The 144179-nt window shown below is 37.2% G+C and overlaps 1 protein-coding gene and 1 non-coding gene across 6 annotated transcripts; one reads left to right on the plus strand and one right to left on the minus strand.

Moving 5' to 3' along the window:
- Positions 1 to 2700: 2700 nt before the first annotated feature.
- HACE1 (HECT domain and ankyrin repeat containing E3 ubiquitin protein ligase 1) lies at positions 2701 to 120210 on the minus strand. 5 transcript variants are annotated; one of them, XM_043439087.1, is made up of 24 exons: positions 119905 to 120210; positions 114331 to 114385; positions 113189 to 113278; positions 112306 to 112410; positions 106187 to 106262; positions 99896 to 100027; positions 85523 to 85605; positions 78597 to 78693; positions 77310 to 77411; positions 76459 to 76565; positions 65905 to 66055; positions 59193 to 59527; positions 50600 to 50668; positions 50273 to 50360; positions 43781 to 43892; positions 43589 to 43686; positions 43335 to 43422; positions 39208 to 39357; positions 38430 to 38626; positions 23693 to 23824; positions 17137 to 17235; positions 16790 to 16860; positions 4835 to 4948; positions 2701 to 4040 (listed from the first exon to the last, which is right to left on the minus strand). In XM_043439087.1, exons 1-24 carry the CDS (start codon positions 119978 to 119980, stop codon positions 3938 to 3940), a joined length of 2730 nt encoding a protein of 909 aa, XP_043295022.1. In that variant the 5' UTR covers positions 119981 to 120210; the 3' UTR covers positions 2701 to 3937. The 5 variants fall into 5 exon arrangements, with proteins under 5 accessions (XP_043295022.1, XP_043295023.1, XP_043295025.1 ...); XM_043439088.1 differs by lacking the exon at positions 99896 to 100027; XM_043439090.1 differs by lacking the exons at positions 85523 to 85605; positions 113189 to 113278; positions 114331 to 114385; positions 119905 to 120210 and having other exon boundaries at positions 112306 to 112369.
- Positions 120211 to 140952: 20742 nt separating this feature from the next.
- Positions 140953 to 141078, plus strand: LOC122422945. The gene has a single exon (XR_006264035.1). It is a non-coding gene; the product is annotated as a U6atac minor spliceosomal RNA (small nuclear RNA).
- Positions 141079 to 144179: the final 3101 nt, after the last annotated feature.

Here is a 144179-nt window from a genome sequence, read left to right on the forward strand (position 1 = left end):
CTTGATTTAGGATACTGGACATGTAATACATATATCATATAGAAAATAACACAGGCTTGTGATTTAGATGCTTGCTCCCTGGAAGAAAAACTATGACCAAACTAAACAGCATATTAAAAGGCAGAGATACTATTTTACCAACAAAGGTCCATCTAGTCAAAGCTATCGTTTTCCCAGTAGTCATGTATGGATGTGAGAGCTGGACTATAAAGAAATCTGAGGGCCAAAGAATTGATGCTTTTGAACTGTGGTGTTGGAGAAGACTTGAGAGTCCCTTGGACTGCAAGATCCAACCAGTCCATCCTAAAGGAAATCAGTCCTGAATACTAATTGGAAGGACTAATGCTGAAGCTGAAGCTCCAATACTTTGGCCACCTGATGCAAAGAACAGACTCATTTGAAAAGACCCTGATGCTGGGAAAGATTGAAAGCAGGAGGAGAAGGGGACAACAGAGGATGAGATGGTTGGATGGCATTATCAACTCTATGAACATGAGTTGAGTAAGCTCCGGGAGTTGGTGATTGACAGGGAGGCCTGGCGTGCTGCAGTCCATGGGGTCGCAAAGAGTCAGACACGACTTAGCAGCGGAACTGAACTGTGATTTAGACAAATAGGATAAAAACATTTTATAATGAAAAAGTCTTCATCCCATCTTACGCTTTCCCAGATATAGCATGTCTCTGGCCCAGAAACTTTTCTTGCATATAACCCTACATATATACAGTATTTACACACTAATAGTAACAGCACTTTGATAATCTTATTTCATTTAATGAACTTAAGAAACATTTACATATCAAAAGTACACATCCATTTCATTCTTTGTAAATGTGAATTAATATTCTATTGGTATGCTGCTGTTGCTGCTGCTGCTAAGTCGCTTCAGTCGTGTCCGACTCTGTGCGACCCCATAGACGGCAGCCCACCAGGCTCCCCGTCCCTGGGATTCTCCAGGCAAGAACACTGGAGGGGTTGCCATTCCTTCTCCAGTGCATGAAGTGAAAAAGAAAGTGAAGTTGCTCAGTCGTGTCGGACTCTTCGCGACCCCATGGACTGCAGCCTACAAGGCTCCTCCATCCATGGGATTTGCCAGGCAAGAGTACTGGAGTGGGGTGCCATGGCCTTCTCCTCTATTGGTACAGATATAACACAATTAGCGACCCCTTACTGATATTTATTTCCATTTTTCTCTATAATGAACAAGTCTTCAGTGAACATTCTTGTACAAATATGTTAAATATGTGTACAAGTATCTCCACAGATGAATTCTTAGATGCAGAATTGTTGAGTCAAAGACTTGTGTACATTTTAAAAGTCTGATATTGCCAAATTGCCTTCCAAAGAATTTGTTTCACTTTATGCTCCAAGAGAACATTTCTAATCAACACAATTTTTTTTAAAAAAAAAAAAAAAGCAAACTCCAATGCCATCGATGTCCGGGAAAATAGTGAAACAGGTTGGGGCAAGAAAATGGCAAATTGGAGAGCGTGTTCAGCATTCCAAGAAGGGACTTTTACTCAATTCCAGCCTCCTGCTAATGCTTCTAGGGAATCTCTGCCCAACAGTAAATTATCTCATTTCCCAAAAATCAAAAATACTGACTTCTAAGCGAAATCTCCTGATTTTTTAAAATGTTGACAACTTATTCAACATTTACAATTGGCATGACAAACAAAACCCATGTGTGAGTGGGAATTATCTGTGAGCCTCCAACACATAACCTATGTTTAAAGCTATCATTCTGCCACCAAAGCCAACAAAGACATCACCACAACTGGCTGTGCTTAGCATAGATTTCATTAGATTATATTACCTTTTGTTTTTAGATGAATTAGAAGATGGTTTTTATTAACTATGTGGTCACTATCCTCTCAAATAACTTTAATTAGACTTACTTTAATCATATTATAGATATAATGATTATAGTATCAATAATATTACTCCTGCCCAGATGTGTTCATTAGTTTCCTACAATACGCTCCTTTGCCTTCTAGTTTCATTTCTGTAAAATGCTGTATTTCTCTGTTTTCTTCCTTATATGAAATTACCACATGTTGTAAGAGTTATTTTCCTATTAGTGTAATCTTTTACCCAAAGGGGAAGAAAATCTCTAATCACTTTTTTATACTTGCATTCAACATATTCATCTACTTACAGAAGAAATTGTGGGAACAGAATAAATTAAAGACCTGCTGCCTCTAGTTTAAATAGGAATTTTAATCCATATAAAACCTTTTTATATTAACTAAATTCTTAAAGTTTAGAAACTAAAGATAATATAAAAGAATAAACTCTAAAATTGCTAGCTCTATATAAAAATATTCAAATTCATGGATATAAAACCATGAGATTTGTAAATGTTTTATTATCTCCTCTCCATAAATACCTGCAAAAGGACCAGCCTGACAAAGCCAATGTATGATTATAAACAGAAATAAATGTTTATAAATACTAAAATTATAAGCAACATAATATTAAATAACCTATTTGAAGTTAGAAGGCAATGACCTCTTGTACAAAAATTTCAAAACCCAATGTTTTAAAAACTACTAGCTTCAATTATTATAAATAAAGCATCTGAATTCTAATTTTAGAGCTACTAGTAATTTTAAGAGATTTCCTTGTTTCTAATGTAATCTGTTGAAACATGTTTTCTTAACATTAAAAAAACCAACAATAATGGAAGAGGACCAAAAACATGTATTAAAGAAGTTTTATAACTTAGCAAAGCAAAGCTTTTTTCAACATACAAGCCTATGTACACGTATATACATTTTGTCTATACTGATATACACATTGTCTATATTTGTCAGTGACAACTACAGTGGTGCTGTATTTGCATATATATGAGAAAATATGCATATAAGAGTCGTTTTACCAATAATGATGCCACGCGATAGCCTATTTTTAGTTTCCAGAGGCAAGGCCCTAAACATTACAAATTCCTCCATTAATATTTTTGAATGTTGGAGTGTTCCTGCTTCCCCCTTAAAAGGTATGCTGTAACTATTCAAATATGTCTTTTCAAAAGAAAACTGATTAGCCCACCCTAAAATTTAAAAATCCAATGCTTTGTATTAGGTATATATCACTTGAATTCAATATTTTAACCATAAAAAGCAAATTTAAGGAAGAATTACATACTTAAATTGTAATCTGCACACTGGATTATGTTTTCAAATGTGACATTACAGTTCATAGATAAAACAATAGTAATGAAAAGAAACATGGTAAAATATTACTTTATCTAAATATAATTAAAACAAAGCATAAAAATAACTTTGAGACAATAATTCATACAATACAGCAAAGGCTTTAATATATAAATCAGATGTCATTTCATCAGCTGTTTATTAGTCACATCAGTCTAAACTTTACATATTAAAATACTGAAAAGCTAAAAAACATCATTGCAATATAGATTCAATATGGGAAAATACATATTTGTGGCTTTATACACAATGTAAATTAACCCATTCTATACAGTAGTTTTCCAAAATATAAATGGCACTTTACATGCAATAGGACATACCAGGCTGGATGTCCTAATACAATTTATTATATAGAAAAATAAAGAGAGAACACCTTTTTAACATAACAGTTACATAGGAGATGTGGAATGTAGAATAGGATGCTGCCTTAACACACTCTTGGATAAGATTAAAGAAATGTGAAAAAGGACAGTTTCTATTATTTTCAATTAGCATTTTTGAAATGACAACTACTGTGATTTTATATTTTCTAATTGTATCACAAACTGAGAAAACATAAAAGGGAAAGTGAGAGAGAAAAAAAGAAAACCTGATCCTTTATGAATTTCAAACATCAGCCCTGCCTGTGGGCTGCATTTGGGCTGCTTTTCTGTTGACAGTTTCCTAAATTACTTCTGCCACTCTGAATTGCGCATCAGCGGTCAGATGAATTTCCCAGACTTCATCATGCCATTGTGTAACCATAGCTGCCACAATGCAGTGCCACAAGAAGCCTGTCCTTGAGTATTTCTTTGCTTGGGTATTCAGGTAACTTGAGCATGTTGATGCTTTAAAAGAAAAATATACCACTATTAAATAGGAAAGCTCTGAAATATTTTATTGTTTTGTCTAGAAGTGAAAACACTACTCAAAATTAACATAAAACCACCCTCTCAAATTTGCATTCAAATTGGAAAACCCTGAAGTAGTATTTAAAAAGGAAAAAAAAACACCAAACCCTGCTGCACTGCAGTTTCCTTTAGTATGCAAATGTACCAGACAAAAATAAGTTCCCTCCAGCCTAAAATAAATAAGCAATAGGGCAATTAAGTTTGAAATGATGGCGTAACTCAGTGATACTTGTGAGAGTGTAACTTTAGTGATATTTGAACTCTATGTATCCAATCAGAGTATATGTGGGGCTTCCCAGGTGGCACTAGTGGTAAAGAGCCCACCTGCGGATGCAGGAGACAAAAGAGACATGGGTTTGGTCCCTGGGTTGGGAAGATCCCTGGAGGAGAGCAAGGCAACCGACTCCAGTATTCTTGCCTGGAGAATCCTATGGACAAAGAAGCCTGGCGGGCTACAGTCCATACAGTCGCAAAGAGTCAGACACAACTGAGGCAACTTAGCATGCACGCACACACAGAATATAAGTAGGTGGTTTCCTCAAACATTTTCCCTACCTACAAAGCGGAAGGCAAGAAACTATTACTATATAGTTCTTTATCAGTGATTACAAAATGAACAGAGATCACTGTTGAGATTTTCCTCTCAATGAAGCAATAAGCAGTCAGACCCTTGATCATTTAAAATTAATCAGACAATTCACAGTGCATTTAAATAAACCAATTTAACATACCATGTGCTTGAAGTAGGTAGAAGATTTGGAGTATATGGCACAGCAGCAATTGTGAAGTTTTGCAATCCACTTCCACCCATGATATTAGCAAATCCACCATGTGGGACCCTGGAACTAAGAGTTCATATCTAGTAAGCTGTAACCATGCAAGAAAAATCTTTGAAATAGATATATTTCAAATTATAAAAATGACTCATATCTAGCATTCATTAAATATTTGATGAATAAATAAATGGTTCACTTGATTAATTCAAGCAACAGAGGCTTTTATGTGCAATCCAAAATGATTTCCCTGTCTGTGAAAAATATCTAGGCTCAAAGGTTTTTGTTTTGTATTCTTTTACACAGTGGGAAAACCAGAAAATTCTTTACACTTATCTTTCTAGAGATTTACATTGGATGCATTTTTTTAAATGTTACCTGACATAATGAGAATGCATTTGAATGCAGAGTTCCAAAGAATAGCAAGGAGAAATAAGAAAGCCTTCCTCAGCGATCAATGCAAAGAAATAGAGGAAAACAATAGAATGGGAAAGACTAGAGATCTCTTCAAGAAAATTAGAAATACCAAGGGGACATTTCATGCAAAGATGGGCTCAATAAAGGACAGAAATGGTATGGACATAACAGAAGCAGAAGATATTAAGAAGAGGTGGCAAGAATACACAGAAGAACTATACAAAAAAGATCTTCATGACCCAGATAACCACGATGGTGTGATCACTTACTTGGAGTCAGATGTCCTGGAATGTGAAGTCAAGTGGGCCTTAGGAAGCATCACTACGAACAAAGCTAGTGGAGGTGATGGAATTCCAGTTGAGCTATTTCAAATCCTGAAAGATGATGCTGTGAAAGTGCTGCACTCAATATGTCAGCAAATTTGGAAAACTCAGCAGTGGTCACAGGACTGGAAAAGGTCAGTTTTATTCCAATCTCAAAGAAAGGCAATGCCAAAGAATGCTCAAACTACCACACAATTGCACTCATCTCACACATTAGCAAAGTACTGTTCAAAATTCTCCAAGCCAGGCTTCAACAATACGTGAACCGTGAACTTCCAGATGCTCAAGCTGGTTTTAGAAAAGGCAGAGGAACCAGAGATCAAATTGGCAACATCTGCTGGATCAATGAAAAAGCAAGAGAGTTCCAGAAAAACATCTATTTCTGCTTTATTGACTATGCCAAAGCCTTTGACTATGTAGATCACAACAAACTGTGGAAAATTCTGAAAGAGGTGGGAATGCCAGACCACCTGACCTGACTCTTGAGAAATCTGTATGCAGGTCAAGAAGCAACAGTTAGAACTGGACATGGAACAACAGACTGGTTCCAAATCGGGAAAGGAGTACATCAAGGCTGTATATTGTCACCCTGCTTATTTAACTTATATGCACAGTACATCATGAGAAATGCTTGCCTGGATGAAGCACAAGCTGGAATCAAGATTACCGGGAGAAATATCAATAACCTCAGATATGCAGATGACACCGCCCTTATGGCAGAAAGTGAAGAAGAACTAAAGAGCCTCTTGATGAAAGTGAAAGAGGAGAGTGAAAAAGTTGGCTAAAGCTCAACATTCAGCAAACTAAGATCATGCCATCTGGTCCCATCACTTCATGGCAAATAGATGGGGAAACAGTGGCAGATTTTATTTTCTTGGGCTCCAAAATCAGTGATGGTGCATGCAGCCATGAAATTAAAAGATGCTTACTCCTTGGAAGGAAAGTTTTGACCAACCTAGATAGCATATTAAAAAGCAGAGACATTACTTGGCCAACAAAAGTCTTGTCTAGTCAAAGCTATGGTTTTCCAGTAGTCGTGTATGGATGTGAGAGCTGGACTATAAACAAAGCTGAGCACCAAAGAATTGATGCTTTTGAACTGTGGTGTTGGAGAAGACTGTTGAGAGTCCCTTGGACTGCAAGGAGATCCAACCAGTCCATCCTAAAGGAAATCAGTCCTGAATATTCATTGGAAGAACTGATGCTGAAGTTGAAGCTCCAATACTTTGGCCACCTGATGTGAAGAGATGACTCATTTGAAAAGCTCCTGATGGTGGGAAAGAGGGAGGAGAAGAGGACAACAGAGGATGAGATGGTTGGATGGCATCACCAACTCTATGGACATGGGTTTCAGTAAGCTCCGGGAGTTGTTGATGCACAGGGAAGCCTGGTGAGCTGCAGTCTATGGGGGCTCAAAGAGTCGGACACAACTGAGTGACTGAACTGAACATAGTGAGACTACAGAAAGGTGAACAAAGTCAGAAGTCTCACAGTTTCTAATTTTGAAATTTAAACTACAAATCTACAGTAATCAAAACAGTGCGTACTGACATAAAGACAGAAATAGAATGGAGAACCTCAAAATAAACCCTCAAATATACAGCCAAATGATTTTTGACAGGAGTGTTAAGAACATTCAACAGAAAAAGGACAGTCCTTTCAACAAATTGTGCTGAGAAAACTGAATATTCACTACAAAAAAATGAAGTTAGACCTTTTCCTAACACCGTATACAGTTAACTCAAAATGAATCAGAGAACTAAATGAAGAGGTAAACCTATAAAATTCTTAGAAGAAAATCCAGGGGAAAAGCTTTATGACACTGGATTTGGTAATGATTTCTAGGATATGATACCAAAGACACAGGCAACAAAAGAAAAATAGATAAATTGGACATAAAATTAAAACTTGGGTGCCAAAGGATACCATGAACTGAATGAAAAGGTGAGCCACAGGAGAAAATATTTTTAAATCATAAATATGACAAGGAATCAATATTGAGAAAATACATTGGCCAAAATGTACGTTAAGTTTCTTCTGCAATATCTTACGGGAAAACCCAAATGAACTTTTTGCCCAACCCAATATATAGAGCTCCTACAACTTAACAACAAAAACCCAATTTAAAAAATAGGGACAGGGTTCAAACAGACATTTTTCCAAAGAAAATACACAAATGGCTTATAAGCATTCAAAAGATGTTCAATCAAAAATCACCTGTCATTAGGGAAATGCATATCAAAACCACACTGAGGGCTGAGGGCTTCGCTGGTGGTTCAGTGGTAGAGTCCACCTTCCAGTGGGTTTGATCCCTGGTCCAGGAAGATCTCACATGCTGAGGAGCTTAAACTAAGCCCGTGTGCTACACCTACTGAGTCTGTCCTCTAGAGCCTGTGACTTGCAGCTACTGAGCACATGCACCACAACTGCTGAAGCCTGCATGCCTTAGACCTCGTGCTCCACAACGAGAGAAGGCATGGCAATGAGAAGCCTGCACACCACAGCCACCAAGTAACCCCTGATCCCTGCAGCTACAGAAAAGCCTGTGCAGCAGTGAAGACCCAGCACAGCCAAAAGAAGTAAATTGATTTTTTTTAATGTTAAAAAAAAAACCTACACTGAGCTGTCTAACTCACAGGTATTAAGATGACAGTTATTTTAAAAAAAAAAAAGGCATCAGAAAAAATACAGTTTGGGAAAGGACATGCAGAAATTGAAGCCCCTTATGCAACTGCTGAGGGTAATATAAAACAGTGCAGCCAACTATGGAAAACAGTAAGACAGTTTCTCAAAAAATTAAGCATAGGATTATAGTATATATCCAAAAGAACAGAAAGCAGAGACTCAGATTTTTGTATATGCCACGTTCATAACAGCATTACTTACAACAGCCAAATTGTGGATGCAACATAAGTAACCATCCATGGATGGAAGGATAAGCACAATGCGGTAAACACATACAACAGAATACTATTCACCCTTAAAAAGGAAGGGAATTCTGACATATGCTACACTATGGATGAATCTTGAGGACATTATGCTAAGTGAAATAAGCCTATCACAAAAAGGCACCATATTGATTCTACCTATAAGGGACCTAAAGTAATCAAACTCATATAGACAGAGAGTAGAATGGTGGTTGCCAGAGACAGGGGGTATGGGAAATGGAAAGTTAGTGTTTAATAGGCACAATTTCAACTGAAGAAAATGAAAAATCTCAGGAGATGAATGGAAGTGATGGCTGTATGACAATGTGAATGTACATAGAACTGTACATTTAAAAATGATTTAAATGTTAAATATATCTTACCACATACACTAAAAAAAATTGTCAAATAATGCACCAAGATTTTCTATTAATATTTATTTCACAGATGATATGCACATATTCACAGAGAAAAAAAACAATCCAATAGAAATAGATCTCTAAAACTAAAAGTTTTCTTTTCTAGCTAGGAAGTAGTTTGGTCACTATTAAATACTATTAAATACTTTATTGATGAAATGCCTAAACTTACCTTAGAAATTCAAGTGAATGTTAAAAGGATGCCTGAATCTTCCTAACAAAACCCTAACATATGAGCAATTCCTAATTAGGGCAAGAGAATATCTAAAGACCTGAATATATATGTCAATAAAGTGAAATAAAATTCAACATTAGTTTATCTATGCATATTAACCTTTGCCTAAAAAATTAACAAAGGTGACCAAAAATAAAAAGGGATGAAAGATATTAGAGGCAGATTTTAAATACAAATATACCACTTCATCAGGACAGGTGAGAAAATGAGCCTTGACACTGATTCTTACACAAATTATAGCACAGAATTTCAATATCACAATTCATATAAATAAATTTTGAAAAATTAGGTGAGCCTCCAATTTTAATATCTAGACTGAAAATATTCTGTAAACTGATATTCACAAACAATACCTGAAATCTTACTCCTCTTCTAAACTATAAACAATGACTGGGCCCCCTACCTGAATAACCAGTGGATCTTAAGCTAAGATTATGGCTCATCAAGCTTAAGCATGTATGAGAAAAATAAATGAAACTGTCTTTGGTTGAGTATTATGACACCTGAATTATACAATGTAAAATTACAGTTAATAAAAATGACATATTTCTATTTTATACAAAGTAGTCATATAGTCTGACATTCATTACTAACAGATAATGAAACAAAAGTTAGAAATTTAAGGCTGTCCTGTAGATAAACAAAATACTGTCAGCAACATAAAAATACTTTAAAGTTACTGATGATACAGATTCTTGCTCCTACAACTAGAACACAACTCTAGTCTCCTACAGCTCTTCAGTAAGATTGTTCTAGATTAAATAATGGATATGGAAGAAGACATTTTACAATCTAAAGGATAAACAGAATGTTCCAGAAAGTGCAAAAAAGGGGAAAAGTACATAGTTTTGGTCTAGAAGGGCAAACACTATACCTATTGATTACTGGGTCTAGTGTAAAAGGAAAGTTATGGTTTAAAAAACTTTAAGATTTACTCTGGTTAAATTCAAAGCAAGGACTCCATTTTGACCAAGTGCTGAAAAGTGGATTTTTCACTTGAAGATAAAGCTGAGGTCCATGTAGTTTCCCCTCAGCCTCCGTGGCTTCTGCTCTTTGCCCAAATCCTGCACCACAGTTTAAATGGATTTGCCACTATACTTCTCTATCAGTTAAATAGCAAAATGTGCAGTTCTTTTCAGTATTGCTAACTATGACTATAGGCCCAGGAGACATATTGTGTATCACTAATCCAAGTGTTTTTAATTCTATAACAGTAGCAAACTAACAATTTTAGTACTAAAGAACTTGAATAATTATTTCCTGCATTTTAAAAGCTCATACCAACCAAATCATGAAGGAAAATATAGTAATTTATTAAACAGCATTTAAATATAAACCACTTAGAAAAAAATTAAAGAGCCCTGGCTTATAACATAAACCAAAATAAAGTCCAGATGGCTTAAAAACTGGTATGTAAAAACAGAAACAAAAATGTTACCAAAAAATGTAGAAAAACATATAAGTATACAAAATCTTGTGAGTAGGGAAGAATATATTAAAAAAAAAAAAAGTAAGGAAAGTAATAATCAACTTGCAACCTAACTTAGAATCTTCATTATCGAATTTTTATAAATTTATAATCTATATGGAAATCTATATGTCTACCTTAATAAAATTAAAAGGCAAATGATAAACTGGGAAAAATATTTGCAGAGTTATAAATGTCCCTATCTGCATATCTAGGGACATTAAAAAACAATTTTTTTAAATGATGGTAGAATAATGTAAAAAAATAAAGACAGGAAATCTATTCCAATACAAAGTAAACATATAAGAAACTATGGAAATAAAAATGATTATTTCTTACATTGACAGAATATAAGAAACAGGGACTCTAATTCCCTGCTGATGTCAATAATGGGATCTTTCTGAAGTTTACGTGAGGAATATCTCAAAGTTATAAAAATTTATATACTCTGCATGCAAAAATTTCCCTTTTAAGAATTTTCCCTATATACTTATCCTACTTATCCTATATTTATAAATAATCAAACTGTTGCTGCTGCTAAGTCACTTCAGTCGTGTCCGACTCTGTGCGACCCCACAGACAGCAGTCCACCAGGATCCACCGTCCCTGAGGTTCTCCAGACAAGAACTGAAAAAAATAATAATCAACTGATCTGCCAGTATAAAAAGCATACAAATTCCTTACTTGCTCAGCATTATTCATAAACAGGAAAATTTAGCAATGAAGGACAATATCCATTCAGTTCAGTTCAGTCACTCAGTCCTGTCTGACTCTTTGTGACCTCATGAGGCGCAGCAAGCCAGGCCTCCCTGTCCATCACCAGCTCCTGGAGTTTACCCAAACTTATGTCCATTGAGTTGGTGATTCCATCCAACCATCTCATCATCTGTCATCACCTTCTCCTCCTGCCCTCAATCTTTCCCAGCATCAAGGGTCTTTCAAATGAGTCAGCTCTTCGCATCAGGTGGCCAAAGTATTGGACTTTCCACTACAACATCAGTCCTTCCAATGAATATCCAGACTGATCTCCTTTAGGATGGACTGGCTGGATCTCCTTGCAGTCCAAGGGACTCTCAAGAGTCTTCTCCAACACTACAGTTCAAAAACATCAATTCCTTGGCACTCAGCTTTCTTTATAGTCCAACTCTCACATCCATACATGACCACTGGAAAAACAATAGCCTTGACTAGACGGACCTTTGTTGACAAAGTAATGTCTCTGCTTTTTAATATGCTATCTAGGTTGGTCAAAAGTTTCCTTCCAAGGAGTAAGCGTCTTTTAATTTCATGGCTGCAGTCACTATCTGCAGTGATTTTGGAGCCCCTAGAAATAAAGTCTGCCACTGTTTCCACTGTTTCCCCATCTATTTGCCATGAAGTGATGGGACTGGATGCCATGATCTTAGTTTTCTGAATGTTGAGCTTTATCCCAACTTTTTCACTCTCCTCTTTCTTTCATCAAGAGGCTCTTTAGTTCTTCTTCGCTTTCTGCCATAAGGGTGGTGTCATCTGCATATCTGAGGTTATTGACATTTCTCCCGGCAATCTTGATTCCAGCTTGTGCTTCTTCCAACCCAGCGTTTCTCATAGTGTACTCTGCATATAAGTTAAATAAGCAGGGTGACAATATACAGCCTTGACATACTCCTTTTCATATTTGAAACCAGTCTGTTGTTCCATGTCCAGTTCTAACTGTTGTTTCTTGACCTGCATACAGGTTTCTCAAGAGTCAGGTCAGGTGGTCTGGCATTCCTATCTCTTTCAGAATTTTCCACAGTTTATTGTGATCCACACAGTTAAAGACTTTGGCATAGTCAATAAAGCAGAAGTAGATGTTTTTCTGGAACTCTCTTGCTTTTTCGTTGATCCAGCAGATGTTGGCAATTTGATCTCTGGTTCCTCTGCCTTTTCTAAAACCAGCTTGAACATCTGAAAGTTCACGGTTCACGTATTGTTGAAGCCTGGCTTGGAGAATTTTGAGCAGTACTTTACCAGCATGTAAGATGAGTGCAATTGTGCGGTAGTTTGAGCATTCTTTGGCATTGCCTTTCTTTTTTTTTTTTTTTAATCTTTCAGAAAATACATTTATTTTTGAAATTGAGTTAGTTACAGTAACATGTAATGGTTTGTGTTTGTTTTTTTTTTTTAATTTATTTATTTATTTTTTTTTTGGGTTTTGTCATACATTGATATGAATCAGCCATAGATTTACACGTATTCCCCATCCCGATCCCCTCCTCCCACCTCCCTCTCCACCCGATTCCTCTGGGTCTTCCCAGTGCACCAGGCCCGAGCACTTGTCTCATGCATCCCACCTGGGCTGGTGATCTGTTTCACCATAGATAATATACATGCTGTTCTCTTGAAACATCCCACCTCGCCTTCTCCCACAGAGTCCAAAAGTCTGTTCTGTACATCTGTGTCTCTTTTTCTGTTTTGCATATAGGGTTATCGTTACCATCTTTCTAAATTCCATATATATGTGTTAGTATGCTGTAATGTTCTTTATCTTTCTGGCTTACTTCACTCTGTATAATGGGCTCCAGTTTCATCCATCTCTTAGGGACTGGAATGAAAACTGACCTTTTCCAGTCCTGTGGCCACTGCTGAGTTTTCCAAATTTGCTGGCATATTGAGTACAGCACTTTCACAGCATTATCTTTTAGGATTTGAAAGAGCTCAACTGGAATTCCATTACCTCCACTAGCTTTGTCCGTAGTGATGTTTCCTAAGGCCCACTTGACTTCACATTCCAGGATGTCTGGCTCTAGGTTAGTGATTACACCATCGTGATTATCTGGGTCATGAAGATCTTTTCTGTAGAGTTCTTCTGTGTATTCTTGCCACCTCTTCTCAGTATCTTGTGCTTCGATTAGGTCCATACCATTTCTGTCCTTTATTGAACCCATCTTTGCATGAAATGTCCCCTTGGAATCTCTAATTTTCTTGAAGAGATCTCTAGTCTTTCCCATTCTACTGTTTTCCTCTATTTCTTTGCATTGATCGCTGAGGAAGGCTTTCTTATTTCTCCTTGCTATTCTTTGGAATTCTGCATTCAAATGGGAATATCTTTCCTTTTCTCCTTTGCTTTTCGCTTCTCTTCTTTTCACAGCTATTTGTAAGGTCTCCTCAGACAGCCATTTTGCTTTTTTGAATTTCTTTTTCTTAGGGATGGTCTTGATTCCTATCTCCTGTACAATGTCACAAACCTCTGCCCATAGTTCATCAGGCACTCTGTCTATCAGATCTAGTCCCTTAAGTCTATTTCTCACTTCCACTGTATAGTCATAAGGGATTTGATTTAGGTCATACCTGAATGGTCTAGTGGTTTTCTCTACTTTCTTCAATTTTAGTCTGAATTTGGCAATAAGGAGTTCATGATCTGAGCCACAGTCAGTTCCTGGTCTTATTTTTGTTGACTACATAGAGCTTCTCCATCTTTGGCTGCAAAGAATATAATCAATCTGATTTCAGTTTTGGCCATCTGGTGACGTCCATGTGCAGAGTCTTCTCTTGTGTTGTTGGAAAAGGGTGTTTGCTGTGACCAGTGTGTTCTCTTGGCAAAACTCTTTTAGCCTTTGCCCTGCTTCATTCTGTACTCCAAGGCCAAACTTGCCTGTTATTCCAGGGGTTTCTTGACTTCCTCCTTTTGCATTCCAGTCCCCTATAATGAAAAGGACATCTTTTTTGGGTGTTAGTTCCAAAAGGCCTTGTAGGTCTTCATAGAACCGTTCAAGTTCAGCTTCTTCAGCATTACTGGTCGGGGTATAGACTTGGATTACCATGACACTGAATGGTTTGCCTTGGAAACAAACAGAGATCATTCTGTCATTTCGGAGACTGCATCCAAGTACTGCATTTTGGACTCTTTGTTGACTATCATGGCTACTCCATTTCTTTTTAGGGATTCCGGCCCACAGTAGTAGATGTAATGGCCATCTGAGCTAAATTCACCCATCCAGTCCATTTTAGTTCACTGATTCCTAGAATGTCAACATTCGCTCTTGCTATCTCCTATTTGACCACTTCCAATTTGCCTTGATTCATGGACCTGACATTCCAGGTTCCTATGCAATGCTGCTCTTTACAGCACTGGACCTTGCTTCTATCACCAGTCACATCCACAACTGGGTGTTGTTGTTGCTTTGGCTCCATCCCTTCATTCTTTCTGGAGTTATTTCTCTACTGATCTCCAGTAGCATATTAGGCACCTACCGACCTGGGGAGTTCATCTTTCAGTGTCCTGTCTTTTTGCCTTTTCATACTGTTCATGGGGTTCTCAAGGCAAGAATACTGAAGTGGTTTGCCATTTCCTTCTCCAGTGGACCACATTCTGTCAGACCTCTTCACCATGACCCGTCCATCTTGGGTGGCCCCACACGGCATGGCTTACATTGAGTTAGACAAGGCTGTGGTCCATGTGATCAGACTGGCTAGTTGTCTGTGATCGTGGTTTCCGTCTGTCTGCCCTCTGATGCCCTCTCTTAGCACCTACTGTCTTACTTGGGTTTCTCTTACCTTGGACATGAGGTATCTCTTCACGTCTGCTGAGAGGTCAATAGATTTAAGAATAGATAGCCATTTAAAAAATTAGATCTATAAATGAATCTATTTTAAACAATATATTTCTAAATTCAAAAGTTATAAGAGGAACAATGCTTTTAAAAAATAAAAATTTGTATATGTCAGAAAACCTCTGGAAGAATAACCAAAATAGATTATATTAAGAGACTGAGATAAGAGATGATTTTATAAAATTTTAGTCTAACCTTCCTACATATAAAAAATAATTTTTAACTCTTTTTATTAAATTACTCAAATCTCTAGGTATTTCTTGGCACTAAGAAGCCAAGTAAACAAAAAAATGACAAGATTTTATTTCATATTTTTAGTCTATAATCTGTGATTAATTAATGCTTTATTTATTCTTTAAAATTAGGTATACATTGTAACTCCAACTATTTTTCTAACTACATACTTAAAAAACTAAAAAATTCAGCAAAATATTAATAGTGTTATCTAAGAACAGTGTAATTACTTAATGGGATTTTCATTTTCTCCTATCTATATTCTCCATTTTCCAAATTTTCTAGAATGGTTACAAACTACTTTAAAAATAAAACAGTGGGGACTTCACTGGTGGTCCAATGGCAAAGACTCTGCGCTCTCAGTGCAGGGGGCCTGGGTTAGATTCCTGGTTGGGGAACTAGATCCCACATGCTACAACTAAAGAACCTGCATGCTGTGAAAAAAATCAAACAGCCTGCACGCCACCACTAAAATGCAGTGCAGACAAATAAGTAAAATTTAAAAAATAATACAACGGACTTTAAGTTACATATATGTAATATAGACATACATTTACACTATGTATTTGAAACAGGTAGTAAAAAATAAATATATCAAATTATTTATAATGGTTATTGCTGGCAAGTGATGGTTTTTCTTATTTCTTTTAGTTTTCGATGTTCCAATTTTTTTAGAAGAACCATGCAAATTTATAATGAAACTACTGAACTATATTTTCATAAACAGAAGGATACAGATGAAATTCTAAGTTATCAAGAATGAAAATCACACCTTTCTTTTACATCTTTCAGAACTATAAGTTAAGAGAGATTTAAATCATTTAGTTTTCTAACATTGATGATGTTTAATTGTTTCCAAACGTAGACTTTTCAATGTATGGTATCACAAATTACTTTTTAGGCCACAAATCTTAGAACATTAAAATTTGACAAAAATTGAAGAAAAAATGCTGTGTATGGATATTATATGTACTGTGTGTGTGTGTGTGTGTGTGTGTGTGTGTGATCCCAGCAACAACTACTGGCTACTATTATTGGCTTACAGATTGAAAAGACTACCAAGTTACAAAATAATATATATGTTGACAGTTCTGACAGGAATAATTTTTTATACCTTAAATAAACATATTTTGGGTACTACTATATATTTTAACTTTAATGCCTAAATAAACCTTTGTTTCATGTCTAAAAATATAAAAAAGGAGGTGAGAAACAAACAATTCAGAGTAATAACTCACTCTGAGTTGCTTACCTCTAATCCATTAGAAATGGAATACATTAAATTCTTTCTACATTATCATAAAAACACTTCTTACCTGCCAGTAACAAACTGCAAGAGAAGAACTCTCTCCTCTGGAGTAATATCTTCCACAACTTCCCAGAACCACTAAAAACAAAAAAAAACTAAACTCACATTTCAGAGCAATTGTAGGCTTCTTAGTACCAGAGCAATATGCAATATTCATAAAGCATATTTTATTCTATGAAACTCATTTATAAAAAAAGACTTCATATAAAGCTTTCATATGGAATTCCCTTGAGAAGAATTTAGGGAAAAACTTTACTTTGTTAATTAATACAGGTTTTCATTCAATAGTGCTGAAAAGCTTATAAGATTAAATGGCTAAACTTAACTTCATTCTAAGCTCTAGAGAGACTTTACCTGAATAACTGGATCTTCTCTTTCATAGCCACTTGTGTATTCTGTATTTTTTATCCAATCACTCACATCAATTTCTGGCATGCCAGAAAGCAGTAGCTCCTTTGGGAAAGAAGAAAAATATTTCATTAATCTTCTTTGGGGGAAAAAAGAGATTACATTTAAATAGCAAATTTGTCTTAATTAGAAACTAATCCCATGTAAAACTGATTTATTTCTGTGATAGTGTCTGCATGTTATCAGTAACAAGTACTACATGGTAGAGAACCCTTGATACTGATAATCACAAATATTGTGAGATGTGGAGATGTCGCTACACTAATACAATTTAATTAAAACATAAGCGATAATCCTTCATGTTTATATAGAAACACATATGCCACAAGTTTATATGTGCAACAATTTTATGAACATTATTCTTTTTGGTTTATATATATTTTATGAATTTGTTAACTTTTATAAAGATACTATACTCTCAATATAGAAATAACAACAGAGACCTAAATAAATCTGAGTTAAGCAAATAAAAAGATCAAGAAACTCTAATCACTAGAAAAAAGAAGTTATAATAAAAAGTTATTTTTAAAAATATCAAAACAGATTTAGGCCTTAGAGGAACTCTATTATGAAATAATTCCAATCCTTTAAAGTCAAATTTCCATAAGGTGAAAAAAACCGCAGTTTTCCTACTAATGACTTTTGGTATCCTTTTTTTCAGGAAGATCATCAAACAAACAAAATATCAATCAAATAACTAAGAATGAAATTAAGAATGGCAAAAGTATTTTACCATAGTATTCCTCAAGTGAAAACAGAACATGAGAAAAGCTTGTCCACAACTCTGAATCAAACCATATCTCACAGTTGCATGGGTTTACTCAATAAAGTAAGGCAATAACTAGCCTACACTCAACACTGACAAGCCAGAACAGCAGATTTTGTTATTGCACAGAAAGAGTCACTTCTCCTACAGCACCTCCTCAAAAATATGTAAGGTATATATATAGAGTGTGCTCTGAAAAAGATTAACGGAGGTCGATATAGGGTGGTGTCTGAGAAATCTTGGGTGTTTGAGATCTATTCAAGGAGTCTGCAAGGTTCGCCCTTTTCCAACTGAGGCTGAATTTTCTCTATACATTTCAGTTAAACATTTCACAACAGATTATAAGCAGAAACAGTTATGAGAACCCATTTTCTTCTATGATGCCAGACATTAAATTTGGAAAGATATAAAACAATAATACTTTCCCACTATTTATGTTTTATTCTGGAAAATAAATAATTTTATTTATCTTTTAGCTTTAATTTCTTAAATCTTATTTATGTTAATATGTAATGAATTGTTATTCTTATATGAGCTAATAAAATATTTTACATTTCTGTTCAAATTTAAAATATCAATTACTATAACCAACATAAACTCTTTTCTTATAAGGGGTCTTAAGACCAAATAATTTAATAATTGCCTGTCTAAGGTGTCTTTTAGTCCTCCTTACTAAGTATTTGGCTATGGTCAATACTTTAGCCACTTGATGTGAAGAACTGACCCATTAGAAAAAGACCCTGATGCTGGGAAAGGTTGAAGGCAGGAGGAGAAGGGGACAACAGAGGACAAGATGGTTGGATGGCATCACCGACTTGATGGACATGAGTTTGAGCAAGCTCCAGGAGTTGGTGATGGACAAAGAAGCCTGGCGTGTTGCAGTCCATGGGGTCGCAAAGAGTTGGACACAACTGAGCAAACTAAACTGGCTGACCATAGTATTATAAAATGCTTTAACTGATGAAGGCATTCTGGTAGGGTCCATTTACCACCCCCAAATACATTTTCCATCTTCCTTTGCACATTCTGTGCCCCAGGTGGCTGATCCCTGCAGACTGGCTCTCTTGCCTGTTGGCCTCAGATTGGGTTCCATCACTGGGAAACAGGCAGGAGTCTGAAGGTGAGAGTACATTCTGCTCCTTCCCTCTCCAGTACATCTTTGCAGCAGCTATGCCTCCTCAACTATAGCTACCACCTGGTGATTCAGACTCACACAGGGCTCCTCACAGCAATTCCTCCATGTGTCTTCAATTTAGGGATGATAAAGGCTTTCTCCTGTTGCTATTCTCTGGATGCCTCAAGCATATCTTGTTTATTCTTAACCTACCCATGCCTCTGTAAGTTCCTTTATTAAAGTTTCTTTATTTGAGCCATCTAGGGAAATTCTGTTCCCTGGCGCTACCCTGATACAGATCTGCCAAAAAAGGAATATGGATGATTGTTACATGTTTCTCACAATCCATGGGTTTAATCCTCTTCCCTTCTAGGCTGAAGATAAGCTTTTAATAATATTGAGTATGCTTTCATTGTTAATAATTGTGAATAAAAATGAGACTATATTCTCTCAAGGAACTTGAAGTATTTCACGAACATCATATGTTATGATTTTGTGACGGGAACAAAATATCCTTATTAGCTCATTTAACACTGGGGGGGGGAAGTTATTAAGTTGACTAAAAGAAGATGAAATTGGAAGTACACAATAAAAAGTATCAATACATATACATATAGCAAAAGACTTTAGTCCAAATCAACAATTTATTATTTTTTTAAATATGACAAAACAATTGATCTTTTGGAATTGGGTACAAAATATATATCCCAAAAACTAACAGTCAGAAACTGAGTCATGCGAGTGTTCACAGCCTTTAGTTTACCTCATATTCACATGGCTCAGCGTTTTAATATCCTGGTACCACCACGGATAAACTCATAAGCAGCACAGGATGGCAGGACAGTACCTCAGACATTTGAGGAACCCTTCAACTGTAATAATACTATAGATATAGTAATCACAACAATGTTGTCACCATTTTTGAACCTGATGATCATCTCGTGACGTGAGACTGCATTCTGTCCACAAATTGATGAATACATCTCAATTTGTAAGGACATTGATGCTACTAGATACTTTCTTTTCATGAAGACTCTAGAATCTAACCTGTATCTTTAATTCTGATGAACATGTTTATGCCATGAACTTAGATGAAATGAACTTAGATATTTTAGCCAACTTTAAAAAAAAAAAAAGTTTCCTATCCCAGTGTAGCCTCTAGAGCCCTTTCCTGTGAAAGACACACAAGTCACAAAAAAGGTTCCAAATCCAAGTCTCATTTGTAACTCACACCACTGAGAGGCAATACTGATGGAGAGACTGGGCTATGAGTCAGAGAACATGGTTCACCGTCTGGCTGTAACACATACTCTGTGAATGTGGGCAAGTCCCATACCTTCTTTGGCCTAGTTTTCCTCATCTATAAAATGAGAATAACACATGATGTGAAGGGGTCTGATGTGAAGGTTTTAAAAGTTAATACACATGAAGTACCTGGCAAATACTAAGTGTTTAATAATCATCATCATCATCATTACTGCATAAGCCAGTGTCATGCCAACAACAGTGCTCTTCCCAGACAATCCCACCATCTGAATCAGCTTACTTAGTATAGCCAGAGTCTAAGACAGACTAGGAATCCTGACCTACCTTCTAATATGTGAACCACAATTAAAAACTTACCAGTAACAGACTCAAAAGTGAAAGAAAAGGAATTAAATATTCAGAAGGAAACAGAAAATACTTTCATGACCTTGGAATAAGAAATAATTTCTTAAACAGGACACAAAAGTTCCATTCATTTAAAACAAAAAAAGATAGAACAAATAGTAAACTGAACTGTGTTAAATCTAAAAATTGTAAGACACCAGAAAAGAAGGTATTCACAATACATATATCTAACAAAGACTCCTATAAGGGATTATATGAAGACTCCTACTGCTGCTGCTAAGTCACTTCAGTCGTGTCCGATTCTGTGCAACCCCAAAAATGGCAGCCCACCAGGCTCCTCTGTCCCTGGGATTCTCCAGGCACGAATACTGGAGTAGGTTGCCATTCCCTTCTCCAATGCATGCATGCTAAGTCCCTTCAGTTGTGACCGACTCTGTGCAACCCCATGGACAGCAGCCCACCAGGCTCCTCTGCTCACAGGATTCTCCAGGCAAGAATACTGGAGTGGGCTGCCATTTCCTTCTCCTCAAGACGTCTACAAATCAGTGTAAAAAAGAAAAGAAAAAAAAAACAACAAAGAATGCAACAGAAAAACAAATTACGTCAATAAACACTTCAAAATCAGAATATATAAATGGCCAATAAACATATAAAATATACTCAATCTCACTGATCATCCGGGAAATGCAAATTAAAATCATAAAGAAATACCAATACTCTACACCAGAATGGTAAAAATAAAAAAAGACAGAGAAATAACAAAAGCTGGCTAGGATACAGAATACCCAGAACTCTTATACCTGTTGGTGGGAGTGTAAACTGACACAATACTTTGGAAAACTACTTGCTAGTATCTATTCTAATGGAATAAATGCATAACCGAAATCCCAGCAATTCCACTCCAAGACATATAATCTACAGAATGCATACGTATGTTCTCCTAAAGACATGTACTAGTGTTTGTAGCAGAACCAGTTTAAACAGTCTGAAATTGAAAAGTACCCACCAAATGTTCACCAAGAGTAGAAAGGACAGAAAAAAAAAAGTAGACTGACACAGTGAAGTACTATAGAGCAATGAAAAGGAACACATTACAACTGCATGCAACAGTACAAAGTATTCTCACAAACAAAAAGTTGTGCTGTGTATATTATCTATGGTGAAACAGATCACCAGCCCAGGTGGGATGCATGAAACAAGTGCTCCGGCCTGGTGCACTGGGAAGACCCAGAGGAATCAGGTGGAGAGGGAGGTGGGAGGGGGGATCGGGATGGGGAATACGTGTAAATCTATGGCTGATTCATATCAATGTATGACAAAACCCACTGAAATGTTGTGAAGTAATTAGCCTCCAACTAATTAAAAAAAAAAAAAAAACCAGAAACATGAAAAAAAAAAAAAAGTTGTGCTAAAGAAGTCAGACATATTCTAGGTGACTATTCTGTTTACATTAAGTTCAAAAATAGGTAACCTAACCTATATCATTACAAATCAGGAGAGTGGATACCCATGAGGGGAAAGTGACTGGAAGAAAACATGAGAAGGATCTAGGGTATTAGGATTTCTCAGTTTCTTGATCCGGATGCTATTTCATGGGTGTACAAAGTGTGAAAATTCATCAAGCTATATATTTATAGCATGTTAGGGTTAGGTTATACTTTTCTCATGTATACTGTAACTCAATAAGAAGTTTCATAAAACTTATCAGCATCAATAAATTATGAGACAAAGTTTTTGTCAATTATCTGTATTGTTGCTATTTGTTTTTTATACACTGGTCCAGAAAAATAATATAATTTTCTGTTTAATAACTCATAAGTACACCTTCATTTTTGAATGCTAAAAATAGTAACTCTTATGGGTATGCAAAAACTATATGCTCCTATGCTAAAGAAAACCATTCGTCCTAAATCTAAAAACAGGGACAAACACTCAAAGCTGATAGTTAGTGAAACTAAGTCACCATGGCCTTTCACATTATTTATTAAATTTTCTCCACTACTATATTATGATATACTATGAGTGATAAATTCAAAATACTGCTATATGTAAAATTAACCAGTACACACCAATGTATTTATTCATGTATTAAAATGAAAGGCACAGGGTGAAACTAACTCGTGAGACAGAATAAAAACCAATGAATTCTTTTCCATCGACCTAAACTTTATTATTCCAAATTATACTTTTTAAACTAAGATAACAGCTATACTCTATTTAAAACATTGTATGGTTTTATTAAGACGTTAGATAACTCAAGAGTTTGAAAATAATTTAACACCAAAAATAAAAGAGAGGAAAAGAAATGGGGGAAAATGCAGACATAGATCACAGTAAAAAGCAGGCAAATTAAAGAAGCAAAACAAACATTCATTAGAGACTAGAGGCAAGCAAAGACAGTGGACTCCATACAGACTTAAGATAGAAAATTACTAACTTATATATATGATGAAATAAGTTGGAGAAGATAACATAAATATAACAAGAAAATTCTTCTATCAATTTTTCTTTTGGGAAGTACAAGAAGTTTCCTTTACCAAATAAAAAAATTCAGAAATAATATAAACAATGTCTCTGGGAAGACTGGCCTTCATCATCTCCCATGTGGAACACTTTGGAAATATATTCCATTTTTGTTAATCACCACCTATACTCTACTTCTCATTAAGAACTGCTAACCTAGTTATTAACCTTTAGAGAAGCACAATCACAAATCTTACAACTCCCTAAACATGAACATTTTAATGGTTTACCATATCTTCTACTTTATTCCATTCATTATTGTGCACTAAAATTATTTCTGCTGCTGCTGCTGCTGCTAAGTCGCTTCAGTCGTGTCCGACTCTGTGCGACCCCATAGATGGAAGCCCACCAGGCTCCACCGTCCCTGGGATTCTCCAGGCAAGAACACTGGAGTGGGTTGCCATGTTCTTCTCCAATAAAATTATTTCTAAATTACATCAAATGGAGTTTTGTGTTGTAACAGCAAAAGAACTGATGCTTTTCCTTACCAATTCGTATTCATCAAAAAGTTGTATGAGGGACGGTGGAATGAACATATGAAAGCCCTGTAAAAAAGCATTGATCTGAGGCTGAATGGCTCTTGTCATTCGAAGTTCAGTGACAAGCTGGACGTACTCCGCCTATTAAAAAAAAAGGTTTCTGCGATTATTTTTTTTTTTTTAATTTCACATACTTAAGATACTACTGACCATTTCTCATTTTAGAAATAAAGGTTTAGAATTAATTTGGCACCAATGTTCACACATCTCAGCAAAACAGTAATCTATCGTTCACTAAGCTGTTTAGGCCAAAATCCTAGGAGTCAATCACCCAGGTTTCTCTCACACCTTCTGTCAGCGAGTGCTATCACCTCCATCTTCAAAAAACATTCTCAGTCAGGCCTTGTGGCATCACCTCCTCTTGTGGCACCCTGGTCCAAGCCATTACCATCTCTCGCCTGGACATCAGACTACCTGGGTCACTGCTGCCATGCTTGCCTCTGTATGGCTTCCTCTCCAAATCACAGTGACTTTTTAAACTATGTGTGTATATATATAATTCAGATCACATAACCCTCTTTTCAAAAACCCTCCAATGACTTCCCATGACACTTGGAGTAAAGTCCAAATTCCTTCCCTAGTCCATAAGGCCCCAAACGACCCAACCTCTGCCTTACACTCTCATCTCATTTCCTTCCACTTTCCCCTTTGTTCCCTCACTCTGTCCCCCAAACACAGCTTGTTCAGATCTCACCGTCTGTATACTTACTGCTTTATTTTTTCTTAAATGTCTCATTAGACTGTAATCTCTCTGCAAGCAGAGGTTCTGTTTTGTTTACCAGTATATATCCTCAGCTCTTCCTCAGTGATCAGTGCAAAGAAATAGAGGAAAACAATAGAATGGAAAAGACTAGAGACCTCTTCAAGAAAAGAGATACCAAAGGAACATTTCATGTAAAGATGGACACAATAAAAGACAGAAATGGTATGGACCTAACAGAAGCAGAACATATTAAGAAGAGGTGGCAAGAATACACAGAAGAACTGTACAAAAAAGATCTTCATGACCCAGATAATCACGATGGTGTGATCACTCACCTAGAGCCAGACATTCTGGAATGTGAAGTCAAGTGGGCCTTAGGAAGCATCACTACGAACAAAGCTAGTGGAGGGGACGGAATTCCAGTTGAGCTATTTCAAATCCTAAAAGATGATGCTGTGAAAGTGCTGCACTCAATGTCAGCAAATTTGGAAAACTCAGCAGTGGCCACGGAACTTGAAATGGTCAGTTTTCATCCAATCCCAAAGAAAGGCAATGCCAGTTCAGTTCAGTTCAGTCGCTCAGTCGTGTCCGACTCTTTGCAAGGCAATGCCAAAGAATGCTAAAACTACCGCACAATTGCACGCATCTCACATGCTAGTAAAGTAATGCTCAAAATTCTCCAAGCCAGGCTTCATTAATACTTGAACCGTGAACTTTCAGATGCTCAAGCTGGTTTTAGAAAAGGCAGAGGAACCAGAGGTCAAATTGCCAACATCCAATGGATCATTGAAAAAGCAAGAGAGTTCCAGAAAACATCTATTTCTGCTTTATTGACTATGCCAAAGCTTATTGTCTAGATCACAATAAACTGTGGAAAATTCTGAAAGAGATAGGAATACCAGACCACCTGACCTGCCTCTTGAGAAATCTGTATGCAGGTCAAGAAGCAACAGTTAGAACTGGACATGGAACAACAGACTGGCTCCAAATAGGAAAAGGAGTATGTCAAGGCTGTATATTGTCACCCTGCTTATTTAACTTATATGCAGAGTACATCATGAGAAACGCTGGGCTGGATAAAACACAGGCTGGAATCAAGACTGCTAGGAGAGATACCAGTAACCTCAGATATGCAGATGACACCACCCTTATGGCAGAAAACGAAGAACTAAAGAGCCTCTTGATGAAAGTGAAAGAGGAGAGTGAAAAAGTTGGGATAAAGCTCAACATTCAGAAAACTAAGATCATGGCATCCAGTCCCATCACTTCATGGCGAATAGATGGGGGAACAGTGGAAACAGTGGCTGACTTTATTTCTGGTGGCTTCAAAATCACTGCAGATAGTGACTGCAGCCATGAAATTAAAAGACGCTTACTCCTTGGAAGGAAATTTATGACGAACTTAGACAGCATGTTAAAAAGCAGAGACATTACTTTGCCAACAAAGGTCCGTCTAGTCAAAGCTATGGTTTTTCCAGTGGTCATGTATGGATGTGAGAGTTGGACTGTAAAGAAAACTGAGCACAGAAGAAATGAAGCTTTTGAACTGTGGTGTTGGAGAAGACTCTTGAGAGTCCCTTGGACTGCAAGGAGATCCAACCAGTCCATCCTAAAGGAGATCAGTCCTGGATATTCATTGGAAGGACTGATGTTGAGGCTGAAAGTCCAATAGTTTAGCCACCTGATGTGAAGAGCTGACTCATTTGAAAAGACCCTGATGCTGGGAAAGATTGAAGGCGGGAGGAGAAGGGGACGACAGAGGATGAGATGGTTGGATGGAATCACCGACTCAATGGACATGAGTTTGAGTAAACTCCAGGAGTTGGTGATGGACAGGGAGGCCTGGCGTGCTGCAGTCCATGCGGTTGCAAACAGTCAGACAGGACTTAGCAACTGAACTGAACTGAACTGATCCTCGGCTCTTAAAAATGTGGCTGCTGCTTTCTGTTCAACAAATAACATGATGAATATACATTCAATAAATTCATTTAAAACACACTTTGAACTTGATCAAATGACTCAATTAAGTGCAGCCTATTCTGAGTTAAACAACAACATTCTGAGTTACAGTAAGCTATTTTGACACATTTAAAATATACATTATCAAGAATAGTGTCACTTAAAATTTAACTAGCAGTAAAAAATGTATTTTGGCTCAGATCAAAGTGAATGACCATATCTCTCTGTATATAAACCCTATCATTGTTATTATTCGTGCATGTGTGTGTTAATAGCTCAGTCATGTCCGACTCTTTGTGACTCCATGGAATGCAGCCCACCAGACTCCTCTGTCCACAGAATTCTCCAGGCAAGAATACCAGAGTGGGTTGCCAGTTCCCATTATTACCCATCTAGGTGAAACTTCAAGAATTAAAAGCAATATGTATATAGTTCTCACCTCCCAGGAACGAATGTTCTAAATACACAGAGAGAAAGCCTATTTTAGGCCCCTTCTTTTAATCTTTTTTTGGGGGTTATTAATCTGACACTGTTACCCTCAACCCCTAAAAAATTCCCACAGGCACTGAGCCAACACGTTGTACATGACTCCAGCTATGAATTCTTCATACATCTCAGAGCTACAGAAATGTCACAATGGATTGCTCACAGCTTCCTCCAACCCTGCATGGCTCCTTCTGCAATCTGGCATGAGAAAAGCTACCATCTATTACCATCTATATACCATGCTACCAATCTACTCTCACTCCAAATCTCACTCCCAACCACCCAAAGGTTTTTCTCCATTGAATAGGAATTAATCAGATTCTACAAGTAACATCCAGGTATTTAGAGAGAGGGGGACATAGAAATGTGTGCCAATCAAATAGAAACACAAACTGAATCTTCAGGATCCAATCTAAGAAATAAAATATACACATAATAACTACCAATGATTTTTGCACTAACACATAATTATCTTTTAATTGATGTCTGCTCTAACTAAACTGCTTAATGAAAATACTAAAAATTTTTCTGCTCCATTCATTAATTATATATTTCTCTCAAGAGATTTTGCTTTTGTTATCTTAAGGTACTATTCACTTGAGTCATTAATCAACACCTCAAATTATGAAGCATGAACTGCTCAAGTATAGTTTTATCTATTTTAATTTGCCACTGCATTCCATATTTATCTGAATAGTACATACTTTTCTATCAATTAATTCCTATTTTTCCACATACATTCTATTTTAAAAAATTAGTTTTCACAAATATACTTTTCCCACACTTATTTTTGTAGCTCTGGTCCATAGTTATTGATATCAGTTTGTGAAAAATCAGTTCCTTCAAATCCCAGTCTCCATATTAATTTAAATATGGAGAAATCTTGGTCTTTCCCGGAGAACTACTAACCTAATCTGTCAGATCATAGACTTTGCTGTTACTATGTACTTTTACTTAGACCCCATGTATGAACGCACCTAGACTTGCCAGGAGCCCAAAGTTACAAGAGCATGTTTGGGAATGAGGCAGAGCTCTAGCTCCAGGAATGTCTCTCAGGCTAGAGGTCACTCTCTTGGCTCCCTGCCTCAGGGGCCAGCAACCTGAAAGTGAGTCCAATCTATGTGGATAGAAGCACTGCTGGTAAAAAAAAAAAAAAAAGAAGCACTGCTGGTGACCATGAGGTTTTTGAGGACACAGATCAGGAACTGCAGGATCTGGTAAGACTGGAAATGCAACGGGCTTCTTCCTTTGGTAGCACTAGCTCTTAGTGGACCAGAGGAGGCTCTCTGATGGCTTTTGTCTCAACGCCTTATACAGTGTTTTGTGGAATCTGTGGAAATGAACTGGAAGGATTGGCCCAATAGTTTGCAGACAAAAACAAACTGTTTCCTCGCTGGCCGACCCTCCACCACCTCTTTTGCTATCACATATACTAGCGTGATGACACTCAGAAGGGACATCTTGATTGTTGTTTGTCCCTTTATAACTCACCACTTCTCCTGCGGTCAGGACTGGACTCAGACATGAGCACAGGCACACAGAATACAGATGCTTCCCCTAGTAGTACTAGCTTGGGAAACATTCCAGGAAAGCTACTCTGTTACACTCTGCATGGCATCAGGGAAAAAGTCAAATCAAACAAAGGTCCTGGTGGTAAGGAACTAAATCATTCTGGGATGACATTGAGTCTACCCCTGGTGCATCTCCACCCTGCCTTGATGGTAGAACCGGAAGGGACAAGTAAGGCGCCTGTGTTGGTAAGGGAGAGACTAAGTCCAACCAGGGAAGGAAAGTTTCAGTGGAAAGTCTGTCTACATCCCCATCTAGAGCAGGGAAGGATGCCTCTGGTGGAAAGAAGCGACGGGTATAGATGCTGCTTACAGATAGGAGCTAACAATTACTGAACCACTCCTTTAAAATGCGTTTTAAAAACTGGGACAAGTTTGATCCCCAGAGTTTAAAAAAGACACTCCTGATCTTCTATGATACTGAATGGCCACAGTATCCTTTGGAAGATGGGGAATGCTGACCAGTTGAAGGATCTTAACTCTGATACTATTTTACAACTAGACCAGTTCTGTAGAAAATAAGGGAAATGGGTAGAAGTGCCATATGTGGTGCTCTTTATCTCTCTGCAAGACCTGCCAGACTAAGGGTACCTAAGGGTACAGATTTGTGTGTGAAACCTTCAGCTCCCTCCCGTCCTCTTACTTTGTCCCTGTATCCAGGGCTCCCAACTGAACAGGCTGAGAATTACCTCAGTCTTGGTAGACTATTTAGAGGATCTGTCTTGGGACAGACACTGACTCCTGACTTGACAGCTCAAGTTTTGGGGGAAGCTACTGCTTTTGGAGATGAATGGCTTGAAGGCAAGGGGAAAGAGGGAACACAAAATAGCCCTCCTCCCTACCGGGAGCCAAGTGGTTCCCATAACATAGCCACTTTGTCAGATGTATTCTTATAGGGCTCAAGTAAGCATGTGCTAAGACTCTATGCTAAGTGGGCTGACATATAACAGGGAACGAAGGAAACTCCTGGTAAATTCCTACATAGACTGTGGGAAGCTCTCTGAAAGGTTTCTGATGTTGATCGCAAAAGTGCACAGAAAGGGATAATCGTAAAAGATAGATTCTCACTCAGTCAGCTCCAGATATCTGCCGTTAAGTTATGAAAAAACAGGCGTTCAGACCACATCAGTCTTTAAAAAACTGCTGTAGCTGGCTCAAATGGTGTATTATGGTAGAGAACATGAGGAGGAAAATAAGAGGAAAAAAAGAACCAGGCAAAAGACTGAAGCCCCAACAATGGCTATTAGATCTGCTCTGAAACAGCCTGAGAAAAATGCCCAGAGGAACCCAGGTAAAAAAGGATGGATTTATTATTACTGTGGAAAGGAGGGGCATCTCAAGCGGGATTGACCTCAGGCATCTAAGCCGCCCCCTGGCTCCATGTCCGGTCTGCAAAGGACCACACTGGAGAAGAGACTTCCCTCCGAGGTGTAGGCCCCAGGGGTCGGACTCTCAAGGCAATCAGGATGAAGGTGCCCCAGGGGTCCCCACACAAGCTCCATCCTAATTACACCTGAGGAACCCTAGGTGTTAATAACTGTGGAGGGCCAATCAGTAGATTTTCTTCTGGACCCTGGGGCAATTTTCTCTGTGTTCACTGAAGCCCCTGGTCTGCTTCCTCCCAATCCACCACTGTAATGGGACTTCAGGACAAGCCAAATGCTGTTATTTCAGTCATCCTTTAAGCTGCAACTGGGACTCTGTACCATTTTCTCATGAGTTTCTAATTGTGCCAGGGTCTCCCTCACCGCTTCTGGGGAGGGATATACTGAACAAGGTCCAGGCCTCTGTTGTCATGAATATGGAACCTGCTCTTTCTCTCTCACTAATTGAACAAAATGTAAATCCTAGAGTATGGGCCGATGGAAAAACTATGGGTTGAGCACAAAATGCTTTCCTGTCTTTATCAAACTCAATGACCCTCACATAATTTCACATCAAAAGCAGTATCCACTAAAGCCCAAGGTTAATGAATGGGTAAAATCTTACTGTACTGACTTCTCATGATATAAGTGGGATTTTAAACTCTAAAGTTCAGCGCAACAATGCTCCACCTTTAAAGCTGCTGTAACTCAGGGGGTATCAAAAGCCTGAAGAATAGAATATCACTTACACTGTTCCTGGAGACCCCAATCTTCAGAAAAAAGTTGAAAAGGCTAATGACACTATTAAGAGGCATCTGCATAAGCTAACTCAAGAAACACAAGACAGTTGGTTTAAAGTTTGACCCATAGCTTTAATGAGGGCTCAAACTGCCCCTAAGAAGAAGGGACTGTCTCTATAGCAGACTGTTTTTTGTGCACAGATACTGTCATAGATTCCAAAGCCTTAGAATTAAGTATATGACTCAGCTTTCAGCTTTTCAGCCTCCTCATCAGAAAAAGGCTTTGCACAGTGGGTTTCCCCACTTCAAGGAAAAGACTTTCTTCAGCTCCACGAATACCTTCACTGACAACAACTGTATGTGACGCCTCTTACTGATCTGATGACATCTAACAATCCTAGGATGGACTGATGTAACTATGGACATAATGTGACTTTTAATTTTGATTATGTGTTAACTTGGTTTAAATGACTATTTTACCTTCACCTGTAACTCTAAAATGGGGTTTATTTCTAACCGTCTGAAAGCTTTTAAGTTACACATGGTTGCCCAGGCTCCTACAAGTGCCACAGCCTTCTCCAACTATTACTTAGGGCCCCTGGATCAGAGACCCTCAATATGAGGGTTAGAAGAATATGTTGCCTCAACAATTTAGGAACAATGTGCCTCAACAGCAGGAAGTAGTTATGGAACAAAAATGATGCCCCTTTCCCTTGGCAACATAATTCTCCTAAAAGAAAAAGAGGGAATGAGAGAGCCAATTCCTAGGCAGGTTGATAAGAAGTCCGAGGTCCCTGAGGAGGAGAAAGGGGTCTGGGGCTCTTGAAGTGGAGACAGGGGTCTGGGATTCTAAAGGAGGAAAGGACAAATGTCTTTTTTCTCCTCTACATTCCTTAGTCTTAAGTCACGTAAAATGTTTTTTTCTTTAAGCCTGGAACTGATGATTACACAACAAACAACTCAGCTTAAACTCTGTACTAAGGATTATATAACAACAATGTATCCTGCTGGAGGACAGTTTCTCCTTCCTGAAAACCTTCTGGCTAATCCTGTTATCTTAAAATGTAAATTACGGGAGTGGGTCTAGTAAGATCTTTACAACCTTGAGACATTCTTTTGATTTATTGTAATAAGCAATTTAAAAAATATGTAACTCCCTTTTCTAAGACTATGGGGGGGGCACTCTCCATCCCCCTTCTGATGTTTATGTCAGACGCTTTCTCTGTCACTTTTCATATTTTAATAAAACTCTGCTATACAAAAGCTCTTGAATGATCAAGCCTGGTCCCTGGTCCTGAAGCCAACTCTTCTTCAGACATCATGAATTCAACATCTTTCACCATACACTATCATAACAACAATAAAAAAGAGCCTTGTCAAATTCTTTCAAGCTCAACCCCGAGCCTCATAACTGATATAAGATAGGTAAGCAAAAAATAACTGCAAAGGGAAAAAATAAAAATAGTAAGACTGAGCTTCAGTTTTCAGACATAATATCCTAGCTAAATACATAGGTAGTTACAGAAACATTTTGTTTTAAAATCTAGTTTTCTGAATGTATGGAATGAACAATATCATCCCTTGAAATCTTAAAATTTTAACTTCTTTTCAGGCTTTGAGTCTAAATTATGTCTTTTTATGAGGAGTAGTGGTAATGCTGAAAACTGACACATTTTTTTTAAAGCTATTTTTCCTCTTGCAAAGTTTTTTCACTATTTCTTAAAAGATATACTTACTTAAATAATAGTTAACTTTCAATAGTGAAAGCAAGATGTTCTTATCCCCCTCGAAGTAAACTGATAAACTTGGACATACCCGTAGAATTGTTTGAAATAGTTATTTTTAGTTTTAAATGAACAGTTTAAATGGCATTGTAACTGGCACAATGCAATTCACTGTTTGAATATAAATCCTTTAACAATAAAAGCTTCTTTCCTGGGCTTATCCACTTGATTACTATTGCTATCATATGTAAGAGTTCTTACTGAAAATTTCTTCAGGGAAAACTCAAAGGACACCAGGTTTCTTCCGCATGAATAAGTAGGTATAAGAAAAGAGAGGCACATTTAAACAATGTAACATTTTCCAGTAATTTATCCTTCACCAGTATATTATTTTTAAGGTCACAAATTAAGCTATAAAGATTGACAGTATGATAAATATCCTATTATTTCAGTTTCCTTGGAACAAATTCAGTCATTGAAAATAGGGATTCTTCAGATTACCATTACATGGATTTGGTGATTTTTAAAGTGAATTTTTAGAATATGTGAACTAAAATGCAAAGAAAAATATATTCTCCATTGTTGACAAAAAGATACTAAAGATAATTTAAAACCCAAATCAAAAAATACACTCAATATTGAGAACCTCAGACCTAAACTGTTTTAAAAGTTTTCAGAGTATTAAAAGATCTTCCATAGTATACTTTTCTGAAGACACACATAAGCAAACCACTTTAAGTCAATAATCTATATAGAGGAGTTTGGATTTTTTACTAGTACAGGCATCAAACGTGTCTGTATGTGAAATAAATCAAATGAAACCGGCAATAAAATATAATAATGAGTACACACACACACTGGGCTTCTCCAATGACTCAGAGAGTAAAAAATCCGCCTGCAATGTGGGAGACCTGGGTTCGATTCCTGGGTTGGGAAGATCCCCTGGAGAACGGCATGGCAACCCACTCCAGTATCTCCGCCTGGAGAATCCCCATGGAGCCTGGTGGACTACAGTCCATGAAGTCACAAAAAGTCAGACACGACTGAGCACAGCATAGTTAACATACACACTGAGAACAACCAAATAATGAAATGGAGGAAACTATACCAAGTTTTTTAAATTGAAGTACAGTTGATTTACAAAATGGTATTATTTTCAGATGTGCAGCAAAATGATTCAGTTACATATGTGTGTGTGTGTGTGTGTGTGTGTGTATTCTTTTTCATATTCTTTTCCATCATAGGTTACTACAGTACATTGAGTATAGTTCCCTATGCTTCATGGTAGGTCCTTGTTGTCTATCTGTTATACGTAGAGTAGCACATATCTGCTAATCCCAAACTCCTAACTTACCCCTCCCTCCCCCTCTCCCTCCCCTTACCCTTTGCCAACCATAAATTTGGAAAGCATACTAAATTGGCATTTGTTACCTTGTTCATATTCACTGCCTTAGTAAATAAGAGACCCAGCAGTTACACAACCATACAGAACTCGATTTAAACTGAGGGTCTACCAGTTACCAATTTTAAGCCCTTAGACAGTTATTTAATTTCTAAAGGAATATAGTGTCCTAGTTACAAGCTCAGGCTTGAAATTGATAGACTGTCTGGACTCACACCCACCATTCATTACCCTGCGATTGGGAGGGAAGCAATTTCGCCTCCCCATGCTTCAGTTTCCTCACCTGCAGAAACGGGCATCCAGACCGCATATGACTGTTTAAATTAATACAAATAAAACTCCTTTAACAGTGCCTAGCACATTATAAGCACCTAATAAATATCACATGCTTTTATTATTAAGGCAGTTTTCACACTGAAAGAATAGAAATAATTACCTCAAAAGGTTGTTAGAGTAAATGAGAAATGCACAAAGAACACGGCTCAAATACATAAAATATACACCAAGTACTCAATAGGCAGTGGTTATTACTATCACTAGAAAGTACAAATGCTATGATGAGGTTAATGGCTAGGAGGATAACAATACCACTTGTCATTCTGGAGCCCATCCACCTAAGCAGCTCATCCTCCAGTTCTTTTTCACCTTCCCAAACAGCTAGTATGGATACCATGTTCTATAAATTCTACATCCAAAAAGCTATCTCATTTTCTCTATCCTTGCTCCCACTGTCTTATACAATCCCTTATGCATGCTCCCCAACACCAATTCTACCATCACCTATCAGTTGCCCTGACTCCAATATTGCCCCATTTCAACTCATTCTTCACAATCCAAGCTGAGATTGGTGCTGTTTTTCTTTAAAAAAAAAAAAAGAAAAACAGAAATTCAATCATGTCATTAACTACTACAGCATCTGCAATCATCCCCTAGCCTTCCCAGTAACTTTCAAATTTCTAATGGTGGATGCAATGTCTTTCAGGATTTGGCCCCTGTCTACTTCCTCCACTTCATCGTCTCCCATTCATTTACTCTGCGATCTAAGCTAACATCTACAACTCTGACCTACCCATGCTTACCGCAACGTATCATGCTCTATCATCTCTGTGCTTTCCTATAAGCCCAGAATGTTTCTTTCTCCCCTTCATTACTCCTATCTGATCACTTAATGCTTTTCCTCTGCAACTCAACTTCCATGCTATTTCATACATTCCCTGATATCCTGTCTCATCTCACCTCACTTTTTTCCCGTCCTAGCCTGAATGAACTTTAGGATTAGTAGGGTAAAGGTGTTAACGCTTAAAAGCCACAAAGCTTACTCTTCAGTTCTAAGAACTAGAACTGAAGGTCTAACAAAAATATTTCATTCCTAACACCCTTTGGTCAAGAATTGAAAACTGAAAATGAAAAGTGAAAGGAAAAAGCTCTTCTTTAAAAAGCTGAAAATACCATTTAAATGTAAATGTTCATCCCCTGGTAATTCAGTCATTTTCTAAAGTGAAAGGGTTTTTTTTTCCTCTAGATTTTAAAACAAACCACAGATACAAAATTAAATTTAAAAGAGCATTTTATTTCAAATGTGGAGCAGATATATATTGTTCTCCCTATATCACCTGTATTTATTAATGTACTTTTTTTTAAACAAATGTATTTTACCTATTTGGTTTCAGTCTGTAATTACCAAAGCCTTTCAATAAAACAGGAATAAATGACTCCCCCATGTGGAGATCAGCTTACATACACTTTTTTCTTACTAACAAGCTTGGCAAGTCATTTAAGATTCAATATGCTTACAAATTCTGAAGCTGACTCCAAATGTGGCAATTATAACTTTACATCTATAAAGATAAATAAGTAAAAGGCTGACCCTAGAATAACAAAAGTTCATGACAGAAATATACATTAAAAAATAACATGTCTAAAGAAGACAATTTGAAAATTTTATTTGTAAACTGAATTCTAAATCAAGTGATCAATTTAAGATATTTCTAAAGATTTTTAATTTAAAAAATCAGCTTGCTTATTGCTTACTGGTAATATTAGAAAATGAAAAGGCTCAATTTATTGTGGCAATTGTTTATATTAGAAAAACAAAAGCTGAGAACATATTAGTGATTGAGATCCTCGGTTACCGAAGCTCATCATGAGACAGTAACACTGACATATATACACCACCACGTGTGAAACAGACAGCCAGTGGGAAGCTCCTATATAACACAGGGAGCCCAGCCTGGCATTCTGTGATGACCTACAGGGGTGGGCAGGGTGACAGGAAGGCTCAAGAGTAAGGGGATAAACATATAGTTATGACTGATTCACCCTGTTGTATGGCAGAAACCAATACAACATTGTAAACCAATTATTCTCCAATTAAAAACAAAAAGCAGTTAGCCTGTCATTAACAAAACAGTGTCAATAGTACAGTGTTAAACTTAGAAACAAAACTTCCAAGCTTTTTAATGTTACAGGACTATTCCAGCCTCAGGCTAGACCATGATCAGGAGTATAACCTTAACGTAAATGTATTTGTATTTGTTATTATTTATTAAAAATATTCCTTCATTCTAGATTTCAACAGAAAGATACAAAGGCAAAAGAATTAATAAAGAACATTTAAAAAATCTAAACAAAAATCACATCAGAGTGGGAGGGACGCTGTTAGGAGATACAAGTATAAATATAGCTATTTACCACGCAATTGCTAATAAGCCTTTATACTTCCTCATATAAAATATATCTGAGAGGAATGACAGATCCACCTACCAGATAGTGTATTCACAGAGAGGAGTCACGTATGAGGGTCTCCCATGAAAAGCAATCTCTTGGTTATAATGAAGATTCTATTCTATGACTTTATTACCCCTAACTGAGAGGAAGTATCCAGTGTAAATAAAATAATAAATGCACTATGAGTGTGTGCGTGCTGAGTCGCTTCAGTCATGTCTGACTCTTTGCAACCCAATGGACCCACCAGGTTCCTCTGTGCACGGGATTTTTCCAGGCAAGAACACTGGAGTGGGTTGCCAAGCCCTCCTCCAGGGTATCTCCCCAACCCAGGGATCAAACTTATATCTCTTATTTCTCCTGCATTGGCAGGTGGGTTCTTTAGCACTAGTGCCACTTGGGAAGTACTATGAGACAGACAATCTAATAATTAAATTTTTTTAAATATTTCCATTCACTGACAAATTCATCAATCTAATTTTGCTATTTTAATGGCATTTTAATCTTCTAGAGCTAAACATATTCATTATATTAAAAATATATTAAAAGATCTTCCTCAATGTGATTAATTTTGCTAACAGGATGAAGAACATTAGACTTGAAACTAGGAGATCTGGGTTTTGGCTCCAGCTTTACCATTAACTCTTCAGACTTCAGTGTCTTCATGTGTAAAAAATGACAGGGTAGACCAAAATTAGTAAGTATAAATGTGCAAAAACTCAGCTCCTGATTTTATTTTCCAAAACTAAATTTCATGTATTTTTTTAAATATGTATAGTATCTAAGTTTCAAAAAGTAAAACTATATAGCTTAACTTAGGTCTTCATTCCTACAGATAAATGAAACCCATGAACCTATTTTTATAGAAAACTATTCAATAACAACTAATGTTTGGGTTGTGTTTTTCAGTTTACAAAATGCTGGTACCAATTCCGCATGGAAGGTGTTATTATTCCAGTTATACAGAATAGAAAACTGAGGCTCAAAGAGGTTAAAATATGGCCAAGTCTTTTGGCCTTTAAAAAAACAAATTATATTAAATCTTTAGTCTACAAAACAATTCAATGATTATTATTTTTATAGTTAGCTGATCCTGAAGCAGTCTTGGAACTAAAATCCAATGAAAGAAAAGGAAAAAGGTTTTAGTTCTGGTTTACCATAACTTGCTACTGGTAAATGACCGAATTGGAATTCCAAAATCAGATTTTCTGACTCTCAATTTCCTAATTTATCAAAACATAAGACATATTGGAAAAAAAAAAGTGCAAGTGAAAGTCACTTAGGTGTGTCTGACTCTTTGTGATCCCATGGACTATACAGTCCACGGAATTCTCCAGGCCAGAATATTGGAGTAGGTAGCCTTTCCATTCTCCAGGGGATCTTCCCAACCCAGAGATTGAACCCCCGTTTCCCACATTGCAGGCGGATTCTTTACCAGTTGAGCCACAAGGGAAGCCCATATTATATATTAAAGTAATATAACTTTTAACAGTGTATTTTAAAACATGCACCAAGTTTTTAAAAATATATATACAAACAGGAGATATAATATTAAATAAAAATAATCAAGTTATAAAGTTAAAAAAAAAAATCAAATTCAGAGGTCTAACAGAATATACTGGATCCCAAAAGTGTGTACAAAATTTAAACACTGGAGTTTTTTCTCTGTGTTGGAACTCAATATTTTACAGTGATTTAGTGCAAATATGATATTGATGTGAGTTTATATTTCTAATTGCACGTTTTGATATGCACATGCCCAACTTATACAGTCAACTGAACTGTGCTCTAGGCTGCTTAAGAAATTGCCTCAGGATATCTAACACAGCACAGAAATGATCCTTTATAATTTGAAGTTTATTTGATGGTTTAGTCAATTTAAATGTTTTATCTGCTATAAATGTTACAAAACTCACAGTAAAAGTTTTTCTAGCTAGTGCCAAGACTTTAGAGCAATTAGCAAAATATCAGGGCTAAATTACAAACAATGGCTAAGGTAAAAATCTGAATACTTACTTTGTTATTTTGTGTTACAAGAATACTTCCACCCCCGGGTTTCAAGGGCACCTCTTCCATTGCTCCAAACACATCAGTCTCAACAGAAAAAGTTAATTCTAGACCCAAATCACTAATATCATTATCTAAAATCCATTGCAAGTTTTTGGCATATTCTGGATCAATGGATGCCACATCTTGGTAATTCACAGGAATACCTAAAAATGCAAACATACAGCAGTTACATTCTAAATGTTTCTGCCTTCCCCTGTCTGTTTAATGGTGAGACACTGCCCTCTACAGATACTCTGTAAAACTGCAGAATATTATAATCCAATTCACAGCAAGATTGAAATGAAGGCTAATTCCTAAATTTGGAAGTCTATAATGTTACTGCCACATTACTACAATGTAGTCTTTCTTTGAAAGAGCTCTTTAGGAAATTATTGTAAAAGTGCCAATTCTCTTACATATATTAATATTAAAATGTATTTTTAGCATAAACATATACACACTAAAATGGGAAAAAAAATTTTATCAAAAATGTAGATTATTTTTTTCCTCTCCCTCAGGCCCTCAATGCCTTACATATGCTGACAGCAAAACAGCAGAGGCAGAGCAAAATAACATCAATCAAATAAACCTCCAATCAAAATAAAAATTATTTCACCCAACTGCCACGACTTACTTAGCTTTCCCTAAAGACTATTAAAAAAACACTCTAAAAAAAAATAAATAAAAAATAAAAATTAAAAAACACTCTAAATATATGTCTATGGAAATAACAATAGAGCCATACCAAGAATGTGCTTATAGAATGATCTCGTGAAGTAAATGTTCACCAGTTGCCTGTGGTTCAGAGCTAATCCCAAGATCTGTCCAGCAAACCGGAAATAGTTCAAGTGATCAGGATTTACAGAGGAGTTGCTATTGGGTTGAAAAGTTGTCCCTATTAAAATCAAGATAAAATAATTTATTTTTAAGATTATGTATAAGAGAGGTCATCTCAATGCAGGTAAATTATTAGCTCACAGACAACTTCAGCAAAGCTAAGGTTACATTGTGCATACACTTCCATAAGAACGTTCTGTGTGGAATATTTAACAGTGGAATTGGAAATACTAAAGATAATCATTAATTTTCATAAACTTATCAAAGTAAGCCTGTGCAGAGAGAAAATTTTAGAATACTTTTCACTGAAGGTAGCTGGAAGATGTGTCAGAGAGATCCTAGAAACACATAAACAAACACACGTGCACATGTGTTCACATCTTCCCAAGCAGTGTGGAAATAGCTATTTAGGCTGTGAATTAGGGCAGACATTGTCTCATTCATCTATACATGCCCAGTACAGCAGGTATTCACCTCATTTTGTTCCTCAAAGAATAAAGCACTGCAAGAGAATAACTAAAATTTCTAAATGTACAACTGTTTTCATCATAACAAATAAACAAGTTTGAATAGGTATCACTGAGGTATAAAAGTTAAAACAGTATCAGTAATAGTTACTACTGCCAAACTCTAGCGCAATAGAGTGCAATTTCATTTATGTGGGGGAAAAAAAACGCCTGGAAACAGATAGTGATGAATGTACTTAAGGCCAGTGAAGTATACACTTCTAAACGGTTAAAATGGTAGATTTTGTTATGTATATTTTACCACAATGAAACGGTCTCAAAAAAAAAAAAAAAAAAATCCAGTGCAATGGAAAAACCTAAACAGCAAGATCTCATTCCTCTTTTCTTATTTTTTCATGTGATCACTACCTCAAATTACAAATCCTCTCATTCACTCAAGAAATATTTATTAAGATCATGCTATTTACTTCACTTCTAGGCACTTGGGCAAAAAGAAAGAATAACTGATAAATCTAATGAAATAACATCAAAAATAAATAAAGGAAAAGCAAAGTATTAGAAAGTAAACTGTTTGGCTATTGAGCATACATTCTTGTTTGATGGCCAAATTTATTCAATACCCATCAGAGAACATCACCTCTAACCCCTGCACAGCTCTGGGAATTAAAGACATGAAAGTGACCAGGCAAGGGCAGTCTCTGTCTCACTTGCTGGATGACATGACAGATACATAAGTGAAACTTTACTCAACAGGAGCATACATACTCTAACTCTTTGTGCTTCGCTGGTCTTTATCAGTGCTGGCACTGGACTAAATTACCATGACCAGTACGTTTACTTAAATGTAAGGTACACATACGGATGCTTACAGCTGAATGACTTAAAAGGGCCACTGTTAAGTATCTTTTGAGAATCATTCCCAGTCACAATGTAAGACTGGGTATTAGAAGTCAAACCAAAGTTTTGTGAGATGAAGAAAGACTTCAAAGACAAACAAATATAATTTGAAAAATAACAATATTCTGAGAATAATCACAATTTTACCTATTTCCCCTCATAAGTCTGTACATAACTTCTTTAAGTACTTACTGGGAAATCTGAATTATCAAAAAGAATAGATACAGAGAAATCAAAAGAACAAAAAGGAAATAAACAAGGGGAAAAGTCTTCAGGAAATGCGTAAATTTTTAACTTGAAAATGCATTAAGATAGAATATAAAGTTTTATAATGTCATGCTTTAAGTTCAAATCCGTAAAACTTGACAGTTCATCATCTCAGAAAAAACCTATTCAAAAAGAAAATATCATCTTCACAGAATAGTAATAATAGACCCTAACATTTATTTCTGACTTCTATGTGCCAGGCATTGGACTAAGCATTTTTACACATCAGCTGATTTCCCACTACATTACAAACCACGGGTAATCATCATTTTCAAATAAGGGAACTGAGCTCCAGAAATATTACATTTACAAGCCCAAGATCATAGCAAAAAGAAGGACAGCACAAGGACTGACATTTAGTAGAACACACCAAAGACACTGCTCTATAGTAAGCATTTTAATTTAATCAGAAAGCACATTTTAAAGAAATTACTGTACATATTAGGTCTACCCAAGCATCTCCCATATTTGGGAATCCTAAATGTAACTTTCTAGAACAAGAAAATGTTTTATCTACTTTTTAATTTATTAATAATATAACCCCAAAGAGAAAACCTATATGGCTTATGAAAAGGAAGAGTCACAAACTTTACGGTCTATGTGCTTCAACATATTATCTGCTATAAATCTATAGAGTAAGTGGTGGTGATGGTTTAATATCTAAGTTGTGTCTAACTCTTGCAACCCCATGGACTGTAGCCTGCCAGGCTCCTCTGTCCCTGAAAGTTCCCAGGCAAGAATACTTGAGTAGGGTGCCATTCCTTCTCAGGGGATCTTCCTGACCCAGGGATCAAACTCAGATCTTCTGCACTGCAGGCTGTCTTCTGCATTACAGGCGGATTCTTTACCAACTGAGCCAGCAGGAATGAGTAAGTACATCTGGTGTGATTTCTAATGATTTCACACCAAATATATTTCTCAGATATGAAACTAAAGAGACAGTTTAGAATAAGGGACTATAAAGAAAAGATATAAATCTAACATACAATGTCTTAATGCTAAATCTTGCTTCAAAGATTAGGCCTAAATAGCTAAATCAGGGCTTCATCATACTTGTCATAAAAATCACAAAGATGCCAATTTATCTCAGAGAAAATAATCAAAAGGTTACAGAATTAAAGCAGCAAGTCCCATATTTCTAGATTATTTCAAATACATCAAGTGTGTTTGAGGAGCCCATCAAACAGGTGAATTCCTGCAGTTGCCTAGAATCATGAAGCCCAGCCCCACTTGCTTCTCTTAGAGTCATCCTTCTTATTCAGTGGAGATTTCTGCTGGCTTGGTTGAATGCAATCAGAAACTATAATTAATGAGACACTCTCTTCTTACAGAAGAATTTAAACACTGAGAAAGAAAAAAATTTCAGAAAATAAAAGCAACTGTACAAAGCATTTAAAAACTAAAATCCCATCTTCACCTGGATGTAAGTCTTCTTAAGTTAAAAAACTCTCAAGTATATATCTTATACACATGAGGTGGTAACCACTTCCATTTAGTCTACAATGTATGTGTATTAGTCGCTTAGTTGTGTCCGACTCTTAGGAATCCATGGACAGAGTTCAGCAGTCTCCTCTGTCCATGAAATCCTTCAGGCAAGAATACTGGCGGGGGTTGCCATTCCCTTCTCCAGGGGATCTTCCCCACCCAGGAATCGAACCCGGGTCTCCCACAATGCAGGCAGATCTCTACACTGTCTGAGCCACCAGGGAAGTCCTTTAGCCTACAATATCAAATAGTAAGTCTGTAGGCAGCAAACAACATTTCAATAAGGAAGAGTTTTTTATCTGTATTACATGGTTAAATAAAAGCTTTTTAGTTACCTCGTCAATCTTTTAAAAGGACTGAAAACAAAGTTACTATAGTAATGTAAACATACTATAAGTTAACATTTAATACCATGACTCCTAGACTTTGTTTTTAATGATCAAAAAACTTCAAAGAGTTGGAAACTCATATAGGGTTAGCAAATTTTAATTTTTCCAAACAAGCACTTATATTTTTTTGAAAGTTCACCTACTAGCATCATTTTATAAAAGGCAATTTTAATTCAAGAAAAGTAGACTAAAGGACAAGCCTTAAAGTGAATAAATTTAGTTTTATTTTACAAATAACTGATGAAAACTTCCTTGAGGCTAGCAACAGTACTTGAGATAAGCATTTGAGAACCAACTGCTTATAGAGGAAAGAATGCTACGCTGAGTCAGGTTCTACTCATGATCCTACCACTTGTGAATGGCTATTAATAGACAAAAATTCTGAATTTCAATTTCCTCATCTATGAAAAGGGAACAGTCACCCTAGCTCACAAGGCTACTATAGAAATCAAAGGATAAAAGGCACTGAAGTAGTGTAGTCTGAAAATGTGACAAGTCACAGAAAAAGTTATCTCGACTGTACAACTTACCATCAGCTGACTGGGTAAACAATGCATAATCAGGGTTGACTATCTCATTAGACAGAATATCAAACCACTCACGGACAACACCTTGACCCTGAGTTCAAGAAAATAAGATTAAGTATCAATAGAAATGGTGAAATTTTTTCTAAATTATAATAACATTAAATTTCTTCCATTATCAATTAAATATTAAACTTTATGCAAGGGCTTTTCAATCTTTTATAGACAGTGATCTTAACAACACTTATTTGTACACTCACCATGCCTTCTTCTCCATGAAACCGTACAGCAATTCCTTGCTTTAGCTTTGCACAATTTGCTTTTGACACAACTTCACAGCTACTCCTAAAAATAGAATCTAAATATGTAGCAATGGTTAATTTTACATACTAAAATTTACAAAAACTAGTATTTTGTGCCTTATACACACATCACTTTATTTCTAAACATACCTCTATGAACCAGCAGGATATCATTTTCATTCACTGGCCTGTGCACCATGTCTGAATCTGGCTGTCCTGAATGCAGATGTTCATAGAACCATTCACAGCGATCTTTAAATGGCTACCCCAACAAATAACAGTGAAATATGTTAGCAGGATTTCAGTCACTTAACTATCAGATTTACTTAACTAGCATTCTAAATGTCCTTTCTACAAATAATCATTCTTATACATTTACAATTAGTTCTAAATAATGTTCTGACATTTCATCTACTATTCACAAAAAGGCCTATCTAAGTTGAAATACTTTGACTACCTAGATAGTGTATTTCTTTTAATTCCCTGCATTATCTACAGAAAAGACTTGATAAAAGAATTTAATATCAGACATACAATTGAACACACACTCAATTTCTTTTAAACCCCAAAAGGTTTGTAAGAATGAATTTCCATATCCAGAGAAATTATGTTGCATACTCCATTTAATTTTCCATGAAAACAATCTTTACACCTAATTCTAACTTCTATCCTTTGAACACATGCAGCAACTAAAATGGAATTTGTTAAACTTTTTTCTTTCCTTCCTCCACCCTAAAAACTGAAAAATAAGATCTTGTGAACAGTTAAGATAGTCTCTACCTTTCATTCATTTGCCAGATACGCAAACTGTGATTTGTAATTTTATTAATCAGAAAGTATTACTGAGTACCTAGTACGTGCAGATACTCCAGGTAACATAAGAGCTGTAAAAATTTCACTGCTAGAAACTGTCCAGTATAAAGAGATAAGACTAACACTGAAACAATTCAACACATATAATGATACCAAGTTCTAAACAGTAACATACAGATCACAGTGTACTAAGAATCCCGAGACTGTGCAGATGAGTGGAGAACAACGGCTTCATGAGACCCTGGTCTGAAGCAGGACTTACAGGTGGGGAGGATCTGTTCAAGCAGAGGGGAGAGAAAGCACAGCAGGCTAAGGGAGACAAGAAAAAGGCACAAAAGAAACATGTCCCCTGGAAGATGCAGTGACGGTGCCAGCATAGCCCTATATACATTGAAGGAAGTAAGTTTTTGTAAGTAAATCAAGGACATAATTATGGATCCTTCGAATCAAGACACAATGGCCACTGAAGGTACCTAATTGAGTGATATGGTCCTGGTCATAGTAGGAAAGAACAATAAAGAAAATCTGAAAGACATTACTCCTTTAAGAGAAGGTCTCTAAGGACAGAACTTTACATCAGAAATAGCTGAGAGGGGAAACCCCCTGCCCCACCACTATCTATCTCAATTCCTAGGAGGTACTGGTGAACATAACAAATGAGATCTTAAAAATTCTGAATTTAAGGTTAATAGGGATATAACTACTAAGAGCTTGGAAATAAACACTAGAATGTTCTGCAGGTGAGACACTGGAAAGAGTCATGAATGAAGATAATATAGGAGACAAGGTAGTATCTCATGTTCAAGAGATTAAAGATATAGGGACATACACCAAGAATAGAGAAGTTTATGATCACAGGTCAATACTGAGAATTTGCTTATTACCAAATGATACACACAGCTAGAAAAGTCAAAGGAGAATCAGGGTGCTGCACTACCACAAAAGCCAACAGTTTCAAGAGACAAATATGATCAATATCCAACACCACAAAGAGGGTCTCTCTCATGCAGTTTTTAGGACACCAGTAAATTTCTTTATCTGAGCAAAATATTATTTTGCTTCAAAAGACTTAAACACCACTTTTAACCAATTCTTAATAAAATATTTTTATGAGAATAACTTGTGCAAGATTAATTTTTGCCTTTTAATATCTGTTCTTCCAATAAGAAAAATGTTCCCTTTCCAAAATTAAATGTATAATTTTATCCATACTTCTAGAAGTTTTCCACATTTTGAATAAAATGTTGCTATTGTTATATTCATTACTGGGTTATTTCATTTTTAGTACACAGACTAGAATGTTAAGTGCTTGATATTTTAATGCTGATTATTCCTAAAATCTAGGTAAAAGAGGAGAAAACATTACACAGAAGTAATTTAAATAGGGCTTTGAATTTTGATAAACAATGTTTTGAAATCCTAGATCTATCACTACTAGGTTTGTGACCTGAGGGGAATTACAAATCCTCTCAGAACTTCCTACATGTAATCCTCTCAGTCTTCCTACCTGTAAAGTGGGGAAAAATAATACCTACTTGGAATTCTAATTCTGAGGATTAAAGGAAGACAGTAATTATTATAATCACAAATTAACTAATGTTTATTAAAGCACCTATAAGCCAGGTACTATTTTAAGCACTTAACATGCATTTTCACATATAACCCTTACAACACTCTGAGAAAAGGGGACTCATTATTATTATCCCCATTTCACAAAAGGGAAAAGTGCAGCACCAAGAGGTTAGGTAATTTGTGCAAATACTCAACTCCCAGAATCCGAACTTTGGCCACCTGATGCAAAAAACTGACTCTAATCATTAGAAAAGACCCCGTTGCTGGGAAAGATTGAAGGTAGGAGGAGAAAGCGACAACAGAGGATGAGATGGTTGGATGGCATCACCAACTCAATGGATATGAGTTTGAGCAGGCTCTGGGAGCTGGTGACAGACAGGGAGGCCTGGTGTGCTGCAGACCATGGGGTCGCAAAGAGTCGAACAAGACTGAGCAACTGAACTGAACTGAGAATGCTAACAGATACTGTTCTTATCACTCACACCAATGTTAAAATGACTGCAAGTAAGTATTTTAAATGACAGTAAACCTACTTGCCATTATAAGAGATTAAATATTAAACTCTATCCTTTATCTAGAAAATGAGAACCAGTTTTAAAATAAACATACATGACAACTTTTTTTTTAAGTAATTCAAATGTAACATTAAAAGGTACAAAAAGCTAGTAAGTTACCTGTTAAGATCAAAATATCTCCCCAACACATATATGTACATATGCCTACAAAACCAAAGGACACATTTCTGTATGTAAACTTTCTGAGTACCTGTATTTCCATAAAATAATTCACAAAACAGGACTGATAACAGAGGCTCCTCTTAACAGTATCTGTACAGCAATACAAAATGTCTCTCCCTTTAACTACCAGGCCACCTGAAAACCGCCAACAGAAGAAGTAGTCAATCCCTTAGCAGAGGTAGTTGTTTTTACTTTTTTCTGTCATAGCCTCCAGTTTCTTAGTATAGTACAATGGTGTCTTTTTCCCCCTAACGTAAGTAAGTTGCTAACATGATGTCCAGACAGTCCTAGAAAATACTTTAGTATATATTTCCTACAAACAAGAGAATTCATCTACATAAGCAGTTCACAATCATCAAAATCAGGAAATTAACACTGATAATATTATTATATCTAATCTTCAGACCCCATTTCAAGTTTTTCCAGGTTCCAAATAATATCCTGTATAGCATAATGACTCATGAACTGTATTTATTAATAGCTGTCTCTTTCATTTGGCACAGTTATTCTGTGCTTTCTTAATTTTCAGGACCTACATTTAAAGACTGCAAGTCAGTTATGTTGTAGAATGCCTCTCAAGTAGAGTTAGTCTGACTATTATGGTGTCACAGAGAATGGGACACAACTTAGTGACAGAATAACAACCACCATGATTCCCATGATTAAATTCAGGGTGTGCATCTGTGACAGCAATATCTAAGAAGTGATGCCATATTCTCAGTGCTGGCATGCTGGTATGTCTGCTGGGATCATTGCCAAGCTTTTCCACTGTAAAGTTCCTTTTTAATCTTTGTAATTAGTATTCTAAAAGGAGATACTTTGAGATTATAAAAATATACCACCCTTCATCATAGTTTCCATTTATTCATTAATTCTTTCACTATAGATTTACAAGCTTCAATTTTATTTGCAGTATTTTGCCATCATTATTTATTTTGATGTTCAGATTATTCCAGATTTGGCCACTGGAGTCTATTCAAGCTGCTTCTGAATCATTTTGACACAACCTCATCATTCATCATTCTTTGAACAACTTTCTTGCACAATAAGATGATCCAGGCTCATCTCACACTTTCCCTGAATTAGCCATTTCTCCAACAGGCCCTAGTCTACTGAGAATGGCATTCAGAGGCCAAGAAGTGGATCCCAGGTTTGCTATATCTATCTAGCGACACTGGAAACTCTAAGTTCACACTGGTATCTCCAATTCTAATTCAACAGTACATGATTCATTGTTTTCCTCCAACTTTTAACTCCTTTCTCCAACAGTAAGACACTAGGCTTCCATTATCTTTACTAATTCAGTCAACTGCTTACCTCATACATAATCAATCTTCAGTCACTGATGTGAACCATTCAGTGCACAGACACCCTATACCCCACTCAAGCTCTGTTACCCCACTCAAGTTCTGTCAAACTACTCTGAGCAACTATCACCAACTTGCACACTGGACATCCTCCATATATTGCTCCAACTCACACACTCTATGGTGAGCTCCTCTTCCACACATACACCCTCCTTTAGCACGTCCAAGCTCCAAAACCTCCCACTGGGCCACCACTATGCATGTGGACACCTGTATTGGTTAGGTGACAAAACCCCTCTGTGAGTCAAGAAGGTGGATGGCTAATGCAGATGCTTTTTGAATGAATCACTCAGGAAGGGAAGAGGGAAAAGGAAGTGAAAAACAGAGACAGTATTAAAAATAGCAAACTACCTGTTTCAAAAGCTATGTTTCTTTTACCTATAATCACATTTACTCTAGAATGGCTAATGGTGCAGATTAAGAAAATGAATTTAAGAACCAGAGAAAATTTTTTAGATTCTAGTTCCCCCACTAAGTAGCTGAATGACTTAAACAAGTTATTTAACCTCTTCAGTAAATAAGTACCTATATCATATGATTGGTATGAAAATAAAATAATCTATATAAAACAAATGTATGGAACCTGACCTAAAGTTAGCATTCAATAAATGTAAATTATCACCACTACTTTCTCTTTTATATCATCATTATTAAACAGATGCCAAAGAGGACCTATATACATGTGTATAATTTTATAAGGCTTAGTTCTTAGCTTTTTTTAATTATTGAAAGGAGTACTTACTGTCCCTGAAGACATTTTAAAACACCTATAGCACTTATCTTATGACTAATAACCAAACCTTTGCCTCCAGTCTAGCCTACATTTCAGACAAATTATTTCCTAAAACTTTGACAGGCTCATGTTATTCTCCTGAAATAAAGTTATCAATGGCTCCTGACAGTCTAGCAAATGAAAATTCTTCAATCTGGCAATCAAGGATCCATGTAGTATAATCCTAATCTACCTTCCCAGAATTATATCTCATTCCTCACCTACACAAAATCCCTGCTTTAACCAACTTTCCCATCTACATGCCCTGATCCATATCTTGGCTAGAATGTTCATCTTCCCCATTTCAGTTCAGTCGCTCAGTCGTGTCCAACTCTTTGCAACCCCATGAATCACAGCACGCCAGGCCTCCCTGTCCATCACAACCTCCCGGAGTTTACTCAAACTCATGCCCATCGAGTCGGTGATGCCATCCAGCCATCTCATCCTCTGTCGTCCCCTTCTCCTCCTGCCCCCAATCTCTCCCAGCATCCCCATTTATTCCTATCAAAAATCTGCATGTAAATCCACCTCCTCTTTAAAATCTCCCTTGACTAAAGCAGCCAAAAGCAAGCCCTTCCTCCCTCAAACTCCTGAAGAACTAGGTAACACTGTGGTACTACAATTACAATATTTTACAGGTACATTTATTATCTCCCCTGCTAGGGTGAATTAAGATCCCTCTGGAGATGGAACATATGCTTTTGATCTACAAAACAATTATCACTTATTGAATATATGTACCAGTCACTATTTAAAACATATTCTTCACAACAGACGTTTTATGAAGTTAAAGAGTCATTATCTCTATTTTTGTAAATGAAGATCTCAAGGCTCAAGAATGTTAGAAAGATGCCCAAAGTCACATATCTGATAAGTAGCAAAATGAGCTTTTCCCAAGCATGTCTCATAAAAAATGAGATATACAGAATGAACCCTTGGGAAGGAAAGCTCTCTTGGGAAGGAAAGGTCAAATAAGTTTGGAGGATTAACAAAGCTAAACCACTATATTTACCAAAGGGCTTCCAAAGTCTTTAGTAAACTGCTGATATGCTTTATAAATCCCCAACAAGGCATTTGTTATATTTCCCAAATGTATTTGGGGATTTTATCCCCAAGAACCATTGGCTTTACAGGGTTAGTGTTCCATTTGAGGAATGTGACAAGGTGCTATCTTTGCACACAGTAGGCACTCAATACACATTTCTTAAATTTACTCCTCATACGAAAGTAACACACTAGGGTAATTCCATATACTAAAGAATAAGGTAATGTCACTTCACTTACAGCAGGTAGTCTCTAGTAATTACTCTACTGAAGAGTATTCAAATTAAAAACTTAATTTTCCTTAGACAGGCTAAAGAGAGATTTTAAAAAGCACTACCTGTGACTTTATGATATGCATGAATCTTGACATCAATTCAGGACATTCAAGAAGGAAGTGAAAGTGGTCAAATATAATCTTGGGATTCCTAAAAGAAAAACATGCGCTGCTTGTATAAATGGGAAGGATGAGTAGCATTAAGTGACATATAAATTTAGATACACAGATATTGAAATAGAATAAAAATACATATTAACCCACACCTACTATACTCATACTTGGCATTGAATATTTTTTAGATAATAACAGAATATTTTTTCTGTTGAGATAAAAACTGCAAGAAAGAAAAAGTTACAAGAGCAGTCCAATAAACCAAGGAAGTTTTACCTGTTAACAAAGCATTTTAAAACTTCATCATGTTTGCAGACAAATTCAATGAAACGGGGCGAAGTCATTCTGTGGAAGGTAAAAAACAATCAAAACACATAGACGGAAGTTGGCGATATGGTAAATTTGACTATGCATTGAATTCGACTGGCTTCTAATCAAAAAACAAAATGGGGTTTGGATTGTCTTTATAGACTCTGAGGCATGCCTAGTCAATTTATAATGTAAAATATATAAATATACACACACACTCAGATATAGATAATAAAATAACTTTTCATTAACAGATGATAAAAAGTGACTTTTTAAAAACCTTGAAGTTTTAAGTATCTGTTTCCAACATATAATTAAATGATCCTATAGAAAGTAACATTCACCATCCTACATGTTAATAACATATATGGATGTTTAAAACTCAAATATTCTGTATTAATTCCAGATCAGTTCAATGAGTATCCTGAAGATTAGAATAGAACCAAAACAGCAAAGTATTATTTATTTCTGCAATTACAAAAAAATTATAGCTTTTCTTCATCAGAAACTGGGTTTTCTCTACTTTGTAATGCAAGTACCTGATTTAAGGCTTGGTTAGTGAGGCATCCACTTCAAAGACGGCTATCTTGAGTAAACACAAAGCCAGCCCCACAACTAGATAAAGAGTCAGGATACCTCCCACTGAGGCTCCTGTGTTTAGAGATTTTGGTTAACTTTGATAACTGGCCATTTGGATCACTTGACTTTTACTCTTCTCATGCTTTATATTCCCACTCTTAAGTTTTAAATTCACCAATAAAAAGTGAGTCCTCGAAACCTTTCCCAGGTGGCGCTAGTGGTAAAGAACCTGCCTGCCAATGCAGGAGATACAAGAGATGTGGGTTTGATCCCTGGGTTGGGAAGATCCCCTGGAGAAGGGCATGGCAACCCACTCCATTATTCTTGGGATTCCCTGGACAAAGACTTGAAAAATAAAAAATAACCAGAAGATTACATGATGACCATATAATTAAAGAGCAACAGAGTGCCTTGGGATGTAATTCATTCATGTCATTATAGGGCCTGATAGCTCAGCTGGTAAAGAATCTGCATGCAATGCAGGAGACCATGGTTTGATTCCTAGGTTGGGAAGATCCACTGGAGAAGGGATAGGCTACCCACTTCAGTATTCTGGTGGCTCAGCTGGTAAAGAATCCACCTGCAATATGGGAGACCCGAGTTCGATCCCTGGGTTGGGAAGGTCCCCTGGAGAAGGGAACGGCTACCCAACCCAGTATTCTGGCCTGAAGAAAACTATATAGTCCACGGTATCACAAAGAGTCAGACACGACTGAGTGAATTTCACTTTTCAAAACCCGAGTGCCCCTCCACCCTCAACCCCAGGCTTATGTGCACTTTTTCTCTCTCCCTCTACAATAACCTCACTGTGTGGCCCCAGGTGTGCCATGTAATTTAATAAATCTTTCTCCCCTCAAAGGTTTCCAATGGTTATGGCTGAAGGACATCTGTAATCATAATAAGAATCAAGGATTAGTCCAGCCATAACACTGGTTATTGATAGGTGGAGATTGCACATAAAACAGTTGGCATAGTCAGCAGGACTGCATGATTACCACTGCAGTAAATCAAGGGGAATGCCTGTTAGCTGCAGCTTGCTTACTACCACTTAACTTGGTGAGTAACACCATCTGGGAAAGGAGTCACTTGCTGAGGGTCTGTCTTGCTGCAACCTGCTTTTACACAGTGCTTATCATGTGCTGCCTGAGGCATCCAACCCAAAAGGTCATGGATGCCATAACCCAACAATCTCAGAGAAGTGTGATCAAGGCCATATGGTCCAATGAGATGATGAGACCACTAATTATAAAGACCTTAGTTGACTATTAATGTGTGTGAGGGTCCTCCACACCTCAAGGCCAAAAAGAGCCAAGGAGAGTGAACTGGATAGCAAGACTATCACCACCACATGAGGAAAGGCTCTGGCTAAAGGCACAAGAAGAAGACTCCCTTAGGTGAGGAGGGGAGACTCCCACATGCAACCACGGAGTCAGTGGGTTGTGCCTAGACTACAAGTCCTAGCCTAGAAGAGTTAAAATAGCCTCACAATGGAAACCAACGGTACCTCCAGAGAAGAGTATGGACCCCATGTCACTACTTCACTCACTACCGTTGCTCTTTGTCCCCTAACCCAATGGGACATTGAGTCCAATCCCTGGTATAAAGCTGCTAAAAAATGAATGGACAAATAAAAATATTCTAAACCTCTGGTGCCAGTGCCTCCTAGGAACCCCGAGGAGGTACACTAGCTCTTTGATAAACACAAAACCTCCTGGCCACTTCCTGGGCCATGCATACTAATACACTAAGAATTTTATGTAACATTTCAGAAGCCTGGGAGCTTTTCCCAAGAGCCTGAGCTTATGATGCTAATAGAGGCAAACCACCATTCTGGAATGCTCCCTTGGGACACCCTGGAAAGGAAAGCAGCCACCTACAAAGAGGCTCGCAGTGTTGTCATCTAAAATTTTCCAGTATCAACACATAAGATTAAGGTAAAAGGGAAAAAAAAAAAAAGAAGCAGAAACTGAGATCAAAAACTACTCCTTAACTGACAGAGGATAAGACGGTTGGATGGCACCATTGACACAACAGACATGAGTCTGAGCAAAGTCCGGGAAATAGTGAAGGACAGGGAAGCCTGGCGTGCTGCAGTCCATGGGGTGGCAAAGAGTTGGACAAGACTGAGCAACTGAACAAGGAGAACAATAGTCTAATACAAATCCTGACCCACCTTCCACTTTCTCCTGCACAAGGCAGAACTAGGAAACATGCCTCATGAGGCTTCCCTGCTGCCAAATCAAAAGCTGACAGGGTTATCAAGGCTGTGAGTGAGGAAAGAAAGGGACACGAGAAGGCAAAAGCCCCCCGGACCCACCAATATTCATTACCAGGGCACTGCCTCCCCTCACTTGGGTATTTAATGCCTGACCCCATGCCAGCTTTTCCATCATAGTGATCACTGCTAAGACTCACTGTGAATGGAAAATATTAAGATGAGGCCCATCTCCTGCTGCACAAAATTGGCATGATCCAATGGGTTCATCATGTCCATGACCAAAGTGACCAAATTGACTGCCTCTTCATTTTTAACCCTGGATAAGCCCCATTTGACCCTGAGTCCAGAGAATTATTTTCACAGGACACTCACCCTAAGTACAAGGTAGCCCTGCTACCTTGTGTTGGTATACAAAAACCATCCAAAAGGCACTAAAAATTCTGGGAGGAAACTTACATTCTTCCTCTGTCCCTGAAGATGTAAGTCTCACCATGTCTTTGAAACAAAAATACCCAAGAAGGTAACTAAAACTCTGCCCACAATCACCAGAGACTGAAGGAAAAAGTGGGAGGGAAAGAGGCCTTTTAAAATATAAACTGTTGTAAAATCTCTCTTACTGAAAATCTAGTCCACACCCTCCTGAAGATAACTTGCCAAAGACAAATACAAATCTTAGAAGTCTTCTCCACAAATGCTAGTAAAAAGCTCTAGTCACAGGAGCAGGAAACCTTAACTTGTTCCATCTGCCAGACACATTCTGGACTCAAAGGTAGTCTATAAAATAGTAAGTTGTATATTGTTGCACCTGATTCACAGGGAAAATTTTGGAACGGAAACTATAGGGTGGTTCTGTCTGGCTGCATGTTTCTGTATGCCTATGGATATACGTTACATGCAAGTGACTTTTTTTCTCTATCTTTGGAAAGTATTGACAAAATTAATTTGTAAAAAAGCTGTATTTAATTGGCCTAAAAATAAATACTATGAATTAAGTATTCTGAAACTCAGTAATACATGAACTAATCCAAACATTTTTCAATTCCATGTGATCTGGGATAATCTTCTATAAATAAAAGGTAGTTTAAGTTTGTTAGTTCAATTAAAAGTCATGTCTCAAATTTATCAATATTAGATATAATACAGACATGCAGTTTTTATTCTACTTGGGTTTACTATTCAAATAAGTTCATGTTATCTAGGTTACAAAATCTGTCAGCAAGAAAAATTATTTGGGATGATCACCAATTTTGCCTAATGTCTCATGAGACTTTCATGAGTAATCTAAAGATAACTGTTATGAGTAATCTAAAGATAACTGTTAAGAACAAGCGACTTAAACAGACGTAAGTAGAATAAGAGTTTAGGTGAACTCTTCAGCAATAGTTTTGTTGTTGCTGTTCAGTCGCTCAGTCATGTCCGACTCTTTGCAACCCCATGGACTGCAGCACACCAAGCTTCCCTGTCCTTCACCATCTTCCAGAGCCTGCTCAAACTCATGTCCATCAAGCTGGTGATGCCATCCAACCATCTCATCCTCTGTCATCCCCTTCTCCTCCTGCCTTCAATCTTTCCCAGCATCAGGGTGTTTTCCAATGAGTCAATTCTTCACATTAAGTGGTCAAAGTATTGGAGCTTCAGCATCAGTCCTTCCAATAAATATTCAGGATTGAGTTCCTTTACAACTGACTGGTTTGATCTCCCTGCAGTCCAAGGGACTCTCAAGAGTCTTCTCCAACACTACAGATCAAAAGCATCAATTCTTCTGCACTCAGCCTTCTTTATGATCCAACTCTCACATCCATATGTATTTTATGGAATATCTTCGTAAAAATGAAGTGAAGAAGTGAAGTGAAGTCACTCAGTCGTGTCCAACTCTTTGCGACCCCGTGGACTGTAGCCTACCAAGCTCCTCCATCCATGGGATTCTCCAGGCAAGAATACTGGAGTGGGTTGCCATTTCCTTCTCCAGGGGATCTTCCTGACCCAGGGATCGAACCCGGGTTTCCCACATTGGAGGCAGACGCTTTAACCTTTGAGCCACCAGGGAAGCACCACCAAATCTCTTTGGTGGCTTGAAACTTCAAAGTTCTGCTGAGTTAAATGATGGAAAATTTATTGACTATCTGGGTCATTTCCAAATAAGGTAAAACACTAATACTGAACATCAGTTTATCCACTTTGAGCTTTTCATTACAGAGGGGCTAATGATAAATTTGGTTCTCCTTAGTAAACATGTCTTGTACCACACTGAAAAATTATACTATAAGAAAGCATGTGCTTCTAGAAATTATGAAACTTATTCATAGATTTGCCAATAAAAAGAATGCTGATATAACGGGCAGATTATAGTTGCTTGCTTCTCAATTTTCACTAGAAAGTAAAGTTTCTAAGGGTTAAGAATTCTGATTAATATATGTAATTTAAACTAGTGAATATAAGAGAGGAACTGTCTCTGAATGCAAGGAAAGCAGGATGTGTTTTGGTATGAGGTTTGTGTTTTTGGGATGAGGTTGTTGATATTCAGTCGCTAAGTCCTGTCTGACTCTTTGCAACCCCGTGGACTGCAGTATGCCATGTTTCCCTGTCCTTCATAGTGTCTCCTGGAGTTTGCTCAAACTCATGTCCGTTGAGTCGGTGATGCCATCCAACCATCTCACCCTATCACCCCTTTGTTAAGAGAATTTTAAGTAATTTTGTCCTAGAGTAAAGCTGGTTATTTCAAAAGAGGAAAGAGGGAAATAAAGAACAAAATGATATAGAAAAGACAGCAAGGTGGAAAGATACAGAATGAGAGGATTTTACCTTGTACTGTCAGGCTGGCTAAAATTCAACTGGTATCCTATGGATTTATTTTTTTCTCCCAACAAGCTTTATTATCAATGATATGTTTATGCAATTTTTTTCATCTGCTAAAAGGACAGTTTTCCTGCAGTGTTTGTCTGCTGCTGATAGAGAAAGAGACTATAAATGGTTTTCCTTTACCCTCTAAGTAATCTGGCTAGAAAAGCAAAGATTTTGTATTTTATCAAAATAATTTCCTGTATTTCATGCTGTCTTTAAGTGATTAAGTGAAACTCAGTCATATCCAACTCTTTGTGACCCCATGGACTGTAGCCCACTAGGCCCCTCTGTCCATGGAATTCTCCAGGCAAGAATACTGGAATGGGTGCCATTTCCTTCTCCAGGGGGTCTTTCTGACCCAGGGTTTGAACCCGAGTCTCCTGCATTGTAGGTGGACTCTTTACCATCTGAGTCACCAGGGAAGTCCCATGTTATCTTAATCAGGTATTTGTTTACTTAAGAAAAATGAGTCTTCTCAACAGGAAGAGTTAAGATTTGCTCACAACAATGTAAGTATCTGCATTTGCCTTTAAAATCATCTGTCACTTTGGTTAGGTAGATAATTAAGTATTATTTCATAATGATCTGTGATATTATTTACTCAAGTGTCTAAAATCTTTTTAATATTTTTTTATAAACTTCCCCAAACCAAATTCTAAATGAAGTCTTTTTGACCTAGAAGTAACTTTTGAATTTTTCAAAAGGCCCCTGGAACATCTCAAAAGATAGATTTTCTCTCCTTATAAAAAGAGAGACATTAAACTAATTAGGCTTTTCTAATACATTAAACGTCAGACAAGAAATAATGCTAAACCTTCTTTATCAATATCCTTATTTGGATATGTATTATTAACATAAGTGTTCCAGAAATAATACGAAATTCCTAAAACTCTGATATGTAATGTTATTCATCGTAATTCCAGCTATCATCTTAAAATGTGGTGTGTCACAGAAATAACCAAATTCCCCTGTCAAGTGCATTACAATGAACTCTCATCATATCTTTAACCACTGGCATTTTTCAAGTCTTTTCCCAATTACAGACAGTTATTGTTTTACTCTGATGCTTTTGCAAAGGTGCTTCATCTTTAAGGAGATTCATGGAAAGGACTCTGACAAATACAAGTTTCTGATAATTTTCACATCCTACCACTGAACTGGGTAAGCATTTACAGAACTTTAAGGAAAAAACAGATTCATAACACTGCTAACCAAAGATCAATATCAAGAATTATATAGGACTTAATGAGTTCATGAAGGATGATCACAATTTTTATGAATTTTTGTTTGAAACACTGCTAGTTCCTCAATATTTTGCTTTTCAGATTTACAGAAACTTTTCCTTCTATGCTAGCAATAACTCAACAATTTGGTTAAGCATACCTCTGTGAACAAACATGAAACAACTACTTTTTCTCCTAACCTGATCCCTCCAGAATATGGAAACTCTCTGGGTATCCTTATTTTCATGGCAATATAGTTACTTGCATAAGTTCAGTAAGAATCTGTTCTCCTTGTAACACGACACAATTGAAAACACTGGTTATACTGCCAAAGCTTTGACTGGAATGTCTCCCTTTGACAGAATAATGTATAGACTCTGATATGACCAGACAACTTTAGGGAACTAAGGGTGTTAATTTTAAGAAGCCAATAAAACTGTGGAAAAATCAACCTGGTACCTCGCTTACAGGGTCCTGGCAGAGTTACCAGGTAAGTAAGGAAGGTCACTTCCGGGCAGGCCCAGAAACTTCAAGATATTTTGGGGACCTCAAGAAGAGAGGAATTCACCCAAATCTACAGGTACTGCAGGCAAAATGTGATGGTGAGTCCTTGACTTGGCTTCTTAGCCTCCAGAGGCTTTTTAAACGTTCAATCTGAGATTCCTTATGAAAAGTTCTGGCAAAACAGACATACAGGAGCCTAAATGACCAATCACTATTCTTCCTCCACTATATAAATAACCAGGTCAAGTTTAACAAAACTAGATTTACTATGTAAACATACTAGTCTTACTTTGATCATCTCTGATAGGAATGAGGACAACAGTAAAGAAAAATTACATTTCAATGGAAAATTACAGTACACCCTTGTAGATATCAGATTCTAGTCCTCTTAGCTGTCTGTGAGGTTTTTTTCTTACCTGTAAACTGGACTGGATACTGAATTTTCACTTCCTCCAACATCTAGCTAAAATTCTCCAAATTAATGTTTCCAATTTTCCTCCTACCCTTCTCACTTGGAATCATTGAGAACTAAAACTGCTCCTTTTTCAAATTCATGTAAGATAGATTAGGACAACTTGATGTAAAATTCAGAGAAATAACCACAACAGCTCATATATGGACAATCCTCATGCCTACTGTTAGATGGGCCACTCAGAAAAATCACCAGATACATTCAAACTGCAAACCAGGAAAATCGATCAGATTGCCTCTACTTTGTCCGCTTCAAAGATGACTATCTCCAATAAACACAATGCCAGATCCACAACTAGATAAAGAGCCACCCCTCATCTCCAAGCTCCTTTGTTTCAGAGATCTTGATTGATTTTGATAACTGACGATTTGAGCCACTTGCGTTTTCTCATGCTTTAAATTCCCACTCTCAGTGTTTTAAATTCACCAATAAAGAGTGAGCTTTCAAAACCCCAGGCCTCTACCTTAAACTCCAATAAAAACAGAACCCCAAGCCCTCAAGCATTCTTTCTACTGGCAACCTTGCTGTGTGGCCCCAGGTGTGTCATGTAATTTCCAGGTCCTGTAAGTAATAAACCTTTTTTTTTTTTTTGCAAAGTTTCCTGATGGTTATTGCTGAAGGGTGTCTTGCAATCATAATAAGAACCACAAGGGCTGCTCCAGCCACAACATTGGTTACAGATAGGCAGAGATCAGCACACAAAATAAGCAGAAACTTTCTTACCCTGGAGGCATCTGACAAGAACAGCACATGTAAAAAGCTTGAATGACAGCACTTAGCCGGTTAGCTGTCATAGAAATAACATCCTGACAGTCTGCACTGGCTTCCTGTTTCCCTCCAAGAGCATCTGGTTTAGATTCCCCTGTGCCAGTGGACAGATTTTCATAGCTCCCAGGTCCTGGAGGTTCAAATGGAGGAATGGAAGTACCATCTTGATCTTGGCCTTTTTGTTTCAGCAAAATAGAAGTGATATCCGTTGAGTCCTTTTTGTTTTTCATCAATTCTGTAGCTATTAAAACTAGCCATTCGTCTAATGAGTGCCAAAGCAATTCAAGAGGCTAAGAAAAAAAGAAAAGTGTTTTTTTTAAAAAACCATCATTCTTAAACTGCAGGAAAAAAAAGAAACCCACTCAGACAAATATTATACAAGAGAATATTTACTCTAGATACTTCTATTTTCCCAAGTTTATGTGACCTGCAATGCCTAAAGATAAGTAACAAAAATATAAATGTCATATAATTACTTCATTTATAGCAAAAGCTTATTTTAAATTTATTTATTCCTTGGAATAAAAAAGGAAAACTAAACTCTAACAAAAAAATTTATAAGCAATCTTCTTTCTCTTAAAAATTTTCAATTATTTAGTTTCAAAACCATAATTACCTTTATGAGTACAATTCCCTAAAATCTTTACTGCATTAATGTGTTGACTGTTTTTAATTATGTTGCTTTTCAATTTAAAAAGTAAGTATTCATAAAGAACTTAATAAACAACTTGGTTTACTGCACTTTTTCTTTACATGTAATCTCTGACATTTTGAAAATTTACAAGAAATTTTAGATATCACAGCATTTACAAGTACACATACACACAGAGGCATACCCAATCACACACAACTCATCTCTAATAGCAGTAATTATCAAATATTGGCTAGCAAATCCATAATTCAAAATAAAGATTAACAGCTTAATAAAAAAAGAAAATGGGAATAAACAGTTTATTATTTCTACACTATATAAAATATTCCTTTTGAGAATAATTAAATGTTTTTTGTAAATTAACAGCAAATGAAAATTTATCTTTAAAATACCATGTGATCACAAATGCTACAACAGGACTAAGGACTGGAGAAGATGAAATACATACATCATCTCTAGTAAATAGTAGTTTTTGACAGAAGGAAAAATATAAATGCCCAACTACTATTAAAAGACATGCTCCTGGGGATGTGTACAGCACGGTCACTACAGTTATCAACACTGTATTGTACAATTTAAAAGTTGCTACAAGAGAAAAGATTTAAAGTTATCAGCACAACAAGAGCAACAAAGTAGTGATGATGTGAGGTGAAGGATGTGCTAACTAATCTTACTGGAGTAAACATTTTGCAATACACACTTGTATCAAATCATCACACTACACCTTGAAGTTACTCAACATTTTATATAACAATTATAGCTCAATAAAACTCAGAGGAAAAAAAGACCTGCTAGAACATTTTAAAACCCAAATAAAAATGAACAGTGAAGGCACAGGAGGGCAGGGGAGAGAGTAGTTAAATTGTCTTCCATTCCCACACTATTCTCAATATTCCTAATGAGAGTGACAAACTGTCTTTCTACAAATGAATATAAAAATTAATCTTACTTTTTGATTCTTATATGATCACAGAATGCTACAAACTAGACATCTGCTTCTGAAAGACCCACCCTTAACTATTTCAAGTAAAATTCTTATTTTTCAAAGGCCAGTATTGTAGACAGATTACACAACCATATTTACAACTCTTCTAAAGTTCTGTTCTGCCAAGAAATTCTTTCTAATTATTATCTAATAAATCCCACTACTATTACCTTCAGCCTATCTTCAGATTCCCAGAACATTCTCTTTTGAGAATATTCTGCTTATTGAATCTGCAAACACTTAAACTGCCCCTAAGTTTTCACTTACATATTGAACCAAAAAGCAAGAAGAAAAAAACCCCTCCACCATCAACAAAAAAACAGTTCACTCATTCAACATATATTTAATTAATACAGCCTAGGTAAACAGGTTCACAAAGTGAGAAGCTAATTCCTGAGAAATATTTTCTGAGGTTGAAATGAGCACCCTTCTCTCCCACAAACAAGGCTTTTCCAAGGTTAGGCACAGGAGTTGGGTGCCTAACTTCTTAAAGGATGGCTGAACTGCTTAAAAGAAGTGCAAGAAGCACCAGCAGCCATCAATACTGACACGGTACCTTCACTGAAAATGTCTTAATTTTAATCATGATCCAGGTTTGGGTCTATAGTTTCTCTTCATGAGAAAAACATTAACCCTGCTATAAAACATTAAAAAGAACTTTTTATGTCAGCAAAACTACTAGCTTTACATCAAAAAAATAAACACCCTCCAAGGAAAGAACAGGTGGTGATGAAAAACTGCTTCAAACAAAAGGAATAAACGGCCTCTAAGTGACAGTGACCAAACTCAGAAAATCCCCACACTGGGTGGAGATGAAGGCTGAGGCAGGAAGCCACACCTACTGCTGATGTGCGGACGAGAGCACTGAGCCTGAACTGCGACCATCCTGTTCTCAAAAACTGACAAATAATTCCAGAGATAATATCCAAAAAAGCTGATCTCTGTAAAAATGACAGTGACAATAATGATACTGAGAAAAGATAGAAAGAGTTTTCAATAAAGTAGCACAGCTAAGAATTAAAAGAGAATGAGGAAAAAAAGTAGAGAAGTAGTCATCTTAGGCCTTTCTTTATTTTCTCTTTTTCTCACTGCACATTTCCTCATGCATATGTGCACTAAAATGAAATCTCAACCGTAAAGCATTTTTACTTAAGGAGTTTCCCTTTGAACACTTGTTCAGAAAATTCATTTCTCAATAACAAAAAGAATGCTGTGAAAATAACTTTAATTTCTAACTGCAGTAGCAGTAACAGACAAAAAAGGTTAAAATAAATTTTAAAAATTAAAAATAAATAATTGCAAACCATATCTATTCATAAATAATACTGATAAAAAACACTAGATACACAGAACCATACATATCAACTGTTACAGAAAAATGAGTCAATGGCTATGGAAAATGTTAGGCTTCTTGGCACTATGAAAATACTACTTCATTTCTTATTACTGAGTTGATTTTCACCACAAAACTATATTCTACCTATAACATCAATGACTTTCAAAACATTTCAAATTCACAAGTCAAAGCTATAACATAAAAATCCCAAACTTGTTGGACAATTAAAAAAACTTCACGATCCATGTGCCAAATTAGATACAAATTTGACAGGAAAGCATTATTAACTTAAATTCATCAACAGTATCTTGAAATTCTGTTAGTCTATTCTCACCTCATAATGTCAAATGCCATAATCCAAAGGATAAGATCTTAAAGTTAAAAGTTTCTCAATCTTTCTCGGCTTCTAAATTTCTCCAATTATAATTCTATGAAACCATTAACAGTCACAGTTTACTACTCACAAAAAAACAGCATATCAGGATTCAAGAAGCCTAAACTGTTTTCCTCATGCTCACCCTGCTTCGATAACCAGAACTACCTTCTCCTTCAGATGTTTCAAAGTTTGCAAGGCTCTAGATAAAAATCTCTTAACACTGAAAGAATGGCTAAGTGTTAAGATTAACTTAAAGTACTTCTAAGATAAATCAGAAAACTAATAACAGGATGTTAAACAATTTCACCTACTAAAAACACATGGCCTATAAACCCACTCATTCTTAATGGAAAACCCATTAGCTAATCCCAACAATAAAGTGACATGTTAAGAGTACCTAGTTAATGAAACAGAAAGTAGGGATCAACTGCTACCTTAGACAAAATGTGGTAAAAATTAAAATGGTATTTCCAATCTTACACTGTAGCAACTCAGCAGATGGTTCAGATTTTTATAACTTCAATCATCCCACAATGAACAAAAGACATTAAATACATGGGTTACAATGTAGTTTCTATTTTTCATCCTTATAAGTGGGAGGGAAGATCATTTTGCCATCCTCCAGAGAGTCCACACAATTCATAAAATTAGATAGAAAGAATTTATTCCTTAAGAGAAACACTAGCTAGTGTTCTAAAAAAAAAACAAAACTGAGTTTTGCAACAAAAATGTTTTGCCAAAGAGAAAGGTCAAAATTTAAGAGAAAATAAGTGGTCAGAAACAAAAGCAATTGTATGACACAGAAAAAAAAATTCCTCAAGAACAGAAATAAAGATACTAACAAATGAAATAAAATATAAGTAAAGAACTTTATATTAGGTTGATGAAAATGTAATTGTGATTTTGAACCATGAATTTTAAATCATTATAACTAGGCTCAAACACATCTTTATTAATCAAAATAGGAACCATTACAATCAACACATTTTTGCCAATGAGAAATAAGTTTTTTTATTCCTGTAGTGTAAAAACCCACGCTTCAGGCTTGGATGAACTCTTGAAAAGTATTTTCTGCCTCCAGCTGGTTGTGGAAGTGTTTTCCTACTAAAGTTGTTGAGATGCTTGAAGTGGTAGTCGGCTGGCAAGAGGTCAGGTGAACACGCAGATGAGGCAGAACTTCAGAGCCCAATCTGTTCAACTTTTGAAGTGCTGGCTGTGGAGCGTGTGGTTGGGCACTGTCATGGAGAAGAACTGGAGCCATTTTACTGACCACATTCTATTGACCAATACCGGTTGTAGGCACTGCAGCTTTTGGTGGATCTCATCGATTTGCTGAGCATACTTCTCAGATGTAATGGTTTCACCAGTATTCATAAAGCTGTAGTGGATCAGACCAGCAGCAGACTACCAAACAGTGACCATGACTCTTTTTTTTGGTGCAAATTTCTCTTTCGGAAGTGCTTTGGAGCTTCTTCTCGGTTCAATCACTGAGCTGATCATTGTCAGTTGTCATATAAAATCCATTTTTCATCACATGTCATAATTAGATCAAGAAATGGTTCATTGGCATTGCACAGAATAAGAGAAGACACTTCAAAACGACGATTTTTTTGATTTCTGGTCAGCTCACGAGGCACCCACTTATTGAGCTCTTTCATCTTCACAATTTGCTTCAACTGCCGAATGACTATAGAATGGCTGACACTGAGCTCTTTGGCAATTGTTCGTGTAGTTTTAAGTGGATCAGCTTTGATGACTGCTCTCGGTTGTTGTCAACTTCTGATGACCAATAACTACGCTCCTCATCTTCGAGGCTCTCATCTCCTTTGCAAAACTTCTTGAACCCCCACTGCACTGTACATTCATTAGCAGTTCCTGGGCTAAATGCATGGTTGATGTTGCAAGTTGTCTCTGCTGCTTTGCAACCCATTTTGAACTCAAATTTTAAAAATCACTTGAATTTACTTTTCATTTACCATAATTTCTATAGTCTAAAATAAATATAAATAGCAAGTAATGTCATTAGCAAAAAAACAAGGCGAGAAATGTGCATTAAAATCATCTATAACATAATCACATTTATTTAAGAAACTATTCCAATATCATATAGCAAAGTGCAACCATGTAAAACCACAATTACTTTTGCACCAAACTAATATATTATATACTTCATTGACATATAACAATAAAAACAGAGAGTCTGGATTCCATAAGAAAATGCTAAAATAAACAATGATATCTTTTTCTACCATGTTTTATCTGTACTGACTGGCTGGGTAGAAAAATAACATTTAAATCAAGCACTAGATGCCTATAAAGAGGTTACTTATTAGCACATAATTATTTTCTGATATCATTAGCAATAGGTGGCAAATTGAAATCATAACAAAACAAAGACAATAATAAATATAATCTATACTCAGTTTGTCTATAGTGACTATATCTATATTTGGTTTGATTGTTTACCCATCATTACAGATGAATAGAAGAACAAGTAGAAAAATCAATCAGGGGTAGATTCAGTAACTAACAGCATGAGTCATATTAGAAACACATTAAGAACAACTTCTTGTAATGTGAATGTCTGAGTAGTAAAACCCACTTAAAACAGCAGTAACAAAACAGATCAATAATTCAGACTTGAATTTTACAAAGACAGGAAATTATCACTTCTAACCAGTATTAAAGAAAGTGGTACACTGAAAAGCTAAAATCTGAATTACAAGATGCACAACTTCATTCTTCCAGGAGATGGCACAATGGGGGAAAAAAAGGAAGGGGAAAAAAGACACAGAGCTGAAGCAATACAAAATACATTAAGAAAATATCTCAATGTTTCTTAACTTGAAGTTATCCAAGGAATTGCTAGTAAACCCAATAAATTAAAGTAAACTTACTTTAAAAAATACACACACACACACAACACACACGATAATAAAACCTAAATAAAAACTGGATGTTTTTTCTCTTTCTGAATAAGAAATATTTTTTTAAAAATCATGATGGCTACATTTAAGACCTATAATCCAATTTTTTTAAGTAGATTTAATTAGATTTAAACATTAAGTATCATTACTCTTAGAATAAAAGACTAGTAGACTTAAAATTTCACTTGTAAGAGAAACACAGAAAGCTCACCAACTGACTTGCTGCTGATTAGAGAGAAGAAAGGAGAAAGGTCTTGGTTTAAAAAGTGTCAGTCACAGGTATAAACCAAAGTTACACCCTGTTCAAGAGGTTTCTGATTAATGAATGTTTGCTTTTCAAAATCATCTCTTTTACATCTATCTTCCTAACAACATCATATACTTTTCTGACCTTGAACACCTGGCTCCTTGGAGTTTTATTCCCATTGTAGCCCATATCAATTCCATTACTGGGAGAGGATGGACCAATACGAAAGACATGACAAAATATCCTCACAATCCTTAAAAGGCTCTTCATTTGAGCATCGTAATTACTAGATATGCTGCAAATAAAAATTAAAATATGAACAGATTAGGTGGAGTAAAACAAATTCATCTTAAAATACTTATTTTAAGACATTTTATTACGCTTACCATCTGTTTGATAATTTAATGAATAAAATTTCTTTCCTATCATGATATGGGATGGAATGTTTTGTTTACCAGAAAGTTAGCAAATACACATTATTTGGATTGTATATGAAAGAGTTATTAGCTTTTAAGCAACTAGAATATACCAATGATCAAAGTATAAAATATGAAGAAAATCACCACTATAGAACAGTATATTTATAAATTAAGCTGATTCTTTAGAACTCTGAGAACATTTCACTGAGAACCAATAGTAGAAATGTTGATTATAATCTTAGGCCAACCTACACTTCAATGGTAGAGATTGAACTTTGTTATTCTATCCATAACCCCATTTTGCCTAGCCCATCCCAGAATAGAAACCAAATGTTCACATACAGAACATATACAAATTAAATAATCTTAAAAGTTACTATCTCTATCAGGGTGGTTCCCTATATAATGGGTTGTCTAATGACTGTACATAAAAGAAATATATCCTACTATGAAAAAGGCTGATGCGAGTAATTCTAAACCATATTAATAACTTTTCTTTGACAAATCAAAAAGCCCTTTAAAATCCCATACTGCCTGGAAATTGTTCATCATCATTATGGATATCAATCATTACTCTTCCACTGAGAAAATGAAGGAGTTCGACTAAAAGTGTATGGAATCTAACAACTGATCTTAAAAAAAAAATTTGTCGTTGTTGTTCAGGGGGTGGTTTTATTTTGAAACCTTCAACATAAGTTATCTTGTATTACAATGGTTACACAAAAGCAGAGTAGAAGAGCTGCATAAACATTTGGGCACAATGGTATGACTGCCTTTGTATAAATTTAATCATCAAAGCTTACCCTACCTTCCTCAGTTCATTAAAATCTTCCTTTATGATATTTTTGGGTATCCTTTAACATTGAAAACAATAATGATTGGTAATGAAGAAATAGCAAATGCTGATTCTAAGTATTCTGATTTGATAAGTGAAAAATCAGAGGGTATTCTCTATTCTAATGACAACTGAACCAAAATTTCATGACATTTTAATTTCAACATTCATGCTGTTTCCTCATTCAAAAAATTATTTAATAAATAAAAATTAACTATCAGTTACAAGTGTTAGTAAAATATAACAGCTATCGCCATCCATACTGTATTTGACTAGGATAGCTACAACACATTAGCAAAACTTTTTGTTTTAGTAACTGTGGATCTAATGTGCATAGAATCGTTAGTTTAACTTGCACGGATTTTTACATATTTGCCTTTTAATTCTACAACATAAGACTCTTGAGACTGACAAAAGAAAAAAGGAATGTGGTTAAAGCTAATATTTCTATCTTTTACTGTGCAGCAACTATTGCAACATTAGCTCCAATGACTCAAATTTTTCTATGAGAAAGATGTGAATTTAATTTTCCTCAGTGAAATTACTATATAAATATTCGCTTTATGTACCTGATCTAGAGATCTTCATGAGTTAATTTTAAGGTAAGAAATATTTTCAGTGGAGTATGAATATCATCCGTTATTAACATAGTTTAATAACAGTCATTATACACTCAATGAGGACCAGCAGTGGGACAACTAGGGTACTGGGCATGCCACCCAGCTACAATGAGTGGCTAAAGCATGTCCCTGCTAGTCAGGACCTGACAAAACATGGTCCACAGGAGAAGGGAATGGCAAACCACTTCAGTATTCTTGCCTTGAGAAACCCACGAACAGTATGAAAAGGCAAAAAGATAGGACACTGAAAGATGAACTCGCCAGGTCAGTAGGTGTCCAATATACTACTAGGGAAGAGCAGAGAAATAGCTACAGAAAGAATGAAGAGGCTGAGCTAATGCGGAAATGACACCCAGCTGTGGTTCTCATCTGGTGGTGAAAGTAAAGTCCGATGCCATAAAGAACAATACTGCACAGGAACCTGGAACGTTAGGTCCATGAATCAAGGTAAATTGGATGTGGTCAAACAGAAGATAGCAGGAGTGAACACTGACATCTCAAGAATCAGTGAACTAAAATGGATGAGAATGGGCAAATTTAATTCAAATAACTATTATATCTACTACTGTGAGCAAGAATCCCTTATAAAAAATGGAGTAGCCCTCATAGTCAACAAAAGAGTCTGAAATGCAGTACCTGACTGCACTCTCAAAAATGAAAAGAATGATCTCGGTTCATTTCCAAGGCAAATCATTCAACATCACAGTAACCCAAGTCTATGCCCCAACCACTGAAGAAGAAGCTAAAGAAGATGAAGCTAAATGATTCTATGAGGACCTACAAGATTTTCTAGAACCAACACCCCAAAAAAGATGTTCTTCGCATCATAGGGAACTGGAATGCAAAAGTAGGAAGTTAAGAGATACCTAGAATAACAAGCATGTTTGGCCCTGGAGTAAAATTCAGTAGTAGCCATAGGACTGGAAAAGGTCAGTTTTCATTTTAATCCCAAAGAAAGGCAACGCCAAAGAATGTTCAAATTACCATACTATTCCACTCATTTCACATGCTAGGAAGGCAATGCTCAAAATCCTTCAAGCTGGGCTTCAGCAGTAGGTGAACCAAGAATTTCCAGATGTACAAGCTGGATTTTAAAAAGGCAGAGGAACCAGAGATCAAATTGCCAACATCCACCGGATCATAGAAAATGCAAGGGAATTCCAAAAAAACTACTTCTACTTCTGCTTCACTGACTATGCTAAAGCCTTTGACTGTGTGGATCACAGTAAACTAAGGAATATTCTTAATGAGATAGAAATATGAGACCACATCACCGGCTTCCTGAGAAATGTGTACGAAGGACAAGAAGGAACTGTTAAAACTAGATATGGAACAACAGACTGGTTCTAATTGGGAAAGGAGTACATCAAGGCTGTACATTGTCACACTGTTTACTTAACTTACATGCAGAGTACATCATGCAAAATGTCAGGCTGGATGAATCACAAGTTGGAATCAAGATTGCTGGGAGAAATATCAACAACCTCAAATATGCAGATGATACCACTTTAATGGCAGAAAATGAAAAGGAACTAAAGAGCCTCTTGATGAGGGTGAAAGAGAAGAATAAAAAAGCTGGCTTAAAACTCAACATTCAAAAAATGCAGATTATGGCATCCGGTCCCATCACTTCATGGCAAATAAAGGGGGAAATGTGGAAACTGTCAGATTTCATTCTCTTGGGCTCCCCAATCAATACAGATGGTGACTGCAGCCACAAAGTTAAAAGACGCTTGCTCCTTGGAAGAATAGCTATGACAAACCTAGACAGTGTATTAAAAGGCAGAGACATCACTTTGCCAACAAATGTCCATATAGTCAAAGCTTTGGTTTTTCCGTAAGGAATGTATAGATGTGAGAGTTGGACCATAAGGAAGGCAGGCACCAAAGAATTTATGCTTTCGAACTGTAGTGCTGAAGAAGACTGTTGGAAGTCCCTTGGACAGCAAGGAGATCCAACCAGTCAATCCTAAAGGAAATAAAGCATGAATATTCAATGGAAGGATTGGTTCTGAAGCTGAAGCTCCAATACTGTGGCCACGTGATGGGAAGAGCTGACTCACTGGAAAAGACCTTGCTTGGGAAAGACTTGCTGGGAAAGAGTGAGGACAAGAGAAGTAGATGACAGAGGATGAGATGTTTGGATGGCATCACTGACTCAATGGACATAAGTTTGAGCAAACTAAGGGAGATAGCAAAGGACAAGGAAGCCTGGCATGCTGTAATTCATGGGGTCACAAAGAGTCAGACATGACTTAGTGACTGAACAACAACAACAAGAAATAATCTAATATAAGATGTTTAGACTATATGAATATTACTTTACCCAGTTTAAACTTCTTCCAAGTTAAGTCACTGATCTAAACAATGTCATTTTTCACTTTCCAACCTGCGAAATATCTTTCATATTATACAGAAAGATCATAGAATCCAAACTTCATCACAAACTTCTCCAGCTCATCATAAAATGATAATTTCTTCCCAAGTCACCAGGTCTCAATATAAGAGTTAAATAGTTAATTTAACTTTTTAAAAAGTTAATATAACTTTTATATTGTGAACTTCCTAATTCAAAGCCCTGTGAACCTACTTACTTTTGGTGAATATAAGAGTATACTTTCATTCAATGTCTTATTTAGCAAATAGCTGTGATTCCTCTTTTACATTTCTCTTTTACAAAGATAGCACACTGATAACTATCTTCGCCTTCAATCATAAATATATACGAAGCAAGATAACTCACTTATTTAGTGAAATACAACACTACGTGCAAAAGGACCCTCATTAAATATTTATCTTTAACAAATATTCCTATATCAGTTAGACAAAACGCTATCCATTTTTCCCAAAGTATGCTAAAGAACATCTCAATCGTTGCTAATTAATAATACATATTTGAATTATTTTAATTAAAATTTCATATAAAATGGCCAAAATTACATCACATTGTGAGTTAAGAAACAAAAAATGATTCACAAATAAATGAACAAAATAAAGACAATCTGCAAAAAGTACCATTAAACTAACCTGGCAGACAGGGATGATTTGTATTTGAGGTCTTCTTAAGAAACTAACCTGGTAGCTGTGACATAATAGAAAAAATAAATATTGTCTTCTGCCCCTCTCCCCATGTTCCTGGCATGAAGTTCCTAAAACCCTTACGATTTCCAAACTAATAAGGACACTAGAGCATCTTTCGTTCTCACACTGGGTCTTTGACCACAGTTCCTGACACAGAGTTCCTAAATCCCATGGAACTTCTTGGGTGAAACCAGTATCTTTTGTTGTAATGAGGCAACTTATAGGAGACTGGAATGCAAAAGTAGGAAGTCAAGAAACACCTGGAGTAACAGGCAAATTTGGCCTTGGAGTATGGAATGAAGCAGGACAAAGGCTAATAAGAGTTTTGCCAAGAGAACGCACTGGTCATAGCAAATACCCTCTTCCAACAACACAAGAGAAGACTCTACACATGGACGTCACCAGATGGTCAACCCTGAAATCAGATTGATTATATTCTTTGCAGCCAAAGATGGAGAAGCTCCATGTAGTCAGCAAAAACAAGACTGGGAGATGACTGTGGCTCAAATCATGAACTCCTTATTGCCAAATTCAGACTTAAACTGAAGAAAGTAGAGAAAACCACTAGACCATTCAGGTATGACCTAAATCAAATCCCTTATGACTATACAGTGGAAGTGAGAAATAGATTTAAGGGACTAGATCTGAGAGACAGAGTGCTTGATGAACTATGGACGGAGGTTTGTGACACTGTACAATCAAGACGATCTCCATGGAAAAGAAATGCAAAAAGGCAAAATGGTTGTCACAACTAGCTGTGAAAAGAAGAGAAGCGAAAAGCAAAGGAGAAAAGGAAAGATATTCCCATTTGAATGCAGAGTTCCAAAGAATAGGAAGGAGAGATAAGAAAGCCTTCCTCAGAGATCAATGCAAAGAAAAAGAGGAAAACAACAGAATCGGAAAGACTAGAGATCTCTTCAAGAAAATTAGAGATACCGAGGGAACATTTCATGCAAAGATGGGTTCAATAAAGGACAGAAATGGTATGGACCTAACAGAAGCAGAACATATTAAGAAGAGGTGGCAAGAATACACAGAAGAACTGTACAAAAAAGATCTTCATGATCCAGATAATCACGATGGTGTGATCACTCACCTAGAGCCAGAAATCCTGGAATATGGAATCAAGAAAGCCTTAGAAAGCATCACTAAGAGCAAAGCTAGTGGAGGTGATGGAATTCCAGTTGAGCTCTTTCAAATCCTAAAAGATGATGCTGTGAAAGTGCTGCACTCAGTATGCCAGCAAATTTGGAAAACTCAGCAGTGGCCACAGGACGGGAAAAGGTCAGTTTTCATTCCAATCCCAAAGAAAGGGAATCCCAAGAATGCTCAAACTACCGCACAATTGCACTCATCTCACATGCTAGTAAAGTAATGCTCAAAATTCTCCAAGCCAGGCTTTAGCAATACATGAACCGTGAACTTCCAGATGCTCAAGCTGGTTTTAGAAAAGGCAGAGGAACCAGAGATCAGATTGCAAACATCCGCTGGATCATCAAAAAAGCAAGAGAGTTCCAGAAAAACATCTACTTCTGCTTCACTGACTACGCCAAAGCCTTCAACTGTGTGGATCACAAAAAACTGTGGAAAATTCTGAAAGAAATGGGAATACCAGACCACCTGACCTGACTCTTGAGAAACCTGTATGCAAGTCAGGAAGCAACAGTTAGAACTGGACATGGAACAACAGACTGGTTCCAAATAGGAAAAGGAGTACATCAAGGCTGTATATTGTACTCTGATTATTTAACTTCTATGCAGAGTACATCATGAGAAACGCTGAGCTGGAAGAAGCACAAGCTGGAATCAAGATTGCCGGGAGAAATATCAATAACCTCAGATATGCAGATGACACCATCCTTATGGCAGAAAGTGAAGAGGAACTAAAAAGCCTCTTGATGAAAGTAAAAGAGGAGAGTGCAAAAGTTGGCTTAAAGCTTAACATTCAGAAAACTAAAATCACAGCATCTGGTCCCATCACTTCATGGCAAAGAGATGGAGAAACAGTGGAAACAGTGTCAGACTTTATTTTTTGGGGCTCCAAAATCACTGTAGATGGTGATTGCAGCCATGAAATTAAAAGATGCTTACTCCTTGGAAGGAAAGTTATGACCAACCTAGACAGTATATTAAAAAGCAGAGACATTACTTTGCCAACAAAGGTCCATCTAGTCAAGGCTATGGTTTTTCCAGTGGTCATGTATGGATGTGAGAGTTGGACTGTGAAGAAAGCTGAGCGCCGAAAAATTGATGCTTTTGAACTATGGTGTTGGAGAAGACTCTTGAGAGTCCCTTGGACTGCAAGGAGATCCAACTAGTCCATCCTAGAGGAGATCAGTCATGGGTGTTCATTGGAAGGGCTGATGTTGAAGCTGAAACTCCAATACTTTGGCCACCTCATGTGAAGAGTTGACTCATTGGAAAAGACCCTGATGCTGGCAGGGATTGGGGGCAGGAAGAGAAGGGGAGGACAGAGGATGAAACGGCTGGATGGCATCACCAACTCGATGTACATGAGTTTGAGTAAACTCTGGGAGTTGGTGATGGATAGGGAGGCCTGGCGTGCTGCAATTCATGGTGTCGCAAAGAGTCGGACACGACTGAGTGACTGAACTGAACTGAATGAGGCAACTATTACTGGGTTTTTGGATGGGGGCTGGTCACTAGAAAGAACAAGTAATCAAGTAATGATTAGAAGCCTAGAATTTTCAGCTTCAATCTCCATTCTCCAGAGAAGGGTAGGGGCTGCAAATGGAATTAATGACTAACTCATCTATGTGATGAAACTTCCATACAGAAAACAAAAACATGGGGGGTTCAGTAAGCTTCCAAGCATGCACACACATACACGTAGTACAAGGTGACACACCCCAACTCTATGGCAACTCCTATACTCTGGATCCTTTCACACTTCATTCTATGTATCTATTCATCTAGTTGTTCATCTGTGTCCTTTATTATGGGCTTCCCAAATGGTGCTGGTGACAAAGAACCTGCCTGCCAATGCAGGAGACGTGGATTTGATCTCTGGGTTGGGAAGATCCCCTGAAGATGGTCACAGCATCCTTTAATAAAGTGAAAAAAGTCAAAGTCGCTCAGCTATGTCCAACTCTTTGCAACCCCATGGACTGTACTATCCATGGAATTCTCCAGGCCAGAACAGTGGAGTGGGTAGCCATTCCCTTCTCCAGGAGATCTTCCCAACCCAGGTCTCCTGCATTGCAGGCGGATTTTTTATCAGCTGAGCCACAAGGGAAATGGTAAACAAAATAAGTGTTTCCCTGAATTCTGTGAGCTGTTCTAGTAATACAAATGGCAGGTGATCATGAAAACCTCTGATGTGTGTAGTCAGGTAACAAAAGTTGTGGGTAATCTGGGGATCCACTATTTGCAACTGATATCTGAGGTGGGGGGCAGTCTCCTAGGACTGAGTCCTTAACCTATGGGATCTGATGCTTTCTCCAGGTAGACGGTGTTAGAATTGAGTTAAACTGTAGGATACCAGCTGGTGTCCTAAGTGTCCTACCAAAGAATTGCTTGGTGTCAGAAATAAAAATTCATACACTTGGTTTCTGAAATGTTGTGAAAAGTGGTAGTATGTCAAAGTAAAGGAGAAACGCAGGAGGAGGACTAGGTTTTGCCAAGACAGCACCAACACAACAAATTCTAACACAGTACTAATAACCAATGCTCACTATCAATTCTAACAGAGATGTTTACAGACCAAACTGGCCAAAACAACTGATTCCATAAGATATCTGAAAGGTATCTTTGTAAGTGGTGAGGCAGTACAGTTTAGCAAAGTGGTTTTAAAACTTGTTCTGGCCAAGGAACACTTTTTCTTACTCTGTTTCCCCTGTTCCACTAATAACTCTGTCATTTTTAACAGCTAAATTGGAGCCCAGGATCTGCTCTTCATTAATTAGTAAGGATATAAGTCCTGGTTCTTCTAGCTAGCAAATCACTGAACATCAAATTTCTTATACATAAAATGGAAATAATACCTACATCACAAAGCTACTGTGAGGTTCAAAGGAAATAATGTATTTGAATATTCCACAGCTTATTAGAAGCTTCTTAGATATGTATTAAAGGTGAACATAAAAAAAAACAGAGAAACATAAAAATACAAAAGCTTCTGATTACTAGGAAGAGTGGAAAATAGGGCAAATATTTAAGCAGAAAAAACAGATAAGCTTTCTAATGTAGGAAAACAGGATAAAGATATTATGAGGAATATAAAAAAGAACCATCATTATCACCACCATCATCTCTACTATGTGCCAGACACATGCTTGGCAGTATGCTTACAACATCTTAACATTTCATTCTCACAACAATTCATTAAGATATTTACTATCATTTTTCAACAAGGAAATTAAATGTTGACTAGACTATAAAGTAAACATAGGATGAGATTTTGTCTGTGTTAATCATCATTTTGTAGCAGATGGCCTAGTGGATAGCAGGCACTCAAAAATATGTATTGGCCAGATGGGTGGATGATGAGAGAAACTCCAAAAAGTCACCTGCTGGAGACACACAGTCAGTGGTGATGTCTGAATTCAAACCTGAGTCCAGCTAACTCCAGAGCCCACACTTACACTCAGTACATTTTAGAAGGTCCTCATCATATAAACGGATTAACAGAAATGACTGATAAAAGGAGAGCATTACATTAAGCTGGAATTCAATGAATCTTAAAGACAGCGTCTAAAGTTGTCTCAAAGGTAAAAGAGAATAATAGAAAAATTATCAAATGGTATACTGAGTAGGACTGTTTAAGAAAGACTTAACAGATAATAAATAAATCCAGGAAAGCAATCTTGGACCACAAATGTAAGAAACGCTTGAAGCAAATAGTACAGAGTATGATTCTGGTCTGAAGTATGTGAAAAGTACGAAGGAAGACAGGAAAAAAGGGCTGACATAATGGATTTGACAATGTAGCTGATTTACAAAAGCAGCATCAGTCTGGGAGGAACAAAACCCAGTTGCACACAGAGGTGAGAGAAGATCATGATCTATTCTAAGACCACCAATGTATTAAAAGTCAAAGTAAAAAGAAAGCTACAAAGGAAGAAAGTACCCAAACTAGAAGTGTGCCAAATCTGTAAGCTAAGAAATAACACATTAACTATTTTTAAATGGCTGTTTAGTCCTAACTGGGGTGGCTAACCACATACAAATAAGTGGAGGTGCAGGAAAATATTATAAAGTATTAACTTCATGGACTTAGCTATGAGCCACTAAAACCACAGAATTGGAAAGAACAAAGAACTGAACTGAGGGGGACAGTTCAGGGAGAAAACTTTATAAAGAATCATGAGGGTTGATTCTTTATAAAGTTGATTTTTCAGAAAGAATACTGCTGGGTTGAACAATAGTCTATACCCAGTTTTGTAAATTAAAGCTTTCTAAACTACATTCTTGATACTTTTTTATGAACACTTTACATATATGACTAGTCTAAGCAATCATTTTATAAAATTCTAGACACATAACCCCAAATCCACTTAAGTCAGTCTCTAGTTTAGCCTCTTTAGACAGACTAAAGTCTCCTCAGTTAAGTGCCCTAGTCCTTTAAAACAAAACAAAACAATGATAACTCAGCAAATTTTTAGAACATCTTAACACTGACAAAAGGCATCAATAAAATAAACTATTCCCAGAAAAGCCTAAAAAGAGACAATGCTGACAGATATTGTTGCCTATTGATTTGTGTGTATTTTTAAACACTTACCTAAGCAATTTATGACCATTTGTTGTGGCAACTTCAGCAAGGCTTGTTAGAATCTTTAAATACTGGCTTTCACTTTGCTGAGACAAATGCTCCAGAACTTGCCGTAACTAAATTTTTTACAAATAAAAAAAAATAATTACATAATAATCCAATAAACTTTTTCAAGAAATGAAGTACTTAATAGCTTGGTAACTATCCCAAAGCTCAATTAGCTGAACCAAGTCCTTTACAATTATCTGGCCTTGCATAAAATCAAAAGCTTATACAGAGATAAGATGACATAAAATCTTTGTTCAAAATCACCCAGTGAAAAAGTATAAATAGATAGACAGAAGTCACCAAGTTTTTTTATGGAAATTAATGCCAAACTTCCAAAATGTAAAAAAAACTTAAACTCTATAGTGATTCAAAGAGTAGAGTATTACAAATACAGAGCTCAGTAAACTGGTGATTACTAATCATAACATGATATTCCTTCTTAGGTTCTTTTCCTCTACCTATGGGAAATATTCTAATTATTTTAAGAAGAGATCAAAGGTGCAGAGGACAGATGACTCACAGGGCCAAATATTAGCACAGAGTTTATTAATTATTATGCAATTCATACTAATCCTATAAGCAGATAAGCCAATTCAAATTATTAAAGTATTTACATAATAAAATTACTAAACACATTTGTAAAATGCCATATACACGACATATGAACAAAGCGTGTTCATTTATAAGCTATTCAGTTCAGTTCAGTCACTCAGTGGTGTCCGACTCTGCGACCCCATGAATCACAGCACGCCAGGCCTCCCTGTCCATCACCAACTCCTGGAGTTTACAAGCTATTAGCATAATTATATTACCATGTTTTCTCGGAGATCTTCATTCTGTGTCATTTGAATAATTGTCTGGAAAAGCCGAGGGTGATACTGAATTAATACTTCACAGGTCTCTCCATATCCACCCTAAAAACAAGATTTAAAATTATCTAGGTTTAAAAACAAAATTCCTAAAGGAAAACGTGTTTCTTCTACATATAAATTTGGTATCAAATATGTGAGTTTTCCACACCCAGCAACTGTCCAGTTCTCTGTGGACACTGACTGGGTATCCCACCGTTTAATTCAATTATGATGCTAACTGCCTGGAGTTAGGGCATACTACACAGTAGGGAGTCAGTCCTGCAAGAGTGGCCCCAATTCAAAAGCCAATCACAAGTCCACATCACCCATACTTTGACTAACCTATAAGTAAGGTGCTCCCAAGACCTACTCCTCAAGTTTAATAATTTACTAGAATTGTTCATGGAATTCAGGGAAACACTTCACTTACATGTTTACTATAAAGGCTACAACTCAGGAACAGGCGAACAGAAGAGACGCACAGGGCCAAGTATGTAGGAAGGGGCGCAGGGCTTCTGCGCCCTCCCTGGCTGAGCCACCCTCTCAGCACTTTTATGTGTTCACCAACCCAGAAGCTCTCTGAGAACCACACTGTTCAGGGTTTTTATGAAAGTTCCATTACACAGGCATGAATGATTAAGTTCTCAGTCACTGGTAACTAAACTCAGTCTCTAGCTCAACTCCCTCCCCAGGAATGGGAGAGGAGGCTGCCTCTAACAACATGGATGTCTCTTCTGTCAACCAGTCCCTTTCCTGAAGCTACCTAGAGTCTTTCAGTCACCAGTCATCTCATTAATACACAAAAAGACATTCTTATTACTCTGGAGATTCCAAGGGTCTTAGAACCTCTTGTGTTAGTAACTGGGATATAGGCAAATATATATTTCTTATACTATCACAGTTCCTTTTAAAGATCATATTCTTAACAGAGTAACAATCTTTGCACCCATCCTCTCACTTGAGGAAAAAAAAAAAAAACGATCTTACCTGTCCCAGTTTCTATTACAAAGTGAAGTGAAGTGAAAGTCGCTCCGTTGTGGCCGACTCTTTGTGACCCCATGGACTATACAGTGCATGGAATTCTCCAGGCCACAATACTGGAGTGGGTAGGCATTTTCTTCTCCAGGGGAACTTCCCAACCCAGGGGTCCCCTGCATTGCAGGCAGATTCTTTACCAGCCAGCCACCAGGGAAGCCCAAGAATACTGGAATGGGTAGCCTACAATAGGAATATACATTAACAACATACCTGTACACATAAATCCAGAGGGGTTACTCCGTTTTTATCTGACAGATACTTGGCTCCTCGCAACAGAAGAATCTGTGCTGTGTCTCTCTGACCATGACTGTATAGAAATAGAACCAAGTTAACATGTGATTCTTTTTAATTCTTTTTATGTCTTTCTCAATAAGTTATAGACAGTTAGTATCAATCAACAGAGGATGACAATTCTGACACACAGAGAGGAAGATCTGAGCTACAACCTCAACAGTTAGAAAAACTTACCAATGTTAAGTCATCCTTTAATAATGTAGATAAGAAACTGACCTAGTGAATCTTGGAACTCAACTTGGGACATATAATAACTCATAACATTTTGATATAAGTTGCTGCTACTCAGGCTTATGCTGTTTTTTCCTTTCAATCACTTTCTTCTCAATTGTAGCCTGACCTGCTTTCCACCACAAAGATCCAAGTCTCCAGATTTCTTAGTCCAAAAGAATCTCAATACAAAAAACAAGTGTACATTTTATGACGCTTCATTACTTGGTAAAAAAATAAAAACAAAAGAAGAAGAAAAGACAAAAATCAAAATAAATAAATGGGGGGAGATTAATTAGCCAAAGATACTATCTAATTTCCAACCTTCATTTTATCAGCCCATTCAGTCTGGTTTCTGCTGACAGCTATTCAATCTGACCTACAATGAAAAATTCTTATCCACTAAACTCTAGATTTCATTATTTTTTAATAAGATTTTTTTAAAAAATTTTTTAATTTAATGTTTTTGGCTGCACTAGGTCTTAGTTGCTGCTTGGGCTTTTCTCTAGTTGTGGTGCCTGGGCTTCTCATTGCAGTGGCTTCCCCTGTTGTGGAGCACAGGCTCTAGAGCACTCAGGCTTCAACGGTCGCTGCACATGGGCTCAGTAATTGCAGCCCCCTGGCTTTAGAGCACAGGCTCAGTAGCTACGGCACACGGACTTAGTTGCTCCAAGGCATGCGGGATCTTCCTGGACCAGAGATCGAATCCATGTCTCCTGCACTGGCAGGCAGATTCTTTACCAGTGACCCACCAGGGGAACCCCTGAAAGCGGAATTGTTAGTCACTCAGTCGTGTCTGACTCTTTGTGACCCCATGGATCATAGCCCACCAGGCTCCTCTGTCCATGGAATTCTCCAGGCAAACATACTGGAATGGGTAGCCATTCCCTTCTCCAGGGGATCTTCCCAATCCAGGGATTAAACCCATGTTTCCTGCACTGGCAGGCAGATTCTTTACCACTGAGTCACCAGCAAAGCCTCTAGGTTTCATTATTTAAAGCTACTTTTACAAAATACCCAAGGAAGTCATACAGTTTCAAAGAATATCTGATCAAACAATTTTATTTTGTGGATGAAACAAACTACTACTCAAGCACAAGCGAAACTCGAACTCATATCTCCGGTTTTCTATACCAATACTCTTCCCACAGTACCATTACCTAAAAAGGTATGTTATTTCATAGAGAAAAAGACTATACAGATTCAGTTCAGTTCAGTTCAGTCACTCAGTCGTGTCCAACTCTTTGCGACCCCATGAACCAGAGCACGCCAAGCCTCCCTGTCCATCACCAGCTCCCGGAGTTCACCTAAACCCATGTCCATCGAGTCGGTGATGCCATCCAACCATCTCATCCTCAGAAACTTAAACAGATAAAAACAACCTATTCATTCTTTTCCACAAAATGACACTGCATAAAGTATAACTGAAATTAATTTCGAAAACAGCATCTTAGTATTAACCTGGTGGCAGATATTAGGTGTATCACTCTCTTGAAACTTGATTATAATACTGATTACCTTCCTTAAAACAAATATCAACAGATGAAAAATAACTTAAGAACAGTTTCTAATTTACTTAAAAAAAGCAGAAAATCAAGAAACCAAGTAAAACAGCAATCCCTCCAAAAGCAATAGAAATTACTTTTACTAGTCTACATTAAGAAAAGTCTTCATCAAGCATCATTTCAGTGGCGTTCTGGCCAACACATTATGTATTATATAGTTAACAGTAATTATTTTACAAATAACACTGCCCTATTCTGTAGAATACCTAAAAATAAGGACTGAGAAAAGAAACTAACTCGAGCTTACTTAAGGAAACAATGATTTTCTTTGCTAGGACCCAAGGTTTGCAAAGAGTCAGACACGAATGAAGTCACTTAGTACTAGTACTAACACTAAGGTTATGAAAACTCCAGATTTACAAAGTTGTTCTGTTCGACTTTAGTGACATTTCTTTTACAAATATTCACTACCTGGGTCAGATGAGCAATCTTCCCAACTAAACTGTAAAGTTCTTGACAATAATTTATTCCATAGCACCAAGCAGGGCAATTGGCTTATAACATGTACTCATCTGCTGAGTTATATGACAGGCTCTAATTTTAGATTACCATTCCTTTGACAAGTGAGCATTAAATAAGGTACTGAGCTACCAAAAATTAACAACAAAAAACCATGAATGATAATTTATTTAGGATTAATTTCTTACCACATATAGCAACAAGAATAATTAATATCAAGGAAAAAATATCACTATGACATTCTTATGAAGCTGGAGTAATTTCCAAAACTACATTAAAATCTCATCTGTAACCAGGTGGCATTTCATTTCAAAAGTAAGTTAAAAGAAACAATTGCTAATAGTACATAAAATCTGCATAACCTCATTAGGGTCACAAGTGACTCATGTGAAAAAATTGCAAAGATTATCTTGTTACAGACTTCTCAAAATGCTGCATGAAAGATTTTTCAGTTCAAATAACTACAAACATGTGCTCAATAACTATTCTTTACAATTCAACTTATTTTTTTATACTGATTGAGATAACTCCCTTCAAGGAAGTGCCAATATATTTTATGGAAACTAAGAAGTTGTCAAAGATTTAATAAGAAACCTGTAGCATTTCTAAAGAACTTTCAGGTTTCCAACTTTAGACTCTTGTAGTGATACAATTTGGAAACTTGGCTAATTTGCATATAGTACACATATCACAACATTTTTTGGAACTGCTGATGAAATAAAGAGGCTGTATTTTCTATATTTTCTAATAATGGTTCTTTCCTATTCCAAAAGTTTGCAATTTTGAGTCTATGGACTGTTTTATGTAGCTACTTTGTAGTGGACTTCCTAACTGAAAGGAGTTGCCTGGTAGTAGCTGTAAACCACGTTTAGAATCTTACCTCTCTCACTTTGATTACAGACCTCCAAAATGCCATAAAAATCTCTCTAACTTACTGAATTTATATAACCCCAGCTAAACCTTGCTTTCCTTAACAGAATAAAAGTTATCTGCAGTTACAGAAACTATTTGAAAATCACTACACATCCAAACCTTTATTAAAAAAACAAAGTTAAGGGAATGGGAAGTATTATGCCTGAATAAAAAACCAACCTAATCATTTAAGGATCTGAAGCATTTGCAGATACCATATAAAAGTCTTGAAAACAAAGGCACCTGAAGATTTGGGCAGAAGGAGAAAGTCAATGTGTGCTTATAGTCCACATGAAAAAAACCTAGTGAATTATCCTAATTCTTGTACAAAATACCTAGAGAGGGAAAGTAGCCAGGAGACAGTTCCTGTCATAATTTTAGTTCAAAAGCAATCTGAAATGACTCACTCACAGAAGTATTATTTTATTAAATAGTGCTCAGAATTAGAATAGAATACAAAGGAAGAAAGAAAGGCTTGCCTGTACTATGGGATAAGAGTCAAATTTCTTAGAAAAACATGCAGAGCAATGAAACTGAATGAGGACCAAACAACTCTGTGCTCACTGGGTGTGGAAAAGTGTGCTAGGGCTTAGTGAGCATCTACCAACTACTAAGTGTAAAATCCTCTGCAGGATGCTTTAAATAAGCCATCTCATTTAATTAGCACTATGGTTCCACAAGGTATATATCAGTATTTCCATTTCAAAAGAAACAAAGCTTCAGAGGTCAAGAAAGTTGCACAGTTTTGGGACTGTGATTTGAACCCCACCTCCTATATAGTTCAATATGTTCTCAATTAAAAAAAAAAAACCTGTTTCAGCTGATCTTTGAATGAGACACATGATGATATACCTACTAACATCTCTCAACAATAAAAACTTACATTATGTTCAGCTTTTTTATCTTAGAGCCCTGTAACTTGTCTATAAGATCAACTTATTCTATTTCTCACTTTCCTTTCCCTTTTATCAGAGACAATACATAAGGAATAATTTTTAATGTATACATTTAGATATAGTGAACACAATTAGAAGTCCACCTACAAAATGAATCATCTTCCATGTTCCATATTTATCATCCTGCTACAAAAAGAATTTATTTTCTACTTTCAATTTTAATCGCATTTGCTTAACCATCTTTGTTCAATGAGATATAATGTTTGCCAAGTTAAAACTTAATGACGGGTATGTAATACTAGCAGAAAGCACTTCTAAAAAATTCTTTTACACATCCCTATGCTCAGACTAACTATACGAATATCACAGTTAAGTACAACACTAATATACCTATATTTTACCAGTACACATGCACTGTTTTACATAAGATATTTTTCAAAAATGTAATTACAGTGATTCACTCATTCAAAAACATTTACAAGGCATCTAAGCACAAAGCACTGTACCACACAAAGAATATGAAGTGATGAATAAGACAGAATTCTTTCTTTCATTGGGCTTTCAGTCTAGCAGGGAGATACATTACAAACCAGTAAATAAACACTATAAAATACAAAGTGCTATGAAGGAAATGATCATGATCCTGTGATAGGAAATATGCAGAGAGGCCTACTTAGATTGGTCAGGAATTTCTTCCTAAAAATTAACAATGAAGCACATGGAGTCAGCCACATAGAAAGTCTATGGAAGAACACTTCAGGCAGAACAAACAGCATGTTGAAAAGCCTGCTGGAAAGAATCCACTGCATTTGAGGAACTCAAGGAGAACCAATGTGGCTGAACCACAGTGAGCTAAGCACGGTCAGACCACGCAGATCTCGTGAAAGAAGGCGTACATGCATGCTCATTTGCTCAGTTATGTCCAACTCTTTGTGACCCCATGAAATGTACCCTGCCAGGCATCTCTGTTCACGGGATTTTTCAAGCAAGAATACTAGAGTGGGTTGCCAATTTTTCCTCTAAGAAAGAAGGCAGGGTTTGGATTTTAATGGAAATTTAATAAAGAGGGACTGAAAAGTTTAAATACAAGGTTTAAACACAAAAAGATAACAGCCAAATCATTTTTTAGAAGGTCACCGGGGCTTCTGAGGAAAAGAAGAGAAGGTAAGGAAACAACAGAGGAATCAGGAAGACCAGTTAACAGGCTATTGCAGCATTCTAAACAAGAGGTTACAACTTTAACTAAAGTGGTTTAGCAAGGTGGAGAGAAGTGATGAGATTCAGAATGTATTCTGAAAGTGGAAATTATAAAACTTACTAATATACTCCAAGTTGAGGGTCAGAGAGAGAGAAAGAGAAATAAAAAATAATGACTAGTTTCTGGCTTATACAACTGAGAAGATATGGGTTCCAATGACTGAGATGAGAAAAACTGGAGAAAAGGCTTGAAAAGGACATCAGAAGCAATATTTTGGATATGTCAACAGTTGAGATTCTCTGAGACTTCCAAGTGATGATGTAAATCAAGAACTGGACATTCAAACCTGAAGTCTCAAAGAAAGGTCTGATCTAGAGATAAGCCCTCAAGATAGGATATGATTTCAGGAAATCAATGATATTATTCATAAATTCAGGACACTAAAAAAGAAAAGGGTGTTCTAGTCAAGCAATTGAATTGTAAGTATAACATGAGAAAAAAACTGAATTCAGGTAAGATCTAGAGGTCTAGAGATTCAGAAGTCTTTGTGTTCTAATTTAAGGTTTAATAATTTGAATCAGTCAGATCAAAGCAACATCAGAGACCCTAAAAGAGAAGTTAAACAAGGAGAAAAGCAGATGTCTCATCTAAAACAAATCTTCAGGGAATTCCTGGGCGGTCCAGTGGTTAGGACTCAGCTCTTTTACCTCCAAGTCCCAGGTTCAATCCCTGGTCAAGGAAATAAGATCCTGTAAACAATATAGTGCAACCAAAAAATTTTTTTAAAACTCCAGTAAAATGACATGAAAAAGACAAGAGCTTTCTGGAGAGCATTATAGCTAAAATAGGGAGCTTAAATAAATACTACAATTCTTAAAATCTAAACCAAAAAGAAAAGTCAAGTGTACTATGAATTGCTCCTAACTGCAACTAACTGGACATGTTGTATGGGGTTGAGGAGGAGGTATGTGTATAATTATTACACTGTCAGCTCCTTAAGGACTGGGGTTTATTTATTACTGTATCACTAATGCCTATAATAATGCATGGCACACAGTGAGTGCTAAATAAATGTTTGCTTATTACATGAGTCAATCAGTGAATAAAAAGTATGCTTAAAGAAAATGAACTAGGACAAAAGCGTAAAAACAACTTAAAGCATAACTTAATATTTAATAAGAATGATTCAAGAATTTTTAAGTTACAAATCCAGAGAAAGCAAAGACACAGCTCTGAACTAAGACATAGTTTAATAGCATATCCTATTAAAACTAAGTTGGTACTTGATAAAGAAAATGATGGAAATTACTGGATTATTGATACACCTTTCTTATTACTTACCAAGTAATTAGCCTAAAATTTAAGTAATCAAGTAAATCAAAAGCTTCCACCTACAACATATGAAAACACTGGCAGTATAAAACACTTTTCATCATGCAGTTAAATAAAAGAAACATAACACTACATATGTCATCTTAAAAGAGAGCACAGTATTTCTGGGAAAACAAGAGTTTTAGAAAATATAAAAGCATGTTTGTGTTTGGAAATACAGCAGATACAACTTTCTTTAATGAGAGCATCGGGCAATATAAAGTATCATACCTGCAAGCAAAGTACAGTGGAGTGGCTCCTGATACATTTGGTCTGTTAATATCAGCACCACTGTCCAGCAAGCACTGCACTGTCTGGGAAGAAAAGAAACAAAACTAAAGCCAGAGAAGTCAAACAAAGACAGTTACGACAATTTTAATCCATTAATAAGGAAAGTTCTTACCACAACCCAAAGCTTTAAAGAAGAGTAGCAACATGACAATGATGATGGCTGAATAAATTACACTTTTTGGTAAGCTTCGAGCTTCAGGCACTACACAGTATTTGTGGAATTATCAATGTAATGTAAATTGTGTTAACCTGGGAAGGTTCCAGAAAATCACTGACACATGAAGTAGATACCAAAGACTTGAAATGTGGCCAGTACAACTGAGGAATGGAATTTTAAATTTTATTTTATTATAATTAAGTTTAAATAGCCACATAACGGCTAGTAAACTGGACAGTGCTGCTCTAGATATCTGATTTTTTTGCCTCTAAAAATAAAAAGTAGATACCAAAGCTCTAACCTTCTCAAAATTCAAAGAGCATAATAATTACTACAAAATATTAAAAAGCTAAGAAGTCCTTTACAGGTCACAGTAGCCAATGACAACTCAGTTTCTCTGATAGTCATTCACATACACTCTTGTCCCCTAAGCTCTACTTCTGCAATCATCTGATGGGTACTAAGGTACACGTTATCACATGTCTATAGGATAACTAAACATGAATGGACAGACAACATTTAAGATAGAACTGAAGCAGGCCTCTAACCTGAAAAACAAACAGAAAAAGGAAGAAAAATAAAGAAATAAAGGGAACCAAAGAAAATAGCAAAAAGATTTAAAAAGCAACTAATACTTTTAAGACAGACTAGATACTATTCATGGGACACAAACAAGATTCTGGGGGGGAAAATATTCAGAGAATAAGACATTAAAAATTTGATGGAAGAGTAAAAATTCAATGTATATATGCATGTGAAGCCACTTCAGTCGTGTCTGACTCTCTGCAACCCATGAACTATATATAGCCCACCAGACTCCTCTGTCCATGGGGTTCTCTAGGCACGAATACTGAAGTGGGTTGCCATTTCCTTCTCCAGGGGATCTTCCCAACCCAGAGACGGAACCTGGATCTCTTGTGTCTCCTGCAGTGGCATGTGGGTGGGTTCTGTACCACTAGCACCACCTGAGAAGCCCAAAAATTCAATAGAAGTTTAGAAATACAGTGTTGAAAAATTCTACAAGAATCAAAAAGACAAAGGAAACAGGAAAACTAGCCAATCAATCCAAGGAGGCATGTTATAGAAACTGAGAAAAAAGGAAATAAAGGAGGCGAGAGACCAAAAGAAAGTAATCAAGAAACAATACCAAAAAAATCTCCAAGAACTGAAGAACGTAAGTTGCTAGATTGAAAAGGCTCACCAGTGCACAGCTTAATACATTAAAAGACCTACAACAAGGCGTATCAAAGTCAAATTTCATAATACTGGGGATAATAAGATTCCAGAGATAAACAGAATTCAGATTGCCACTAAACTTTTCAAGAGCAACATGGAAATGTAAAAGATGAAACACCCCAAAATTGTAAAGTGAATGACTTTCAATGTAAAATTCCACAGCCAGCCACACTATCATTCAAATATAAGCTTTTAAATAAAAAACATGCTTAGCTATGTAAGATATCCAAAAAATTAACTTCAACACATCTGTTCTCAAGAAGCTACTGGAGGATATTCTCCTCCAAAACAAGGGAATGCAATATATCAAAATAGAAGATGTGGAATCTAGAATACTGAAGATAAAACATAGGTGAGATTAAGAAATACTCAGGGTTAGAGAAAAGCAATGCAAGTGACATTATCTAATGATTTTGTCTTTGAAGAAACCGGTACTGAGAAAGATTTTGTGGGAGCACATAGAAGACTTACTGATTTACACCTATTGGATCATAGAAAAAGCAAGGAAAATTTAAAAAAAAAAAAGGCTATTTTTGCCTCATTGACTACTGTAAAGCCTTTGACTGTGTGGATCACAATAAACTGTGGAAAATTATTGAAGAGATGGGAATATCAGGCCACCTTACCTGTCTCCTGAGAAACCTGTGTGCAGGTCAAGAAGAAACAGTGAGAACCAGACAAAGAACAATGGATTGGCTCAAAATTGGGAAAGGAGTACGTCAAGGCTGTACACTGTCACCTTGTTTATTTAATGTATATGCAGAGTACATCATGTGAAATGTTGGGCTTAATGAATCACAGGCTACAGTCAAAATTGCAGGGAGAAATACTAACAACCTCAGATATGCATTGATATCACTCTAATGGAAGAAAGGGAGGAGGAACTAAAGATGAAAACACTGGCTTAAAAACTCAACATTCAAAAAAAAAAAAACTAAAATCATGGCATCTGTTCCCATCACTTCATGTTAAATAGATGGGGAAAGAGTAGAAACAGTGGCAGACTTTACTTTCTCGGGCTCCAAAACCACTGTAAACAGTGACCACAGCCACAAAATTAAAAGACGCTTGCTCCTTGGAAGAAAAGCTACGACAAACCTAGACAGCGTATTAAAAAGCAGAGACATCACTTTGCCAACAAAGGTCCATATATTCAAAGCTACGGTTTTTCCAATAGTCACATAGAGATGTTAGAATTGAACCATAAAGAAAGCTGAGCACTGAAAAATCAATGCTTTTGAACTGTGGTGCTGGAGAAGACTCTTGAGAGTCCCCTGGACAAGTAAGATCAAATCAGTCAGTCCTAAAGGAAATCAATCCTGAATATTCATTGGGAGGACTAATGCTAAAGCTCCAATACTTTGACCACCTGATGCAAAGAGCCAACTCACTGGGAAACACTGATGCTGAGAAAGATTAAAAGCAGGAGGAGAAGAGGGCAACATAGGATGAGACGGTTGGATGGCATCACTGACGCAATGGACGTGAGCTTGAGCAAACTCCAGGAGATGGTGAAGGACAAGGAAGCCTGGTATGCTGCAGCCTATAAGGTAGCAAAGAGGTGGACATGACTTAGTGACTAAACAACTGATTCACATACCATAAACAAAAACTGGGCAAAGCTAATAGTTATCCTAGAGAAAATGTTACTGTATTACACTACTTGACTCAGCAGTAAACAATATTTACCAAACTATATACAACTAATATTGTCTCACAAAAATCTGATATAATTAAGTTTAGAAATGTGAAGATAGGGCATGGTAAGAGGATTTAAATTAGTTAAATCCTCACTCACTATAACAAGAAATGATTCAGTGATATCTAAAAGTCATAAACTAAGAAAGAAGAATATTATGTGGAAATAGATACAATAAGAGAAGCTAAAAGAATCGAAAATTGTCACCTAGTGATCGCAAATTGAGAAAGAAGGGTATTTAAGGGACTATAATTTTTTATTACAAAGATTTTGATTAAAACATTTTAAGAGATAAGTTATTCATGTATTATTGCTATTTGAATTTACTTCTATCTCAGGAGGAATTCAAAAATCTATATAGTGGCAACTTTATTATATTAAACTTTATTATCAGCTATACAATTGTGAAACTCAGGAGGAGTGGTCAAGAACAACTCTCAAATATAAGAAAATAAGCACTTAGGTTATTATTTTATAAGGCAAGGCCTACTTGAACCTTTTGATCGTGGCTTTTGCCTTTCTGACAACTGACCTAGAAGCTGTGTTTGTGTGATCCAAATCCAAAGTGAGACGGACAGCAGCAATAATGTTCACTGACTGTTACAGAAAGTCTATAGACAACAAGCCATCTCTCAAAAGGCACAGAAGAGATGAAGTCAATTACATCAAAAACCCATACTAATATTCAATTGAGATGCAGCAACCAGAGAAGAGTTGAAATAAAGTAATTAACAAAACATATTATGCATTCATAAAAATTATATAATAGCTAAAAGCATATAATGATATAATATTATGAATAACCTTAGCATGTGGTTGGACACTGTGCTAATAAGCATTTATCATTTAATTTACTGCATCCTGTGGGGAAGTTGATATTCTTTTCTCCAGTTTTACAAGTAGGAAACTCAGTCTCAAAGGGGTCAAGTAATATGCACCCCAATACACAAATAAACAGGGGAGCAGGAATTAAAACCTAAGTCCATGGTCATAACCACTAGACAATTTACCAAAAAAACAGAAATTCTAATTTTTGTAAATTCAGAATAGTAAATAGAATTATGGTTAATCTGGAATATCTTCTTAAATTACATTAATTGTAGATGATCTAATAGTTCCCTATAAATACCTACTTAAGAGTCAAGCTCAAGGACCAACATAAGTTATTTGTGTTTAGTTTTTAAATAATGCCATTTCCATATCCACATAGTTTTCACATTTCTGCATTTTTAAAATTTATACTGTAGAGCTCACAGTAAAATAAACTAGCCATTAGACTAACATATTCCTCTACAAAGTAGTAAGACAAACTTCAGGCAAATCATAGCAAGAAAGCCTGATGCACAATATGAACTGTAATATGTTTCTATCATATCCTTGTACATAGTAAATATTCTACAAATAGATTAAAAATTCTGTTCTTAAGAAAGGAAAACACTTGATTAAGAAAGAAGAAAAAACTCATTCAGCATTTTCTTTTATATTCATAAATCTTTCTGCTTTTCTAACAAAATTATCCCAATTAAGAGCCTCAAAATACACAACTATTAAAAGAAACTTATATTTTTTAAAAGCTTCAATAGACCCCATGTAGATGAAATGTTGTCTAAAGACAAACAAGGAGAAAAACCCACTTCCCTCAGAGTAAGAATAAAAAAATACATAAAGGGATTTGAAGGTAAAGAAAAAGAATTGCCTTGCAGCACTGAAATGAGTGAAAAGTCATCAATCTTTGTGATTTGAAGAAAAAGTTCGCAGATTTCTTTTTGTAAAAGCTCTTAACAGAAACAGAAAGGATAATGCAGAATTCAATTATCGATTAAATTACATAATAAAACAAGCAAGAAAGTCACATAACTTAAAAGTTTCTTTTTTTTTTAATTTCCAGTCTATGTTAAACTACCTATATGTATATGAAGGGTAAAATAACTCTGAAACTAGGAAAACTCAGTTGGAGGAAACTCTTGAGTATTAAATTAAAAACATAAAAGGTCTTGAACAAACAATACTACTTAAGGATCTTAAAATTATACAGAAGCACAAGGCAAAACATAATTGAAGAGAATTCTGGATTCAGCTACTAAAATCCCCAAGGAGTTTTCAGTAACAGACAAACAAATCAGATACAATCCTTTATAAGAATAAGCACTATCAACATACACTTCTCTTAAAGTTACAAAAGAAAAAAACTACAAACATTCAGAAATGGAAAGAAAATGGCAGAAGAACACTGGCTGGAATGATTTTGCATTTGAATAGTCCATTCTCCCTTATATCAAAAATTTCAAAGTTTGTATGTGCTAGTAGTGGGGACCACTTTAGATGCAAGAGTCCCAGCAATGAACAAAATGGACATACATCTGCCTTCATAAAGTTTACATTCTCATGGAAAAGGAAAACAAAGGGACATAAGAAATAAAATATGTAGTGTGCTAGACAGTGATTTAGTGCTATCAGAAAAACTGATAGGATTCTCTATGGCAGATCTGGATTCCATTTGTTTTAGCAAATTTCTCACCCCTAAGCCCCTACACACAAATACTGCTGTGAAAACTGCACTGCATCTCTTTAAAAGACTACAAGCCATGCAGTCCAAAAAAAAAAAAAAAAAATCATTGTAATTTACAATTGTCATAAGTTCCCATTTTCAAAATTTCATGGCTTCTCATTTACTTGCAAAAATTAAGCTTAGCAGCTTACAATTTAGTAAAGGTAAACATGTAAAGCTATAGTAACATAAAATATCTGTGACTGATAGCTGATTACCTGTATGTTTCAAGTTAACATAACAATTTGAAGAACTACACTGAACTGAAATCATTTTATGCATCTAATATAGGTCAGGAAAACATGCTTTTTAAATAATTTAGACCTTCAAATTCCCTGTCCAGCCCCCTTCCCTTTAATACAACAACGTCACACTCTTCTCCTATTCCTAGGTAATCTACAATGGGAGTCTTCCTCCTTACAGAGTAAGAAACTGCTGGCAAGGAATACTGAAAGAAAAGCACTGAAAGGGGATCTGCATATGGCCTTCAAGAAATCCATAAAAAGAAACTACACTTTCAACAGACTTCATGACCTTTCAAGTGATAAAACAACATCCTGAGTGGAAAACTAATGTGCAAACCTAATGTATGGGTCAATCTCAAAAGTCATTTAATTGGAGGCAGCGACTAACCAAGACCACCTGTGCCCAATAAGCTGATAAATTACAAAGCAAGAAATCCAAGGCAGCTCTACTTTATCAATGTCAACTCTCTGAACAACAATGATCAAAGTAAAATGGACCAGATACTCAATATTAAACCATAAGTAAAAATCTGAGTTGCTGTATTATCATTATTAAAGCAATGATAATCAAAAAACAAAAAAAGGATCTTTCACCTCTTGTTAAAAGTAATTCTGATGACAGGACAGCAATGCATAAACAACTTATATACTAAATAAAATGGCCAACTCACTGATCAGTGACTGGTTTATACAGGTCTTCTCTAGAAACCTGTCCACCTAAGCCTGTCGAGATTTTGAATCCATATATAGTATCGAGCAAAAATCAATATTATCCAGTTGTGTTAGAAAAAAACCCACAGTAACAGAACTTTTTCTATTACATGGTCACATTTCCCAGAAGTGATGAAAGGAAAATTCTAACATCAGAATAAATAAAATTACTCTGAACCTAAGACACACTCTGAAATGTTAAGTACATCTACCATTGTGCCTCAAGGCTGAATTCAGTTAATGTTTTTGCAAAAGCTTTCAATTAAGTTTGCATGGCTGTCCTATAATTCTCTGGATGAAAAGCTTGGAAGCTGGCTAAAAATTTCAAGAGGGCTGACTGAACGTAAGTGAACTGTTCCTTAACAAGCCTACAATTTTAGGGGGAAAAAAATGCAGTCAGTTTATCAAAGATCATCTAACTCTAAGCATAGTTCAACTATCATTTCATATTGCTTGTGAACCTTCATATCACTGTATAAATTTAGCACTATAAAGTTTATCCTGATAAAAATAAATTTTCTTTTTTAAGTGAATTGAAATTAATCCAAAAACTAATCCTGCTATATACTCTGACTTACATAAATTGAGACTGAAGCAACTGACAGTTCTCCAGAGTTTCTAAATCCAAGTTATTCCAGGAAAACAGTAATCAACCATTTGTGGCAATTCAACGTGTCAATAAATCTTAAAGACCTAAAGACAATGAAATAAGTTATCAAAAAGTAAGTTCAATTCATCGTCAAAAAAATTGGAGTCAATTATACATATATCTTGCCTGGAGAATCCCATGGACAGAGGAGCCTGGCAGGCTATAGTCCATGGAGTCACAAAGAGTTGGACACGACTGAGTGACTACACCTTCATGACAATATTAGTTTTTTTACTATACTTCCAAAAGTGAGATTAAAAATCAAACACCACACTGGGCCTAGCTTACTGCACAAGAGTAAATGAATTAAAGAGTTCAGGTAGTGATCTTTGTACTGTTCTTACAGATTCATATCAATATTAATAATGGCAATAACAGTACCAATACTATCATTACTCTTAAGTGTCTTCCAAAGTGTTCACAACACTTAAATTATGTAATCAGTAGACAGAATATACCTTAGGAGACAGATAAGGATAGAAGAAGAAAAAAGCTGCCAGACTATATAGTAAGCCAGATGAATAACCAAATTCTCAAATGATTTTCTATTTGAAATCAATATCCACAGACAATACAATAATTCTGGTATTGTATAGCTCCCCTTCATGGATCACAGCCTGTCTTGATGAAGGGGCTGGTGTAACTTAATAAAGTGAAGAGCAATGCCGTGCAGGGCCACCCAAGACAGACAGATCATAGTGAAGAGTTCTGACAAAATGTGATCCACTGGAGCAGGAAATGGCAAACCATTCCAGTATTCTAACCTCAAGAACCACATGAACAGTATGAAAAGGCAAAAAGATATGACACCAGAAGATGAGTTACCCAGGTCAAAAGGTAGCTAATATGCTATTAGGGAAAAGTAGAGGGCAATTACTAATAGCTCCAGAAAGAATGAAGTAGTTGGGCCACGGTGGAAACGATGCTCAGTTGTAGATGTGTTGAAAGTGAAGTCTGATACTGTAAAGAAGACTATTGCATAGGAACATAGAATGATAGGTCTATGAATCAAGGCAAAGAGCTGACACATTGGAAAAGACCCTGATGCTGGGAAAGATTGGTGGCAGAAGGAGAAGGGGACACCGGAGGAAGAGATGGTTGATGTCATCACTGACTCAATGAGCAGTGAGCAAACTCAGGGAGATAGTGAAAAACAGGGAAGCCTGGTATGCTGCAGTTCATGGGGTTGCAAAGAGTCAGACATGACTTAGCAACTGAATAAATTAGATGTGGTCAAGCAGGAGATGACAAGAGTGGACATCTACATCTTAGGAATCAGTGAACAAAAATGGACAGGAATGAACAAATTTAATTCAGATGACCATTATATCTACTACTGTGGGCAAGAATCCCTTAGAAGAAATGGAGCAGCCCTTATAGTCAACAAGAGTCCAAAATTCAGTACTTGGGTGCAATCTAAGAAAATGACAGAATGATCTCCATTCATTTCTAAGGCAAACAATTCAACATCACAGTAACTCAAGTCTATGCCTCAACCACTGATGCCAAAGAAGTTGAAATAGACTGGTTCTATGAAGATGCTGCGATTCATGGGGTCACAAAGAGTCAGACACGACTGAGCGACTGAACTGAACTGATGAAGATATACAAGAACTTCTAGAACTAACACCAAAAAAGATGTGCTTTTCATCAGAGGGGATTGGAATGCAAAGGTAGGAAGTCAAGAGATACCTGGAGTAACAGTCAAGTTTGGTCTTGGAGAACAAAATGAAGCAGGGCAAATATTAAGAGAATTTGGCCAAGAGAATACACTGGTCACAGGAACCACCCTTTTCCAACAACACAAGAGACAACTCTACACATGGGCATCACCAAATGGTCAATATAAAAATCAGACTGACTATACTCTTTGCAGCCAAAGATGGAGAAGCTCTATAAAGTCAGTAAAAACAAGACCTGGAGCTGACTGTGGCTCAGATCATCAGCTCCTTATTGCAAAATTCAGGCTTAATTGAAGAAAGTATGGGAAACCACTAGGCCATTCAGGTATAATCATCTCCCTTATGATTATACAGTGGAGATGACAAATAGATTTAAGGGATTACATCCGGTAGACAGAGTGCCTAAAGAACTATGGACAGAGGACTGGAACAACGTACAGGCAGAAGTGACCAAAATCATCCCAAAGAAAAAGAAATGTAAGGCAAAATGGTTGTCTGAGGAGGCTTTACCAATAGCCAAGGAAAGAAAAGAAGTGAAAAGCTAGAAGAAAGGGAAAGGCATAACAGACTGAAGGCAGAGTTCCAGAGTATAGCAAGGAGAGCTAAGAAGGCCTTCTTAAATGAACAGTGCTGAGAAATAGAGGAAAACAATAGAATGGACAAGACTAAAGATCTCTTCAAGAAAACTGGAGAAAGGGAACGTTTCATGCAAGAATGAAGAATGGGCAGGATAAAGGACAGAAACAGTAAGGACCTAACAGAAGCAGAAGAGGTGGCAAGAACACACAGAAGATCTGTACAAAAAAGGTCTGAATGATCTGGACAACCGCAACGCTGTCGTCACTCATCTAGAGGCAGACGCCCTAGCGTGTGAAGACAGGTGGCCTTAGGAAGCAGTACTATAAACAAGGCGAGTGGAGGGGATGGAACCCCAGCCGAGCTATCTCAAATCCTAAAAGACCAGGCTGTCAAAGTGCTGCACTCACTGTGTCAGCAGATTTGGAAACTCAGCAGTGGCCACAGGGCTGGAAAAGGTCAGCTTTCACTGCAATGCTAACGAATGTTCAAACTACTGGACAACTGCATGTTTCGCATGCTAGTAAGGTGGTGTTCAAAATCTTTCAAGCTAGGCTTCAGCAGTATATGAACTGAGAACTTCTAGATGTACAGACTGGATTTAGAAAAGGTAGAGGAACCAGAGATCAAACTGCCAACATCCGCTGGATCATAGAGAAAGCAAGGTAATTCCAGAAAAACATCTAGTTCTGCTTCACTGACTACACTAAAGCCTTTGACTTTGTGGATCACAGCTAACTGTGGAAAATTCTTAAATCAGACCGCCTTACCCGTCTCCTGAGAAACCTGTATGCAGGTAAAGAAGCAACAGAACCGGACATGGAACAACAGACTGGTTCAAAATTGGGAAAGGCATTAAGACAAGGCTATATATTGTCACCCTGTTTATTTAACATCTATGCAGAGTACATCATTCAATATGTTGGGCTGGATGAATCACAGGCTGGAATCAAGATTGCAGGGAAAAATATCAACAATCTCAGATACGCAGATGATACCATTCTAATGGTAGAAAGTAAAGAGGAACTAAAGAGCTTTTTGATGAGGGTGAAAAAGGAGAGCAAAAAGGCTGGCTTAAACTCAACATTCAAATAACTAAGATCATGGCATCTGGTCCCATCACTTCATGGCAAACAGAAGGGGAAAAAGTGGAAGCAATGACAGATTTTCTTTTCTTGGGCTCCAAAATCACTGCAGATGTTGACTACAGCCATGAAATTAAAAGACACTTGCTCCCTGGAAGAAGAGCCATGACAAACCTATACAGCATATTAAAAGTAGAGATGTCACTTTGATGACAAAGGTCCATATAGTCAAAGCTATGGTTTTTCCAGTGGTCATATATGGATATGAGAGTTGGACTATAAAGAAGGCTGAGTGCCCAAGAATTGATGCTTTTGAATTGCAGTGCTGGAGAATATTCTTGAGAGTCCCTTGGACTGCAAGGAGATGAAACCAGTCCATCCTAAAGGAAATCAGTCCTGAACATTCACTGGAAGGACTGATGCTAAAGCTAATGCTCCAATACTTTGGTCACCTGATGAAAAAAGCCAACTTATTGGAAAAGATCCTGATGCTGGGTAAGACCGAAGGCAAAAGGAAAAGAGGGTAGCAGAGGATGAGATGGTTAGATGGCAACACTGACTCAATGGACATGAATTTGAGCAAATTCCAGGAGACAGTGAAGGACTGGGAAGCCTGGCGCAGTCCAGGGGGTCCAAGAGTCAGAACTGAAGTAGTTTAAAATCATAATGCTATTATGTCACAAGGACAAAAATGATCATACTGTATTCTTCAACTGACCAAACCACTTCCTTCCAGCAAGAGGATGAAAAGATCCTTATCTTGATTTACCTATAACAAAACAGATGCATCTATATGAAATTATGTCAAAAATTACTCAATTTCTTAATTATGACAAAATCAATCTTTCTTGCAAATCTTTTATCTGCAAAAAAAAGGTAATGTAAATGTGCTTTGATGTGTCATCAAAGCACAAATACAGTATTCAATTATAAGTTCTACAAAGCTTTAGAGCTCTTAGCCAGTCCAAAATCTTTTCATGCATTCTTCAGATTTTCCCTAAAATGAGATTAAAAGGTAAATTTCAGAGCATTTCTTTATCATATCATCCTCTTTAATCTGAAAAGAGCTGATATGCTTTTAAAAATATTTTTAATGGAGCTTCTTTCCCTCTCTAAAGTTTTACATTTTATTCTATAAAAGATGTGTGTATGCTCAATCCTGTCCGACTCTTTGCGACTCATGCACTGCAGTCCACCAGGCTCCTCTGTCCACGGAATTTTCCAGGCAAGAATACTGGAGTGGGTTGCCATTTGCTACTCCAGGGGATCTTCCCAACCCAGGGATCCAACCCACATCTCCTATGGCTCCTGCACTGGCAGGTGAATTCTCTACCACTAAGCCTTCTGGGGAGCCCCATAAAATATATAATCAACATATAGTATTGATTCTAAACTTAAAAATAGCATCTTAAAACCTATGTGGACTGGTATATGTCCACATGAACATAAGTTTTGAAGATCTTTTAATGAGTTTACGCAAAAGTTAACTACTTTGAGACAACACAAAGGCCATTTCACTTGCTGATTCTGACAAAGCATTTTAGACTTTGTCCAACTTATGGAAAGACATGCAGTTAAAAACAAAATCAATAATCCCTACACCCTATAACAACTTACATCTCAGAACCCTTAAATCAGATTCAACTTAAGATAAAAGAATATGCTCATCCACTAAGATTTGAACAGGTCCCACAAACACATTATGACAATAGGTAATATTAACACAACTATCAACACAGATTTTTAGAGGTGGAATTCTGTCTGGAGGCTAGGAAATGGACTAATTTTTCAAGATTCTTTCTTGCCCCAATTGAAGGATTAAAAATATATACAATGAATCGGAAAATAGTGCTAAACATTCCCTTTGTGTATGATCCTCGCAGGTAACTATAATGGACCAAATATGTCAGAAAGGAACCTCACTCACTAATACAATCAACCACAAGTCAACGTGGCTTTTTATACTCATCCTCCTATACTATATCTGCAAAATCTCACCCTGTGAAACCCATCACCACCATGAAGTCAAGCCACCTATAAATCTGAAAATACAGTTCTTCAAAGGCCATCTGACTATGAGCAATTCTCCCTTACTTTACCACACCTGCTTTAGGTTGTAAACCATATGGAGTGTATTATACTAACTACTCTTCAATAACTTCAGTAGGCAATTCTAAATTTTCAGTGCACGCTGTAATGCACATGTTTTGAACCAAGGTTTTCTGAGTAATTTTTGCTTCTTCACTGGCTCAAAGAATGTAAAATTACCTTTTGTAGATAATTCCTAACCTGAATTTAGTTTTTCACTACACAAGTTACTGGGCAACAGATATAGTTTACAATCTTAGTAAATGATATGCCACTCATTTTTTTCAGCAGTGTTTATTATTAAAGCAGGTACTTTTCTGTTGAGTAAGAGCTACCAGCAGGACTCTAACAGGCAACAATTGCTTACTGGGGCCTGTCAAGATTAGAACATTTTAGATAATTTTTTTCCCCACTCAGAATACTTCTTAAATTTAGTAATACTGACTTGCAGAAAGTAAAAAGTAATGAAAAGGAATAATCCTGAAAACACTGAATAAGTTTTCAGATGATAAAAGACAAAAGAATAATAATGAACACTGGTGTTCAGAAGAAATGCCAGGAAAGAAAAAAATATTCATATCTCTCTTTTATCCAACTCTTATTAAAACATATGACAATGTCAACTTTGAGCTCAGTACCTTAAAGAAGTGCAATATTTTGTGAATTGAGGTCATACATAAAGCATCTTGGTATGCAGGAGCCAACCTCCTGAACCATGTTAGGAAAAAAGTGTTTGCAAAGACAGAAATCCAGATTCCACCAAGAATTCTCCCAACAAAAACATTAGACTCAGAATGTGTACAAAATAATAAACATAAACTTCTTATCTTTGTAGATTCTGATGGTGTTTTTTTGTTTTCAGTTGGTTTTTTATTTTAGTTAGCAAATAAATAATATTCTATTATCCATAATGTTAAATGTGGGAAAAAACTGAAAGTAACCAGGATATGAAATTATAAAAAGCAGAAAGTCAATCTAAAATCTTAAGCTAACAATCTTTAAATAAGGTAGCAGTCTCCTAATGAGAAAGAAAACTATCAGCAATTTTAAAAGCCAAGTGTTTATACATAGGGATAAGAGTAAAGTTCTGCCATTAAACAAATGCATGATTTTAGAAATCAACAGTAAGAAAGAAAATAGCTGTGATTCTAGTGCTTATATAGTACTTATATGCCAAGGGAGTAAAAAAATATGATAACCCAAGTTGAACTATTTAAGCAACGTTGGAGCTTACTCTCTTCATGGTCTAATTCCAAAACTTGAGGCTTAATGGTAAAAATATGAAAATGATAAACAAAAAAAAAAATGAAAAAGTTGTTTGGTAAAACCGAGAACAGAATAAACATTATAAACTTAAATCATTTGTTAATATTTAAAATTTAAAACATACAGCTAATAAATCTATGATTCAAAAATAAAATTGAAGTCCAAATTACATTAGACATATTTAAAAGCACTATTTTCTGTTCTTTTTATCCACAAAGAATATACTCATCAGAAGTGCACATGATGCAGAAAATGTTTTAAGATTTTGCTTTATGTTTCCAATTATGCACAGTGAAAAACTTCTCATGAATTCAAAGTTAAAAAAAAAAAAAACCACACATGCAACTTAAAGTCCTTGAGGCTTAATTTACCGTCTTGTGACCATTCTGGCAGGCCACATGCAGCGCTGTCTGCCCCATGGCATCCTCAACATCGACGTCACTGACGTGTTGAACAAGGTCATGGAGTAGTTCTGTCCGCCCATTCACAGCCAGCCAGTGTATCTGTACAGCCATTTAGTTACTTAACATTTATGCAGGAGTATTTCATATAAAAACAGCAAATAAATAATTCAATTATTTCTCAACTGTGAGCACTACATGCATACCAAAGATTAAAATTAAAATTTAAGCCAATATAATTTTTTCTTATATTTTAAATGGGGGAAAATATGTATCAGGATGTAGGTTACACAGTCATGTACTTCGAAATCAAGCATTTCAATGTTCAAAGTAATTAAAAATCCTAAACTGAGGATCACTAATACTCTGCTTCTTAGATGACCATGGACTGTATGTATAGTTTATCTCTAGAGAAGAGGTACTGAATGTTTTCCCTTCCCCAGAAATAAACATAAGTCAAAAAGTAATCAACACAGTAGGGGTCATATTCTTTATTTCCTATATTTTACAGTTAATGCATAAAACATACATAAGTAACATATATGGGGAAGATAAAAAATATAAAACACCTAGAAGTCTACAACTCAAAGATAATGCTATAACTTTGGTCTATCCTGTCCACGCATTTTTTCATCTGCCTTTTTTCCATTAAAAAAATATATCATGCAACTTGTTTTCAAATGGTAGCTTTGAACCCAAGCACCAGTTCCTACTTCTTCCCAAACCTCTGATATGTCAGTAAAGGGTTCTTTTTCTTAAACAACAGATCTATTAAGATAATGGAGGAGGAAATGGCAACCCACTCCAGTATTCTTGCTGGGAAAATCCCATGGACAGAGCAGCCTCCCAGGCAACAGTCCAAGAGGCTGCAAAGAGTCGGACACTACTGAGCAAATGAATATGCACATTAAGATAAAGAACAGAAGAGAGTACAATAGCAACACATTTTGGAAGCTTTTGTCTGTTTTGTCAGAACAGAAAGATGACCCCTAAACCAGTAAGAGAGAACACTAAGAAGGAAACTTGAGATCATAGAACTCCCCAAAAGCTCAAGAAGAGGTAGCAAGCACCCTGCAGTGTCTCTTAGTTACATATAACTTTTATATGAATTAGGAAACCAAAAGATCTGTGTGACTCGCTTTCTGCAGCATTCATTTTATTAACAAGGTCAGGAACAGAACCTGCATTATCTCCAAGGTATGTATATAAATAAAAACCCAAAACAAGAGAAAGGCAAAGGCATCTCCAGGATGATGGTGAACAGATATTCCAAATAACGCTGTATAGGAAGCCAAGAAATCAACCATTATGACTTAAATCTAACAGCAGTCTCCATAAGAGACTCTCTCAAAACTATTCAAGATGAAAGGTAGTAAACATATGTTATGAAGATATTTACAAAGTTCAGGGAAACTCTAGTAATGAATTGACAATACACATTTAGAAACAAAATTTTGAGCTGCAATGAAGGGAGTAACAGAAAAGACATATGGATTGAAAAGGAAAAGCCATAATTATCTTAATTTGCAGATGATATGATTATCTATGTAGAAAATCCTAAGGAGTCTACCAGAAACTCCTGAATTAATCAAGTGAGTTCAGCAAGGTCACAAGATATGTGATCAACACATAAAAAGCAATTGTATCTCCATGTACTATCAACAAACATGCAGAAATCAAAATTAAAAATAATGGTATTTACAATTGCTACAAAGAAAATAAAATGTCTAGCTATACAGTTAAAACTTGCACAAGATCTGTACGCTGAGCAACATAAAATTCTAATGAAAGAAATCAAAGATTTAAATAAACGGAGAGACATACTGTGTTTACAGATTGGAAGACTCAACATAGTAAAGATGTCAATTCTCCCCAAATTGATCTATAGGCTTAATGCAATTCCAATAAAAAAAAAAACCTCAGTGGCTTTTTCATCATAGACAAGTTTATTCTAAAATTTATAAAGATGGGTGAAAGAACCAAAGTAGCTAACACAATCTTGACAAAAATGAAGTGGGAGTTATTATTCTACATGATATTAAGGCTTACTATATAGCTAGAGTAATCAAGACAGTGTGATAATGGCAAATGCACATAGATCACTGGAACAGAACTGAGGACCCAGAAATAACCCCATACAGGTATGCCTAAAACATTTTTGAGAGAGATACAAAGCTAATTTTACACAGGAAGTATATAGTCTTTACAACAAATAGTGAGAGAGTAACTAGAATTCATAGATAAAAAAATGAGCCTTGACTTAAGCATCACAGACAAATATTAGCTTAAATCAGATCATAGGTTTAGATATAAAATGGGAAATTATAAAACTTTTTGAAAAAGGTAAGAGAAAATCTTCAGGCTCTACAGCAAGGTAAAGAGTTCCTAAACTTGACACCAAAAACACAATCCATAAATGTAAAAACTGATATACTAAACTTCATCAAAATTTAAAACTTTCATACTACAAAAGACCCAGTTAAGAGTTTTAAAAGGCAAAGTAAAGACTGGGAGAAAATATTTGCAAGTCACATACCTGACAAAGGTTTGGTATCTCCAAAATACAAAGAATTCTAACAATTCCATTTAAAAAAAAAAAAAACAGAAAATGGGCAAATGACTTGAACTCATTTCACAAAATAGGATATACAGATGGCAAATAAAACACACGAAAAGCTGTTCAACATTGGCAATTAGGTAAACGCGAATTAAAACCACAATGAGATTATCACTACATACATACCTATCAAGATGACTAAAATAAAATACAGTGACAACACCGAATGCTGGCGAGAATGACAGAAAACTAGATCCTTCATATGTTGCAGGTGGGAGTATAAGATGATACAGTGAGCCTGGAAAAGCTTTCCAGTGCATTTTAAAACTAAACATGAAACTACCATACAACCTAGCAACTGTATTCCTGGGCATTTACTCGCTAAAACATGAAACCTTTATGTTCACACAAAAACCTGTACACTATGTTCATGGCAGCTTTATTCACAATAGGCCCAAACAGGAAACAACCCAGATGTCTTTCAACAGGTGAATGGTTAAACCATCAGTGGTACATCTACACCAAGAAATACTGGTCAGCAGTGTAGAGGAATGAATTATTAATACACACAACCAAGATCCATCCCCATGGAATATGATGAGCACACAAAAGCCCATTCCTAGTATGATTCCATTTATATTATAGTCTTGAAATGACAAAATTTTAGAAATGAAAAACAGATTACTGGTTGCCAGGGTTAGGCATGGGATGAAGGAAAGGAAAGGTGTGGTTATAAAACAAAACAAAAAACATCTTTTTGGAGTTGGAAACATAGTAGTGGACTATGGTAGTGGACACAAACTGCGGTAGTGGACACATAGAGCTATAAAGGTAGTAAATCTGTCTAAAACTTAACATACATACATAAACAGGTAAAAGTGGATACAAGTTAAACTGGAGAAATCTAAATAACATAAATTGTATCATTGTCAATATACTGGTCATAACATTATACTATGGTTTTATAAAATGTTACCATTGAGGAAAACTGTGCAAAATATACAGAGGATTTCTTTGTATTATTTCTTACAGCTGCGTATGAATCTACAAGTATCTCATTTTTGAAAATACAATTATTAATCACATGAAAAACAAAATGCTATGAGAGAAAGAAAAGCAACTACAGGGACTTCCCTGGCAGTCCAATGGTTAAGACTCTGCACTCCCAGTGCAGGGGACATGGGTATGATGCCTGGTCATGGGACTAACAACCCACATGCCACAAAACACAGGGTCCCCCCACCCCCAAAAAGCAACTGTAGTAAACTTTTTGGACTAACTATGAACAGCTTTTATTTAGCCAAAAAATTAAAACACTGAAAAATGACCTAACAAAAATTACAGCTCTATTGGATGGGTGTGAGGGAAATGTGCTTGTACATGATGGGATAAGAGGAGGTAAGGCTAAAAAAGAATCACTTAACTTTATATTCCAGAAAGTCAATAGGTGATGCCTAAAACTGAAAAGTCAAAAGCAGTAGTACTAGCATGTTATTTAGAATTAGAGAAACAAAATTTTTAAATCTATTAAAATAATTGAGAAAAGTTGACTGTGGAGTGAGAAATTTGGAAGCTGAGGAGGAAGGTCAAAAGAATGTTACTAAAGACCTAGATGTGAAACCAGACACTATAAAACTCCTAGAGGAAAACAAAGGCGGAACACTCTCTGACATAAATCATAGCAACATCTTTTTGATCTACCTCCCAGAATAATGGAAATAAAAAATAAATAAATGGGGCCTACTTAAACTCAAAAGCTTTTGCACAAAGGAAACAAAAATACAAATGAAAAGACAGCCAACAAATTGGGAGAAAATATTTGCAAATATTTGTGACTGATAAGGGATTAGTCTCCAAAATTTACAAATAGCTTATGACATTTAACAGCATCAAAAGAAACAACCCACTAAAAAAATACACAGAAGACCTAAATAGACATTTCTCCAATGAAGACATACAGATGGCCAATAATCACATGAAAAGATGTTCAACACTGCTAATTATTAGAGAACTGTAAATCAAAATTATAACTATCATCAAAAAAATCACAAACAATAAATGCTGGAGAGGGTATGGAGAGAAAGGAACCCACCTACACTGTTAGCAGGAATATAAATTGGTACAGGCACTATGGAGAAGAGTATGGAGGTTTCTTTAAAAACTAAAAATAGAGCTACCATATGACCCTGCAATTGCACTCCTGGGCATATAGCCAGAGAAAAACAAGATCTGAAAGGATACATGCATCCCAATGTTCACTGCAGCCCTGTTTACAACAGCCAAGAGAGGGGGCAACCTACATGTCCACTGACAGAGGAATGGCTCAAGAAGACGTGGTAAATATATACAATGGAATATTACTCAGCCATTAAAAGGAATGAAATAATGCCACTTATAGCAACATGGATGGGCCCAGAGACTATCATACTGAGTGAAGTAAGTCAGATAAAGAAATGTCATATGACATCCGTTATATAAGAAATCTAAGAAAGAAATGATACAAATGAACTTATTTACAAAACAGAAAGAGACTCAGACTTATAAAATGAACTTATGGTTGCCAGGGGAAGGGATACTTAGGGAGTTTGAGATGGCCACATATACATGCTGTATTTACAGCCCTTGGGGCTTACTGTGTAGCACTGGGAACTCTGGGCAGTGCTATGTGGCAGCAGAGGTGGGAGGGAGGCTGAGGGAAGAAAGGGCACAGGTGTATATACGGCTGCGTCCCTCTGCTGTCCACCTGAGACCACCACAGCGTCTGTAACCTTCTGTGTGTGTGTGTGCTCAGTTGCTCAGTCACGGTCAACTTTTTGCAGCCCCATGGACTGTAGTCTCCCAGGCTCCTCCGTCCATGGAATCTTTCAGGGATGCTGGAGTGGGCTGCCATTCCCTACTCGAGGGCTCTTCCCGACCCGGGAAGTGCATCACTCGCACTGGCAGGCGGCCTCCTGATCACTGCGCCACCTGGGAAGCCCTGTTAACTGGCTGCACCCCAATACAGAAAAAAAGTTCAAAAGACAAGAGAAATTAAAGAAAAACAAAGAGAATGTTTATTTTTTTCAGGCTAAGAGTGTCATAAAGTAGATGTACATTTATTTAACATAAAATGCCATATAATTCACAGGCCTTACAATTCATCTATTTAAAGCATACAGCTTACTGGGTTTTAGTATATTCACAGAGTTGTGCAATCATCACTACAATCAATTTCAGAACATTTTCATTTCTCCCAAAGAAGCCCTGTACCCATTAGCACTTCCATTTCCTGAGATGGATACAGAAGATACATGTTTCACTCTGGCTCTGCCACCTGTGTGAAGAAACTCACCCACTGCCTTCAGTTTTTCTTACTGATGTTCCTCTGCTTTTTCCTCATAGGACTCTTAGAGGCAATGAATTTTGTTTGACAGTAGTTGGGAGACAGCATAGGCAACATAACCAAACAAAGATCACTTCATTCTTATTGCCTCACTTTTATAATTTTGCTGAGTTCAGAACAAACCAAGTATAAACATTTCACCCTTAACATCAATATGTATAAATTAGCTAAGAAGTGTACCTGAAATCATTCTGTACCTTCCCAATTACAACAAAGAAATATACTGCAGAAATATTTGTACTACACTTTGTATTACTATTACTTTTGATATTATTTTCTAAAAGTATTTCTAAAATCTCAGACAAAAACTCTTAGCACTTACTGCAGTAAGACCTTCATTATTACAAATGTTGACATCAGCACTGTATTCTAATAATTTACTCATGCATTTCTTTTGCCTGAAAAGAAAAAGAGACAGTAAAGACAACTGTTACTAAAAAAATAAACAAATGAAAATTATTTTACTGAAATATTAACTACACTCAATATTGATAGCAAATAACCTGTATCTGCAATATTTAAATAAATATTTCAATAAATAAATGTAGCACAGGAAACAATATTGTTTCTATGATTCAAAGATAATAGGATTTAAAAAAGGCACAATGAGGTTTTAATGCCATTGGGACAAATTCATCATTCAAAATGCTATGAAATTTCTAGTGTTGACAGAATACTTGAAATAGTAATCTTCATTAAAAATCTAAGACATTCATAAGTCTAATGGAAGTGGAATGGACAGAGTAAAATGATGTCTCAATGAATGCTGTATCCTATATTCTTGATTGTATAATATTTAAAATGAGTTGTAAAAATAACAAATTAATAAAATGGCTATCTATTCATCCCCTTACCCACTTAATTTTTTTTCAGCTTTTTTACTGTAGTAAAATACACATAACGTAAATTTATCATCTTAGCCATTTTTAAGAGTACAGTTCAGTGATGTTAGGGTTCCCTGCTGCCTCAGACAGTAAAGAATCTGCCTGCAATGCAGGAGACCTGGGTTCAATCCCTGGGTCAGGAAGATCCCCTGGAGAAAGGAATGACTACCTAACTCCAGTATTCTTGCCTGGAGAATTCCATGGACAGAGAAGCTTGGCAGGCTACAGTCCATGGGGTCACAAAGAGTCAGATACGACTGAGCAACTAACATCTGATCACTTGATCAGCAATATTAAGTATATTCATATTGTTGTGCAACCACCATCACCATCCATCTCAAGAACACTTATCAGCTTTCTGAAACTCTGTATCCATTAAACAGTTAACTCTCCATTCCCTCTCCTGCTAGTTCCTGGCATCCACTATTCTACACTTTATCTCTACGATTTGCCCTTATCTAAATGTCTCACAGAAGTGGAATCATACAGTTTGTCTTTTGTTGACTGGCTTATTTCACTTAGTATAATCTCCTCAAGGCTCATCCATGTTGCAGCATACAACATGGATACAGAATTTCCTACCTTTTAAGGGGCTCCCCAGGTGGTGCTAGTAGTAAAGAACCTGCCTGCCAATGCAGGAGACATAAGAAACATGGGTTCAATTCTTGGGTTGGGAAGATCCCCTGGAGAAGGGCATGGCAACCCACTCTAGTATTCTTGCCTGGAGAATCCGATGGATAGAGGAGCCTGGCAGGCCACAATCCACAGGGTCGCTCAGAGTCGAACTCAGCTGAAGCGACTTAGCACTTAGGTAAGGCTGAATAATATTCCACTGTATGTATATGCCACATTTAGTTTATCCATTCATGTGCAAATGGATGCTTAGGTTCCTTTATTTTAGCTATTATGAATAATACTGCTATGAATTCAAGTATACAAATATTTCTGCAAGACTCTGCATGAAATTTTGGAGGGTATATACCCAGAAGTGGAATTGCTGGATCATAGTATAATTCTATTTTTATTTTTGAGGAAGCAATGAACTAGTTTCCAGAGCATCTGTACCATTTCCCTTTCCCACCAACAGAGCACAAGGGGTCCAATTTCTCCACACCCTCATCAACACTTGTCATGTTTTTTTTTTGACAGCCATACTAATGAATCTGAGTTGGTGTCTCATGGTAGTTTTAACTGGCATTTCCCTGATTAGGGATATTAAGCATCTTTTCTTGTTCTGGACACCTGTATATCTTACTTGGAGACATACCTACAAAAGTATGTTGCCGCCTTTTGAACTGCCTATCATTTTGCTCATAATGTTTTCTCCTAGCCTGTTCCATTCTTCCTCACTCTTCAGTGTTTATCTCAATTTCTGCTTCATTAATAATTAAATGAAAACTCATGCTTTGGAAACAAAGTGATATACACACACACTATATATAGTACATGTAGTATTAATGTGAATACTGAGATACTGTGATTTATAGTAAGAATATATGTTTATATATATTTGTATATTTACTTGGTCTTAATCCACACTTCTTGGCTTACAGTTCTAAACCCTAAACAATTCAAAGCAATGGGCCTCTTTTCCTGAAAACCTTTCAGGGAAGGTGACTTTTGAATCCCACCCAAAGGTGGGGGCTGGTTGCCAGGAGAATCAACCACATATTAGAGGGCACTTTCAGTCCCACTCCTATTTCCAGGGAGGGGATAGCAACCAGAGGTTGAATCAGCTGCTAACAGCCAATGATTTAAATCAATAATGACTATGTAATGATGTCTACAAAGACCCAAAAGGACAATTTTTTGTCCCTTTCAGGAAGAGCTTTCATGGAGGGGAACCAAAATGCTTCTACCTGCGACCATGCCCAAATCTCTTTGTTCAAGACCTCACCCAGTGTGTCTATCTCTTCATATGGTTATTGACTCATATCCTTTAATACTCTCAATTTAAAAAAAAAAAATCGGTACTCTAGTAAGTAAACAAATTTTCCTGAGTTCATGAGCCCTTCTAGCAAATTAATCAAGCCCAAGAAAGGGATCACGGGAAACTGATTTCTAGCCAGTTGGTCAAAAGTACTAGTTACAACCTGCCCTCTCAACAGGAATCCTGAGTTGGAAGGGGATGGCAGAACCTCCAATCTGTAGCCAATCAGTCAGAGAACTACTTGAAACTGACCTGGCAACTGGCGTCTGAAGTGGAGAGTGGTCTATAGGACTGAGCCCTTGACCAACAGAATCTGCTTCTACCTGAAGGTACATCACAGTGTTAGATATGATCTGACTTTTAGGAAACTGCTGTCATTTGAGACTTGCCTGTTGGTTTGATGAAGCCTACAACTGCCCCCCTCCACATATACACACTAGAATTGGGTCCAGGAACCCTTTGCAAATATGCTATACATATATAATAATATATAGTATATACAGAATATACATGATACATGTAATATAATAACTATTTATTCTGATAATAAATTTCTTCATACCCTATCACATTTCTTTAATCAACTCAATACTAAGCATAGCTAACTAATTACTAATTATTCAATCTTATAATAAGCTATCAGTTCAGTCACTCAGTCATGTCCAACCTGTGACCCCATGGACTACAGCATACCAGGATTCCCTGTCCATCACCAACTACTGGAGCTTGATCAAACTCATGTCCATCAAGCCGGCAATGCCATTCAACCGTCTCATCCTCTGTATATATAATAGTTATAATTGCTATTAACTGAATAAACCTTTTAAAAGAAAACAAATTACTTTTCCTGTTATGACTATTTCTAAAATGAAGTTAAATTCAACTAAAATCAGCACTTTAATCAAAGAAAGTAAAGCTCTCAGTAAACTTAAAAGTTTAAACGTTTACAAATTTTTTTCATCAAATACAGTTATGAAAATCTTAGGAAATAAATCTTCATAACTGTGAGGCAACAGACCACAAAATCCTATTAAAATTAATTTTACATTGTTTAAATTATGCCTGTGTGTGTGTGTGATGGCATCCATAATGTGGGACTTCTAAAATCTATTCAGAAGCCTGATGTGGACCACTGGCCTATTGTCAGAATAAACACTTAGGTAGGACTGTGCCAGAGAAAGGGTTCCAAAGAAGTGTTTAGGGCAGAGGTTTGTTGAAGAGAAGCAGCAAAACATAATGCTCCCCCTCCCAAAATGAACTGCAAAAGGTACAGGGCACTACGAGAGAAATACATCCTTTCTGGTACTTAACAATCATCACTACTGTTTTCCATAACCTTGAGTAAATCAGAAAGACCCATTAAGTGCTCACCTCTTTTGCTTAGGTTGGAGCTAAAATATTAACTAATACATGAGCTCTACCCTTTATGAGCTCACAATCTAGCTCAAGAAAAATAGTGAAAAAATGTTTCAAAACTGACCAATACGCAACCTAAAGATACACAATAATTTTTAAGTCTTCTCTTTTAAAATTCTCATACAATCATGAGCAATGCTGGATCCTATTGTACAGGAAGCAACAACTTTCCTGCCTGGATACTGCAACAATTATAAGTTTATGGTAACCCGAAGGACAGAGGGACCAGTCATCCAAGTGCTCTGAGGCAACTTAAGGGGTCTTCCACTAGAAAGGAAGGCAATCTAGCACTAACATACCCAGCACTGATGACTGAAGATAGAAACTCTAAAGCTGGCCAAGAGAAATACTCTACCTTTCTGACAATGACAGATGAGGGAACAAAACAAAAAATCCCACAAATCAGATGGGCCAGCCAGAGGTGCAGAATTCACCTATGACTTCTGCTTCAGTCTAAACAAACTTGAACTTGTAGAGAAATCACACCAAAAAACGTTTTCTGAAACCATCAAAAGCTACAGGAACAAGTAGCTTTTAAGTTGAACAAGGTGCCCCTAAGCTGTACAAGGCACCCATTTAGTAAATAAAAAACAAAATAGTTATGTACTGAATATCAAAAGTAATCTTTATAGGAACGAAATGCATCCAAGTTAGATGCTATGTAAGGGTTATGGACTCTTATTCCTTTTCTCTTGACTGATTTGCCATATGAATTATGAAATAATATGTCATATGTTTTCATCTTTAAAATGTAATGGTCTCCAAATTCAATGTCTCACCAAAAAAAGAAAGATAAATATTTGAGGTGATGGATGGGAGAAATCCCTTCACAATGTATAGATAAAATCATGATGTACACTATATTTATAATTTTATTTGCCAATTATACTTCAACAAAGGGGGGAGGGGGGCGGGAAGCAACGGTCTCCTAAATGACAAAGTCCCCTACTACAGCAGGAGCAGGCGTTTTGTCCCTGCTGTGCACCAACCTGTCCTTCCATTTACAGTTGTTGAGACAATTTTTTATACGCAACTTCTAAAAAGAGCTTTGTCACTAACCTACCAACACATAGGATAATGGATCTAGACCTGAGATCAGTGCAGCAAAAGAACCAGTGATTTACTCTTGCTGTCGTTCACTCAGTCGTGTCCGATTCTTTCCAAGTCCAATGCTCTATATTTACTGTTTACTCTAACCTTGGCTCTGACACCCCACAACATACCTAATGTGGCCAATTATGATAAAAACCAATTGCTTAACCAGCATGTTGTCTTTCACAACATGGACAACTAAACTGGTTCATATGCTAAATCAGGAAATGGAACAGACCAGACTGGGTCAAAGACTACACCTCTCCCATGTTCAACCTAGATATCACTATCATTCTTATTTTACTGGTTTCACTTTAATCCTTGTCTGAAAAAATTTGGTTTCACATTGATAAAGTGGACAATTTTAGCCCCATATCTATCTCACTTAGGCAGCCACCTTAACTACCCAGAATTTCAGTTCAAAACAGGCAACAAAAATACTTTCCAGAGTAATCAAAAGAATAAACACATAGAAATATTTTTCAAAGAGAAGTTTTCTGAAAGTTCCTTAAACTCTGAATCAAAAACTACTTATTTTCATTGTAAACATAATTCCAACCATTTTGGTCCAGTTTCTCAGTCCAAGAGAATTTTAAGAAGTGAAAAATATTGTAGAGGCAGAAACAGATGTGACTGTGAAATTCTCAACAAAAAAGGAGAAATCCATAAAAAAGTACAGTAGGGTTTAAAACAGCATACAATGAGTTAGTACGCTCATTCACAAATAATTATAAACTAGGTAAAATATATTTATTCTGTCCTTAATTGCATTAATGAAATTAACTAAACAATTTGGAAAATAAGTTATGGAGTCAGACGTGGCAAAAGACTAGCAGGAAAAAGGACACTGAAACAAAGAGGTGAAAATTATGCTTTTCAAAAAATGTCATTATAAGTAAAACTAAAACTCTGATAAACACATATTTAAGAAGAAAAATATTAGTGAACAACTTAATAAATTATTGATATTATTATAGTTATTTAAAAGGATAACATAATAATCCAAGACCCTCTTCCCAAGGCAAATATTGGGGGAAAAAAATTACCAAATGAAGGCAGAGTGCTTTCCTATGTCATAACTGATAATCCAACTTAAGCTACTCAAGAAAAAATATTTACCCATTTCTAGCTGCCAAATGAAGAGGTGTACAGCCCGAAATATCTTGATAGTTAGGATTTGCTCCTTTCTTTAAAAGCAGAACCAAGCATTCCACTGATCCACAACTAAAACAATATTAAGAACAATTCAGATGCATTTAACCTACAGCCATAGTTGACAAAGCTTAATTAAAAAACAAAAAGCTCTATTAAACACATTATTTTGGGGGTCCATATTGACCTACAATTTAACTCCTGTCACAAGGAGTAAATAACCTCTACTTTCAAGATGGCACATTCTACTACGAAATCTATGAAGTATTTGAGAAGTTCATATGAAACAAAATAAAGTAGCATTAGCATATAAAAGAAATCATATAATACTCTCAACTTTTGGCCTTCCAGAAGCCAAATTTATATTGAAAAATCAATTTTATTTAGGGAGAGTTAGCACCACCTAAAATCTTAAAAGGTGATATCAACAAACTGATTAATTACACACTGGAACATTATGAATAAAAATCATTCTCACACCTAAGAAAAAAGTATAAAGCCAACAACTTCACATGCAATTAGCATATAAAATCTTACATTGGTGGAATAAAAGTAAAATTTTGATGAATGTACCCTCTTAAGTATATCCAGGAAAGATAATCGCCATGCCCAACCTCCTCTAATCTGATCTAGGACAAGCGAAAACATCAGACATGACTTGAGTCCAATCCCAAAATTAAAAAACTATCTAGAGAAAGGATGCAAGCATGGCACACTGTGGCCTCAATAAGACAAAGAACCCCTGAGCTATCTGTTCTCATCTCTCCATAACTACTATGGAATCACATTGCTTCAAAGCTTGCTGACCATTACTTTAGACCATAGCTTAATCCAAAATATTTAGTCTTACTTTGCTGCAATGTGAAGCAAGCTTCTTTTCACACGTCCAAATGCATAATTGACATCAAACTTTGAATTTGATAGTAGTTCAGAAACAGACCTATGCAAAAAGAAAAATCAATGTTTAAAAAAAAGTTTTTAAAAACATAATAACTCAAATTAATAGCTCTTTAGTGTTACCCTTACCAACTATTCAAAAGGTTTTGTCTCACATCAGCCAAAAAACAAGGCACTACTCTCTAAGCAGAGCACGGCAGCCAGTGCAGCATCATCCAAAATCCAACTGCCCTCACCTATAAACTGGCGCTGAAGGCTCCTCATCTGCCACTCTGACTATGTCACCTGCTCTGAGGACACCTAAGTTGGCTTCAGCTCCCACTAGATTCTTGAGAAACAAAGACACTTGGGCTGGCTGCTCCCTTTGCAGAAAGTTGAGCCTATCTATATTAATTTTGGCCAAATAAGAAAAATCAGACAAACATTTTAATTATATCAGACAGGAATTTCAAAGCAAAAAAAAAAAAAAAGAATCATTTATATTTTAAACTTGTTTCAAAATACAGTGTCTCTTTCTCCTCATAATACCAAACTACCCAATGGCTAACCACAGCAGAGTTGTCTGTTACAAGTCACACCTCATCACACAGCCAGACAACTGTATCTCACACAAGCCCTTTAAAAAAAAACTGTCAATGCTACATTAATAAAAAGAATATTTAAAGAAAAGAACTTCAAAATAGTAAAATATTAAGGAATAAGTTGTCCATCAGGCCTAACTTTCTGCTACAAAGGTCAGTAGTAAAGTAACCTCTAACAGAAACCAATTTTTTCCACTGTCAGTAACCAAGCAAATAGTTATTTTAATTTCTGACTATTCATTTAGAAAATCTCTTCACAACACTGTAAACCAACTATACTTCAATAAAATATGTAAATTTTTTAAAAGTTAAAGAAAATCTCTAACCATAGATTATTATAGTTGATAAAGAACTTGGAAAATCTTGTTTCTTATTTCACAGACAGCAAATTATAACAGAGTTAAATAAGTTGCCCCAGGTCAAAATGTCCAAACTCTGTGTCCATGTTTATACAGGCAACATTTAGGTAAATTCATATTCTTAAAAAATATAAATTTCTGAAATAGGCACTCACCTGTGTTGATCAGCCATTACCATTGGCATTAATGTATAAACAGCAGTTTCATTATCTAAGTATTAAAAAAAAAAAAAAACAGAAAAAAGAATTAATTTATCTCCTGTTTCTTCCAAAGGGTGATACTTACGACTATTTTAAAGTTTTCTTAACTCTAAATAAAACACTAAGAGAAGAAGTGGAAGTTAATTATGAACAGTGCAAAACACCAGAAGTATTACACATACTATTTGCAAAAATGTAGAATGTTTCACCATACCTACTAGGATTTTGGAGGAATTTTAAGTATATATGAATATCAAAGATATACATGCTAAAATAAATTTAAAACTTAAATATATGAACATAATAGTTCATAATAGTTGCCTCGTGTCAATACTGTAACATAAGAAATTTTTAGAAGTTTTTATAAAACAGCATTAAAGTCTTACTTTTACTTATCACTTAATTTATGTTTTCATTTTTTATAGAATTCACAGAAATGATTCAAAAGAAGTTAAAAGTCAGTAACACCTATGATCTCATGCAACACTTATGTAAATTTCAGCCAGTGTTTGCATTTATTTTTATATATTACTAGTAGGCTGCAGTCCATGAGGTCACTAAGAGTTGGACACGACTGAGCGACTTCACTTTCACTTTTCACTTTCATGTAATGGAGAAGGAAATGGCAACCCACTCCCGTGTTCTTGCCTGGAGAATCCCAGGGACAGGGGAGCCTGGTGGGCTGCCGTTTATGGGGTCGCACAGAGTCGGACACGACTGAAGTGACTTAGCAGCAGCAGCAGTGGTCATTCCTCAATTCAATGCATTTTAGAGCTTCACATTTTTTAATAAGCTATTTACAATGAATAACCCTGATACATCCCATTTAGTCCTTAAAAAGTTAACAGCGGTGCTAAAATGAATGAGTTAAAGTTTGAGAAAAAGAGTATTTGCATATCAAAGCACCTCCCCCAAATACTAATTACAAAGGAAAAATAGTGAATTTACAGTGGAGAACCCAGCAGATATCACCTTAATCAACTCAAAAAGGGTAACATCACCAGAAATAATACATATCAATATTTCACAGTGCTTGAGTTTCCACTAAGAGCATATCACTTTCACAATATTCTTGCCAAAAATCTTTAACATTAATCTACTCATGGGAAAACATTAGACAAATCCAAATTAGGGGGAATTCCACAAAATATCTGATCAGTCCTCTTAAAAAAGTCTCAAGACCATGAAAGACAAGGAAAAATTAGAATTATCACAGTTCAAGGGAGGCTAAGGAAACATGACAACTAAATGCAATGTGGTATCCTGGATTGGATCCTAAAATAGAAAAAAAGGCATTAGTAGGAAAACTCCTGACATTCTAATAAACGTCTGTAATGTCTCTAATAAATATCTCTAATAAACATCTTAAATGCTAATAGCAATACACCAATATTAACTCCTTAGTTTTAATCATTGTACTTTAGTTGTATAAGATGTGAACATGAGGGGAAGCTGGTTGAAGGGTATACAAGAACTGAGCAGCATTTATGCAACTTTTCTGTAAGCCTAAATTAATTAAAATGGAAAGTTTAAAAAAAAAAAAAAGGAAAAGGAAGAGTTACTAAAATCCCTAAGAGATGAGTCAACCAAATGTAATTAAGGTGTGAACTATGACCGGATACTGATTCAAACAAACCAACTGTTTATTTTTGAGAGGAGAAAACTGAATATGATGAACTGGGTATTTGATGAGAATTAAAAATTACTGTTGTGTTGGCTCTAATAATGGTATTGTGATTATGCTTGAAAAAACATTTAGAAATATATCTTGAAGTATTTATAGAACAGAAGTTACCATTTCTGCACATTTTTGTTCATTATTTTAACTATTTTTGAGTATGAACATGAAGAACAATTTAGTCCCAGTAAATTTCACAAGTCCAGTGTGCAAATGCAACAGTTCTTTCACTATAAAAATAAAGTTAATAACCAAGGAATCCTATTAATAACTAACAGCCAACATGTTTTAAACCATTATCTTCAAGGCACTGTTCTAAACACTTCACATACAAATGCATCATCTCTTTTATCCTCACAGGCATATTATGAAGTAGGTACTAGTATTATCCCCATTTTGCAAATTAGAAAATTGAAGCACTAGTTAAGCAATAAGTATGTGATGGTGGCGTTAAGTGCCTAAACTGGAATTCAAAGCTGGCTGATTCCAAAGCCCCCATTGTAAAAATTTTACAGTGCACACAGTATACACTACATATAAATAACCAAAAGGTCTACAATACAGTACTTATTCTTGACATGTACAATACAGTCTGTTTTATTCTCTTCTATTTCGATTTTTTCAAAATACTAACTGCAATCACTAAATCATTCTCATTCCCTATCACCAAGAGGAGTTGAAAAAACACTGGACTAAGCCTCCCTCAGCATGACAACACTCTTTCTCTCTTATAAAACACTTGCCCCCCAAAATCAAGACAATTTCAATTAAGTCACTCCATAATAAAGTCATAAACAGGAAATACCCTTATTTGTGAATTTAAACTTACATAACAAGATAGTTCACAATTTTAAGTGAACATCATAAATTCACATGGGTTTATTTACAGTGTTTATTTAGATAAATTTATATATAGACCTTATTTTTAAGTCACACCTAACCTTATTTTAAAAATATAGCTTACATACACTAAAAGGTATGAAGACACAAATAGAACCACAACTGTGATGCTAGGAGACTCTCCAGCAAATACTAAGAAAATACTGAATAAAATTTGCTGCCAGGTGCTTCCTTCTCCAGACTCATAAAGAAATCCTGAGAATTAGGTATATAATGAAAGTTCAGAGTGATAAGATTAAACTTTCTCTCATTTAAGAGTGGTAAGACTAAACTTTCTCTCACTTTATTAGATACATTGGCTGGCCATTTTTATTAATAGTTTCAGAAAACTATTTAAAGGAAAACCTCAAAGAACAGAAAGCTCAAATTCACTATGCTATATTCAATTTTCTCCTCAAACCATAAAATGGAAGAGAATTTTTTTTAATTGGTAATTATCCTAATCATCATTCAAGCATATACTTCAATGGGCTCAGGTTCTATTATTAAACAAATTACATTCACTGTAAATGCAGTAGTTTAAGATTTTTTTTCCCACATAAATGAACAATATAAGCCAACTTTTTAAAGTGCACTGAGAATCTATATCCCTAAAATCATCGTTTCCCCTTACTTCCTATCTCACGAGATTCCTGTTAGCCCTGCCTAATACCTGCACTCCATTATTTAGTGGGAATACTCAGGTTTTCATCATCTCAAGGGAACATAAATATGTCCTCCCAGTATCCAATTCAGTAAATATCTGCAGTTTAATCCTATGCAACAAAGTTAACTTTAGAGTGAAGTCTGATTAAAAATGCCAACCTTAATAATTTATTCCAATTAAATGATTAATAACTGAATTCTAACAAGGCAAGATAAATATTTGATTATTTCCTAAATTTAGATAGATCTCAGAAATTCTGTTCAGCCCTTAAAATGTAAGCACAACAATCTGGATGTAACACATCCACACACATGCACACATGCCTGCCCGAGCGCACTTGAAAGAGCCAATCTCAAAGAATTCAAAAAGATTCATCAGAATTTGGGGATAAAATTGATGAACAATTTTAAAACAAGATGAGCAAATTCATTATAATCTACGAAAAACAAATGTAAGCAACATGCAGAAAAGTTTTATTTTTCATTACTCTAGTGTCCAGGGACTCTCAGACTGTCAGTGGAACTTTCTGTTCCAGAGTAACTTGAGAGGTTGATGCTTAGTCTTTAAAATGTTGATATAATTAGATCTATATTCTTCTATGTAATAATCCTAAGGAAATAATTATAAAGGCAGACTAAGATTTAAAAATCAAAGCTGTTCCTCATAAAATCTATTATAAAAAATTAGATTCAATGTTTGTTACATATTATCATATGAAAGCCTAAAAAATCATTAAGCATGTTTAAAGATATAAAAAGCGTTATGCTTTCTAAAAGCACAACGAAAGACTATATGCAGTATGATCTTAATTTGGTATAGAAAGAAATAATAATAGAAAGAACTCAAGAAAATACTAGGCATTGTTTATTACTGGGTGAGAAATAATAGATTATTTTTCTTGCTTTCGAGATTTTCTACAATGAAAACATACTACCTTTAAAACAAGGAAATATTATCCAAGTATTCTAGGTCACATTTATGTTAAAAAAAAAAATGGAGACTTAAGCTGAGCAATACAAATTGCTGTCAATGAAACTAGACACGCAGCAGCAGACACCAAAAAACCTGTGAGAAATGAGTAAGCACTTAAAAAATGGACTCAAAGTGGAAACAAAACAGAGAAAGAGTAAGCTGAAGGCAAAAGTCTTGTTCCTAACATCGGGATTATTTTCAGTCTCTTACTTTATACTAGCAAAGTACCAAGTACAAACTTACTTTTCAGAAACAGTCGACTCAAATTTTGCTGTTCTGAATCTTACGTAGAAACAAGGGAAAATCTTTTCAGGGAAATCATCCCTAGGGCCCCAGTCTACATTTCTCTGATGACTCTGTGCCAAGGTCTCCTTCCCTAACTTAAAAATCACTGCTCCAGCAGCAATTCAAAGAAAGTTTCCGGGCGGGGGCGGGGGCGGGGGCGGATATAAACTAATACAATGCACTAAAAAGAAAAACAAATCACCAGCCATAATTGCCACCCTTTCTCTCAGTTGCGAGTACACAATCAAAAGCCTCTTAGAGGCAGCACGGCTCTCACACACTACCACTGAACCGTTCATGAGGCTGCAAACAAAACGGCTTTCTCACCTTTTATTACGTGTGTGCTACCTATCCTGAAGGAACTCTTACACACTTAACTAAAAATTACTGAACTACAAGGATCATGCCTACTCCTTTGTAGAAGCACCGTAGCCCCAACCTGTCTTATGAATAAATGAAGAAGTGGATATGCATATTAAAGTGTACACATGCAAACAAACAAGCACTTCAAGTACACGTTTGATATTTGACATCCTTTTATTTATCTGCTTATTGTAAAAATAAAATGGTGCTCTACACGTTGAAAAAGAAAAGACCGCTTAACTACCCTCAGCAGCTTAAAGTAAACGACACTACGCGGGTTGAGGGGTGGGATCTCTCTACCCCACCTCTCCAGCATTTCCAGGCAGCGAATGGAAAAAGGCCAACAACTATGCTGTCTTCTGAATCCGGGTCTCCGCCATCCGGGTGATATTTCTGCTCCTTCTCCGAAACCCCTAACCGATAGTCTGGAGAGACTTCCTTCAAGTCCTGCTTCTTCCAGCGGCAGGACACGCACGGCCCGGGCCCCTCCCACAAACTCCACCTGCCCGGGGCGGGAGGGGCGGCCGAGAGGTGGCCAGGGGTCCCGGACCGGCCCCTCCCTGCCAAGGAAAGTGAACGTGGGCGTTTGTTCAGCTTTCGGTTAGTTGCCCCCACACCCCGCAGCTCCCCGATCCCCGCCGCCGGCGGCCCCAGGCCGGCGGCCCCAGCCCCGCGGCCCGCTCACCATCGGGCAGCTCCACGGTGCGCGCGCGGCGCAGCGAGCGCGTCAGGCGATTGAGCTGCTCCATCGCTCTCTCCATCCTCGGCGCGCCCTCCGCGCTCCCCCAGCCCGCCCGCGGCCTCCGCGCTCGGAGCCCTACATCCCGGCCCGCGCCCGTCCCGCGGGCGGTGGTGCCGGCTCGCCCGGGGGGAAAGCTCGGGGCGCGTCCTCCGTCCGGGGCTGTCGGTCCGACGACTGAGGAGACACCCGCCGACGAAGACGGCGCTCTCGCCCTTCCTGCGGCCGCCGCCGCCGCTTCCCTCTCGGCTCGCACAGCCTTCTGGGAGCAGTAGTTTGGGGCCGCGCGCCCGGGGCGGAGCCACGCTCGCTGCGCCCGTGGCTCCACGCCTCCACCACGCTCGCTGCGCCCGTGGAGCCACGCTCGCTGCGCCCGTGGCTCCACGCCTCCACCACGCTCGCTGCGCCCGTGGCTCCACGCCTCCACCACGCTCGCTGCGCCCGTGGCTCCACGCCTCCACCACGCTCGCTGCGCCCGTGGCTCCACGCCTCCACCACGCAGACGCCGGGGCAGAGCGGTGTGTGCGGGAACCCGTGCGCAACCTGGGCGTACCCGCAAGCTTCTGGGGAAAATACCAGCGTGTTCTCACGCCCTCTTTTCCTGCTCCACAAAGTTTTACGCGAGCAGCTCCCTTCAACTCCATTATATAGCCGATTGGCGATTTGCACAATTGTTCTTAAAAAAAATAAAAATTCATCCTCAATCATGCAAGTATTGGTAGGTTTTTCAGATACAGGAACTTTTGAAATGGTACATTTTCATATGTCAGATTGAAACAATCATAAAGTCAAAGAAATGCAAACGCAGAATATACTTTTTCCTTCATTCAGTTCAGTTCAGTCGCTCAGTCGTGTCTGACCCTTTGCGACCCCATGGACAGCAGCACGCCAGGCCTCCCTGTCCATCACCATCTCCCTGAGCTTGCTCAAACTCATATCCATCGAGTTGGTGATGCCATCCAACCATCCCATCCTCTGTCGTCCCCTTCTCCTCCTGCCTTCAACCTTTCCCAGCATCAGGATCTTTTCAAATGAGTCAGTTCTTCCTATTAGCTGGCCAAAGTATTGGTGTTTCAGCGTCAGTCCTTCCAATGAATATTCAGGACTGATTTCCTTTAGGATGGACCGGTTGGATCTCCTTGCAGTCCAAGGGACTCTCAAGAGTCTTCTCCAACATCCCAGTTCAAAAGCATCAGTTCTTTGGTGTTCAGCTTTCTTTACAGTCCAACTCTCATATCCATACATGACTACTGGGAAAACCATAGCTTTGATTAGACGGACCTTTGTTGGCAAAGTAATGTCTCTGCTTTTTAATATGCTGTCGAAGTTAGTCATAGTTTTTCTTCCAAGGAGCGAGCATCTTTTCATTTCATGGCTGCAGGCACCGTCTGCAGTGATTTGGAGTCCCAAAAAATAAAGTCTCTCACTGTTTCCACTGTTTCCCCGTCTATTTCCCATGAAGTGATGGGACCAGATGCCATGATCTTAGTATTCTGAATGTTGAGTTTTAAGCCAGGTTTTTCCACTCTCCTCTTTCACTTTCATCAAGAGGCTCTTTAGTTCTTCTTCAGATTCTCCTGTAAGGGTGGTGTCATCTGCATATCTGAGGTTGTTGATATTTCTCCCTGCAATCTTAATTCCAGCTTGTGCTTCATCCAGCCCAGCGTTTCTCATGATGTACTCTGCATATAAGTTAAATAAGCAGGGTGACAATATGCAGCCTTGAGCTACTCCTTTTCCTATTTGGAACTGAACTGTTGTTCCATGTCCATTTCTAACTGTTGCTTCCTGACCTGCATACAGATTTCTCAAGAGGCAGGTAAGGTGTCCTGGTATTCCCATCTCTTGAAGAATTTTCCACAGTTTGCTGTGATCCACAGAGTCAAGTAACTTAACTAGCTTGACTATCTGCCAGGCGACTTCGTGAGGGCAAAACTGTCCCTCTATCGTGTGCCTTGCATTCTCATATTTACCACAGCACCTAATACAAAGTTAAAACTGGGGAAGATATTGATGATGATATCCTGAAGGAAAACTTTATTTGGCACAATGCTAAAGCATCAAGGTGATCACAGATACCAGTGGAAAATTCAGAGGCTGATTGTGGGAGCTGCAAAAAACTCGCAGTACCAACAACGTGTGGAAGAAATGAACTACAAAGAAATTCGTGGGGGAAAATCCTGTCTGTCAGCTCTACACAGAAGTTGGGCACAAGTCAGGATAAAAACAAATTTGAAGCAACTAAAACATGAAAGAATTAATCCAAGTCAAGTGAATAAGAGCCTAATGACACCACTGACAACAAAAAGGGAGAAATTGTCTCTTCTTGGATATAACCAGTGTCCAAATAATGCTGGAGTTAAGAGAGAACCAAAGAGCTTGGTCTTTCTCAGCTTCTCCTCCCTCAAAGAGGCAAAGCTGTTCCTGCAATGAATGAGCACATGTATGTTGGTGTTATATACTGGCTGGCCTAGGAGGCATAAGAGAATCTCACTTGCCAGGATACACAAGGGCAGATGGTGGCTGGCCTGGGTGTTCCCTGTCAATGCCATCCTGAATCAGTTCCAACCTGCTGCCATCAGTCATGCATACCAGTGATCCAACAGGCTCAGGACAGACTTCCTAACCAGTTGATTCAGATGAGACCTAAACCAGTCGAACAAGGTGGAGATGTCAGAGCTTCAAAGGAATTCAAATACTATGAACCAGGCCATGTCCAACCCTTGGCAACCTAGCTTCACCTGGAAATGCCCCTGCTTTTCTTGGCTTCCTCATACCATTCAGAAAGTCAAGATCCCCACTCCTCTACAGATGTTAGCATCTCAGCCTCTATCGCTGCCACTCCTTAAGCTGTTACTCCATATAAACCACTTCTGATGCCCTGTGGGCACCAAGTCTAGAGTTTATGTGCAGAGCAGAGGCCCCCCAATAGCCTCCATAGTGAGCATCACTCCCTATGATGGTCACTATTCACCATAGGAGCAGAAGATAATGAAAGAATTACAGTTACAGAATGCAGCAGTGGATTGTCAGTTCTGAATTCTGTAACTCGATGCATTCTCTCAAACAGTTCTGCTGTAAGGCATACGAAACCGTAGTACCACTATAGGCTTATCACCGCCTGTCCAATAGAACTTTCTACGATGACAGCCATGTTCCATAATCTGCACTGTCCAGAATAGTAGGGACTAACCAAATGGTGCTGCTGGGTGCTTGAGATGTGGCCAGTGCAATTAGATTTTAAATATGAATTTAAATGTAATTAGTCTGATTCAGTTCAGTTCAGTTCAGTCGCTCAGTCGTGTCCAACTCTTTGTGACCCCATGAACCGCAGCACGCCAGGCCTCCCTGTCCATCACCAACTCCTGGAGTTTACTCAAACTTTTGTCCATCAAGTTGGTGATGCCATCCAGCCATCTCATCCTCTGTCGTCTTAAGGAGCCACATGGGCCTACCGGTTTCCATATTGGACAGAACAGTTTATCATACCAAAAAGGAACTGCCCATGAGTACAACAAAAAAGCGAAATAGTTCCTCATACATTATAGTTAAAGAATTTAAGATTCTCACTTCCTGGTGGAAACCAACACCAAGAATATCAAATGAAAGCTTTAAAAGGATATTTTGTATCATAACATCCATTATCAAAAGCATAGAGCTTTTCACTGATAAGAATCTAGATTTTTCTGTGACCTAGTTTTAACTTTATTTTTTCTATTTCTAGTTTTTTTTCCTCCCTGAAAATTGGTTTTATTGGATATACCCTTGCTTAAGTTTCCCCATTTAAAAGAAGAACACAATTAATTTAATTAAAAAACAGGAAGAGATCGAGAGAACAAAGCAAAAAACAAAGAACTACCATTGAAGAAACAAAAGACAAAAATAAGATGGTAAAAATAAGTCCTAATATATCTATGGCCATAATCACAGAAAATATAAACAGAGTAAATTGTGGATAGGATGGAAGATGTTCTCCTTTCCAGACAACATATATGCTTAATAAATGGGAAAGAATTAGTTCTGGAAAAATATAAGTGCAATAAATTTTATTTCTATTTTCTTGTGTCCTGAGATAACACATTACAAACATTGAGGCTATACATTAAAAATCCATATCTAGGGGGTAGTGGACAATGGAGAGGGTGAGATGTATGGAGAGAGTAACATGGAAATTTACAAAACCATATGTAAAATAGATAGCCCATGGGAATTTGCTATATGACTCAGGGAACTCAAACAGGGGCTCTGTGACAATCTGGAAGGGAGGGATGGGGAGGGAGGTGGGAAGGAGATTTGGGAGGGAGGGCACATGGGTGTACCTATGGCTGATACTTGTTGATGTTTGACAGAAAACCACAAAATACTGTAAAGCAATTATCCTTCAATTTGAAAAAACAAAAAGTTTTCATCTATTAAAAAATATTCCATATCTAACTACAAATTCAAAGCACTATAAAAACCAATTCTCCTCACTGCATATCAACCTTGGGAAGGAAGTATATGCCAACAGCATCCGTTCCTCGTGGATATGAATTGCAAGCCACCAGAACTTTCTCAGGAATAAGTTACTGCAAGCCTATATAAAGTTTAGGATTAAAAATGTATTAGCTCTTGGGAGAGAGGTAAAGTATGGGATTTCTGTGTAAATTGGGACTGTGGAAAGTAGGAGCTTTGTGCTATGACTAAAATAATCTTGATGTTTCAAATTTTCATACACCTATTGCAAAAAGTTCACAGTTCCTACTGATATATATATTTTTTATTGAAGTATAGTTCCCTTACACTGCTGTGTCTGTTTCTACCCTACGGCCAAGTGAATCAGCTGTCCGTACACATATATCCCCTCTGTTTTGGGTTCCCTTCCCCTTCAGGTCACCACGGAACTCTGAGCACAGTGCCCTGTGCAATACAGTCGGTCCTCATTAGCTATCTACTTTATACATAGTAGTGTATATATGCGTCAATCCCAGTCTCCCAATTCATCCCACCGCCCCGCTTCCCGCTTCGGTGTCCAGACATCTGTTTGCTAGATCTGTGCCTCTATTTCAGATTTGTAAGGTTCATGCTAATATTAAGAGCAGTGCTACATCTTCCAAAGTGAGGCATTAGTTATGTCTTCCAAAGTGAGGCGTGAGTATATGCATAGAGATAGATAACATCCAAAATGAGATTCATACTGAGAATTTTAAAATTTAAACCATTAGTACATTTGTAGAAATCTGACTTGCATAATGAGGTAAAATCAGTAATTTCATGAAATCACTATGAAAAAATTTTCCAAATTTTGTAGTAAGTTTAATAATCTTAGTGATCGCTGGAGAGAACATGAAAGATAATGTTTCCTGCCAAAAAATAAAATAACAGTGCCAAGAAGACCAGCATCACTGAACTGGTGTATATTTGAAAATATTATCTTTTCCCTCATTTCAATAACTGCTTTTTTAAAACATTCAATTCAACTGGAGAGTCCTTTACCCTGCGCTGAAAACCCTGGGGATGTAAGGGAGAGAATCATTACTTCATGTGGGGAGGGAGTAAAATGAAGGAAAATTCCATGCTTGAAAGGAGGTCATGTTGACACATGGGAAATAGAAACAAACAGGAAAATGTGATTAACAACAAATATTAACAGTTGATACTTGTTAAGCATCAGTAGCTTTTTAGCCGAGGCTTGTGGGTAATCAGAGAATTAAGGCTAACATGTGTTAAGTCAGCTTTCAGTTAGCCTTGAAGGTCATGAACAGGAGCTTGAAGCCAGTTCTGCAAGCAGCAGGGAACAACATAATCAGATGGTGGTGGAAAAGAAGGGTAACAGTTGGATGATTTAAGAGACCACTTCAATTACAGGTGAGTGGAAACAAAACTGTACTTAAGGTAGGAGTGAAGGAAAATATATATGAGTACTGTAGATTGACAGGAGACAGAATCTTGATTCTAGATGAACAATTGAGTAGATGGGTAAGAGTTAAAGATGACTCCAAGATCAATGGTAGTCAGGGGTAAGTTCTTTTGAGAGGAAAAAGGCTGTTCAAAAGTTGCAAATTCTGGGTCTCTAACTCCAAATCATTAGATTGCAGAATCTGAAGAACCTTATCAAGATTGAGTCTTGAGTATGAGATAATCCTGGGGCTTCCCTGGCGGCTCAGCAGTAAAGAAACCACTTGCAAAACAGGAGACGCAGCAGACACCGGTTCAATCCTTGGGTGAGGAAGATCTCCTGGAGGAGGGCATGGCAACCACTCCAGTATTCTTGCCTGAAGAATCCAATGGACAGAGGAGTCTGGCAGGCTACAGTCCATAGTGCCGCAAAGAGTCAGACACGACTGAAGTGAATGAACACACACACACCCATGGAACAATCCTATACTAGATATATTTAATAAATGCCTCTTGCTTCTGAATGCTGGTTTTCCACATCTATAATAGTGTGGGTTTCAATTATACTAAAAAATCACTTTCAATTTCCCCTGAAGAATTATTGTGTTCACTTTTTTTTTTTTTTGAGACAAATAGTGCAGTTAAAAAATTAAAAGGTCTAATTTCCCAGGGTAGGGTAGTTTCAGTTCAGTTCAGTTCAGTTCAGTTGCTCAGTCGTGTCTGTCTCTTTGCGACCCCATGGACTGCAGCATGCCAGGCCTCCCTGTCCATCACCAACTCTGGAGCTTACTTAAACTCATGTCCATTGAGTCAGTGATGCCATCCAACCATCTCATCCTCTGTAGTCCCCTTCTCCTCCCACCTTCAATCTCTCCCAGCGTCAGGGTCTTTTCAAATGAGTCAGTTCTTCACATCAGGTGGCCAAAGTATTGGAGCTTCAACTTCAGCATCAGTCCTTCCAATGAATATTCAGGACTGATTTCCTTTAGAAACTGGTTGGATTTCCTCACAGTCCAAGGGACTCTCAAAAGTCTTCTCCAACACCACAGTTCAAAAACATCAATTCTTCGGTGCTCAGTTTTCTTTATAGTCCAACTCTCACATCCATGCATGACCACTGGAAAAACCATAGCTTTGACTAGATGGACCTTTGTTGGTAAAGTAATGTCTCTGCTTTTTGATATGCTGTCTAGGTTGGTCTTAACTTTTCTTCCAAGGAGTAAGCATCTTTTAATTTCATGGCTGCAGGCACCGTCTGCCATGATTTTCAAGTCCCAAAAAATAAAGTCTCTCACTGTTTCCATTGCTTCCCCATCTGTGTGCCATGAAGTGATGGGACCAGATGCCATGATCTTAGTATTCTGAATGTTGAGTTTTAAGCCAGCTTTTCCCACTCTCCTCTTTCACTTTCATCAAGAGGCTCTTTAGTTCTTCTTCACATTCTGCCGTAAGGGTGGTGTCATCTGCATATCTGAGGTGATTGACATTTCTCCCTGCAATCTTGATTCCAGCTTGTGCTTCATCCAGCCCAGCATTGCTCATAATGTACTCTGCATATAAGTTAAATAAACAGGGTGACAATATACAGCCTTGACATACTCCTTTCCTGACTTGGAACCAGTCTGTTGTTCCATGTCCAGTTCTAACTGTTGCTTCCTGACCTGCATACAGATTTCTCAAGAGGCAGGTCAGGTGGGGTCTGGTATTCCCATCACTTCAAGAATTTTCCAGAGTTTGTTGTGGTCCACACAGTCAAAGGCTTTGGCATAGTCAATAAAGCAGAAGTAGATATTTTTCTGGAACTCTCTTTGGAGACATAGTATTGACGTTGACACCAAAAAACTGTGATTCATTTCAACTGTTTGGTTTCAAGTTTCCTCATCTAAAAACTGAAATTTATTAATCAGGACTTTTCCAGTTGCAAGTGACAGAAACATGGCTTCAGCTAGCATATAGAAAATGAAAATTCATTAATACAAAAGGATGGCTTGAGGACTCCAAGGGAAGGAGGAACCATTAGAAGAATGTTCTCTGGTCTCTGTCAGAGTTATCTTCTTAAAGAACTGGAAACATTTTACTTCCTGCCTCAGAATCTATGCAGCTGTCCTCATTCTCCATAATTTAACCTCCTAAGCAAATTATCCAAAGCCTGACACAATCTGTTCTCAAACAAACTTTCCAGGCTTGTTTTAATTGTTGCCTGTGTTTACTGAGTGCTTACTGCAACCAGGATTTGTCTTAGAGGGAAACAAGCTATGATTAGAATTCCTGGCTTTATCCCTACTAACCATGTGCCTTGAAAAAACTTCCTTAACCTCTGGGAAACCCCATTTTCATCATTTGCAAAATGGGGGTAATTCCAGTAATCTGTCTTATTTCACTCATTTCATTCTGCATTTCATGGTGGGAAACATGATCCCACATTTTACAGCTTTTCTTGATGGCTCATTCCTAGATCAAGGCACAGGGTCAAACTATTTAAATAGGCTGTTTTCTTAGAAACCATGTGCATGGGAGATGTATTATAGTTCCTCAAAAGGTAGAAGCTGAGAGATGCAAAATAATTTTGACCAATATAGAGGAAGTAGACTTATTTATTCAACTCTATGTCTGTGTCTAGAAAATAACATCCTTACTTGGCACAACCTTGACATCTATTCTTCCAAGTTTTTTATTTTTTTCTTCTTTTAATTGTTTTTGCTATTTTCCCCAGCCTTGCATTTGTCTCTTGAATTCTTCATTTTTAGCACTATCACACCCCCAGGAATTCTTGATTAATTGAATACTTTAGTACTTGGGGCGGGGGTGGGGGGGTTTAAAAAAAGTAAGCTGAGGTGATCTAACAGAACCTGCTGTCCCACCTTCCCTCCATAATAGCCATCATGGAAGATTCTGCCTCCTCACACAAATTAGCCATTTGGAACAAGGTCCAGAATATTTGGTCCCTACTCTGAGCCTTGGAGGTGATGTATTTCATGCTATCAAGGGAGAGCAATTTTCTTAGAGCTTTATTTCACCTGGATACATACCACAACTCCGAAGTCTTCATTTAACCTTAGTCAATTAACCATTGACTTCTGGGCCCCACTCTGTTTTGTTATTTTAGTTGCTCAGTCGTGTCTGACTCTTGCGACCCCATGGACTGTAGCCCACCACACTCCTCTGTCTGAGGGATTTTCCAGGCAAGAATATTGGAGTGAGTTGCCATTTCCTTCTCCAGGGGATCTTCGTGATCCAGGAATTGAACCCTGGTCTCCTGCATTGCAAGCAGATTCTTTACTGACTGAGCTACAAGAGAATCCCAGGGCCCCACCCTACTTCCTACCTAATCACATAATCCAGTTTAACCTCTACATTTTAACATTTTGAGCATTAATTCTTCAAATTACATTTGTGACTTAGTATACGTATGGTATTCACAAAGGCCAGGGTTTCACTTCATATGGAAATCTGTGCCAAAAAACAATAAAGATGGTTGGATTTATTTTTTCTTCACAATTACCTAAAATGTGGATACCTGGCAATGCAAGTATCCACACATAGAAATAGGATGTAGCAAATCTTTGATGCTTAATGATACTTTCTTAGCTGAGCAATAGGTTGGAGGGGGATGATTTCTTTTCATTTTCTGAAATAAATTTATATAGAATCTTTAGTTTCTCTCTCTCTCTCTCTCTGAATTTCAATACAATAGGTCCACTTATACTTCCTGGGTCACGTGGAGAGAGGTTTGGTGGGGACTGGGGCAGAAGGCAGATGAAAGGGGAACTGGGTGCTCCAGATTGGATGTCTGATAAATAGTCGGGGGGGGGGGGATCTTCTACACTCCTGTGCTCAGACCAAGCTTTCTGTTGTCAAATTAGATGACTCTGAACACCTCATTTCTAGAAGGGGTGTTCCCAGGAGTATTGAGGGTGAGAAGTCAGATTCTCAGTGAGAGACCCACATGACTATGAACCTCTTACAATGTTGCTCAGAGAAGTGACAGTAGGCCAGCACTATTCTAGTATAGCTATTCTAATATAATTACGGAATAGCTTCTCTATTAGCTCTTCTTTTCTGAACAGCTTTTTATAATTGAGTTGATTATAATTTAAACATTTTCGGAAGATATCATCAGCCTGCAAGGCTAAAAGAAAGCTTTTCATCCTTCTGACACCTCTTTATTTCTCCAAATCCCTATTTCATCATGTGCTCAATAGATGGAACAAGGGCAGAACATCTGTTTCATGCTGAAGGAGACACTGGTTAAATATAAGGTGCTATCTTTGTCTTTAAGAAAAGAGCAAGTTAAAGCTGGTGGTGGAGATAAAAGAGAGGTGAAATACTTGACAGAAAATAATTAAGACATGCACATTTTAATTCACTGAACACATACTAAGCCTGTTAGTTTCTCAATTTTAAGATCGCAAAAACCTAAGAACAGCCAATCACAAATAACCAACTAGGCCTTCCCAAATAAGGCAACCACTCAACCTATAGCCATCATATAATTTCCTTGCTTAGCTTTCATGTCTTCTCTACTAAAGTCTTGCCCCAGCTCCTGTTAGTGGAGCACTTCTAACCACTTCCAGTTGAATGCTGCCCCATTTGAATGGATTTTTGCTCAAATAAACCCTTAAACATTTTAGCATGCCTCAGTTTACCTTTAAACAATACCTATCTGACTCCTCCTGTCATTTTTGAGATCATTCATCTTACTTTTTATCATTATGTTTATTTCTGCCTGATACACAGAGTTGTTTGTTTAATCTTCCCACAGTAGAATGTATGATCTGCGAGGGCAGGACCTTTGTCTATTTTTGCTCATGGCTGTATCTTCAGGACCTATCACAGTACTTGGCAAGTGCAGGCGCACAAATGCTTGTTGGCAAGAATGAGGTTCAGGAGGGAAAGGATTCCTATTCCAATTTCCCGACTAGTTGGATTAGACCCTGTCCCTGAGGATGTGTATCCACCAGGTGGTAAGCCCTTAGTTCTCTGCTCCTGTTTCTCTCCAACTATCAGTTCTCTACCAGCACTTTTTTCTTAGTAAAACTTTAATCCATTTCTTATCTTTTGCCATCACTTCAAAATTTTAGTCCCCTAGTCATTACTCTATGATCATCTGAAAATTGATTTCTTCAGTCCACTGATGTCTCTAAGATACATGAACATATTTACTATTTCTTCCTCTCTTTCCTTGTGTGTTAATATTATCCTGAATACACACACATACACACACACATGAAGTTTCTAAAGTAGAGACAGATCCTTATTATTCACTTAAAAACAAAAGAACAGGGAGCGGGGGTGGAAGGGAGCTCTGAGAGGGAGCTCTCTCTATATATATGTACACGTATAGTTGATTAACTTTGTCATATAGCAGAAACTAACACAACATTTGAAAGCAATTATGCCTCAATAATTTTTTTTTTAAATTTAACAAAAAGCAAATAACCACCCTGTGGTTCCCCATGTACCTATTCTTTCCCCTGGGGTAATACAACAAAAGCCAGATATTACTCCACAAATAGAGGGATTGTGTTGGAGGAAAGGAGTTCCCACCACCAACAAAAAGCAATCAGTACATTTACAAAGGTCTTCCCTATTGGCTCAAATGGTGAAGAATCTGCCAGTGGTGCAGAAGACCTGGGTTCAAGCTTTGGGTCAGAAAGATCCCCTGGAGAAGGAAATGGCAACCCACTCCAGTACTCTTGCCTGGAGAATCCCATGGACAGAGGAGCCTGGTAGGCTACAGTTCACAGAGTCGCAAAGAGTCAGACATGACTGAGCGATTTCACTTTCACTTTTCACTTTCCTTCAGAAAGTCTCTTTGGAGGTGGGATGGAAAGGGTCCTGGATTCTCAGGTGGGATGGAAAAGGGTCCTTGTCTCTATTCTCTGAAAATAGAGCTCTCATGGAAAAGATAAGACAATTGTCTTCAGCTTTATAGCCCAGGGATGCCTCCAACATCCTAGCTTTCACATGCCTCATCCCCAACTCTAAATACATGCCTCTCTGAGTTAAATCTCTCCGGAACTCTCTTATTATCTAATTAGTCATAAGTCACTTTTAAGAGCTTGCTACAGCAAGTTCCAGTAACATTGTTCAGAAAGCCCGAGCTAGAGAGAAACATAAAAATATTTTCTCTACAGCCCTACACATTTACCCTCCAAATTTGCTAGTATCATCAAAGAACTTAACTGCAAGCATCAGAAACTTATCTGACTGATTTAACCTGAAGAGAAGACATTAGAAAGCATACAGCCAGGCTTGGGAAGCAGGCAATTTCATGGGGATCTGGACAGCAGCCAGATCACTCCACAGAAAGAGCCCAATGTGACTGCTAATGAATGCCAGTCACCACAGCCATGCGGCTGCTATCAACTGCTAGCTGCTGACACAAACAATGGATGCCACAGCAGAACTGGTCCTTAGCTTCTATGCTGAGAGGTGGGTGCTGACTGTAGCTGAGACTTATGGAGGGTTGCCCTCCAAAAAGAAAGGAGTTCTGCTGCTGGGCAGCCACAAAAACAACAAATGTCCACTATCTTGTTATTCTATCCATATTCTTGATTTCAGTATTTATCTGCTGCTGCTGCTGCTAAATCACTTCAGTCATGTCCGACTCTGTGTGACCCCAGAGACGGCAGGCAGCCCACCAGGCTCCCCTGTCCCTGGGATTCTCCAGGCAAGAACACTGGAATGGGTTGCCATTTCCTTCTCCAATGCACTCAAGTGAAAAGTGAAAGGGAAGTCGCTCAATCGTGTCCGACTCTTTGTGACCCTGTGGACTGCAGCCTACCAGGCTCCTCCATCCGTGGGATTTTCCACTCAAGAGTACTGGAGTGGGTCAATATTTATCTACAACCATTCAAATGCATAAGCCAGAAATCACACATCATCTTTGAATTGTTTATTTTTATATCTAATATGTCTCACAATTCTATTGCACCTGCCTACCTGCCCCCCCATCTTAAGAACTTCTTCTCCCCCTCCAAGTTTATTGAGACACTATTGACATTACTCTTAGTTTTAGGTATACTACATACTGATTTGATATATGTATATGTTGCAAAATGGCTACCACCATAAGTTTAGTTAACATTTATTCACTTTAGTTACACTTTTTTCTTATAAAGAAAACTTTTAAGATCTACTCTTTTAGCAACTTTCAACTACAAAATGCAGTTTTAACTGTACCATGATGTAAATGACATTGCCTAAGCTTATTTACCATATAGCTGGAATTTTGCACCTTTTGATCACCTTCACCATTTCCTCCACCCCCATCCTTTAAGCCTTTCTTGTATGTATTCTTTTATCTCTATCCCCATTATCATGGCCACAATTAGGCATTCATCCCTTCCTCTTGAATATTCTTCCTGAATATTTGCTATAGTATTTTATTGGTTCACTTGAGTCAGGCCTCACCCTTTGCAATCAATCTTCATACTCCTATAACACAAGTCTCTTTCTAATATTTAATCATATCATTCCCCTACTTAAAGTCGGTCAAGTGGTCTTTTTCGTCCATGCCATGCAGCTTATGGGATCTTAGTTCCCCAACCAGAGATTCAACCCTGACCCTCAACAGTTGAAAGCCCGAAGTCTTAACCACTGAACTGCCAGAAAATTCACTATCAAGTGGTCTTTATCATGTTCATGACATAGTTTAGATTAGTGGAATGGCATAAAAGGCTCTTCTAAAGCTCCATTTTCAGCTTCATCTTCTTTTTATGTTCTGGTAGATGAACCCCTCACTCCAACCATGATAAAATACTTTTTCTCTAAATATATAGTGCTTTCTCACATTTACTTGCCTAACTCCTACTTTTTCTTCAAGACTCAGCTCATGCAACTCCTTCGATGAGTTATGGGTCTGGCTTCTAAGACCCCACTGCTTATTCTACACACAAAGAGTCAGAGGAACTAACATTTTCACTTCATACATTACAGTTTAATCACCATATGTTAGGTTATTTTACTGTACTCCTCACTAATTGATTTCTTTTTCTTTTTTAAAATATTTTTTTTGGCCATGTCCCATGGCATATGAGATCATGATTCCCTGACCAGAGATTGAACCCATGGCCCTTGCATTAGAAGGTCTTGGAAGTGAGAGAGTAAATTCTTAGGTAGGTTGATAAGGAGAACAGAGCCCTCGAGGAGAGAGGGGTCCAGGACCCTCAGGAAGAAAAAAGGAGAAATGTTTTTTTCCATATTCTTTCTTCTTAGTTACATAAGATGTTTTTTCTTTAAGCCTAGAGCTAATGATTACACAACAAAACAACTCATCTTGCTTAAGAGTATGTTTTTCCTTAAACTCTGTACTAATGATTATATAACAACAATATATCTTGCTCCAGGACATATTTCTCTTTCTTAAGAACCTTCTAATTAATCTTGTTATTTTAAGACCTATGTTGCAGGAGTGGGTCTGTTAAGACCTTTATAACCTTGAGGCATTCTTTTAATCTATTCTTAGTAACCAAGGGGAAAAGTATATAAAGCCTCACCCAAACTAGTAAGCAGGGCACACTCTGCCCCCTTCTTATGTTAGAACCTTTCTTTGTCCATTTTTGACTGTAATAAAACTCTGCTACACAAAAGTTCTGAGTGATCAGGCCTCGTCTCTAGTCCTGAAGCTAAATTTTCTTCTTTGGAGATCACAAATCTGACACCCTTCACTGTAAGCTATCAAAAGCTTGGAGTCTTAACCACTGGACCACCAAGGAAGTTCTCACTAAGTGATTTCTTTGAGGTAGTCTTTCTATCTCTATATTCTCACTGCCTTAAATATTCAAAAAATACTTGGTGATGGGAAAAAAAGCATCACTGGAGGCAGGAAAGACTTTCCACTGGACAGATGAGATTGAGATCTAAGCAAATTAGATAAGCTGTCCAGATCTACAAGGCTAGTTATGGCAAAACTAGAATTCTAAATACCTAACTCACTACTCTCTCCTTCCTACTGTGGCTACTCTTGTTCAAAACATATTGCCTCCTATAAAAATCTTACTACAGATTTGATTCTGGAAATACGTTCCTGCATATGGAAGAGTTTGGCTTTCCTGCTGGCTCAGGACTAGAAAAGGTCAGTTTTCATTCCAGTTCCAAAGAAAGGCAATGCCAAAAAATGTTCAAACTACCGCACAACTGCATTCATCTCACATGCTAGCAAAGTAATGCTCAGAATTCTCCAAGCTAGGCTTCAACAGTACATGAACCATGAACTTCCAGATGTTCAAGCTGGATTTAGAAAAGGCAGAGAAATCAAGATCAAATTGCCAACACCCATTAGAGCATAGAAAAAGCAAGAGAATTCCAGAAAAACATCTACTTCTGCTTCAGTGACTAGGCTAAAGCCTTTGACTGTGTGGATCACAAGAAATTGTGGAAAATTCTTAAATAGATGGGAAAAATAGACCACCTTACCTGCCTCCTGTGGAACCTGTATGCAGGCCAAGAATCAAAAGTTAGAACCAGACATGAAACAATGGACTGGTTCCAAATTGGGAAAGGAGTACATCAAGGCTGTATATTGTCACCCTGCTTATTTAACTTTTGTACAGAGTATATCATGCGAAATACCAGGCTAGATGAAGCACAGGCTGGAATCAAAATTGCCAGGAGAAATATCAATAACCTCAGATATGCAGACGACATCACCCTTATGGCAGAAAGCAAAGAACTAAAGAGCCTCTTAATGAAGGTGAAAGAGGAGAGTGAAAAGGCTGGCTTAAAATTCATCATTCAAAAAACTACGATCATGGCATCTGGTCCCATCATTTAATGGCAAATAGATAGGAAAATGATACAGTGAGAGACTTTATTACTTGGGCTCCAAAATCACTGCAGCCATGAAATTAAAGATGCTTGCTCCTTGCAAAAAAAGCTATGATAAACCTAGACAGCACATTAAAAAACCTGGCGTTAAAAAAAAAAACCAAAAAACCTGGCATATTACGTTGCCAACAAAGGTCCATCTAGTCAAAGCTATGGTTTTTCCAGTAGTCATATACAGATGTGAGAATTGGACTATAAAGAAGGCTGAACATCAAAGAATTGATGCTTTTGAATCGTGGTGTTGGAGAAGACTCTCGAGAGTTCCTTGGACTGCAAGGAGATCAAATCAGTCAATCCTAAAGGAAATCAATCCTGAATTTTCAGGGGAGAGACTGATGCTGAGGTTGAAGCTCCAATACTTTGGCCATGTGATGCAAAGAGCTGACACATTGGAAAAAACTCTGATGCTGGGAAAGATTGAAGGCAGGAGGAGAAGGGGATGATGGAGGATGAGATGACTGGATGGCATCACCAACTCAATGGACATGAGTTTGAACAAGCTCCGGGAGATGGCGAGGGACAGGGAGGCCTGGTGTGCTGCAGTCCATGGGTTTGCAAAGATTCGGACACGACTGAGCAACTGAAAAACAACTGTGGTAAAGAATCCACCTGCAATGCAAGAGATTCAAGTTCAATCCCTGGATTGAGGAGATCCCTTGGAAAAGAAAATACAATCCACTCCAGTATTCTTGCCTGGGAAATCCCATGGACAGAGGAGCCTGGTGGACTACAGTCCATGGGGTCTCAAGAGTCAGACATGACTTAGCGACTAAACCACCACCATGATATGGAAAGGACATGTGATTTTAAATAGAAAATATTAGAAGTTATCACCCCAGCAGCAAGTCTCATTGATAAGAGGCTACACTGCCTCAGGAAAAGTTACCCAGGTTTTATCAATTTCATACACACAGAAATTCTATCATAATGTATTTAAAAGTCAATGTCTTGGACTTCCTTAGTGGTCCAGTGACTAAGAATCCACCTGCCAATGCAGGAGACATGGGTTTAACCCCTGGTGTGGGAAGATTCCATGTGCTTTGGGGCAACTAAGCCCATGGGCGGCAACTGCTGAGCCTGCACACGAGAGCCTGCTCCCCAACAAGAGAAACCACTGCAGTGAGAAGCCTTAGTGCTGCAACAAAGAGTAGCCCTCACTTGCTACAAATAGCAAAAGCCCACATGCAGCAAGAAGACCCCCTCCAAAAAAAAAAAAAAAACTCTTCTTAAAAAAAAAGTCAGTATCTTATAACACCATTGCTGAGCTGCCTCAGTGATGTTTAGGTGATGTAACTTACACAAAGGCAAAGAAATTGGGGTTTTGAGAAGGACAAATAATCTATAATATCATTTATATGGGGAATCTAAAACAGACAAATTCAGAGAAATAGAGAATAGAATGGTGGTTACCAGAGGATGGTGCGGGGGGGGGGGGGGGAAGGGGAGAGATTTTGGTCAAGGGGTACAAACTTTCAGCTATAAGATTAACAAGTTTGGCCATGTAACATACAGCATGGTGATTAAATCTACCAACATGGTATCATATACTTGAATGTTGCTAACAGAGTAGCTTTCAGATGTTCTCACCACAGAAAAGAAATGGTAACAATGTGATAGCAGAGAAGTGGCAATCATTTTGCAATTTATAAATGTATCAAATCAATATAGTGTGCACCTTAAAGGTACATCACATCCCAATAAAATGGGGAAAAAACAGAAAGAAAACTGCTACTGCAAGAGGAAAAAATAATCTGGGATTTAAGGGAGCAGGTAATGTTTTAAAACACTGACATGTCAATAATATGAGGTGGCTTTATGCTATCACCCTCATTAAGCAAATTAGATAATTGTTTATGTCCCTGACAGTGCTTTGATGCTGTAATTCCAATAATTGTATGTGCAACAAAACTAACAGAGAACAACTGACAAGCAGTCTGAGCACATGGATGACCCAGAACAATGTTGTCAGACTCTGCAGGTTAGGCTGTAATTATGGACCAGAGCAAAATTTACCATGATTGGAGGTCTAATTTTGGCTCAGTACCAGGACTCAGAAAACTAGAGAAGTATTTCCTTATAAAATACTGCCAGGTATTTTATTAGCTCAGGCTAACAGTTAGTCATACCTACATGGACTGTGGTAATAATAGGTGGTAAATATTTTCTTTTATCTTTAAAATTGCATCCTTTTTTCCCTCTTCTATACCCGCAAGGCTCAGAATCTTGTCACTAGAATAATGAGATGGCAGACCAAGTTGTAAGATGAAATAGGTATTTTAAATGGAGGAGTAATTTCCTTCTAAATGACTACTACTATCTTCCAAATACAGCTAAGTTTAAAATTCAGTTGTCAGGAAAACATTGCATAATGTGTTAACACATATATGTATAATAGAACTATGTATTTATAAATTTACACACTGATATTAGTTCACTTTTTAAACAATCTTCAAGGATAATACTATGAACCTGATAAAGGTGTCACTTCTGAGGAGAGACATTGTATCAAGAGAAGAAAAGTTAAGGCAATATGCAGAAATTTATACTCTTCATGTCTTTATATTTTTTAACTTTTTAACCAAAATCCCAAGTTGTATTAAGTATTAATCTTGCCAGTTTAAAAACAAAAATACTTCATGAATCGGTTAAACAGAATTTGACACAGACTTGATAGAATTTCCCATGTTTCTAATAGCTCTGTTTCTATGACCTAATTATAAACCTATTTATATAAACACTTAGAAATAATTTTAATATGTATCTGGTATTTTAGCATATAGATGTATAATTTTTTTCATAAGTCTCTTATTTCCAACTATCTAAAACTAAAATATTTTATGTTTTTCAAACATGAACAAAAGTAGAGGGAATATATGTAAGAAGCCCCCATGTATTGATAGCCTAGCTTCTATGATTATCAATTTATGACCAAATTTGTTTGCCTAAAATGAAAACTTTAGTTTCTCTACTAAACCTATTCTTCTACATAACCTATTCTTCTTTGTAATCATCTTTATCTAAAGGGAAAGGAAAAATTTTATAAATATCTGGATTCTTATCAACTCAGCATTCCTAGTGGTGTTCATTAGGCTTTGAAATCATCTTTCATTAATGATATAGTCAGTTATCAGAGTTTCACAACTCTCTGGGCAAACTTATTTAACATCTAGATGCTCTAAGATTTTCTCTGTCCCTGTGACAAAAATAAAAATTAAAATCCTGTGCAAAGTACCCAAATGATTATTTTGTCAGTGTACATTGACATACAGAAGCCAGGCAGGGCATAGTTAAAGTGTTGAGTGATATAGAGGGATTGGAGAAGAAAATAACTTGGAAAAAAGATCTGAAAGATCTAAGAGTTACACCCACACACAACATTTTCTTTCAAGCCATTGCCTTTGGTTTTAAACATCTTTTGATCAAACGAAAATAAACTCAGGTGGCAGATACAGGCCAAGTCCACTATTTCAGGGTCTCCACATAGCATCCTCCTAGAGGTGCTTCACAACTTAAAAACAGTGCTCACACCCAAAGCTTGGCAGAAGAGATCTCAGAGGCCAAGACCATGAACCAGCCTGGAGAGTGCGATAAACGGAGTGTAGGCAGATTGGGGAAGACGACACCACCGTGGGGTTTCAGTGCAGTGGAAATTCAGGACCATGGACAGGGACACGTGGCCCTTCACATCTCTGCTCTGGATAGTTTGCTTTTGCAGAAAAGCATGTTTCATTGCGCATCAGGCAGGAGTGGCTGGGGTGACAGCACAGACACAGTTCAGCGGACAGCTGCAGAGGCCAGCCTGGCATCCACGGAGCCCAGGCGGAGGCACGGTAACGGTCTCAACACCAGGTATCCAAAAGTCACGCGTGGGGAAAGGAAAAGCCAAATCTGAGGACACAAAAGGCTGGAGGTGCAAGCTGAGGCTGAACAAAATAGAAAAGGGAAAGCATTCAGACTTGAGAACTAGAAACAGCACTTTGAAGTGAAGAAGCCGGCAAGCAGATGCCAACAACTGGGCACAGAGAGTACGGTCCTCCTGCCCTTTGATCTGACTCAATTCAATTCACGTTGATTCAAATTCAAAAGTACTCAATGTGTGCCAATGACAGTGAGATAATCATTTTAAACAATGACCCTGTCTGGACAGGTAAGAGCTAGCATTTGCAGTGCTCACAGTCATGAGCACCATTAATTGGAGGCCACACCTGTGACCCGGGTCTCTGGAGCCCTCATGGACTTGACATTTTGGAAGCAAATAACTTAATTCACTACTGATTATTTTGCACTAACCCAGGGAACCAGAGAAGATTTAAAAAAAAAAGAAAAGAAAAGAAAGTGAGGTAACTGGGAAACGGGGAAAACTGAAGAGAACTAACATGATTATTCCCATCCTTATGTGAGGAATTTCATTTTAACTTTTTCTCTCAAGACAAAGAATGACTTTATGTGAACCTGCTTTAGGAAGAAAACCACAAGTGTGTGTGTGTGTGTGTGTGTGTACACAGGCATATAAGTTGAGAAGACCTTTTTGTCTTGATTTTATCCAAAATAGATAAACGGATGCCAAAACAATTGGGAAAAATAAGTAAGCGGAGTATATAGGGAAAAGTTCTTTTTCCATTCAAGAAGAAAATCACTGCTTACTTAAGGGTAAAAACAGAATCCTTATAATCTCTTATTACATATTTTTAAATATTGCAGCGTGCAAACTCCTAGCGGTGGCATGTTCCCCAACTGGACCAGTTCCCCAACCCAGGCCCCCTGCACTGGGAGCTTGGAGTCCCAGCCACTGGACCATCAGGGAAGTACCTTTATATAATTTAAACAAAGGGCAGTCTTACAGAAACAAACCAAGAGTATAAGAGGTAAGATGCTTATCATCAGACTCTTTCCTCAGAGATTGACAATGCTGGCCAAGTAAGTGGAAAGAAACTGGAAGGAGAAGTTCAAGAGTTTGGCAAATGAGCAAGCAAAAACAGTAGAGGACCATATACCCACTTTATTTTGCTACCTCACCTGCATAATTATCATGGATGCAACTGTAAGGTGGTACTGACATAAATTCATTGGCCTACTCAATGGATTTGGTATCATGTGACTCTGTGGATGTCTTCAAACTTGTTCAATGCTCCATATGTACTGTTGCCAAACTTGTGCTTTGTTGGTTATAGGATAACTTTCTAGATAAAAGACTCATCCTCTGGTCAGAGAAATGGAGGAAACTATACTACTGTCTAACACAGTCAGGTCTTGCCTAATAACTAGGACTATCAAGAAACAAGCCTAGTGTTGTATGAAAGGAGAGAAGGTTAGCACTCCCCTTGACAAGGATGGAAGAGGCTCTCAGGCCTGAAAACACGCCTACGGTTAAGGCATTGCCACCTACTTCGTGACATCTAACCACTGTTTTTATGACAAAAACCACTACAATATTGTAAAGTAATTAACCTCCAACTAATAAAAATAAAAGAAACAAGCCTAGACCATCATGATTTTCATTCTGCCCATTAGGGCCTTGGAGCTAACTCCTAGACTAGAGATCAACAAACTGTATCTATAAAGGGCCATAGAGTAAATATTTTTAGATCTTTGTAGGCCCTATATTCTTCTCCAGCACATATTCTCCTTCACTTAAAAAAAAAAAAATGTTTCAACAACAATTAAACAATGTTAAAATAAAATTCTTAGGTTAAATAGACAACAAGCCAGATTTGACCCTGGAAAATAGTTTATCAACTCCTGCCAGGAAAAAAGGTTAGAAGATTAGAGTTACTTGGCCTAAAGAAAAGTACTGGGATGAGGGCCTATCAATGAAAACCAGGGAAATATAAATAACTTTCTAAAGATGGGTGACTCTTTTTTTCAAAGGAATAATAAGGCCATGCTATATATGTTTTGTTTTTGACATTGTCCTTTGAAAAGAATATGATATATCCATTCCATATGAGCAGCAACATTTATAGCAGTGTTTATTGCAAAGATTGAGGAGTAAATGAATAAAACAGACTCAGGCGGAGTATCATTATCCTCCTTGATTTTCTTCCTCACAGCAGAGCTATTTAAGCAACAATTTGAGAGAAGAAACTTTCTTCTATGTTATGTGGAGAAAATCTGTTTGTGTATCATCAGTCAGCGTGATCAGCTCAGTCATATGAGACTCTTTGCAACTACATGGACTGTAGCCCACCAGGCTCCTCTGTCCATGGGATTTTCCAGGCTGGAACACTGGAGTGGGTTGCCATTTCCTTCTCCAGGGGATCTTCCTGACCCAGGGATCGAACCCGGGTCTTTCGCATTACAGGCAGACTGTTTACCATCTGAGTATAGGTGTGTGTATTTGATATAGGAAATAGATAAAATAAATGTCTATATATATATATGTATATATATATAGACACACCTATAATAATGAATGTATAAAATATGTGTATATAGAATTATATTTACATATTTTCTCTAGTTCACAGTTCCCACTTTTGCAGAACACAACTTTCATATATAATTTCAAAAGATACATAAAGGAGCTAACAGAGTATGATTGGATGAGTAGAAATGGTCATTGCACAGCCATCTAGTTCACTAGATTTTGCAATCAGTGCCTCCCACCCCATAAGGTACCGGACACACCCATTCATGTAGCGAAGAGGTCTTCCAGTGTCACACTGTAGAACAGTATTCAGATCTGGAGTGAAGAGACTTCTGCACTTGCCTGTCAACCATTGCCAAGGTACACCTTGCTTATGTGCTAAGTCTCTTCAGTCGTGACTGACTCTGTGACCCTATGGACAGCAGCCCACCAGGCTCCTCTGTCCATGGGATTCTCCAGGCAAGAATGCTGGAGTGGGCTCCCATGCCTTCCTCCAGGGGATATTCCTGATGCAGGGACTGAAGCCACATCTCTTACATCTACCTGCATTGGCAGGCGGGTTCCTTACTGCTAGCACCACCTGGGAAGCAATGTACTGCTTAACTGTTTCTAATTAATCAACCTGCTGCTCCTCTTAGGGAAAGAAATTTTTCATAAATGTTTGTATTTAAACTTATTATCAAAGACTGCCTGCTACAGTCTGTGACACGGCTTGCTACAAATGGATCCCATATGTGCTAATTACTGTACACAGAACACAGAAGCTATAGAGAGATTAGGGTAATGACTTGGATGGATGAACAAATAGGTCTGCAAGAGATGAGGGAACTGATTTGTCTAATATTAGAACCAAGTCCTACAAACCCCCTGTCTGAACTAAATCATTCAGTTGCTTCTGCAGCTTTAGAAGTTTAGAAGTATGATTTTAAACGTTCCAAGTTTTGATTTTCAAGTGATGTGTCTCTGGGGAATTACAGGAGATTTAAAAACACACTATTTAACAACAATGCATGCCTGGGGGTTTATGATTTATCGAAAGATTTTCTCACTTCAGTCGCTCAGTTGTGTCTGACTCTTTGCAACCCCATGGACTGCAGCACTCCAGGCTTCCCTGTCCATCACCAACTCCCGGAGCTTAGTCACAGTTATGTCCATCGAGTCACTGATGCCATCCTCCCATCTCATCCTCTGTTGTCCCCTTCTCCTCCCATCTTCAATCTTTCCCAGCATCAGGGTCTTTTCTAGTGAGTCAGTTCTTTGCATCAGGTGGCCAAAGTATTGGAGTTTCAGCTTCAGCATCAGTCCTTCCAGTGAATATTCAGGACTGATTTCCTGTAGGATAAACTGGTTGAATCTCCTTGCAGTCAAAGAGACTCTCAAGAGTCTTCTCCAACACCACAGTTCAAAAGCATCAATTCTTCAGCATTCAACTTTCTTTATAGTCCAACTCTCACATCCATACATGACTACCGGAAAAAACATAGCTTTGAATAGACAGACTGTTGGCAAAGTAGTGCCTCTGCTTTTTAATATGCTGTCTAGGTTGGTCATAGCTTTCCTTCCAAGGAGTAAGCATCTTTTAATTTCATGGCTGCAGGCACCATCTGCAGTGATTTTGGAGCCCCCAAAATTAAAGGCTCTCACTATTTCCATTGTTTCCCATCTATTTGCCATGAAGTGATTGGACCGGATGCCATGATCTTAGTTTTCTGAATGTTGAATTTTAAGCCAACTTTTTCACTCTCCTCTTTCACTTTCATCAAGAGGCTCCTTAGTTCTTCTTCACTTTCTACCATAATGGTGGTGTCATCTGCATATCTGAGGTTACTGAGATTTCTCCCGGCAACCTTGATTCCAGCGTGGGCTTCTTCCAGCCCAGCGTTTCTCATGGTGTACTCTGCATAGAAGTTAAATAAGCAGAGTGACAATACACAGCCTTGACATACTCCTTTCCTGAATTGGAACCAGTCTGTTGTTCCATGTCCAGTTCTAATGTTGCTTCCTGACCTGCATAAAGATTTCTCAGGAGACAGGTCAGGTGGCCTGGTATTCCCATCTCTTCAAGAATTTTCCACAATTTGTTGTGATCCACACAGTCAAAGGCTTTGATGTAGTCAATAAAGCAGAAATAGATTTTTTTTTTTCC

Source organism: Cervus canadensis, chromosome 20 (genome assembly GCF_019320065.1).
Source record: "Cervus canadensis isolate Bull #8, Minnesota chromosome 20, ASM1932006v1, whole genome shotgun sequence".
Lineage (NCBI taxonomy): Eukaryota > Metazoa > Chordata > Mammalia > Artiodactyla > Cervidae > Cervus > Cervus canadensis.

Excerpts from the sequence above, each read along its gene's own strand:
- HACE1 (XM_043439087.1), bottom strand. The coding sequence starts at position 119,980 with ATGGAGAGAGCGATGGAGCAGCTCAATCGCCTGACGCGCTCGCTGCGC. Across the intron at positions 85,606-99,895 it reads GCCAGAATGGTCACAAGACG|ACAGTGCAGTGCTTGCTGGA; the intron begins GTAAATTAAGCC and ends TTTTCTTCCCAG. Across the intron at positions 43,893-50,272 it reads TGCATATCATAAAGTCACAG|CCATTTAAAGATCGCTGTGA; the intron begins GTAGTGCTTTTT and ends TTGTTGGGGTAG.